Source organism: Cynocephalus volans, chromosome 12 (assembly GCF_027409185.1).
Source record: "Cynocephalus volans isolate mCynVol1 chromosome 12, mCynVol1.pri, whole genome shotgun sequence".
In the NCBI taxonomy this organism is placed as follows: Eukaryota; Metazoa; Chordata; class Mammalia; order Dermoptera; family Cynocephalidae; genus Cynocephalus; species Cynocephalus volans.
Window position 1 is genome coordinate 86,669,865 of NC_084471.1, and position 136,721 is coordinate 86,806,585.

General features: G+C 37.4%; 3 protein-coding genes and 1 pseudogene across 8 annotated transcripts; 2 read left to right on the plus strand and 2 right to left on the minus strand.

The window, feature by feature from the left end:
• The first annotated feature begins 9,170 nt into the window (after positions 1-9,170).
• TM7SF3 (transmembrane 7 superfamily member 3) lies at positions 9,171-59,168 on the plus strand. Its single transcript, XM_063074787.1, has 12 exons — positions 9,171-9,465; positions 23,622-23,776; positions 27,272-27,422; positions 28,100-28,220; positions 29,357-29,528; positions 33,336-33,513; positions 38,870-38,956; positions 40,665-40,745; positions 41,373-41,525; positions 54,241-54,338; positions 56,894-57,056; positions 58,328-59,168. Exons 1-12 carry the CDS (start codon positions 9,375-9,377, stop codon positions 58,588-58,590), a joined length of 1,713 nt encoding a protein of 570 aa, XP_062930857.1. The 5' UTR covers positions 9,171-9,374; the 3' UTR covers positions 58,591-59,168.
• FGFR1OP2 (FGFR1 oncogene partner 2) lies at positions 40,273-91,107 on the minus strand. 4 transcript variants are annotated; one of them, XM_063074789.1, is made up of 7 exons: positions 90,825-91,107; positions 77,390-77,544; positions 75,049-75,166; positions 73,827-73,969; positions 71,304-71,417; positions 68,532-68,645; positions 40,273-40,421 (listed from the first exon to the last, which is right to left on the minus strand). In XM_063074789.1, exons 2-7 carry the CDS (start codon positions 77,522-77,524, stop codon positions 40,335-40,337), a joined length of 711 nt encoding a protein of 236 aa, XP_062930859.1. In that variant the 5' UTR covers positions 77,525-77,544; positions 90,825-91,107; the 3' UTR covers positions 40,273-40,334. The 4 variants fall into 4 exon arrangements, with proteins under 4 accessions (XP_062930859.1, XP_062930858.1, XP_062930860.1 ...); XM_063074788.1 differs by lacking the exon at positions 40,273-40,421 and adding an exon at positions 64,955-66,979 and having other exon boundaries at positions 90,825-91,103; XM_063074791.1 differs by lacking the exon at positions 40,273-40,421 and adding an exon at positions 66,848-66,917 and having other exon boundaries at positions 90,825-91,106.
• Positions 91,053-121,550, plus strand: INTS13 (integrator complex subunit 13). Of its 3 annotated transcripts, none has more exons than XM_063074785.1 (17): positions 91,053-91,132; positions 92,761-92,996; positions 95,113-95,187; positions 102,958-103,160; positions 103,559-103,639; positions 105,650-105,740; positions 107,278-107,406; positions 108,960-109,044; positions 112,732-112,821; positions 113,014-113,103; positions 114,204-114,382; positions 115,332-115,502; positions 115,779-115,933; positions 116,224-116,454; positions 117,916-118,055; positions 120,312-120,447; positions 121,227-121,550. In XM_063074785.1, exons 2-17 carry the CDS (start codon positions 92,772-92,774, stop codon positions 121,264-121,266), a joined length of 2,121 nt encoding a protein of 706 aa, XP_062930855.1. In that variant the 5' UTR covers positions 91,053-91,132; positions 92,761-92,771; the 3' UTR covers positions 121,267-121,550. The 3 variants fall into 3 exon arrangements, with proteins under 3 accessions (XP_062930855.1, XP_062930854.1, XP_062930856.1); XM_063074784.1 differs by lacking the exon at positions 91,053-91,132 and adding an exon at positions 91,233-91,774; XM_063074786.1 differs by lacking the exon at positions 91,053-91,132 and adding an exon at positions 91,233-91,371.
• Positions 95,932-101,285, minus strand: LOC134360946 (large ribosomal subunit protein eL32-like; annotated as a pseudogene).
• Positions 121,551-136,721: the final 15,171 nt, after the last annotated feature.

Sequence of the window (136,721 nt, forward strand, 5' to 3'; positions counted from 1 at the left end):
TCTTCTGGGGGTGCGGGGATCCAGTCGCTTTTGGAGGTTGTTAGGTGTTTAACACTTTACGGAGATGGTTGATCTGCTGGGTTGGGGGGGGTTGTTTGTTTTGTTTGTTTTTTGTTTTTGTTTTGTTTTTTGGTTTTTTTTCCCCAGAGGTTTCTCCTACCCTCTCATGTATTTATTTTTCAACATCATCTTGAATACTTACTGCCCGTTGCTTTTGCTTTCCAGGTGGACCACAAAACATATCCACAGCAAAATTCAACAAATTCAAATTAAAATTCACCAGACAGGAAGGGCTGGATGAAAGTGCCTCTCTTGCCTTAGGGCGCCGGGGGCCTCTGCAAGTGGAGACTGGGTGCCTGCTTTTAATCCTGGGTGTGGGTGTGCTGGGGAAACTGACACAAGAAGTGGAAAAGGGTTGGAAACAAGCACTAACCTGGGCTGTCTGACTACACAGAGAAGGAAGGTCTCTGCGGGCATAGGTGAGGAGGAAGAAGAGCATTTGGAGTTGACAGGTTGAAGTGTGAGCACAGGTAACTAATAAGCTTCTCTTGGTTGTGTGATAAGGAGGAAATCAGTGTGAGGAACAGAGGACGGTTAATGGAGGGGAGAGTGGAGGTTTCCCAGGGTGCGGCTGGAGGAAAATAAGTGAGATGCACACGTAGGGCGGGTTCAGCCTTAAGAAAGATCCGCTTCACAGTTTAGATTTAGAACCTATTGAGAATTTTCAGTGTGAAGAGTGATAGTAGAAACTTGGTATATAAGGCAAGTGTGTGTGTGTGTGTGTGTGTGTGTGTGTGTGTGTGTGTGTGTGTGTGTGTGTGTGTAGGGGGATTGGAACCCTTGAACTTGATGTTGCAAGGATGTGCTCTAACCAACTGGGTTAGTCAGAATGTTAGCCGGGCATAGTCTGGGAAGAAATGAGCCTGGGGTTGGTCGGTTAGTTCAATTGGTCAGAGCGAGGTGTTATAACACCAAAGTCAAGGGTTCAGATCCTGTACCCGCCAGCCGTCAAATAAATAAATAAATAAGCCTGAAATTAGCAAATGACTGCTTTGTGGATTTCAGATAAACTCTTACAAAGTAGTTCCCCCTTATCCAGGGTTTTATTTTCTGAGGTTTCAGTTACCCTGGGTCAACCACAGTTGGAAAATACTGTATTAAATGAAAATTCCAGAAACAAATTCTGAAATAAACAATTCATAAGCTTTAAATTTCGGGCCATTCTGAGAAACATAATGAAAACCTCGTGTCATATCACTTCGTCCCACCTGGGAAGTGAATCATTCCAACACTACCCCCAAGATAGTCTCTTAGCCGTGTAGGTTATCAGATTTACTGTCGCGGTATTGCAGTGCTTGTGCTCAAGTCACACTTATTTTACTTAATAATGGCGCCAAAGTGCAGGAAGAGTGATTTTGGCATATGTATTATAATTATTCTATATTGTTATTAGTTATTGCTGTTAAACTCTTACTGTGCCTAATTTATAAATTAAACTTTATCATAGGTATGTATGTATAGGAGAAAACATAGTGTATATAGGGTTACGTACTATCCAGGTTTTCAGGCATCCACTGTAGATCCTGGATTATATCCTGCATGGATAAGGTGGGACTACAATACCTTCTTAGGCTAATTATCTCTTATTACCTTCCTAGGGCTGGGAGAACACCGGGGAAACAACCCTCAGGGAACTCAGTTCATTGGATTTACTCCAACCCTTGCTGGGAAACTTCACTTCTGCCTCACACCCATCCCTCCATCACTATCCCCCCAAAATCTACATTCCTACTGGGGCCTAATTAGGAACATCAGTAGGTGAGACACCTCTCCGCATAATGGGATTAATGAGAGCTGACTAATTTGTTTTAACTTTATTTTGGAGTGATCTGTAAACTTCTCCTCCCACTCTCAGTTGAGTAAGTTCTTGAATGCCTGCCATGTGCCAGGAATTATGTTGGGTGCTAGGTTTGCAAAGATGAATTAGCCAGGCTCTCACTAGGAGGTGGGTTCTGCAGTTGTTGAAGACTGAGATGAACTGGGCCTGCTAGGGTGTTGACCCTGATAAGAGGAAGGAAGGACTAAAAGATATATATTTTTTTCCCGTTTTTGACCGGTAAGGGAACCGCAACCCTCAGCACGGTGTGGTCTGCACCACATTCAGCCAGCAAGCGCACCAGCCATCCCTACATAGGATCCGAACCCGCAGCCTCAGAGCTACCAGCGCCGCACTCTCCCGAGTGAGCCACGGGGCCGGCCCCTAAAAGATATTTTTGAAGGAAAAATTAATATGGATTTGTGACTGACGATATAGTTTAGCCCACTAAAGGAGAATACTAAAATTTGCAGCTTGACTAAAGAGAACTTGGGCACCTGGAGTAGAGGAGACAACCCGTATTATGACACAGCTTTTGTCCTATCATTATCTTCCTTACAGGCTTTGAGTGCCTCCTTGCACACCCCCCTCCCTCCTCTTCAGGTTGATGTCCAGCCATAACTGCCTGGTATTCAAGGTTCAATACAATCCAACTACAGCAAACACATCCAGCCTCAGCTCCCTGTACTTTGCTGAGTGTAATAATCCTCTGCTTCAACCACAACCCTGAACCTTTGGTTTTTCTGGGGTTCTTTGGCCTCATTTGGCCATAGACAGACCCCTTTAAGAATCAGATTATTGAAGTGAGCAGGACTGAAGCCATTTTGGGACCTAAAACAGCTCTGAAAGATTTTAAAAGGACACATATTTTTTTCTTAGTATGTATTTCTTTGAGTTCCCCCTATTCTCATGGTTATTTGTTATTTTGAACCTTGGTTATGGGGCAAGATGACATTATTTACATGAATGTAAAGTTGTTTTCTAGTCAGTCTGGAGCTGCAGATTTGTACATAGTATCTAAGGGAAACCAAGGATGACATCAATAAAGTGATGCTGATTAAACTTCTCTAGCAGGACCATGAGATCACAACAAGGACAGGAGCAGAAACCAGGCGAATCTTGGTGAAACTTCACCTGGCCCCTTGCACGTCCCCCTCCCTCCTGCTTTTCATTTCCCACATCCCATTCTCTCAGATCCTCTTTCACATCCACCCCCCGCAAACCCTAAAGCAGGGAGACAGTTCTAGTCTGTCTCCTCAGACCTGTCATAATAAACTTTCTGCCTCACACAAGCATCTGGGATTGATGAGTCTTTTGTTTCTGAGCGGACCTGGACACGGCTGGTAACAAGATGAAAGTTGTGGACCCTTTTCTGAAACCAGACTCTCAAAACTTTGCATACATTTTTAAGGGATTTATGAGTCTCTTGAAGCTGTGGACTTTAGGAATAACCCACCTGCCAAATACAGTCTTGTGTCTAGCTCAGGATTTCTCAACAGCGGCACTTTGTTGTGAGGTGCTGTCCTGTGCATTGTAGGATGTTGAGCAGCGTCTCTGTTTTCTACCCATTGGATGCCAGTAACAACTCCCCCACTCCGGTTGTGACAACATGAAATATCTCCAGATATTTCCAAAATGTCCCCAGGGGTGGGGGTGTGTGGCAAAATTGCCCCCAATTGAGAACCACTGGTCTAGCTCTTTCCTCATTCTGGACCTTTCTCACAGCAATTCTTTCCTGCTGTTTAATTTGTACACTACCTTTTTAAGTTTTACCCTTTTCATGTAAATTTTGTGAATTACTAGAGTCCACACGGACCTCTTCTTTTTCCCTTTCACGGTTTTGACACTTTTTCAGATGGCTTTTCATTTGTTTCTCTTGCATACCCAATTGGATGTGAGTGAGGAAAACACACACAGACCCCGATGTGTTTTTTCCTATGGTTTTACTCAGTAACAATCATCACAGAAGACTGAGTTCTGAGACCAAACGAGTGGGTTTTTCCCCCATGTACCAAGCAATTCTGCAGTGGACACCAGCTGGGTGTCCTTTAATTCAATTCCAATACTATATACCTGTAGATAGTGTCAGACCCCAAAGTACTGCTCAGTCCCATAAGACTATCCCCACCCCCACTTCAGACACCAGATGCAAACTCCAGGTTGTTTTACCTGTGCTTGTGAAGGACCAGCTATAAGTTGAGGTTTCTACAAGCCCCTCCCCCCTCTTTAGGCTCGGTTAATTTGCTTGAGCAGCTCACAGAACTCAGGGAAGCTCTTATGCTTGTGGTTTAGTATAAAGGATATTACAAAGGATACAGATGGAGAGATGCATAGAACCAGGCATGGGGGAAGGGGTGTAAAGCTTCCATGACTTCTGTGGGCTCTCCACTCTCCAGGAACCTTCATGTGTTCAGCTATCTGGAAGCTCTCTGAATACTGCCCCTCTGGTTTTCATAAAGGCTTCATCACATAGGCATGATTGATTAAATCATTGGCTATTAGTGATCAACTTAACCTTCAGCCCTTTTCCCCTCCCCAGAGGATGGAGAGTGGGACTGAAAGTCCCTGCCTTGGTCTTCAGGATGGGTGACTATCCCCAACCTGAAGCTACCCAGGGGCTGCCAACCATCAGTCAACTCATTAGCATATAAAAACACAGCACCCTGGAGATTCTAAGGATTTTAGGAGTTGTATGCCAAGAAAAGGACAGGAACCAGAACGAAGACCAAATACATGTTTTACAATATTACAGGATCTTGTGTTTTTAAGAGCAGGAACTCAGTATTGTATATCTCATCTTTTAAACACATAATTTTGGAAAGTACTGTCTTTTAAACTTTATACTATTAAAAGTTTAAAACATATGCAAAAGTGGAGAGTATAGTGAACCTTCATGCACCTGTTATCCAGCTTCAACAATTACCAGCGCACAGCCAATCTCATGGTAAGTACTTTAGTTTTTTGACAACTTTTTAACTTGACATTCTAGACACCTTTAACTACCTTTATTGCTTACTCAGGCACAGTTTATTAAGAATCTAACATATTTCAAGCATTGTGGTTACTAGATGCTGGGAAGAAGAGGAGGGAGGGAGGGTAGGAGAAGGTTGGTTAATGGATATAAAATCACCTAGATAGGAAAAATAAGTTCTAGTGATCTATAGTAGTGGTAGGCATCTATAATTACCAATAATTAATAGTATGTTCTCAATTGGCTAGAAGAGAGGAGCTCAAATGATCTCATCACAAAGAAATGATAAGTTTTTGATAATGAATATGCTAATTACCCTAATTTGATCAGTACACACTGTATACATGTATTGAAATATAACCTTCTACCCCATAAATATGTACAATCAATACATCATGTCAATTTAAAAATAAATTAATTAATTTAAAAAATAAAATATTTCAAGCACTGGGCTGAAACACTATAAATAAGCACTTGCTACACTAGACTCCTTGCAATTCCCTAAACATGCTCTATTGTTTCACACTTCTGTGCAACCCGTATAAAATACATATAATTCTCTCTTTCTTGCATGAAATACTCACGCTTGCATCCATACCTCCAATTAGTTCTTTGGTATTTGTCAGCTCTCAAACCATACTGAAGACACCTCTTTCTTTGTGAAACCTTTCCTGAACCCTGACAGTAGGTTAATTGCTCCCAATCTTTACCACAATCATTCTTTATATTTCTGTTACAGCACTTTTGCATACTGAGGTTCAATTATTCATACATGACTCAAAATCACTCACTAGGCCATGAGCTACTTGCAGCCAGGAAACATTTTGTTTCCTTATTTTCAGTACCCAGCACCTAGCCTGGCACACAGAGGCCACTGAATGCATATTTACAGACCAAATGAATGAATTTCCTAACAATACTTTCCATATAATGGTTACTAAACAAGGATTTATTGAATTTAATTTAATGAGCAGTCAAAATAATGTAAATTACTACCCACAGGAAGAGCATAAAAGTTAAAAAAACAGAGAATGCAGGTGAGATTAGAGTGGGAAAGGATAAATGGGCAAGTTTCACATAATCATTCCTGCCTTGCCCCTGGATTACTGCTCTCATCTCCTTTTAAGGTGTGGGGTTTAATCAAAAAGCTAGGATGGGTTTTTTCCCTTCCCTTTCTTCCTTCCTTTCTCCTTCCTTCCCTCTCTTCCTTCCTTTCTTTCTTTTCTAAATTTTAGACAGACTTTAAGCCTGTAGTTATGCATATCTTGGATTTGGGAATCTTTTCAGTTCCTGCATTTCCTTTCAATACATAGGAAAAACAAGCTCATCTGCAAAGCCTCTGAGCCTGCTTGCTTCTCAGGACTTCAGTGGAACTCTAACATGAGCAAGGAATCCCAGCCAATCATCCTCCCGAGCTGTCACAGTATCTGGGAGCTAAGGTAATGAGCCCTTCTTCAGATTGCTGATAGGTCTGTCATCAGTAAGCATGGGGAACTGCAAAGCACAGGTGGGAAGGGGTGAGAATGGGGTTAGATCAGGGAATTGAAATTAATTGTTTGGCCAGTATAGAGGAGTTTGGTTTTAGTTGCAGCAAGAACCTGGAGAGGTAGACAGGCGCTATATCATGAAAAGCATTACATGTCATACTTAGGAAGATGGATTTTTATCCTGAATGCTTTAAAACCTTTAAAATTATGTGTATAGGGGCAGGCCGGTTAGCTCAGTTGTTTAGAGAGACACCTTGTAACACTAAGGTCAAGGGTTCAGATTCCTGTACCTGCCAGTCACCAAAAGAAAAAAAATAATTATATGTATCTTTTTAAAAATTATATTCTCTTATCCAAAATCAATACACTTTCAATGTAGAACTTTTACATAGAAGCATGTAAAGAAAATTATTCTTAATTCAACCATCTGGAGATAACTATTTAAAATATTTTGATACATGTTTTTTCAACCCATCTTTCTATGCACATAACCATGAATGTATATTTTAAAAGAAAACAAAATAAGCCTCGTACTGTATATATTTATTCCCTTGTAAGTTGCCTTTTCATAAATACTTCAAAATTAATCAGTTGCCTTTTAAAACATAAATAAAGGGCCACATGGGATTCTATTACATGGATGTATCATAGATTATTTAACTAATTATTTATCATTGGGCATTTAGGTTGTTTTAGATGTTTTTGCTCTTATAAATAACACCTTGATAAACATTGTGTACACTAATTTTTATATGAGTATCTAATTACATACTTAAATCTAAAAGTGGAATTATTATATCGAAGCTATGAAAATAAGGTTTTAAAAAAATTTGATGCAGATTATGCTATAAATAAAGTTATATCAATTTACACTCCCACTAGCTCTATCTGAGAATGCCTTCTGAGCTCTTTCATCCACACTGGTTGTTCTTATTCTTTTAAAATATTTACCTTTTAGTTTGTTAATTTAATTTTTTTGTATACTAGTGAGACTGAACTATTTTCATGTGTTTATCGGCCACTTGTATTTCTTTTTTGTATGAAGTTTCCTATTCATGTCCTTTGCCAATTTTTATTCTTTGGTCTTCAAAAAAAAAAATCTTTTTTGACTTTCATAAAATTTAAATATTTATGTAGCCAAATCTACCAATCTTCCTCTATGGTTTCTTCCTTTGCTTCTTTGCTTAGAAAATTCCTCCCATTCTGAGATCAAGTTGTTTAAAAAATATACATTTTCTTCTAGCTCTCTTATTCTTTTTATTACTTCGATATTTTATTTCAACAGTTAGTGTGAGAGAGTTCTAATCCTCTCTGCTCAGTACAGTGCAGCTAATCAGTTATTAGAACTGTTAAAGAAAAATTATTCAATGACACTTGTTAAAACACAGTAAGGATGACTTTATTCAGAGCTACGGCCATAGATATAGGGACCACTGCAATGGGAGTCTTGCACTGCGGGAGAGAGATGGGCCTCAACTCCAAACACAGCACGGGCAAGTGGGAATTTACAGCCAAGAAGCAGGTCCAGCAGGGGAGGTGTGGGTGGGGTGTGTTCAGGGAATGGAAATTACTAAGAAGAAACACCTCGGGTAAGGGGGATTCTGGCTAAACCAACCTAACAGGATTCTTGTTGAGAGGGGCCAGGGTGAGGTGATCAGACATCACCTGGGGGTTGATGGAGAATGAGGAACCTGATCAGATACGGAGGTGGGGGGGGGGGGTTCTGGCTAAATAATCTGTTTTAGCAGGATTCTTAGCTAAAATTGGATTTTACAAGGAAGTGCACAAACAGGCCTAGCAGAAGATTCAGAAGGCTGACTAAAGTTTGGCCAAGCAAAGAATCTTTGTCAGAACACAATTTATTGAATAGTCTATCCACTGAGTCAAATGCTACCCTTATCATAAGCGCTCCTGTCATCTTCCTGGGATTTCATCTACTGAGGGTATAGGAATCGGGGCATGTGGGAGAGTGACCAAACACCATAGGAATAGACAGAGTTACCAAAGGTGTGACACTTCGGATCAGGCAGTGGAAGGACAGAAAGGAGTTGTGCCCGATACCATTGTGGTTATTGCTACAGACTGCTAGCTTAGTAGTGGACTAAATGCACAGTAATTTCCAAGATATATTTGCTCATTAAAATACATCACTGAAAAACTTAAAAAGCAGGAAAGGAAAGGAAAGCAGGCCAATTTTCCAAAACAACTGTGAGTCTATGAATCTATTCCCACAATGATTTCGCCAGCCATCGGTCACATGGACTACTGTCCCTTTAACAGCACTCAGGTATGAGATTTGAGAGGGGAAGTTCGGATTGAGGTGGTGAGTCTTCGAGGATATTTCGCTTAGAGAAAACAAAACTTTATTTTTAAATGTGGTTCGCATTCCTGGCGCAGTAACCACTACAGAAACTGGATTCCCCTGGCATTTTTATACTAACATCAGCCTTCTTAGCTACGGCAAACGCTACAGGGGGAAACAGTTTTCCATTGTTGCAAAAATCGCAACAACAGGGGTTGAAGGAGCACCGGATTCCTCTTTTTTGCTGTTGTTGCAAAGGACCGTTAAACCCGGGAACAGGAGCCTGGGGACGTTAGGCCGCAACAGAGAGTTATTTTGTATTCTAACGGTGCTTTCGTAAGTGGAGAGATAGGAAAGCGAGAAGTACGGGTCTCACCCCAGCACTTGCTGGGGACTGGGGGCTGGGAGCTCCCGCGCGCGGGGAGGAGGCGCGCGCCGCCTGGAGACGCCCCCAGCGCCGCCCCGGCCCGCGGATCGGCCGCGGTGACGTACGGAGTGGCCGGGGACGCGGTGCGGAGAAGCGCGCCGGGGTGAAGTGCCGGAAGAGGAGAGCTGTCGCTGGGGCCCGGGCTCACGCGGGCGACAGCGGGGCTGGCGGGTGCGCGGCGGGTGCACCCGGCGGGCGATGGCACCCGGCGCGAGCGCCCCGAGGTAGCGCGGGCGAGGTCGCGGGGCGCCGGCGCGCACACCCGCTTCCCTCCCCAACCTTGGCATTGGCCTGGCCCGGCCCAGGCAGCTATGGGGCTCCTGCGGCTGCTGGTCCTGGCGGTGTTGGCGTCGGAGCGCGGGGTGGCTGGTGGAGCCGAGACGGTCGGGAACTCCAGCAGGGGTAAGGTCGGGGACGCCTGGCTTCTGCAATCCAAAATTGCCTTTGCATTTCTTGCAAGGTCAGAATCCGCCTGGGGTCTGTCCACCTAGCAGGGGAGGTGGTGAGTTCAGGACTGGCACGAATGGATCAGAGTCCTTTCCTGCAGTGGAAACTCCCATTGCTAAGGAGGCGTTACTGTCAACCCCCTAAGTGAGGCTGGGGAAATGGGAAGAGGTAAGCAATTCTTTTTTTCAGACACATTATCTCCTTTTGGGAGCAGCCATGTTTGTGGCTTTAATTTAACATACGAAAGCGCCCCTTTGCTACCTAGTGACATCTGAACTTCTGGACAGCGAAGCTTGGCGATGAAATAAGGGCTTTATGATTGATGGCCCTCCAGGCTGCAAGGGGGCTTTTACACTCCTAAATCTAGATGCTTTTCACGTTCGTTACGTTCTGCAGAATTTGAGAGAAAAAGTGAACTCAGAATGACACTTTAGATGGTAGGTCATGTGCTTGGTCAATGGGTTTTAGCAACAGCTCGTGGTTTGTTTATATGAAATGTAAAAAGCACTGATTGTGCTTGGTTGACAATCATGTGCTTTTCAGTGAAGTTAAGCTCATTCTCAGTTTTGTTTTGACCTTAAGAGTCTAGTTGCCATTCCAAAACAAAATATTTTCTGCATAATATGATTGTCTTTCTAAACCTTTGAAAGCCCTGTGCAAACTGAATCCTAGAATCTTAGTATAGGACTAAGGCCAAAGCTGAAAAGGACAAATCATATTTTTGCAGAAAAACCTTGTTTATGACAGGGCACTAACATTTGCTGCGTGCCGTATGTGCCAGGTGCTCTTTGTGTGCGGTGTTATTTAATCCTCACAACCTTCTGAGATAATATTGTTCTCACCTGGAAGAGAATGAAGCTGAGGCCCAAGAGTCTCATTACACATGGGAGCAGCTAGTAGGAGCACAGACAGGATTTGAACCCAGATGTGTCTCCCTGCAAATTTCAGGGTCCTTCCTCTTCAGTAAAGCTGCCTTCCTGTAAAAGTACAGTATTCTTGCATAGCATGGTGCTTTATGCATAATCCTTCTGTGAATCCTCATTCCTCAAAATAGCCTTATGAGAGAGGTAGAAGAGGTGCTAGCTCCATTTTAACAGGTGAGGAATTTGAGAGATTGAGTCTGTAGTTGAACCAGGCTAGCCCCTGAGTTAGGAGGGCTGAGCTCCAGACCTTTTTATATCTAGGTTGGTGTTTTAGTATTTAATATCTAGAAATTTTTACACAAAAGTTGAGAAATGTGAGTAATGATTTGGAGATTAATGTTTTTTCAGACACTATTTCTTGCCTCTTTTCTGTGCTTATAGCACTGATATTACGTCAACAACATTATTCTTTTTGCCTTGCGTTAGTGTTCTTTGCAGGTAGGGACAATATGTGGGGACTTAACTGCCGAGTGGTAATAAAAGCTGATATTTTCCACATCTGTCAGTGAAAAAATCTGACATATGGAATTAAGGAAGACTTAGTTCAGGACTTGCATGTCTTCCTGGAAAATGGCTGGATTGCTGTTTGATGATTTTGGTAATGATACAAACTGAAGAAATTGAGCAACTGCTGTAATTTAGGAAAATTTACCCAGCTTGAAGAGGATGAGCTAACTTGCACAACTTGTGTATTGGCTTGAATGCTAGGTGAGTCTTTGAAGGTGGCAGATCCAGTTCCTAGAATGTTTGAGGAAAGTGCTTTCTGTGACCAGCTGGGCACAGGAGATGGATCGTACATTTAAATAATTTTCCTTTTTCTTGGAGTCCCAGTTCTCTGCTACCCTTAACATCTTTCTTGATGGTTTTAAATTCATATCCAGTAACTCACATGGAATTAAATGGCAATTGGAGTTGAGAGGAGAGTGTCATTTGGTCACTCCAGTGTTTGCGCTATGGATAGTACTTTTAGCAAGGTAGCAGCTACTTGTGTAGTTAGGTGCAAGTGATCTCTTTGTCTCAAAAGTATGTGAGAAGGTAGTATGTTCATTTTTGTGTTTCCTTTTATCTTTTAGGGCTAATGAAAATTAGAAGATAAAAATGAGAAATTGGGAGGGGCAGTTGAATGTCGGCTAGCCCAAGTAGCTGAACTACTTTTGTTTTTAATATTCCACCTGAAGGGAATTATGAAGACTAAGCTTTGACAGATCTCTCATAGAATTTGGTTGTCGTGTTGAAGCACAAACAATGGAGGGACATTTGAGGTAAATTTTAGTAAAATAAAGAGGAAGAGTTGGAAATTTTTAAGGTTGCAACACAAGGATTGGATTGGGAAAGAGAAAGGAAAAGATTAGTATTAGGCAGCTGTTTTTAGAGTGGAATTATTGGAAAGAAAGAGTGACTCTGGGTAAGACTGGAAGAGAGGTATGAAAACTAGAAAAAAGTCCTCTTCTGTGGCAGAAAATGTTTTCGGCAGAAAAAGCAGAGCCACCACTTTTTAGACTAGGAGAGCTACAGCGCGAGTAAGTATTCCATCTTGTTGGTGGCCATTTGCTCTGTAATTTCATGTGATGTGCTTTTTGTCCTCCCACTTCCCAAGTCATGAGATCTAATTATGCCTCATAAAATGCTTCTAATGAATCCTTTTCCAGATGGCTTAGAGGTGAAGTTAAGTTCCTGTTAACTTCTGCAGGGTGTATTTTGGGTACGTGTCTTCTTTTGCCAAGTCTGTTTTTGTGAGTAGAGATTAAATGCAGTTTCTGCCAGATTGTGGTGTTACAGTTGTCTTGACTTGCAGTATCTTTTCATTGTCACTCTGTGGAAGTCTCTTTCTCACCTTGATGTTTATGATGTGCTGGACATTTCTGTCCCCTTCTTCCCATTGGTTTATTTGTAGGACTTTTTTTTTTGCCTATTTTTTTTTTTTTTAAATAAGGAGAGGAGCCGCTGAAGCACTGGAAAGGTAATGGAAGTTAATGATGCCACTGTAATGTGTAGCATTGAACAGTTAAAAAAAAAATGTTTCCCGTTCATTTGATACTTTCAGCAGCCAAGTGATATATGCAGCACATTAACCTCCATTTTACCATGAGGGAACTGAAGCCCAGAGGAAATTAATTGCTTGCCTGGGGTCACATAGTTCAACCATTATTTAACAAACATTTACTGTGTGCCAACTAGGTGACTGGTACTGTACTAGGCACCAGATCATCAAATATGACAGAGCCCTGCACAGCCAGGAGTCAAACCACAACTGGTTTGATTAAAATGCAATCCTCTATAAAAATTGTGAAATGACTATTTGACTGCCAAGGTGGTGTTGCTAAAGTATTTTCACACAGAACTTAGGTTAAAGATAGCTAAAAATAGGAGAAAAAAATGTATTTATCCTTCCCTTATTCATCAAACATTTTGTTAGGAGTTCTCAAACCCGTCTGAACATTAGAATAATCTGGAGAAAAACCTGGCTGAATGTTAGAATAATCTGGAGAACTTAAAAAAAAAAAAAAGTGTATCGGTCAAGAGACAACTAGGAATTGAAATTTAAAAGAAAACAATAGAGTTTCAAGATGGCGTTGGCTGCGGCGGCTGGCGCGGAGTAGCTGAGGTGGAAAAGGCGGCCACTGGGCCTCAGGCAGCCGGGAAACTTGTGGACCTTCCTCTTGCCATCTCTTAAGGGAGGACTGCAGCTACTGGCCGGTCGTGGGGGGTGATCGCCACTTTGCCCCCCAACAGGAGAGGCTGCCTCACTTACAGGCAACAGCTTTGAAGTGTGGAGCAGGAAAAGAACTGTTTCTTAGCTGCAAAAGCGAGTCTCGAAACAGGGAACACGGCACCAGGGCTGCTGTGGATGCAGCCAGGACCCCAGAGGCCAGGGCCGCGCTGAAGGCGGCCAGCTGCCCTATTCAGGATTCGAGGTTTCAGGCCGGCATTAAAGAAGATTCCTGGGAGCGCCCGAACCACGCCGCGACTGAACAGCCCGAGGCGGCAGCTGCCGAGAACACGGAAGGCGACAAACCAGAGACAGAGTGAGCGCCCGACCTGGCACAGCACTGTGAGTGACCCCTGGTCCAGCTCTGTTCGGGGGGTGGATGCCCACGCGGCTCCCGCCTGCATCACCAGGCCACTCACCGCCCTGGTGCTGCCCCCATTTTCCCAGGTGCGGGCAGCTCCGCCCTGCTCGGCCATCACTGAGCCCTCCCACTTTCTTGGCCTGGTGCCGGGCTTTCCGGAGCCTGCGGGCCGGCCTCCTCTCCCACTCCCTCCGCGGTTCTCTGCAGGGCTGGTGGCGTGGGGCGTCCCGGGCCAGTGTTGGGAGGGCAAGGAAGTACGGGCGGGCCGACTGTCATTCCACCACACCCTGGACTCCGGCCCCTGGTAAACTTCCTGTTACTGGGAGGCAGATACCATCTCTGCGGCCACCAGTTTGGAAAAAAGCCTAACGAATTTCTGGTTGGGAATAGTGTGGTAGGAGAGTTCCCAGGTCCGCTTGAACCTGCCAGAGAGCAGGCTGCAGGCGGGCGCTAGACTCAGTTTATACCGGGGGGATACAAAGGTGACCAAGACCTGAGAAAGATCTACACAGTGCTACAAAGGCACCCAGAGAGACCGGTCGTCTGTGCCTAGCAGAAACCTGGTAGACTTCCTGGGCGAGGCGGTGCCGAGCAGGGTCTTGAAGGCCCAGCTGACAGACAGAGGGTTGCAGAAGACACACCCCAGCCCAGCACAGTGCGCACAGAGGGGGGAGACGTGTGGCCAGGGAGGCGGAGACTCGACAGAAACCACATACCCGGTGGGGTCGCCACTGCACGATCTAACAGCCTGGGCCAGAGCACACGGAACGGGGAGAAGTCCTGCACAGGAAGTGAAAGCTCAACAGAGATCACACACCCTGTGGTACGTGATCCACCAGCCCAGCAGAGTCCAAGCTGACCAGAAAGGTGGCTCCCCGGAGAAGCCCAAGACCCGAGGCAACCACACACACAAGGCACTAGAGGCCAACTGAGCAGTCACGGAGGGAGTCATACCAAATTGGCAACCACAGCAAAATCCTAGTTAGTCATTAGTCTCAAACCAGTGGACTGTGAAACCCCCTGCCACAATGAATAAACACCAAAAAAAAGATACCAGAAATACAAAAAATCAAGAAAGTACACCACCAAAACTTAATAAATCTCAAACTCTAGATCTTATAGAACAAGAAGCCCTTGAAATAACTGACAAGGAATTTTGAGTGATAATTCTAAGGAAACTGAATGAGATACAAGAAAACTCAACTAGACATCATGATAAAATTAGGAAAAGTATACAGGATCTGAAAGAGGAAATGTACAAGGAAATCAATGTCCTGAAAACATATGTGGCAGAACTTGCTGAACTGAAGAAGTTATTTAGCGAAATAAAAAACACAATGGAGAGTTTAACCAGCAGGCTTGTCGAAGTTGAAGAGAGAACCTCTGAACTTGAAGATGGGCTGTTTGAAATAACACAAGCAGACAAAAAGAAAGAAAAAAGAATCAAGGACATTGAAGAAAATCTGAGAGAGATATCAGACAACCTTAAGCGCTCAAATATCCAAGTCATGGGTATTCCAGAAGGGGAGGAAAATGGAGATTCCATTGAAAACATATTCAACAAAATAGTGGCAGAAAACTTCCAGGTATAGGAAAAATCACAGATCTTCAGATCCAGGAAGCTCAATGATCTCCAAATGTATTCAACCCAAAAAGACCTTCTCCAAGACATGTCATAGTCAAATTGGCAAAACTCAGAGACAAAGAGAGAATCTTAAAAGCTGCAAGAGAGAAGCGTCAAATCACCTATAAGGGAGCCCCAATCAGGTTAACATCAGACTTTTCATCACAAACCCTAAAAGCTAGAAAGGAATGGGATGATATTTTCAAAATACTAAAAGACAAAGATTGCCAGCCAAGAATACTCTACCCTGCAAGGCTATCCTTCTGAAATGAGGGGCAAATAGTATATTTCTCAGACAAACAAAAACTGCGGGATTTCACTACTACACGACCACCCCTACAAGAAATCCTCAAGGGAGTACTGGGTTTGGTTCCTGAAAAATAACTACCACTGCCATAAAAACCCAAGAAAAATCTAAACCCGCTAGTATAATAAAAATGGCATTCATGAAGAGAAAACAAGCTAACAAAACCACTATCTACAACCTAAGGAACCACCAAACAAAGAAACCAAACAGTAAGTCAGAAAGCAAGGAACAAAAGACACCTAAGACAACAAAACAACCAATAAAATGCTAGGAATAAATCAACACCTTTCAATAACAACTCTTAATGTAAAAGGCTTAAATTCCCCAATCAAAAGACACAGACTGGCTGACTGGATCAAAAAGCAGGACCCAACTACATGCTGCCTACAAGAGACCCACCTCACCCATAAAGATTCACACAGACTAAGAGTGAAAGGTTGGAAAAAGATTTACCATGCAAACAGAAAAGAAAAACGAGCTGGAGTAGCTATTCTTATATCTGACAAAATAGACTTTAAACTAAAAACCATAAAAAGAGACAATGAGGGACACTACTTAATGATAAAAGGACTGATCCATCAAGAAGACATAACAATCATAAATATGTACGCACCCAATGTTGGAGCAGCCAGATTTATAAAACAAACTCTATTAGACCTAAAGAAGGAAATAGACACTAATACCATAATAGCAGGGGACCTGAACACCCCACTGTCAATATTAGACAGATCATCTAGGCAAAGAATCAGTAGAGAAACACAAGATCTAAACAAGACTCTAGACCAATTGGAATTGGCAGATATCTACAGAACATTCCACCCAACAACCTCAGAATATTCATTTTTCTCATCAGCACATGGATCATTCTCCAGGATAGATCACATATTAGGTCACAAATCAAGTCTCAATAAATTCAAAAAAATTGGAATTCTCCCATGTATCTTCTCAGACCACAATGGATTAAAACTAGAAATTAATAACAAACGAAACTCTGGAAACTATACAAACACATGGAAATTAAACAGCATTCTACTTAATGACATATGGGTCCAAGAAGAAATCAAGCAGGAAATCAAAAAATTTATTGAAACTAATGAAAACAATGATACATCATACCAAAACCTGTGGGATACTGCAAAAGCAGTATTGAGGGGGAAATTTATTGCATTAAACGCTCACTTCAGAAGAATAGAAAGATGGCAAGTGAACAACCTAACACTTCACCTTAAAGAACTAGAAAAACAAGAACAATCCAAACCTAAAGTTAGCAGACGGAAAGAAATCATTAAGATCAGAGCAGAACTGAATGAAATTGAAAACCAAAAAACAATTCAAAAGATCAACGAATCAAAAAGTTGGTTTTTTGAAAAGATAAATAAAATTGACAAACCATTAGCATGGCTAACAAAAAAAAGAAGAGAGAAGACTCAAATAACAAAAATTAGAAATGAAAAAGGCGATATTACAACTGATTCATCTGAAATACAAGGAATCATTCGAGACTACTATAAACAACTATACGCCAACAAATTTGAAAATCTGGAGGAAATGGATAAATTTCTAGACACACACAAGCTCCCAAAACTGAACCGTGAAGACGTAGAAAATTTGAACAGACCAATAACAATAAAGGAGATTGAAGCTGTTATCAGAAGGCTCCCAACAAAGAAAAGCCCAGGACCAGATGGATTCACAGCAGAATTTTACCAAACATTCAAAGAGGAATTGACACCGATTCTTTACAAACTATTCCAAAAGATTGAAACAGACGCAAATCTCCCAAACTCATTCTATGAAGCAAACATCATCCTGATACCAAAACCAGGTAAAGATATAACCAAAAAAGAAAACTACAGGCCGATATCCTTGATGAATATAGATGCAAAAATCCTCACTAAAATACTAGCAAACAGAATACAGCAACATATACGAAAAATTATTCATCACGATCAAGTGGGATTCATCCCAGGGATGCAAGGTTGGTTCAACATACGCAAATCAATAAATGTGATACACATATTAATAAACTCAAACACAAGGACCATATGATCATTTGATAAAGTTCAGCACTCATTCATGACAAAGACCCTCTATAAGTTAGGTATAGAGGGAAAGTATCTCAACATAATTAAAGCCATATATGCCAAACCCACTGCCAATATCATCCTGAATGGGGAAAAGCTGAAAGCTTTTCCTTTAAGAACAGGAACTAGACAAGGATGCCCACTCTCACCACTCCTATTCAACATAGTGTTGGAAGTACTAGCCAGAGCAATCAGAGAAGAGAAGGAAATAAAGGGCATCCAGATTGGAAAAGATGAAGTCAAACTGTCCCTGTTTGCAGATGACATGATCCTATATATCGAAGAGCCTAAAACCTCTACAAAAAAACTGTTGGAATTGATAAATGATTTCAGCACAGTAGCAGGATACAAAATCAACACACAAAAATCAGTAGCATTTCTTTTCTCCAATAGTGAACATGCAGAAGGAGAAATCAAGAAAGCCTGCCCATTTACAATAGCCACCAAAAAAATAAAATACTTAGGAATTGAGTTAACCAAGGATGTGAAAAATCTCTATAATGAGAACTACAAACTACTGCTGAGAGAAATTAGAGAGGATACAAGAAGATGGAAAGATATTCCATGCTCTTGGATTGGAAGAATCAACATAGTGAAAATGTCCATACTACCCAAAGTGATATACAAATTCAACGCAATCCCTATCAAAATTCCAAAGACATTTTTCTTAGAAATGGAAAAAACTATTCAGACATTTATATGGAACAATAAAAGACCACGAATAGCCAAAGCAATGCTGAGCAAAAAATATAAAGCTGGAGGCATAACACTACCTGACTTTAAGCTATACTACAAAGCTATAATAACCAAAACAGTATGGTACTGGCATAAAAACAGACACACTGACCAATGGAATAGAATAGAGAATCCAGAAATCAGCCCACACACTTACTGCCATCTGATCTTTGACAAAGGCACCAAGCCTATTCACTGGGGAAGGGACTGCCTCTTCAGCAAGTGGTGCTGGGATAACTGGATATCGATATGCAGGAGAATGAAACTAGATCCATACCTCTCACCGTATACTAAAATCAACTCAAAATGGATTAAGGATTTAAATATACACCCTGAGACAATAAAACTTCTTAAAGAAAACATAGGAGAAACACTTCAGGAAATAGGACTGGGCACAGACTTCATGAATACGACCCTAAAAGCACGGGCAACCAAAGGAAAAATAAACAAATGGGATTATATCAAACTAAAAAGCTTCTGCACAGCAAAAGAAACAATTAAAAGAGTTAAAAGACAACCAACAGAGTGGGAGAAAATATTTGCAAAATATACATCTGACAAAGGATTAATATCCAGAATATATAAGGAACTCAAACAACTTTACAAGAAGAAAACAAGCAACCCAATTAAAAAATGGGCAAAAGAGCTAAGTAGGCATTTCTCTAAGGAAGATATCCAAATGGCCAACAGACATATGAAAAAATGCTCAACATCACTCAGCATCCGGGAAATGCAAATCAAAACCACATTGAGATACCATCTAACCCCAGTTAGGATGGCTAAAATCCAAAAGACTATGAACGATAAATGCTGGCGAGGCTGCGGAGAAAAAGGAACTCTCATACATTGTTGGTGGGACTGCAAAATGGTGCAGCCTCTATGGAAAATGGTATGGAGATTCCTCAAACAATTGCAGATAGATCTACCATACGACCCAGCTATCCCACTGTTGGGAATATACCCAGAGGAATGGAAATCATCAAGTCGAAGGTATACCTGTTCCCCAATGTTCATCACAGCACTCTTTACAATAGCCAAGAGTTGGAACCAGCCCAAATGCCCATCACCAGATGAGTGGATACGGAAAATGTGGTACATCTACACAATGGAATACTACTCAGCTATAAAAACGAATGAAATACTGCCATTTGCAACAACATGGATGGACCTTGAGAGAATTATATTAAGTGAAACAAGTCAGGCACAGAAAGAGAAATACCACATGTTCTCACTTATTGGTGGGAGCTAAAAATTAATATATAAATTCACACACACACACACACACACACAAAAACCGGGGGGGGGGGAAAGAAGATATAACAACCACAATTATTTGAAGTTGATACGACAAGCAAACAGAAAGGACATTGTTGGGGGGGAGGGGGGAGGGAGAAGGGAGGGAGGTTTTGGTGATGGGGAGCAATAATCAGCTACAATGTATATCGACAAAATAAAATTTTTTAAAAAAAGATAAAAAAAAAGAAAACAATAAATTGACAGTAGCATCAGGAAACATTAAATATTTGGGGATAATTTTATGGGATATGTAAAGACCTCTACAGAAAAAACTGTACAACAGTCTTGAGAAAAATTGAGGAACTAAGTGAATAGAATATCTCAGATTCATAGGTTAGAAAATTCTATGTTTTAAATTATCATTTCTCCCTAAATTAATCTATACATTCACTGCCATCCCAATCAAAATCCCAACAGGGTATTTTATGTAGATATTGACAAACTGATTTCTAAAGTTTATATGGTAATGGAAAGGGTCACAAATACTGCAGCTGAGACCGTTTTGAAGAGGAACAACACATTTGGGGCAGAAATTGAGACAGTGTAATATTGGTGTCAGGACAGATAAATGAGCCAGTGGAATACCATTGAGAATCCAGAAACAAACACATGCTCACCTGAGTTAGGTGAAAGGGAGAACTGCAGAGCAGTAGAGCAAGGGTGGTCATTTTCATGAAGGTTGCTCTGTCAAATAGCTATACATATGGAAAAACGAACCTGGACCCCTTTCTCACATTGTGCATAAAAATCATTGTCAAGTTGATTATGAATTATGAAAGGCAAAACAGACTTCTAGAAGTTAACGTGGGGAAATGTATCTTCATGATCTTGGAATATGTTGGCTAAGAGTTCTTTAAAATGATACAGAAAGGACTAATCATAAAGGATAAACTTGAGAAGTTGGACTAATTGACATTAAAACTTCAGTTAATCTAAAGGTAACAAGAGTGAAGATAAGCTACAAGGGTGGGAGAAGATATTCGCAACACATCTCTGATAGAATACACGTATCTATGAAATATAAAAAACTCCTCAAATTCAAGAAGGACAGACAATCCAATTTTTAAAACTGGATTGAAAAGACTTGAACAGACTGTTTCACAAAGAGGATATCCAAATATCCAATAAGCAAAACGAAATGTTCTTAATATCATTAATTAGGGAAATGCAAATTAAAATCACAGATACCACTATACACCTGGCAGAGAAACTGATGATACCGTGTGTTAGTAAGACTGCTGGGCAACTGGAATATTTTCCCACCGGTTGATAGGGGTGTAAATTGGCAGAACTATGTTGGAAGACTGTTTGGCAGTGTCCACTAATGCTGAAGATAAGAATACCCTATTACCCGATAATTCTACTCATAGGTTCTGCCCAACAGAAATGGGTATATACATGCACCAAAAGACATGTGCAAAAAATGTTTGGAGTTATTAATAATAACTCTAAGCTAGAAATAATCCAAATGTTTATTACCAGTAGAACAGATAAATAAAAAATATTCATTTTTATGACGTATGCAACAATGGTAATGAGTGAATTACAGTTACTTATAGCAGCTGGAATGAATCTTACAAATATGATGTTGATTTTTTTAAAAAGCCAGACACAAAAGAATTCATGCTGTAAATTACATTTAATTAAATCACCAAAACAGGCAGTTCCCCAGATTAAATTCCTAGTGTTTGAAGTTAGGATCATGGTTCCCTCTGGGGAAGATGTACTGATTGGAAGTTACCACAAGAGGACTTCTAAGATGCTAGAGTGCCATTTCTTGACTTAGGTGATGGTTTCATGGATGTGTAAACTTTGTGTATTTCTCTGCATATAATATTTGTTTTTTAATTGATACCTGGACCTTACCCCCAGAGATTCTGATTTAACTGGTCTGAAGAGGGTCCTAAGCAGCAGTATTTAAAAAAAAAAAATCACCTCCATGTGATTGAAATGTACAGCCAGGATGTATAATCACTGTCAGCCAGAATGACTAGTGCTTTGTACTTCATAAATATTTGCCAAATAGGGAAAATGAGAAAAAAAGAGAAAAACTGAAAAAGTAATCTAGAAAAGTCAGGGTGGTAAATGAGTTGAGTGCTTTGGATAGTTAGGGGGTGGAAATTCAATTAACTCCTAGGAAAACTGATACTGTGTAGTTTGACAGACCAGAATGGGTGGTATTTTTAAGACTTGGGAGATGGATAGTAGATGGTACCAAAATTAAAGTGAAATATATGAAACATTTTTAGTGGCATTTACTGAGATCCATTTACTTTTATCTGTAATTTGGTTTCCTAATAAAATAATCATGATGATGGGAATGACTGGAAAATATAAAAATATTTTTCTTGTTTCCCTTTAACACACACACACACACACACACACACCTTCACATTTTCCAGACTTCCTTACTCAGATTCTGTCAGCCACTCCCTAATGTTTTTACCTCTATTCTGGCTGAAGTTGGGTCCATATAAAATGTAAAATATCTTTCTGATTACATAAATGGAGGAAATATACCATCTTCATTTGTTGTAATTGTTACAAGTATTAAAATTTTAGAAATTCAATCATAACCACAAATAACCTTTTTTTCTATCATCAATTAAAAAATTTTTTCTATCATCAATTTTAAAAATTGCATTGAGTTATAAAGGTAATAAAGCATCACAGAGCTTGGGAAAATTTATAGAGATTAATTATTATTGTAGTCTTAGCACTATTTGTATGTTCTTTTTGTCTTTCCTTCCACAGGTTAACCATTCTTGATGGTTTTTTGTTTTGTTTTGTTTTTAATTGTTCAGATGGAGTATTTGTATCTTTTAAAAAAATATTGAAAATTGGCCTTCTTGGGAAATGGTACATAAAAATGTATTTTTAAGTTTTTAAGTTATTTAGTATCTGTAATGTTTTCTTTTATTACCTGCTGACTCTAATTTCCTTCTGAAATAAAACATGATATTTCCACTGTGGGACTTGGGTGAATTATAATCTTTTTGTCATCAACTCCTTTTCATCTATATTAAATTTAAATCTTTTTTCCTGTTTTTCGATCTGAACCCCCAAGACTGTTTATGTAATGCTTGGGTGCTCTGCTGCTATTTTTGCAGAGATCTGCTGATTATAAGGAGGGGGGTGAGGTGGGAATCCAGGACCACACGGAAGTAAAAGCAACCTAATTTAGTGGTTTACTTGAGAATTAGACTGGAAAAAGAAAGGACTGGTGTGCAGCTGGAAGAGAGACATGTGCACAGAGTGAGTGAGTGAAACACACCCAGACAGTGGAGGCAGGTACTCAGAAGGGAGAGGCCTAGCTGAGGTGTTGGAAAACTATTCTTGTTATAACTGATCTTTTACATGGACTTTGAGCTTGATCCTTAAACAAGCAAACAAAAAATCCCTTTTCCAGAATGCCTGTGGTTCATGACTGTACGTGAAGTGACTGGTGTGGACACCACAAGCATTTTTGCCAATGTTGATGGCACCTTCCTTTGTGAATTAGGAATTAGATTTGTGGATACAATCCCAGTTTGACAGATGAGGAGATTGAGGCTTAAGGAAATTAAGTGACTTTCCTAAAAATCACAGAGCTAGTAAATGGTAAGATTAAATTGAAGCTACCTGTGTCCCTCCCTCCAGGCTGGGCTGATGTTAGAATTCACTATTTGGTACTGTTCTTTAATCCCAGCGCATTCACGATTTTTAGTAGTCTTACAGGGTCATTCATCCTTAAATTCGGGTACTCTGTTTCAACGAGAATTGTTGCTGCTACCAGATGGGCAATTTTTCTGGGCTCTGGAGCCCATCCTCAGTATCGTTCACATCTTTTGAAATACCTTTCTTCGATTTTAGTTCTCAGTTCCACCACTTCCTAGCTAAGTGGCCCTGGGTGGGCTGCTTCACCTTTTAGGATTCATTGTCCTCATCAGTGAAATGGGCGTAATAGTACTATTTACCTCCAGGAGTTTTTCTGAGGATTAAATTAATATTCCACATTTGTTTATGAATGTGATGTCTACAAATTGATATGAAAGGTACAAATGTTATAATGAAAAATTTCTCCCACTGTAGGTCTTCTTGAATTTTCGATGGGGAATTTTAGATACTTCAAGCTCAACAGGCTCTTTCCAGAGGAAGCTATTTTGCGTCACATTTCGAGCAATGTGACTTTTCTTATTTTCCAAATACACTCACAGTATCAGAATACCACAATTTCTTTTTCTAAGGTAAGTACAAAGAATTATTTCAGTAAAAATTATTTCCATATTTTTGGGTCTTATATTTAATATATGCATTAGCATTTGATGTCTCTTTATGTTTAAGACTTTTTATCTTAAATCTAAAAAAAAAATCAAAATTGAGTCCTCTCAGGTTAGTGATGGAGGCTGAGGAAGAGGTGTGTCACAGGCCTTTCTTGAGTGTGGTGGTCTCTGACATAAAGAGGAGGTGATAGCAGAGGGGGTGGAGGGTAGGTACCCTGTGCCAAATGTCTCCTCTCTGCGGCTAACTTTTCTCATGATCTCCCACCTTTTTTTTTCTTACTGTACTGGGTCCTTAATAATTTCTACCTGAGAATATATTCTAATGGGTTTTCATTTTTGTGTAGCTATTTAGTGTTGAAGCTCAGTAAGATTCCTATAGGATCGACTTTATTCTTTGGAGTCTCTCATGCAAACAAAAGAATTATAACACTCAGTTCATCCAGCCCCGTGCTGTTCTTCCAGCAGTGTTAAGGACTCTGTTATAGACATCATTGCTAAACTCCTTAACCTCAACCTCAGCTTTGCAAAGCTTTTAAAATGCCCTGGATTAGCTTAAGCTGTTAAGGATCTGCCATTTATGGTAAACTTTTACAAATTTTTTTACAAGAGTATTTCAAAAAGTTTGTGGAAAAATAGAATTAAAAGATAATATGAATCTTTCTGTAATTTTTTTTTTTTTTGGCTGTTGGCTGGTGTCAGGATCCGAACCCTTGACCTGGGTGTTGTAACACCATGCTCTGACCACCTGAGACCGTGAACTTTTTGAAGTACCCTCATATGTGACTCCTTAGACTAATAAATGTATTTCACTATGTATGAAGTTACACTTCTATTTGTCCTAAGCCTATCTTATAATATTCTGGAATTTGATAAACAAAACTGTCTTAACCCAGTTCATATGTAATGCTATAGGCTTTGCTCATACTATCTTTCCTAGTATTTTGTATTTTTTAATTTCTGCCTTCCCATCCTTACCATGAAGGTTTTGCAATTGTGTATGTATTGGGATGGGGCGGGGAAGATAGTTAATAGATCAGAAATGAAAGAGTTCGTCTAAGGAAAAAGAGGAAAGGAAATTGTGTTAATTGCAGGAGATAACAATATCTTACCCATAGGTTGATTTTGCCTGAGTTCTTTGCAGCCAGAGCAGAAAGTAAAGCATGTTAAATTTCCTGAAAAGGAGGAAGTATGCCAATTTCTCAGGGAAGGCCAAGTTTTTTCTGGCACTAAATTTAAAAGAAAATTTCCTATTCAGGCTCTTACATAGGAGACATAGTAAAATTGCATATAGGTAATTTCCTTTTTTTTTTTTTAATGCTAGCTCAGTTTAAAACATTTTTAATTGACAAATAATTTCCTTCTTAATGACATCACAGCAAAGACAATGTTTGGAGAAAAAGAGAGAGGATGAGGGAAAACAGCATTTATGTTTATTGAATGCCTACTATGTGTTGGGCTAGTGGTTCTTAAGCTCCTGGGGCCATAGACTATTCAAGGCAATGGACTTTCTCCCAGGCAAAATTTATGATTTCATGGGGGCATATGTGTATAATTTCATGGAGACCTCTGAAAACTCAGTGGGAACCACAGGCCCCTGGTTAGGAACCCCTGTGTTTGGTTTTCCATATAGTTAAATCTCAAAACAGCTCAACAAAGTGGTTGTAATACCTGTTTCTATGTCTGAGGAAACAGCTTGGTGTGTTAGTTCGTTTTCTGTTGCTTGTAACAGAATATCTGACACTATGTAATTTATAAAGAAATAAAATTTATTTCTCACAGTTTGGAGGTTGGGAAGTCCAAGGTTGAGGGGCACATCCAGCGAATGCCTCCTTCCTGGTGGGGACTCTCTGCAGAGTCCTGAGGTATCACATGTGAGGGAGGAAGAGTCTCTTAATGTGCTCACTTGCTCTCATAAAGCCACCATTGCCACTCCTGTGATAACTCATTTATCCATTAACCCATTAATTCATGAAAGGCCTAATCCATTCGTGGGGACAGAGCCCTCATGATCCAATCACCTCCTGAAAAGTCCCGCCTTTAAAATACCATAGTTGGATTTCCCACAGTCTTAACACTGTTACAATGGGGATCGAGCTTCAATATGAGTTTTAGGGGAACATTCAAACTATAGCACTTGGATAAAGGGATGTCAACATAACTAAAACGTGACAAAAGAGGCCTGGATGAATGGCATCTTGGGTCTCAATTTCTATGCAGAAATGATTTTAGCTATCCTAAATTATTATAGTTTTCATTTCTTGGGCTGCCTTTAGTTCCCACTATGTACACTACTTAGAAGATGCTGACCAGAACTGCACGTGGTCTATGTGGAGAATTGATTTTGTTTCCCGTGCCCTCCCTGATGAAGCATGGTACTTTGGGTTTTTTGGGTCATCATAGCAGTTGGTTCTTTGAAGCTATCGATCCTACAGTTCATCAATTATTATTTGAGTCATTCTCCCTCATGCTTGTCAAATTGAAACTGATCTGGTACTTCTTTCTTCCCATTTCCTTAGCTTTAAGAGAACACCCTGAATCTATTACCCCTTAGCTTTCATTTTATTATTCAAAAAGCTTTCCAAGCAAATGAGAGTGGGGGATGGTGGAGGGGAGGGGTACGAGGAAGGATTAGGAAGGAGCACAGGATGCTTTTTGGGGTGATACATATTATCTTGATCATGGCAATGGATTTACAGGTGTCTACATGTATCAGAACTTACCAAATAGGATAATTTATGTGCAGTTTATAATATGTCAATTATAACTCAATTAAAAAAGCTTTCTAAAAACTGTGAACTCCTTGCGGGCAGGGCTCATGTTTTTGTCTTGGTGGTCTCAATACATAACATAGTAAATTTCAATTCAGGTGAATTGAAACGCTTGGGAATTTCACTGTGCATCTGCTATTCCTGGTCAAAGATCACAGTTAAGGACTGAAGGTGTGTATCCCCCCAAATTCATATGTTGAAATCCTAACCCCTAAAGTGTTGATACTAGGCACTGTCCTCATGCATGGTGTTAGCGCCCTTATCAAAGAGGCCCCACAGAACCCCTTTCCCCTTCTGCCATGTGAGGAAGTAGCCAGAAGTTGGCACTCTGCAACTTGGAAGATGGCCCTCACCAGAACCTGAACGTGCTGGCACTCTGATCTCAGACTTCCAGCCTCCAGAACTGTGAGAAATACATTTTTGTTTATAAAATACCGAATCTATGATTTCTTCATTAAAGCAGCCTGAACTGACCAAGACTATCATATATTTTAAAGAGTTCTTCCATGTGCATGTGCGGGCACATGAACAAAATGATAAAAAGAATTCTCTATTTAAGGAAGGTCTATTTTTTTTTTTTTCCTTTTTCTTTTGGGAACATTTGGAATAGGACATGCATATTAAGTAGGATCTGGAATATATATATTTTGCTTAAGACCCTACTCATGATGACTTTTCTTCCTAATTGCAGACTTTCCTTCCCAATAACTCGGGAACAGGCACTGACAGAGGACTGGTTTTCATTCTTAGACCAGAGCAGAGCATGTGCAGTTGGCACTTGGAGACTTTAGATGCAGAGCCGGTCCAAAATGTGGCCATCCCACTCTCCTACTCAGAAAGAGGTAACCTTTCTGTCTTCAGCTCCCTGTTACTCCCTGGAATATGGGATGTGATTATGAAAACTTAAGGGAAATTATAATCCTATTAAGATTGTTTATCACAAGTACAATTTGTTTAATCAGAAATATTTTAATAGCAAGGGAGCTAGAAAATTATCATGATGACGGAAAACTCAGGTACTGACTAGGAAAATATATTTATTCACTCAAAAAGCATTTGGGGAGCCCCTGGAGAAGAGCAGAAAGGCAAGATATAGTCCTTAACAGTTTAGTTGGTTATTCTAGGCAGAGGAAGCAGTAAATTTAATGTCATGAAGAGCAGTGTATTTGGAGAATGGTGAGCAGTGGGTATGGCTGCAGCCAGGGTACGAAGGGGATTGTATACAATCTGGGCGGTGCCTCAATTGTATACACAGAGACCAACGGACCTGCAAAGCCTAAAGTATCCACTCTCTGGCCCTTTACAGAAAAGGTTTGCCATCCCCAGCTCTAAGGCCCTTGACCTCAGTTAGCTTCACCCTCTTTAACCTCAGTTCATGGGGTAGTATAAAACTCCAAGCTTTAGGTTTATATTTAACTTCTGTTTGGGAAGTTCTTCTAAGGGTAGAGTTCTGTTTTTCTGAGTATGATTTGGTTATATAAGAATTCTTTGTTTTGTAACTTCCCTATTTTTCATCCAGATCCTATTCCTGGAGGCTGTAATCTAGAGTTTGATTTAGATATTGATCCTAACGTTTACGTGGAGTATAATTTTTTTGAAACAACTATCAAATTTGCCCCAGCAAACCTAGGCTATGCAAGGTATGTCTTTCTCCTAGCTCCTAAAACTGTTTCTGGAACATACATGACTAACTGTTGTGTAGATTCAATGAACTCTCTCTAACCCGCAGTTCTGTACAGTAAAATTGAATTGTTTAATTTTGGGGGGGATTGGTGTAATTTAAACCTCATTACTAATATCTGAGCTGTCATTTATAGTTAATATTTTCCCCTTTCATTCTTGGGAACTCTTTTTATTTGTAGAATCAGAGTGACCTTGGAAGTACATCCTAGTTTTTATAAAGCATTTTAACTATAGAAAACACTGTAGTTCTGAAACATCCTTATATTTTTGTAAGGGTTTTATTATTTTAATTAGAACTTTGCCTCAGTTTCTATGTGAATAGTAATGATAGCCAACATTTGAGTAACATTTGGTGAATGCTCGTGGTACAGCATCCCAGACAATGCTGGGTCTATGTGTTCTTTGTCATTTACTCCTAACCATTTTATGAAGAGGGGGCAATTGCTCTTATTTTACACAGAGGTTCCCTAGAGCTTAATGAGGTCAAGGTCTTGCCCACACGCATGCAGCTGGCAAATGGCAAAGCTGGAATTTTACTGTAGGCCTGATGACATCAGAATCTGGTTATTTAATTGCCCTTGCCTCTCAGTGTGTCTTAGTTCATGCTGCTGTAACAAAAGACCATAGACTGGGTGGCTTCAGCAATAAACATTTATTTCTCACAGTGCTGGAGGCTGGAAGTCCAAGATCAGGGCGCCAGCAGGGGTGGGTTCTAGTGAGGCCCCTCTCCCAGGTTGCAGACTTCTTCTTGTATGTTCACATGGAGGAAAAGAGCTAGCTAACTCTCTGGCTTCTTACGAGGGTACGAATCCCATCCAGGAGGGCTCCACCCTCATGATCTCATTACTTCCCAAAGGCCCCACCTTCTAACAGCATCACACTGGGATTAGGATTTCAACATAGTGATTTGGGGGAGGACACAAACATTCAGTCCATAACAGTGTTTTCTTTTCTTCAGAATACCAATTATTGCCCTGCAAAAGGTAAACTATTAAATTGGAATTGTTGTTGTAGAAGTTTGAAATCAGAACTTTTGTAGAGACAGGACTTGCACCACAAGAGATTGATGTTCAGTTTTGTTGTTTGGCTTTAGAGGTGCAGATCCGCCGCCATGTGATGTGGAGACCGGCCGGGACTCCAGGTGGCGGCTGCAGTATGATGTCTATCAGTATTTTCTGCCCGAGAATGACCTCACTGAGGAGGTATTGCTGAAGCATCTGCAGAGGATGGCCGAGGTGCCTCAGGTGAAGGCCAATGCTATCCAGGTAAATCTGGTTCTCATGATTGTTGTGGCTGGATTGTGATGCCTTTATGACAAGGGGAGAAGTTACGCAGAACTGACTTCTTTACTGTTTTCTTGATCTTTTGGGGATAGTCACTTTATTTGCTTTTATTTTGTTATCATCTTGAGGGTTCTTTGCTAGTGATATCCCAAAATGGTGTTGGCTTTTGAGGAGATGCATTTTAATTACATCAAGTTTTAGATTCAGCCACATCTGTGACCTCGTAATCTTGAGACATGGATAAAAGTGGGTGGTAATTTTCTACGCATTCTCATGACTATTGCATAAAAACTTTCAGCAGATATGAAGAGAAAAAATAATGAGAAACTGGTTAAGGATATACACATTAGCATTAATATTTGAACCCAAACTCAAAGTCTCTCACTTGGAGAAAAAAATATGCTCTGAGCTTTTGAATCCCTGGAGACCTTTACCTACCCCAAGTGTGGGCCAGGCACCAGCAACATGGGCAACACCTGGGAGTTTGTTAAATTGTAGATTCTTAGGCTACACCCCACAAGTACTGAATCAGAATTTGCATTTTGTAAGACCACCCCCCACCAGGCGATTCTTATGCATATTAAAATTTGAGACTGACTGCTATAGAACATTTTTGTGGTGGGCTGGGTTTTATCTTTATGTCTTGAAAGGTGCCTAAGAGCAGTATAATAAGTCATCCTCTGTCTAATGGTTGTTGGGTGGACTTTTTCTAGACTGCTCTGATTCTTCCCAGAAGTTGATAGATGACCAGATTATACAGAAAGGAGTGATTGAAACAGGGCAAATGTGATTAGCCTAGGGGCAAGGTCTGTTGCAGAGCAAGATCTTGTTTTGTTGCTGTGTCACCTAGGATGTCACTGTCCCATTCTTAGGAACTGTAATACAAGAAAACACATGTGCTTATTCCCAAATTAAGATGCTCTGTTGGTAAAGTTTATCAATTGCCTTTTTAGATATGATATTTTTAAGTCCATTTTTATTCTCATGAAGAATATGAGAATTTGCCTAATAGGCTCTTTTTTAGGTTACTTTTTCACTTTTAGTTAAAATAATGAAAATAAATAATGCATGGAAATTCTCAAAAGACTATGAATGCATGTCAGAGACTCTGGGGACTGTTTGAAGGGGCTTCCACCGGCCAAATTTGCAACAATTCAAGCATCAAAAAAACAAAACAGATTGTGATTATAAACCTTGAGTAAATAAAAATGGGTCCATACAGATACTAAAAAAAAAAGAGAAAAAAAGTAAAACTCTTCAGTCGCTACCATTGAAAGAGACTCAGACTAAATTACTCTGAAAATTGATAAAGGGAGAGAAATTACCTTGCCCATTGTAAGGGAGAAACTGATTCATTCCCAGTTGATGAGAGAAAGCTTCTTATAGAAGAGTGCCTGCTAATATAAGTAGAAGGAGTGATAGAATTAGAAAATCACCATTTTATGACTCTCAATGGAATAATTCAGGCAAGGATCATCAGTAAAAGATTTTGGGGGGACAGGCTATGTCGAGCTAGGGGTGAGTCTGGAACTCACAAACGCCTCAAGCCTGTTGTCTAGACTGGGTCACAAACCCTTCACACGCAGGTCTACAAGCTAGGTAACTGGCAAAAAGGTCCTTGGAGCCGCAGGTTGGAGAGCATGGTCACAAGGGATAGACGCCTGAGGCAGTAAACGCCAGCCAGGTGGCAGTGCCATGCATGCGCACTAACTCCACCCACACACAACTTATTTACAAAGAATGTGCTGCACCACCCCCAACCAGACCTAAGGTGATGGGGCCTGATTAAATTATTCTATTTTCCCAACAGGCTATTTTCAGGATGCCTAAGTAGCACCCCCAGATTCATTCTAGTTGCAAAAGGAGAACTACTTGTAGGTTGAAGTGATCTTATAGTCTCTACCTTATCCAAGTGATCAAAGCTGGCTTCACTGATAGTGGATCCACTTGCATTATGTGCTCCTATGTAACACAGTCTGACATTATCACTGTCACCTATGGAATATTCTAGCAAAAAATGTTTAGCCTGAGGCTGGACATTTAGCTCACTTGGTTAGAGTGTGGTGTTATAACACCAAGGTTAAGGGTTCAGATCTGCATACTGACCAGCCGCTCCCCCCCATCCCCCCAAAAAAGTTTAACTTGAATTTAATCCATTGTATTTCCTGTAAATATAAGGAGTAAGAGAACAAGTTAGACACCTTGAGCACAGCCTAACAAATCCAGGTCATGGAATATTCTACAAGACAATTGACTTAATCTCTTAAAAAGCCATTGAGTGGTGGGTGGATGGGTGGGAAAGGATGAAGGGAAGGACTTCTCTAGATGACTGAGACTAGAGCTAAACACCATGCAAGAAACTTGGTTGAATCTCCGGTAAGAAAAAGAAAAGCTACAAAAAACATTATGGAAAGTCTGAATATGTACGATGTATTAGACAATAAGAAACTTTCTTAGGTTAGCTAAGGTACAGTGGTTAAAACAGAGAATATTGTTATACTTAGTACTTTGCTACTCAGAGTGTGGAAGACAGGTGCAGAGCACTGGCATCACCTGAGAGCTTGTTAGACAAGTGGCAGTGTGGGTACCGCCTCGGAATTACAGAGTCAGAAACTGCATTTTAACAAGATACCCCAGGGATTCACAGGCACATTAGGTAGGAGAAACACCGTGGTAGGACATGCACACTGAAGTGTTTAGAAGTGAAATGCTATGATATCTATAAATTACTTTAAGATGGTTCAGCAGGAAAAAAAGAGGAAGAAGGAGGGAGTAATAGAAAGCAAATATGGTAAAATATTAATGATTTTTAAATCTGACTTGTGGTATATAGTTTATTTATTGTACTGTTCTTTCAACTTTTGTGTATGGTTTATTTTTTGATTTATTTTTTGTTTTGGTGGCTGGCCAGCACAGGGATGCAAACCCTGGAGCTTGGTGTTAACAGCACTGCCCTCAACCAACTGAGCTAACCTGCCAGCCCTCTGTATAGTCTAAACTTTTCATGATAACAACTTGGGAGAGTAGGTGGTAATGTTAACATTTTATTGAACTTGACCAGTTTTTTGCCCAGAAAACATGTTTTCGAAGGCTAAACAGTGGTGATCTTCTAGGAGACTCATAATTATTTACTCCTGAAATTCTAATATTTCATTTTCTCACTTATATCTATGTATTATGGTTATATAGGGCTTTTGTTTCTTTTATTATGTAATTTAAAAGGGAATTTTTGAAATTAAGCACTGCTACGTAGCAAAAGTATACATAATATTTTCTTATTTCAGAGCCTGTTAGGCAGAAATAAGTGGGTACTGTGTCTGAGATGTTAACACACTTTGTCTACGTCAGCTCTAAGCGAGTACTAATAGCTAACATCGCTGGAACATTCGCGCTGCACTTGGCATTGTGCGCAGTGCTGAGGAGAGAGATACGCGGGAGATAAACATGGTTCCTGCCCTTAGTTGTTTATAAAAGTCTGGCAGATGAGAAAATTCGTTTACTTTGCCACATTATTTTTACTTTTTCATACATTATTTATATCATATTTTACTTAAACTATTAACATTTTAACACTATACAAAAACTTTGGAAGTATTTTTTGTAAGAGCTTGTTTGTATTAGCACATGTAAACTGTGTAGGGTGGTCTTTTGACCAAGCTAAATGGGTTGGTGTATATTTTAAACCAGAATTATGATTTAATATTATGATTTAATATTACATGTAGGTGGGATTATGATAGAACAGATTTTTTTAACTAAACACTAATCACGCATTATTTTTGGCTTCAGGTGGTTACCCTAACAGCTAATGATAAGACAAGTATTTCCTTCTCCTCCCTCTGGGGACAAGGTGTCATTTATAATGTCATTGTTTGGGACCCATTTCTAAATACATCTGCTGCTTACGTTCCTGCTCACACATATGCTTGCAGCTTTAAGGCACTGGAGGGTAATTGTGCCTCCCTTGGTGAGTATATGGATTTAAACTTTGACAAATTCTTCTTTGGCTTTGCAGATCTATATCAGCTAGTATAGAACCTAAGAGTATTTTAAAATGCTTCTGTCCAGTTTCATTCATTCATTCATTCTGCAAATACTTTTTTTTGGCATCTGGTCGGTATGGGGATCCAAACCTGTGCCCTTGGTATTATCAGCACCACGCTGGCCCAGGTGAGCTCTCCACCAGCCTGTCTCAAGTACCTTTTGAGCCCCTACCTTATTGTATTCTCCGTTCGAGGTGATAGTATATAGCAGTGGACAAAACAGCCAGAATACTTGCCCTCCTGGAGCTTGTATTTTACTGGGGGAGACAAGAAAGACAAGATAAACTTATCAAATATAAAGTACATGAGAAAGTGATGAGTACTAAGAAGAGAAATAAAGGAGGAAAGGGAGATAACAGGTGGAGGGGAGAGAAAATTTGAAGTAGCACGGCCAGGGCAGCGCTTGCTGAGAAGGTCATGTGCGAGTGAAAGCCTGGGTGAAGCAGGGAGCCAGGCACATGTCTGGGGATGCTGTGTGCTGGGCCAACTGGGAGCCTGCCCGGGCCTTGGGAGATCTGCCCCGGCTGGATGAAAAGAGGTGGAGAGGTGAGGCCAGGTCACAGGGCTTTAGCTTTTATTCTGAATAAATGGAAAGGCATTGGAAGGTTTTGCACACAGCACCATGGTCTGACTTATATTTTAAGGGGATCACTGGCTGCTTTTTGAGAAAAGATGGGCAGGGGTGGGGGCAAGAGCAGAAACAGGGAGATTGGTTAGGGGGCCACTGAAGTACTCCAGGTGAGAGGGGACGGTGGTTTAGGTAGAATGGTGGCCATGAAGGGGTTGACAGATCAGTGCGTGTGTGTATTTAACATTTTATTTTGAAATAGTTTCAGAGATGCAAAAATAGTATCAAGAATTTCTAGAAAAGAACAATACAAAAAAATAATAATTTCTGCATCATCTTCACCCAGATGCCTCCAATGTTAGTTAATGAATGGTGTCCCTTTTCATTTTTTCTCTCTCCCTCTCTCTCCTTCCTTCTCTCTCTTTCTATAAATACTATACATATAAATACACACACAATACTTTTTTTCTCTAAACTATTTGAGAGTAAGTATAGACATACAGAGCTTTTTGCCCTTAAATGCATGTGTTTATATCCTTACAGAACAGTAGTAAGATTATCAAAATCACAAAATTAACATTGATACAGTATTGTGATTTAATCTGCAGGTATTATCAAATTTCACTAGTTGTTCTACTGCTTTTTATAAGCAAAAAAAAAAAAAAAAAAATTTTTTTCTCCTGTCAGGATTCCACATTGCGTTTAACTGACGTGTCTCTTTAGTCTCCTGTGATTTGAAACAACTCCTCAGTCTGTTTTTCTCTCTCAAGACCTCAGTCTTTTGAGGAGTGCTGTTTGTTTTTTTATAATGTCCTCAGTTTCGGTTAGTTTGATGTTTCCTCAAGATTAAATTCAAATTTTGCATTTTTGGCAGGAATACTAAGGATGGGAGGTTGTATCCTTCTCTGGAAGCATTTGGTAACTATTTGTCCCTTTACTGGTGGTGATAACCTTGATTGCTTGGGTAGTGTTGTCTGCCAGGTTTCTCCACTGTGAAGTGACTATTTTCCCCTTTAAATTATGTATCTGTAGGGGAGATAGTTTTTGAGTGTCTGTAGGTATCCCATTTTCAAACTCTCACTTGCTAGTTTTAGCATCTGGTGATCGTTGCCTGAAACATATATTACTAGGTGGTTGCCACATAGTGTTTTTCTATTTTATCATTCATTCTGTGTTTATTAGTTAGCATGGTACTGTAAGGAGGAGTTTTCTCTTCTCTTTTATTTATCCATGTATTTATTTATATAAGCATGGACCCATAGATTCTTTTTTTATTCTCTGGATTATAATCTATTACTATCATTATTTACTTTCATGTTTAAATTATCCCAGATTTCACCAATGAGTGACTTAATATATTTTGAAATAGGGTATGCCAACAGATTGGATGAGGGGTTTGAGAGAAGGAGGTGTAAAGGATGACTGCTGGTTTTGGCCTGAGAAACTAGAGCGACAGAGCCACCGTTCACGGAGGTGGGAAAGACTGTCAAGAGGAGAAGGCTTGGGAGGACATATCAAGAGTTCAGTTTTGGACATACTTAGTTTGAGAACCCTGTGAAGCATTCACATGGAGATGTTAAATTGACAGATGGTTAGATGTTTAAGCCTAGAATTCAGGGGAAAGGTCTGGGCTGGAGATTATCTTGAAGGTCACCAGATTAAATATATGGCATTTAATACGATGGTCTGGATGGTATATCATCTGTGGAGTGACTATGTGGAAATGGGTGGGGGTCTAAGGACTGAGCTCTGGGTGCTCCAGTGTTCAGAGCTCAGGAGACTGAAGAAGATCCCACCAAGGAGGCTGAGGGGCAGCTGGAGCAGCCAGAATGGTAAGAGAAAGTGGTCAACTGTGTCAGCTGCTGCTGACAGGTCAGCTAAGAAAGAGACTGAAAAGATGACCACTGGACTTAGCAACATGGAGGCAATCGGTGAGTGAGAGTTGTTCCAGTGGAGCTGTGGGGTAAGAGCCTGACTAGAGTTTGTTCAAGAACAAATAGGAGGAAAGAAATTGGAGAAAATTCAAATTGGAAAGAGTTCAAATTGGATGGAAATTGGTGAGTGCTTTCAAAGAGTTTTGCTCTAAAGAATAAAATACATTGGTTGTGTTTGAGCCAGGAATCAGGGTTCCCTCCCTCTGCTAGGGCCATATCCCATTGTTAAAGAAAAAAGAATTCAGTGACACTTGTTAAAGCGCGGTGAGAAAGACTTTATTCAGTCAGGGTTGGGGGATGGGGGGGCTATTGAATAGGTGTAGGGACCACTGCGATGGCATTTTGCAGTAGAGGAGAGAGATTTAGCTCACTCTGAGTACAGCAATGGGCAAGTGGGAATTTATAGCCAAGGATCTGGGTGGAGGTCAGTGGATAAAAAATTACTAAGAGGATAAGGGGGATTCTACCTAAACCGATCTACCAGGATTCTTGCTGAAGACAGGCCAGGGTGATCAGAGATCACGGCGGGGTGGTAGAGGATGAGGAGCCTGATCAGATATGGAGCGTGATCAGATATTGAGGGTGGAGGGTTCTAGTTAAACTGACTTATCAGAGTTCTTGCTGAAACTGGATTTTACAAGGATGTGTGCAGATGGGCCTAGGAGAGGGTTCAGGAACCTGACTGAAGTTTGGTCAAGCAAAGGCTCTTTGTCACCACCCAGTCTCCCACTGCCACCCATGCATGAGATCCTTGAGATGTACGCTGCAAGAGGCCAGGCAGATAGTTCTGTATTTTAACTGATAGACTGCATCCTGACTCAGTGCCTTCATTCCCTCCCATTGAACTCTTCACGCCAGAGCCCCTCCTGATCAGAAAGCTCCTGGCTCTGTTTTACCTTCTCAGGCTTAGGAGGCTGAGAGCTCTGATCAGTTGTTCTTTCAGCCCAAAGCTGAACCTTCCTAATAATCTTGGTCCTATTGTTAACTTTCATTTTCAAGCTTGATGAGTGCTTTTCCTGAGCTTGGAGTAGGGAGGATATATCTGCCTTACCTTTTAATTAAAACCTTGGTCCATGTATCTTAAGCGATACTGTGATGGTTAAAGATACCTTAAACTTTGACTGTTTCCTGTCCTTCTATTCCATTCGCTCCTGTGACTTCATTGCACTCAAAAGTGACTGCCTATTTCATCTCTTGTGTTATTTCTAGATTCTACTTCTTATGAAACCTTCCCCACTGTCTGATTTTACTTCTATAATCTGTCTATCCTGATACTGTGATACAGGATTCTGTATAGTTCCTTTCTGATGTCATGGGAAGAATATCTAACTGTGTTAGTTTTTATTGGGTTGGAAGAATGTGCTATCTTGGTAATTGTACTTGCTAGAAACTTCCACCAGGTTTTCATTTTTAAAAAATCATCCATCTTTTTTGGTATGAAATTAAATCTAGAACAACAACCAACCACAGGTCTGAAATAAGCAGAATGTGGAGTTTTTATCTTTCGTTTAATCTTTCTTTTGAGCTCCTCATTCTCAGAAAAGCTGATATGTAGGTATATATTATGCCCTGCAAATCCTTGTCTTCTGTCTTGTTTTTTTTGTTTAAATGTTTGTTTTCATGGTATCTCCATCTAAGCACTCTTAAGCATCTTGTTGTGTTTTGATTTGTGGCAGGCTTGTAACATTTTTCACATGAGATTGTATTTCTGTTTTGTTTTTAGTTCAGGGGTTATTTTCTTGTGTTTACCTTGAAGAAGTCATGGTGGTAGTGAATTTAGTGAGCAGATTTTTCTCTTCAATAAGCGGTATCTTTTGAGTAGATGTGGTATTTATATTTAAGTTTGTACCTATTAAGGATCATGGAGCAGGGATTCTTTGACATCGTGTAGCCTGTTGTGCTTTATTGTTGGTTATAATGCAATCTTTTTTCCCAAAGTAATATGTATAATTGATAAGATTTATAGTAATTTGTACATGTCTGACTTATAATACATGTTCTTTTATTTTAATGTGAGTTTCGGTTTACATTTTTTATTGTGGAAAGCTTCAGTGAGCTTCCGTATGCCAATTATCCAGCTTTACTAATTTTGAGTCATGGCCATTGTCTTGTTTCAGCTTTTCTCCCACTGCCTCTCTGCCTCCCACCCTCTTTTCTCACTGGATTCTTTTAAAGCAAATCCCAGGTTATTTTACTCACAAATATTTCAGTATGTATATCTTAAACTATAGCCACAGTATCATTAACACAATTTTCAATTTAAAATATGGAAAATAGTTATGTAATAGCACCTAATTAACAGTCAGCATTTATATTTCTCCAATTATCTCAATAGTTTTGCATAGTTTGTGCAAATCAGCTTTCAGATGAGCTCTATACATTGTATTTAGTTGATGTGTTTCTTAAATCTCTTTTAATCCATAGTTCCTACTCTCCCTCTTTTTTCTTGAAGAAACTGTTTTAGGCACGTTCTGTTTTCTCCTCCTCTCCTCCCTCCAAGAAAGTGTCACAGCTGGTGTTACACACTTCTTTCAATGAGCGTATACTGTCTGGTTTCTCTTTTTTTTTTTTAATAGCAGCAGCCATTGGTGTTCATTGCCTACATAGATTAATTCATTAGGGGTGGCAAGGGTATTTTTAGGATACATTTTTAATATTCATGCATGGAATAAATCACTGTCAGTTCACTTTGCTTTTTTCGTGAAGCCTTGTTCTATGAATTAAGTACAAAGTATCAAATTGGTCATGTTATCCACAACATTTTCATTCTTTTTTTAGGAAGAGTATCCACCAAGGTGTTCTTCACTCTTTTTGCCCTGCTTGGTCTCTTTATTTGTTTCTTTGGACACAGATTCTGGAAAACAGGTATTAGCCTGATGTGGTTGCTCTTTACACGCCTTGTGGTCTTTTCTCTTAAATGCTGCTGGGGAAGTTATGACTTGTAAGGAGAGTAAGCACTTATCTCCACGGTCTTCACAGATTTGTGGCTGGCTTCTTTTGGTAATGAGTTTACTGACTTGCTCTGCATTTTAATTTTTTCCTCTCCTCTCAACAGTGGAGTGCAAGCTTCTGTAATTAAAAGGGGAATAAAATTTGGTTTGTTCAGCAAACTTTTTCAATGGCCAGATCTGCTAGTTGACTAAGGATAACTGAGATTAGAAATCAGGGCGTCTCGGTAAAAAATATATGTGGATTTTGATGATGGTGATTGACTTGGTTTCGCATGAATCAGCCTGAGGGGCTGCAGTGCACAGTGAAATTGAAATGTCTGCTCAGTCCTGGGAGGTTCAGACACCTAAGGGAACTTCAGAATCCACATCAGCAAAACAGTGGGGGAGTGGAATATAAAGTATGCACACTAAATTGGTTTGATTCTTTGGGCTGCTTTTTATGTAATTGATGTTTTCAATTACTGAAAATATTTTTATTTAATCAACAAGGTGTATAACTGAGCATCAAGGGTATGGTGTGTATAATCCTGATCTAATAAAGCTTTTTAAACTTGCTTTTTAATAAATTGTGTGAAATAGCTACTCCATTTCCTCCATTACAACACTTTTTTTCTTGACTAATTGAGAGGACAACATTGCAAAGAACATTTAATCTCTCCAAGTATAGAATGATTCTTTAACAAACAATTTAATTGCTAAGCTATGGGCATGGTCTCAAAGATTACCAGCTTTTTTTGTTTTGTTTTATGTTGATGTATATCATTTTATATATATTGAAATTGAGATACAGTACCCTATTACCAATAAAAGCTGAGAAGAATTTAAGAAAATAGGTGTCCTCCATAATCAGGGTTATGTTTATTTGTGGAAAACACAGTTATCTGTATGCTTGCACTACCAGATATTTTAATGGATGCAGACAATGATTGTTCATTTTAAATAGGAAAAGATGAATTAAAAGAAGACATAGAAGTCACTTTTGCTTGGAATACTTTGTTATACTTTTTCACCATTCAAAATTTATTTTGTTTATGTTACTACCAAAATTTAGCATGTAATTTCAGGACAGACATAAATGACAAAAGTACTATTCTTATTTTAAGTAGAAAATATAAATGTGTTATGAAATTAACAGGTAACAATTTAATAATTGAAATTGACCTATATACAAGAAACTGTATCTTGTAGTTAATATTTTAGTATTGTATTCATTTAATATAATAATAATTTACTGCAAATGACCTCTAAACTTCTCTTATGTTTTAGATAATCACAAGGATACTTCAAAAAGTTCATAGAGGGCTGGCCGGTCCGCTCAATTGGTTAGAGCGTGGTGCTGACAATACCAAGGTCCAGGGTTCGATCCCTGTGCTGGCTAGCTGCAAAAAAAAAAAAAAAAAAAATTATATAGAAAAATAGCATTGAAAGGTAGTACTAAACTTTCCATGAACTTTGAAGTACCCTTGTATTTTTCTTCTCTGAATGTTGTAATGTGTAAATTCTAGGAGTTTAAGCATGTATTTGTAGATTAGATATTTAAACTGCATTTATAAAAAGTTTACCTAACCATAGCTTATTTTGTTTTGCTTTTCCTTTTGCCTTTCCTGGTGGTTTGCTACTAGAATTATTCTTCATAGGCTTTATCTTCATGGGATTCTTCTTTTATATACTGATTACAAGACTGACAACTATTAAGTATGATGGTAAGTGAAAATTACATAGTTTAATTGGGTGTTCAGAAAGGAAGATGCTGGGTTTATACTCCACCTTTGCTTCTACCGTGTGACCTCTGTCATATGTGATAGCCTATTGTGTTTGTAAAATAATGAGCCACTCACGCACTAAACAACTTTTCTAGACTACTCATTCAGACCTTCTCTTCTGGGTTTTTAACCTGCATAGTGAATTTCTAGGTACTTAGGGAAATGAGGGGCCATGTTGATTATAAACTTGTGTTCCAACTATATGATATATTGAAGATAAAAAATGTACAAAAATCAAAATGTTAAGATTTTCTTGACCTTATAACAAATACCATCATCACAACCCCACCCCACCCCATTTAACAAGATGCTTGTCATCTTTTCTCCCTCAGTCCCAACTTATTGACATGCCAAGCCTGTCACTAGTCCCAGGAGATTTAGCTCCTTGGCTGGTTTCCATGTCTGGAGAGGGCTGCTCCATGCTGGTTTCCTGGCACCGCTGCTGAGCCCTGGGTGCCTGAGCAGCAGGAAGCCTCAGGCTGGCTCTGGCAATGGTATTGTGTGTCTGATGCATGCAGTTGGAAATGCTGCTGGTGGTCCAACAGTTCGTCTTCTCCCTTTGTACAGTTCGTCTGATTCTAACAGCCGTAGCCGGAAGCATTGGTGGAATTTTCTTGGTAGCTGTCTGGTGGCGTTTCGGAATCCTCCTGTTCTGCATGCTGTGTGTTGGACTTGTGCTGGGGTTCCTCTTCTCATCAGTGGCTTTCTTCACTCCACTGGGTAGGAGACGTGTAACTGATGTGTTTGATTCATTGTTTGAAAGACTCGATTTGGGCTCTCCAGATTCACATACTGCCTCGTCAGGGATTTCTAGAGAGGGCACTAGAAGTAAGAATCTTCTCTTCCTCAAAGGCACACTGTACTAGATGAACTAAAGAATATCTTTACAGGTAGCTTTGTATCTCTTTGTTGTGACAAAGTGTGTGTGTTTCTGTTAGAATTAATGGAGTTAAAGGGGACTCTTAATATATGGCAGAACAGTGGTTACTTTTTGTTGAACTCTGGAACTCTTTCTTAAAGTGAATCTTGCTCAGAAGCCCAGTATATCTCACAGATCAGTTTGGTGCTGCCCTGATGTCAGCTGAGTTGGGAACCTGGTGCTTAGTTCCCAGTTTTCTCTTGTACCCTCAACCTCCACTCCTACCCTTTGCCAAGCCCCAAGTGTTCTTAACGTACCTACTTGTAATCCCCTAGGGCAGTAGCACAGGATAGTTTTTTTTTTTTTTTTTTAGTAATTCAATTTCTATCAGTTTTTAAAAATCTGGCTAACTTGTGGGTTAACTTTCTTTGCAGTTGTGCGATAACTTACATTTTCCAATTGTTGTCAAAATGCAAAAAAAAAAAAAAAAAATTGTCTATGTTCCAAGGTACTCTATTAGGCTCTTTCTTTTCTGTGATAATGTTTAGTTCTTATATTGAAATAATATATTAAAGTTGATGGAAATGTTAGATATAAGAACAGCTGTTTTTGTGAAGCTGTCAACTCTTGAGAATGCAGCATATGGAATTTTTCAAGATGGCGGCGGCTGCGGCGGCTGGCGCGGAGTAGCTGAGGTGGAAAAGGTGGCCACTGGGCCTCAGGCAGCCGGGAAACTTGTGGACCTTCCTCTCGCCATCTCTTAAGGGAGGACTGCTGCTGCTGGCCGGTCGTGGGGGGTGACCGCCACTTTACCCCTGGCAGGAAAGGCTGCCTCATTTACAGGCAACAGCTTTGAAGTGTGGAGCAGGAAAAGAACTGTTTCTTAGCTGCAAAAGCGAGTCTTGAAACAGGGAACGCGGCGCCAGGGCTGCTGTGGATGCAGACAGGACCCCAGAGACCGGGGCCGCGCTGAAGGCGGCCAGCTGCCCTATTCAGGATTCGAGATTTCAGGCCGGCATTAAAGAAGATTCCTGGGAGCGCCCGAGCTGCGCCGCGACTGAACAGCCGGAGGCGGCAGCGGCCGAGAACTGGGAAAGGCGGCAAACCAGAGACAGAGCGAGCACCCGACCTGGCACAGCACTGTGAGTGATCCCTGGCACAGCTCTGTTCGGGGGGTGGATGCCCACGCGGCTCCCGCCTGCATCACCAGGCCACTCACTGCCCCGGTGCTGCCTCCATTTTCTCAGGTGCGGGCAGCTCTGCCCTGCTCCGCCATCACTGAGCCCTCCCACTTGCTTGGCCTGGCGCGGGGCTTTCCGGAGCCTGCAGACCGGCCTCCTCTGCCACTCCCTCCGCGGTTCTCTGGCGGGGCTGGTGGCGTGGGGCGTCCCCGGCCAGTCTCGGGAGGGCAAGGAAGTACGGGAGGGCAAGGAAGTACGGGCGGGCCGACTGTCACTCCACCACACCCTGGACTCCGGCCCCAGGTAAACTCCCTGTTACTGGGAGGCAGATACCATCTCTGTGGCCACCAGTTTGGAAAAAAGCCTAACGAATTTCTGGTTGGGAATAGTGTGGTAGGAGAGTTCCCAGGTCCGCTTGAACCTGCCAGAGAGCTGGCTGCAGGTGGGCACTAGACTCGGTTTATACTGGGGGGATACAAAGGTGAACAAGACCCGAGAAAGATCTACATAGTGCTACAAAGGCACCCAGAGAGACCGGTCGTCTGTGCCTAGCAGAAACCTGGTAGACTTCCTGGGCGAGGCGGTGCCGAGCAGGGTCTTGAAGGCCCAGCTGATAGACGAGGGGTGCAGAAGACATGCCCCAGCCCAGCACAGTGCGCACAGAGTGGGGAGACGTGCGGCCAGGGAGGCGGAGACTCGACAGAAACCACACACCCGGTGGGGTCGCCACTGCACGATCTAACAGCCTGGGCCAGAGCACACGGAACAGGGAGAAGTCCTGCACGGGAAGTGAAAGCTCAACAGAGATCACACACCCTGTGGTACGTGATCCACCAGCCCAGCAGAGTCCAAGCTGACCAGAAAGGTGGCTCCCCGGAGAAGCCCAAGACCCGAGGCAACCACACACACAAGGCACTAGAGGCCAACTGAGCAGTCACGGAGGGAGCCATACCAAATTGGCAACCACAGCAACATCCTAGTTAGTCATTAGTCTCAAACCGGTGGACTGTGAAACCCCCTGCAACAATGAATAAACACCAAAAAAAAGATACCAGAAATACAAAAAATCAAGAAAGTACACCACCAAAAGTTAATAAATCTCAAACTCTAGATCCTATAGAACAAGAAGCCCTTGAAATAATTGATAAGGAATTTCGAGTGATAATTCTAAGGAAACTGAATGAGATACAAGAAAACTCAGCTAGACATCATGATGAAATGAGGAAAAGTATACAGGATCTGAAAGAGGAAATGTACAAGGAAATCAATGTCCTGAAAAAAAATGTAGCAGAACTTGCCGAACTGAAGAAGTTATTCAACGAAATAAAAAACACAACAGAGAGTTTAACCAGCAGGCTTGTCGAAGTTGAAGAGAGAACCTCTGAACTTGAAGATGGGCTGTTTGAAATAACACAAGCAGACAAAAAGAAAGAAAAAAGAATCAAGGACATGGAAGAAAATCTGAGAGAGATATCAGACAACCATAAGCGATCAAATATCCGAGTCATGGGTATTCCAGAAGGGGAGGAAAATGGAGATTCCATTGAAAACATATTCAACAAAATAGTGGCAGAAAACTTCCCAGGTATAGGAAAAATCACAGATCTTCAGATCCAGGAAGCTCAACGATCTCCAAACGTATTCAGCCCAAAAAGGCCTTCTCCAAGACATGTCATAGTCAAATTGGCAAAACTCAGAGACAAAGAGAGAATCTTAAAAGCTGCAAGAGAGAAGCGTCAAATCACCTATAAGGGAGCCCCAATCAGGTTAACATCAGACTTTTCATCACAAACCCTAAAAGCTAGAAAGGAATGGGATGATATTTTCAAAATACTAAAAGACAAAGATTGCCAGCCAAGAATACTCTACCCTGCAAGGCTATCCTTCCGAAATGAGGGGCAAATAGTATATTTCTCAGACAAACAAAAACTGCGGGAGTTCACTACCACAAGACCACCCTTACAAGAAATCCTCAAGGGAGTACTGGGTTTGGTTCCTGAAAAATAACTACCACTGCCATAAAAACCCAAGAAAAATCTAAACCCGCTAGTATAATAAAAATGGCATTCATGAAGAGAAAACAAGCTAACAAAAACACTATCTACAACCTAAGGAACCAACAAACTCAGAAAACAAACAGTAAATCAGAAAGCAAGGAAGAAAAGACACTTAAGACAACCAAACAACCAATAAAATGCTAGGAATAAATCAACACCTTTCAATAACAACTCTTAATGTAAAAGGCTTAAATTCCCCAATTAAAAGACACAGAATGGCTGACTGGATCAAAAAGCAGGACCCAACTATATGCTGTCTACAAGAGACCCACCTCACCCATAAAGATTCACAAAGACTAAGAGTGAAAGGATGGAAAAAGATTTACCATGCAAACAGAAAAGAAAAACGAGCTGGAGTAGCAATTCTTATATCTGACAAAATAGACTTTAAACTAAAAACCATAAAAAGAGACAATGAGGGACACTACTTAATGATAAAAGGACTGATCCATCAAGAAGACATAACAATCATAAATATGTATGCACCCAATGTTGGAGCAGCCAGATTTATAAAACAAACTCTATTAGACCTAAAGAAGGAAATAGACACTAATACCATAATAGCAGGGGACCTGAACACCCCACTGTCAATATTAGACAGATCATCTAGGCAAAGAATCAGTAGAGAAACACAAGATCTAAACAAGACTCTAGACCAATTGGAATTGGCAGATATCTACAGAACATTCCACCCAACAACCTCAGAATATTCATTCTTCTCAGCAGCACATGGATCATTCTCCAGGATAGATCACATATTAGGTCACAAATCAAGTCTCAATAAATTCAAAAAAATTGGAATTATCCCATGTATCTTCTCAGACCACAATGGATTAAAACTAGAAATTAATAACAAACGAAACTCTGGAAACTATACAAACACATGGAAATTAAACAGCATTCTACTTAATGACATATGGGTCCAAGAAGAAATCAAGCAGGAAATCAAAAAGTTTATTGAAACTAATGAAAACAATGATACATCATACCAAAACCTGTGGGATACTGCAAAAGCAGTATTGAGGGGAAAATTTATTGCATTAAACGCTCACTTCAGAAGAATAGAAAGATGGCAAGTGAACAACCTAACACTTCACCTTAAAGACTAGAAAAACAAGAACAATCCAATCCTAAAGTTAGCAGACGGAAAGAAATCATTAAGATCAGAGCAGAACTGAATGAAATTGAAAACCAAAAAACAATTCAAAAGATCAACGAATCAAAAAGTTGGTTTTTTGAAAAGATAAATAAAATTGACAAACCATTAGCATGGCTAACAAAAAAAAGAAGAGAGAAGACTCAAATAACAAAAATTTGAAATGAAAAAGGCGATATTACAACTGATTCATCTGAAATACAAGGAATCATTCGAGACTACTATAAACAACTATACGCCAACAAAATGGAAAATCTGGAGGAAATGGATAAATTTCTGGACACACACAAGCTCCCAAAACTGAACCGTGAAGACGTAGAAAATTTGAACAGACCAATAACAATAAAGGAGATTGAAGCTGTTATCAGAAGGCTCCCAACAAAGAAAAGCCCAGGACCAGATGGATTCAGAGCAGAATTTTACCAAACATTCAAACAGGAATTGACACCGATTCTTTACAAACTATTCCAAAAGATTGAAACAGACGCAAATCTCCCAAACTCATTCTATGAAGCAAACATCATCCTGATACCAAAACCAGGTAAAGATATAACCAAAAAAGAAAACTACAGGCCAATATCCCTGATGAATATAGATGCAAAAATCCTCACTAAATTACTAGCAAACAGAATACAGCAACACATACGAAAAATTATTCATCACGATCAAGTGGGATTCATCCCAGGGATGCAAGGTTGGTTCAACATACACAAATCAATAAATGTGATACGCCATATTAATAAACTCAAACACAAGGACCATATGATCATCTCTATAGATGCTGAAAAAGCATTTGATAAAGTTCAGCACTCATTCATGACAAAGACCCTCTATAAGTTAGGTATAGAGGGAAAGTATCTCAACATAATTAAAGCCATATATGCCAAACCCACAGCCAATATCATCCTGAATGGGGAAAAGCTGAAAGCTTTTCCTTTAAGAACAGGAACTAGACAAGGATGCCCACTCTCACCACTCCTATTCAACATAGTGTTGGAAGTACTAGCCAGAGCAATCAGAGAAGAGAAGGAAATAAAGGGCATCCAGATTGGAAAAGATGAAGTCAAACTGTCCCTGTTTGCAGATGACATGATCCTATATATCGAACAGCCTAAACCCTCTACAAAAAAACTGCTAGAATTGATAAATGATTTCAGCACAGTAGCAGGATACAAAATCAACACTCAAAAATCAGTAGCATTTCTTTTCTCCAATAGTGAACATGCAGAAAGAGAAATCAAGAAAGCCTGCCCATTTACAATAGCCACCAAAAAAATAAAATACTTAGGAATTGAGTTAACCAAGGAGGTGAAAAATCTCTATAATGAGAACTACAAAACACTGCTGAGAGAAATTAGAGAGGATACAAGAAGATGGAAAGATATCCCATGCTCTTGGATTGGAAGAATCAACATAGTGAAAATGTCCATACTACCCAAAGTGATATACAAATTCAATGCAATCCCCATCAAAATTCCAAAGACATTTTTCTCAGAAATGGAAAAAACTATCCAGACATTTATATGGAACAATAAAAGACCACGCATAGCCAAAGCAATGCTGAGCAAAAAAAATAAAGCTGGAGGCATAACACTACCTGACTTTAAGCTATACTACAAAGCTATAATAACCAAAACAGTATGGTACTGGCATAAAAACAGACACACTGACCAATGGAATAGAATAGAGAATCCAGAAATCAACCCACACACTTACTGTCAGCTGATCTTTGACAAAGGCATCAAGCCTATTCAGTGGCGAAGGGACTGCCTCTTCAGCAAATGGTGCTGGGACAACTTGATATCCATATGCAGGAGAATGAAACTTGATCCATACCTCTCGCCGTACACTAAAATCAACTCAAAATGGATTAAGGATTTAAATATACACCCTGAAACAATAAAACTTCTTTAAGAAAACATAGGAGAAACACTTCAGGAAATAGGACTGGGCACAGACTTCATGAATACGACCCCAAAACACGGGCAACCAAAGGAAAAATAAACAAATGGGATTATATCAAACTAAAAAGCTTCTGCACAGCAAAAGAAACAATTAAAAGAGTTAAAAGACAACCAACAGAGTGGGAGAAAATATTTGCAAAATATACATCTTACAAAGGATTAATATCCAGAATATATAAGGAACTCAAACAACTGTACAAGAAGAAAACAAGCAACCCAATTAAAAAATGGGCAAAAGAGCTAAGTAGGCATTTCTCTAAGGAAGATATCCAAATGGCCAACAGACATATGAAAAAATGCTCAACATCACTCAGCATCCGGGAAATGCAAATCAAAACCACATTGAGATACCATCTAACCCCAGTTAGGATGGCTAAAATCCAAAAGACTATGAACGATCAATGCTGGCAAGGCTGCGGAGAAAAAGGAACTCTCATACATTGTTGGTGGGACTTCAAAATGGTGCAGCCTCTATGGAAAATGGTATGGAGGTTCCTCAAACAATTGCAGATAGATCTACCATACGACCCAGCTATCCCACTGTTGGGAATATACCCAGAGGAATGGAAATCATCAAATCGAAGGTATACCTGTTTCCCAATGTTCATCACAGCCCTCTTTACAATAGCCAGGAGTTGGAACCAGCCCAAATGCCCATCATCAGATGAGTGGATACGGAAAATGTGGTACATCTACACAATGGAATACTACTCAGCTATAAAAACGAATGAAATACTGCCATTTGCAACAACATGGATGGACCTTGAGAGAATTATATTAAGTGAAACAAGTCAGGCACAGAAAGAGAAATACCACATGTTCTCACTTATTGGAGGGAGCTAAACATTAATATATAAATTCACACACACACATACACACACACACACACACAAATCGGGGGGGGGAGGGAAGAAGATATAACAACCACAATTATTTGAAGTTGATACAACAAGCAAACAGAAAGGACATTGTTGGGGGGGAGGGGGGGAGGGAGAAGGGAGGGAGGTTTTGGTGATGGGGAGCATTAATCAGCTACAATGTATATCGACAAAATAAAATTAAAAAAAAAAATAAATAAAAAATAAAAATAAAAAATTTATTGAATCTAATGAAAACAATGATACATCATACCAAAACCTGTGGGATACTGCAAAAGCAGTATTGAGGGGAAAATTTATTGCATTAAACGCTCACTTCAGAAGAATAGAAAGATGGCAAGTGAACAACCTAACACTTCACCTTAAAGAACTAGAAAAACAAGAACAATCCAAACCTAAAGTTAGCAGACGCAAAGAAATCATTAAGATCAGAGCAGAACTGAATGAAATTGAAAACCAAAAAACAGTTCAAAAGATCAACGAATCAAAAAGTTGGTTTTTTGAAAAGATAAATAAAATTGACAAACCATTAGCATGGCTAACAAAAAAAAAAGAAGAGAGAAGACTCAAATAACAAAAATTAGAAATGAAAAAGGCGATATTACAACTGATTCATCTGAAATACAAGGAATCATTCGTGACTACTATAAACAACTATACGCCAACAAATTTGAAAATGTGGAGGAAATGGATAAATTTCTGGACACACACAAGCTCCCAAAACGGAACCGTGAAGACGTAGAAAATTTGAACAGACCAATAACAATTAAGGAGATTGAAGCTGTTATCAGAAGGCTCCCAACAAAGAAAAGCCCAGGACCAGATGGATTCAGAGCAGAATTTTACCAAACATTCAAACAGGAATTGACACCGATTCTTTACAAACTATTCCAAAAGATTGAAACAGACGCAAATCTCCCAAACTCATTCTATGAAGCAAACATCATCCTGATACCAAAACCAGGTAAAGATATAACCAAAAAAGAAAACTACAGGCCAATATCCCTGATGAATATAGATGCAAAAATCCTCACTAAATTACTAGCAAACAGAATACAGTAACACATACGTAAAATTATTCATCATGATCAAGTGGGATTCATCCCAGGGATGCAAGGTTGGTTCAACACACGCAAATCAATAAATGTGATACACCATATTAATAAACTCAAACACAAGGACCATATGATCATCTCTATAGATGCTGAAAAAGCATTTGATAAAGTTCAGCACTCATTCATGACAAAGACCCTCTATAAGTTAGGTATAGAGGGAAAGTATCTCAACATAATTAAAGCCATATATGCCAAACCCACTGCCAATATCATCCTGAGTGGGGAAAAGCTGAAAGCTTTTCCTTTAAGAACAGGAACTAGACAAGGATGCCCACTCTCACCACTCCTATTCAACATAGTGTTGGAAGTACTAGCCAGAGCAATCAGAGAAGAGAAGGAAATAAAGGGCATCCAGATTGGAAAAGATGAAGTTAAACTGTCCCTGTTTGCAGATGACATGATCCTATATATCGAAGAGCCTAAAACCTCTACAAAAAAACTGTTGGAATTGATAAATGATTTCAGCACAGTAGCAGGATACAAAATCAACACACAAAAATCAGTAGCATTTCTTTTCTCCAATAGTGAACATGCAGAAAGAGAAATCAAGAAAGCCTGCCCATTTACAATAGCCACCAAAAAAATAAAATACTTAGGAATTGAGTTAACCAAGGAGGTGAAAAATCTCTATAATGAGAACTACAAACCACTGCTGAGAGAAATTAGAGAGGATACAAGAAGATGGAAAGATATCCCATGCTCTTGGATTGGAAGAATCAACATAGTGAAAATGTCCATACTACCCAAAGTGATATACAAATTCAATGCAATCCCCATCAAAATCCCAAAGACATTTTTCTCAGAAATGGAAAAAACAATCCAGACATTTATATGGAACAATAAAAGACCACGCATAGCCAAAGCAATGCTGAGCAAAAAAAATAAAGCTGGAGGCATAATACTACCTGACTTTAAGCTATACTACAAAGCTATAATAACCAAAACAGTATGGTACTGGCATAAAAACAGACACACTGACCAATGGAATAGAATAGAGAATCCAGAAATCAACCCACACACTTACTGTCAGCTGATCTTTGACAAAGGCACCAAGCCTATTCACTGGGGAAGGGACTGCCTCTTCAGCAAATGGTGCTGGGATAACTGGATATCCATATGCAGGAGAATGAAACTAGATCCATACCTCTCGCCATATAGTAAAATCAACTCACAATGGATTAAGGATTTAAATATACATCCTGAAACAATAAAACTTCTTAAAGAAAACATAGGAGAAACACTTCAGGAAAGAGGACTGGGCACAGACTTCATGAATACGACCCCAAAAGCACGGGCAACCAAAGGAAAAATAAACAAATGGGATTATATCAAACTAAAAAGCTTCTGCACAGCAAAAGAAACAATTAACAGAGTTAAAAGACAACCAACAGAATGGGAGAAAATATTTGCAAAATATATATCTGACAAAGGATTAATATCCAGAATATATAAGGAACTCAAACAACTTTACAAGAAGAAAACAAGCAACCCAATTAAAAAATGGGCAAAAGAGCTAAATAGGCATTTCTCTAAGGAAGATATCCAAATGGCTAACAGACATATGAAAAAATGCTCAACATCACTCTGCATCCGGGAAATGCAAATCAAAACCACATTGAGATACCATCTAACTCCAGTTAGGATGGCTAAAATCCAAAAGACTGTGAACGATAAATGCTGGCGAGGCTGCGGAGAAAAAGGAACTCTCATACATTGTTGGTGGTACTGCAAAATGGTGCAGCCTCTATGGAAAATGGTATGGAGGTTCCTCAAACAATTGCAGATAGATCTACCATATGACCCAGCTATCCCACTGTTGGGAATATACCCAGAGGAATGGAAATCATCAAGTCGAAGGTATACCTGTTTCCCAATGTTTATCACAGCACTCTTTACAATAGCCAAGAGTTGGAACCAGCCCAAATGCCCATCATCAGATGAGTGAATACGGAAAATGTGGTACATCTACACAATGGAATACTACTCAGCTATAAAAACGAATGAAATACTGCCATTTGCAACAACATGGATGGACCTTGAGAGAATTATATTAAGTGAAACAAGTCAGGCACAGAAAGAGAAATACCACATGTTCTCACTTATTGGTGGGAGCTAAAAATTAATATATAAATTCACACACACACACACACACACACACACACACACACACAAAAACCGGGGGGGGGGGGGAAGAAGATATAACAACCACAATTATTTGAAGTTGATACAACAAGCAAACAGAAAGGACATTGTTGGGGGGGAGGGGGGGAGGGAGAAGGGAGGGAGGTTTTTGTGATGGGGAGCAATCATCAGCCACAATGTATATCGACAAAATAAAATTAAAAAAAAAAAAAAAAAGAGAATGCAGCCTATAACAGAATGGAATTCATGTGCCCTTTGGCTGTCTAAAGATTTTTTTTTTAAACCAGGGAGAATAGACAACCTGTGTGTTTACTGACTATCCAAGTCCCTTTGTTGTGACTTTAGCAAACCTACAGCCAAGCATATTCCCAATGGCCTCCCTACAGGTAGCCTTTTATTAAAATAGTCCGATGAAATGTAGTGATGTTTATACTCAGCTCAGTGATAACTTGGAGACTATTTGTTGAAAATACAGATTTGAGGCCGTATCCTAGATGTGCCAAATCAAATACTACTTAATGGGCTTCCCTCCTTTTTATTAATGCTTAAAGGGTGGAGGGATGATAGGTTAGAATTTCTAGTAGTTCATGTGTTTTTGATGGGTAGAATGAGTATACATTATAATGTCAGAAAAAAACCTTTACATGCATTCTTTCTCTGTCACTAGCATGCTCACTAGCTTATAATGATGGACAAGGTACCAAAGCTTTGTTTTATCACCTTTAAAACAATCTCATAGGATGGAAGTGAGGAGGGAGATAATATAAATAAACAGAAAGTTCTTTTAATTTTCATCTTTATAAAAAAAAGTAGCCTAGAGCATTTGTCTCTAAACTTTTTGACAAACTATTCCTACTGGTAAAAACAATTTTAGAATACACCTTTTATAGGTGTGTTTATTTATGAACTTTCTTATAGCTCAAGGACAGTTAGGGTGAACATTTCCTTAATGCTGGTGGGTGCAAACTCAAATTTTTGAGCATTACAACTTGAAAAATATTTGGCTGGCCTCTCAGATCTGACAAGATTACTACTGTTTTCACCTTACGTGGGTAGCAAAGAGCTTATACTCTGAAAGGGTCTGTTCTTCACATGCCTGCATCATAACCACTGTTTCCAACCCCTAGATTTCTTTAAAGACTTTTTTAAAAAGCCATATGTGCATTTTGTGAAGGTTAGTATGGTTAAACTAAAGAATATGATCCATAAATTTATCTCACCGCAGGATGTTGCCATTGGTCTTCAGAGACTGTGGGGTCCCAAGGTCAGATCCTCTCGCCCAGGGACTCCCACTCCACCCAGGACGTGTGTGTCTTGAGATATGGGGCCATCTACAGATGGACTGGATGATGGTGCCAGTGTCAGTATTAGACAGTAGTCAGGCTTATCTTCTCGCATTTCAAACTTAATTTATAAAGAGGAGTTGTCATATATCCGTTCTGGGTCCTCTAAGGTGTGTACTGCATTTTAGAATCCAACAGCAGGAGGTTAGTTAGGTCCTGTCTCTTCTGGTGCTTGAGAAAATCACATCTGCCAGTGTGCAGTGGCTTGGCAGGATGGGATGTGATGGTAAAAACCAGTTAAGTGGATTTTGCTGCTTATATTGGGTTCCTAGCTTAACTCTGAATGCCTTTTACTTGTATTTTTTTGTTTTGTAGTACAGAATCATAGGATCATAGAAATTTAGAGCTAGAAGGGGTGATTTAGAGTTTGGAGATGATATATAATGCAGTCATCTCATTTTAAGGGTTAAGAAACTGAGGCCCAGGGTCACAGAGCTAGTGAGTAGAAGAGCCTGGACCATTCCAGCCACTTCTAAATTATCCTGCTAGTGAGTGCAGAGCATTTACCTGCTTGGTTTTCCTGCCTCTTGCTGCCTCCCTCCCCACCCTTCTAGAACACATCCTTCAAACGGGATTATATTGACAGTTAAATAAAGAAAACCAAAATTCATTCTAGTCACCAACATATTCCCTGATAGTTACTTTAAACCTTTGATGTGTGTCTGTGTTCAGATGTTGAAAAAATGAAATTCAACTTGGTGAACCTGTTGTTTATTCTTGATTTCTCTTTGCTTTTTCAGGAAACCTAAAGATTTTTCATGATGATGGTGTTTTCTGGGTGACCTTCTCTTGCATAGCTATCCTCATTCCAGTAGTTTTCATGAGCTGCCTGAGAATAGTAAGTGTTTCATCAGAAGTTAGATTTATTCACTCTATCATCCTGGGCCTTTGCTGATCATTTACTGATCCTTCTGCGTGTTTCATTCACTAGGGAGGGCTCTATGATTATCTGTGTCAGCTGATTGCTTCTAGATAGCTTGTTTCCTTTGAAAGCAAAGGAAGTTGAATTGATGATTATCACACTGTTTTGCTTTGTCCCCATTGTATCAGTCCATTTGTGTTGCTATAACAGAAATACCTGAGACTGGGTAATTTATAAAAAACAGAGGTTTATTTGGCTTACGATTCTGGGACAGCTGCATTTGGTGTGGGCCTCAGGCTGCTTCTACTCATGGTGAAAAGCGGCAGGCAGCTGGCAAGTATAAGCAGATCACATGGCGAGAGGAAGCAAGAGAGAGAGAGAAGGTGCCAGGGTCTTTTAAGCAACCAGTTCTCATGGGAACTAATAGAGTGAGATCGCACTCATTAATCCCCCACCTAGGGAGAGCATTAATCCATTCATGAGGGATCCACCCCCATGACCCAAACTGCCACATTGGAGATCAGATTTCCACGTGAGTTTTGGTGAGTACAACACATCCAAACTCCATCATTCCACCCCTGGCCCCCCAAAACTCATGTCATTTCTCACATACAAAATACAGTCATTCCATCCCAACAGTCCCAAAACTCTTAGCTTGCTCCAGCACCAACTTAAAAGTCCAAAGTCTCATCTGAGACCAAAGGCAAAACTCCTTCTAGCTGTGAACCTGTAAAAATCAAAACCAAATTTACTAATGCCAAGATACAGTGGTGGAACAGACATTGGGTACACATTCCCATTCCAAAAGGGAGGAATAGGCCAGAAAAAAGTGGTAACAGGCCCCAAACAAGTGTGAAACCCAGCATGACACGCATTAAATCTTACAGCTCCAAAATAATCTTTTTTGACTCCAAGTCCTGCATCCTGGGCACAATGGGGCATCTGGGACCCCAAAGCATCAGGCAGCCTCACTTCCACAGCTCTGCCAGGCACAGGGCTGGTGCCTGTGGCTTTTCTAGGCCGGTGTTGTACATTGCCAGTGGCCTTACAGATCTGGGGCCCTTGCAGCAGCCCTGCTACCTTGGTTTTACTAGACTTTTCCCTGGTCTGAGCTCTGTGGGAGCTCCAACCCCATTTTCCTGCTTGGCATTGCTCTAGTAGATGGCCTCTGCAGTGGCTCCACCCCTGAGGTAGGTCTCTGCCTAGGCCCCCAGGCTTTCCATACATCCTCTGGAATCTGGGTGGAGGCTGCCACGCCTCCACTGCTTTCATGTCCTGCCAGCCTGCAGACTTAACATGATGTGGATGCCACCAAGGTTTCAGGCTTCTATTCTCCATAGCTGCTGCATGAACCACATGGCCAGGCTGCAAATTTTCCAAATCTTTATGCTCTGCTTCCCTTTTAAATTCTGGCTTTACATCATGCCTTTGCTGCCATAACTTAGAGTAGGCTATTAAAAGTAACCATGCAGCTTCTTTAGTGCTTTGCTGCTTAAAAATTTCTTCCGTCAAACATTCTGGTTCACAACTCTTAAGTCCCACCTTCCACAAAGTCCAAGGGCATGGACACAATACAGCCAAGTTCCTTGCTATGTTGTAGCAAGGGTGATCTTTTGTCCAATTCCTGATAAGTTCCTCATTTCTATCCGAGACCTCATTATCTGCATGGTCTTTACTGTCCACATTTCTATCAGCATTCTGGTCACAACCATTTAACCAATCTCTAAAATGTTCCAAACTTTCTCTCATCTTTTTGTCTTCTTCTAAGTCTTCCAAACTTCTCTGACCTTTGCCCAACACCCAGTTCCAAAGCTGCATCCACATTTTCAGGTATCTGTATACCAACACCCCACTCCTGGCACCAAGTTTCTGTATTAGTCCGTTTGTGTTGCTATAACAGAACTACCTAAGAACCTCTGTTAGGTTTATTTGGTTTATGATTCTGGGACAACTGTATTTGGCATGGGCCTCAGGCTGCTTCTACTTGTGGTGAAAAGCGACAGGCAGCCAGCGGGTATAAGCAGATCACATGGCAAGAGAAAGCACATCCCCATGACCCAAACTGCCACATTGGACATCAGATTTCCACATGAGTTTTGGTGGGGACAACACTTCCAAACTCCATCCCCCATCAAATGGAGCATCACTGTCAGTATGCTTTTAACAGTGGGAGCAGGGAAGGTGGGGCTTCTTCTCCAGTACAACAACCTGGTGGATCATTAGTTTCAGCGGTCTCTCCAGAAGAATGGTTCTTCATCTAATTAGACTTTATTATTGAAGTTCTTTTGCAGGGAACTATTTTCCATAGTATTTTGATAAGCTGAACTGTGTGTTTAAGAACTCACTATGGATGTCGAAGGTCGTTTTCAGTTTATCTTTTCAGGTAACCTTTATTCAGCTCTAAAATTTTATCTCTTTTCATGTGCCCTGAGGGATCAGAGTGATTCCCTGTGACTGAGGCCAATGATGACAGTTAGGAACTATTCTTGTTCTAGTAGGGATGATGCCTAACCTCTTTCCCTCTTCCCCAGCTGAACATACTGACTTGTGGCATCCTTGGCTCCTATTCGGTGGTCCTGGCCATTGACAGGTACTTCTACACAAGCCTCTCTCACATCACTTTGAATGTACTCAGGCGAGCGCTCAACACGGATTTCCGCAGAGCTTTCACAAATGTGCCTTTTCAAACTAATGGTAAGACTCCTGACGCCAAAAACCAGAGTGATAGTCAGGTGGGAGTGTTGACCTACCAAGGCTAACAGGGGCACTCAGTAACTAGATTGAAAAAAGTCACCTGGGGACAAAAGGAGGAAACACGCCATACAGATGCTGTGAGAGCCCTCTGTTAATGATACCCTATGATCACGGGAGCAAAGAATTTACAATTTTAAGGTGGATGAAGTTCATGCTTCTAAAAATCTACTAAATGAACTTTGTGGAGAAATTTCTAAGCCATGACTACTTAGGTTTACCTGTCAGTTCTCATTTGGGAGGAAAATGCTCACAGTAAAGATGTTTGACACCTTATGGGTGGGGGTGGAATGAGGGACGAAAATGACAACCTGATTGAATTTTTAAGTTATTCCCTTGTTTCCCTCCTTTAATGAAGCATGCAAGTTGCTAGTAGAAAGTGAAAGAGCTTTTCAATTAGTGTTTTGTTTCCTCGGTTGTAAGATTTTATCCATTAAAGATTCTTCATTAATTTTTTGAAGAAAAAAGAATGACTAGCACATTGAGTGTTCACAAAAATTGTAAGATATGTTGATTTCTGAAATGTTAAAATGTGGAAGGTGGAAAAGCATCTCAAGATATATTATATAGCACAATTGTGATTGTTATGAATTTTTTTTAGGGCAAATCTTTTCCGGTACTATCCAGAGCATTCCCTTTGGATAAGAGATTGACCTTGAAGTTCATGTGTCTTGGAAATTTTAAGCACAAGACAATGTTCTGCCAACCCTTTTGCTAGAAGCTCAGTATGATGTGTTGAATCTTTTCATGTGTTTCTGTTTCTACTCTATACAAGTGGGGTAGGGCCCCATATAGAATGGAATGGGAGAGAAGCAAGCATGGTGCTGTCTAATGTCCCATGATGTACATATGTGAAGTGTAACTAGATCACTGCCTGCTTCCCCTAACCCCTCTGGAAAAACACACAAACAACTGTGCCTGCAGGCACTGGTCACAGGTTGGAATGCCAAAGATCCAAACAACTGATTCTTTTACAGCCTGTTTGTACTTTCAGGATGCCTGCAATAGAAAATTCCTAGTTTCAAAAATGAGCCTGTAGTTCCCCCACTCATTCTTGGGTTTGTCATTGAGGAAACACATATGTGTTTGGACTAACTCACAAGAAAGTCTCATATAAGAAAGGAAGACACAGATTTAGTCCATGAAAGGTTGTGTTGTTATATGTTAGGTTTTAAAATACAGGAATTCAACACTGCTCTTCTCCTGTTTTTTAGACTTTATTATCCTGGCAGTATGGGGGATGCTGGCTGTAAGTGGAATCACATTACAGATTCAAAGAGAAAGAAGACGACCATTTTTTCCTCCCCACCCGTACAAGTTATGGAAGCAAGAGAGAGCACGCAGAGTAACGAACATTCTGGACCCTAGCTACCACATCCCTCCATTGAGACAGAGGCTCTATGGCCGATTAGCCCAGATCAAAGAGCTCTTCCAGAAGGAACAGCCAGCTGGAGAGAGAACACCCCTGCTTCTGTAGATGCCCAGGGGCTTGGTCAGTGGGCCTCAGCTTTGGTGTTAATGCCCACACTGCTTCAGCAACCTCCGGTGCAAGCCTAATAAGAGATCAGGCTTATATATCTGTGCTTTGCACAATTTTATGGTGTACTTATTCACATATGGTAAGGGTATGCTAGGGAATGAGGATATTCTGAGAGAATGAGAAAGATGACCAAAAAGTTGGTGGTAGGGAGGCTGTTTCTTATTTCCAAATATGAGAAATTGCCTTTTGGTTTATAAATATATGATCAACTTATTCCATTAAGTAGATATACTAAAAAAAAAAAAAGAAAGAAAGAAAAAAACACATTAAAAAACTGATTCTCCTTCAAAGACCTGGTATTTCTTTTTATAACTTCTTGAAAAATTCTTTCACCCCAGTCTCTCTGAACTTGGGGAGGGAGATTTAAGTGTTACATTGAATCTTTATTTGCCACTATATTTTGACACTAGGACTTTGAACTTCAGAACACAAAAAGAGAAGTAATTTTTCTTTAGCAGTCTGATTACTTAGTTGCATGTCTTAGTATCCTACATTATCAAAAAAGTAACCTTTTTGTCCCAGTATTTTTATTAAAATTTTTAAAAATATGGTAAAATACACATAAAAATGTGTTATCTTACTCATTTTTAAGTGTACAATTCAGTAGCTTTCCTTTGTGTTTGCCTTTTATTGCTTAAAATGGTAATTTAAATGGCTAAGTTATTTGAAAATAGGTCAATTTATGTAGATAATAGAAATTTTATATGGATGATTTGTATTCCAAATAATGACCTATATATTTTTTTTTCTTTCAAGGCCTTTTAAAGTAGTTTTGACAGGTGGTCTTTAATTTGAATTGCATTAGATGACATATGGATCATTTTGTTTTTAGGAAAGTTGACTCCTACCTTAATCTACAGTGCCATTAACAAGGAAACCTTAAAAAATTTGCACTTCATAAGTCATTCTACTGAATTAGCTGTGCTAGCATTGGTGTAAAATACAATTTTAATTGTTTCTTTTTGTATGAAGCGTTTGCATCATCTGTGTTTTAAAGTGATGAAGAGGGAGTCAAAAAGGATTCAGGTGCCGAGTGGAGCTGCTTTTAATTAGGACCTTGGATTCTGTAAGGAGAGTGCCCTCGGTTTTGATACCTTGTTTCACCACCAGAAAGCACCTGGATGCCCTGGGCTGCATACCTACTATTCATAGCCTTTTCTCTCCACTGTTAGAGCATTGAATTGTGAGCTGGTGACTCTGACATGCCCGAGTGGTACTGAGGTCAGTTACGGTTGTTGTATACACATTTGTGAGTTAACCACTACTTAAATGATGCTGCTTTTTAGAGTTTTTTTCAAAGTACAATAGATTTTTGAAGTCAGGTAACTGGAAAAATCTTCAACTTCTTTTAAAAGTGTTTTGGGAAGGATAAAACAATGAAAAAATACAGAACAAATCATTTTTGCTTTGAAAAATTCAATGCAGGTGTCCATTTACTATTTATTCTGTAATCCTTACTGTCTTTAGTAACACTTAAATGATGAAATTTTTTTTTTTTTATAATTTACTCTAGGGACTCTGGCTTCTTCTGTATCTTTTTGTACATTCTAATGAAGTTATATAGAATGTTTATGAATTATATTCTGTCCCATCATTGCACTGCCAGTGAAGATTGTAAAGGCAGAACACACTTTTTTGGAGGGAGGATACAAATTGTTTAAAATTTTTCATGATAATTTGTGAGTAATAAAAAACCAACTTGTAAAATTTTTATAATAAATATTTTGAAAAAATGCTTAAAAGACTCATTATTATAATAAAACTTTTTACCCATTATACTTGTACCACAGCAACAAGACATGAGAGAAAAATTTAATAGCTGTAAAAACAATATTATTTAATCTGGACAAATAATTGTATTCTTTATTTTAAACATCAGTTTGAGGATAAGGGAAATAATAGGAAAGGAAGGAAATCTGGGACAGTGTGTTAAAGTTTATATCCATTGTTAGAAGGAAAACTGATCTGTTCAAATGGACTAATTTGTGTTGGTGTCATTAGCACTTTAGGTGTGTCAAACTGAAGAAAAAGTAGTAGTAGTAAAGGAAAATCTGTTATACTGTTCTTTAAATGTTTTCAGAAAGTTCTGGTTGACCTGTTATAGGTTAGCTACCAGGCTGCCAAACCATACTAGCTAAATAGTACTCTAGGCTCACTGAGTTTTCTGTAGAAGGTAGGACAGAAAACTGATTCTAACAAAGAGATTCCTAGAATATTAGACCTGGAAAGGATTTTAGAGGTCATGTTATCTGACCTCTTTATTTTATACCTGAGGACATTCTTGACCAAGGAGTTAATTATATGAAGTCAGAGTTATCTAGTGCCCACACCAAAATTTGGGATGCCTGATTCCCTATTCAAATGTGCTTTACACTCTGTCATAATGAAAATGTAAGTCACGGATTTTCTTCTGCTGAGAATTGGTAGGATGTTCCTAATGTTAATATTTATTGCTATGACCTTTCTTTTGGAAATTATTAATTTTACTTAGTGAAAATATGTCTTTGCAAGTTAATTCTCTGAGGTCATGGACCATTTCTTATTTATTTCAAATAACTGTTACATAATATGTAATTAAGATTTTCAATATCCATAAGTATCTCACAGAAGCATTTGTATAGAACTTTTTGGTATAAAGTTCACTCCCCAATGACATGCTTAATATGTGTAAGTAACATTCATTAGAAACTAGCGTTCTTGGCTCTAAGAATTCCTGTGAATGTGCCTCACCCCTTGTTGGGAGGGCGGCTACCTGTGTTTTACGTTAAGGACTAAATTTTGTCCCCTTCAAATTTGTATTATGAAGCCCTAACCCCTAGTACCTTAGAATGTGATTCTATTTGGAGACAGGGCCATTAAAGAGGTGATTAAATTAAATTGAGGCCGTTAGGGCAGGCTTAATCCAATCTGACTGGTGTCCTTATAAGAAGAGGAGATCCGGTCATACAGACAAACACCAGGGACATATGCTCACGAGGAAAGACCATGTGAAGGAGCAAGAGAGCAGCCATCTATCTGCAAGCAGTGGAGAAAGGCTGAAACTAACTGTGCTGGCACCGTGATCACTGACTTCCAGCCTCTAAGACCGTGATAAAATTACTTCCGTTGTTTAAGCCACCCAGTCTGTGATATTTTGTTATGGCATCCCTAGCAAACTCATACACTTTGCAAATCCTTTTACCCTGGCTGTGGATTGAAAATGCCTCTTGGCAGCTTGGCCACTATTCACAAGGGACATTCTTTATGAAATTGACATAAAGAGAGGCTCAAGTTAGTGGAAACTCTGGACTTATCCAGGGACTATCATGAAATCATTACACTGGGGAGGCAGGCAGGTCTGGATCAAGTTACATCACCACAAGATGCAAAATTTTAAAATATGTACACATTTAATATGATAGTAGTCTGACTTCAATTTCTCACCTTCACTCGTTCAATATTTGTTGAGTTCCTATGCACCAGGCATTAATGGCCTTGGGCACTAGGAAGTAGATGGCAAACAATACAGGCATGGCCTTTGGTCTCAGTATTTAGGGTGTAATAAGTGAGACAGATACTGTTTTCCGTCCATCTCCGTAGCTTCCCCATCTGTGGATTGAATCAACCCAGAATCAAAACTATTTTGGAAAAAAATTGCATCTGTAACTGAACATGTACAGACTTTCTTCTTGTCATTATTCCCTACACAATACAAGCTATTTGCATGGTGTTTACACTATATTGGCTACTATACGTAATCTAGAGTTGATTTAAAGTATATGGGAGGATATACATAGGTCATATGCAAATAATACCCCATTTTATATCAGGGACTTGAGCTTCTGCAGATTTGGGTATCTGCAAGAGGTCCCGGAGCAAATCCCCTACATACACTGAAGGATGACTGTACTTAAAAGTTACACAGAAGAGGAGTAATATGCAATGAAAATTCATAATGGGGTGGGGTAGAATCTAGGATGCCAGGGAAGAATTTCTTGAGGAAGTGACATTTGAGCTGAGACTTGGTGAGTAGTAGCCAAACCACAAAGAGGCTAAACGCATTCCATGTAGTTGGGGGGAAGCATAAACAAAAGCCTCAGGGCCTCCTCTTCTCATTACAGACAGCCCTTGGAGTCTCACTTGGACACCCACCAGTCATTATAGCCCTTCATTTTGGTGGCTGGTGGGATCAGCTCTCCCATTCTGTTTCTGACACTGAGCAAGGTGTCGTTGGTTCCTTGTTAAATTTTAACTGCGCTACAAAACTGAAGAGAGCACACCTTGCCTTTTTATTTATCTTGCTGCTTCAATTCCTCCCAAGACTCTAGAAGTTAGCGGTTGTTCTCTGGAAGGTGAGTCAAAATGCAAGGCCCACAAGCTATGGTCCTCGAAGCTTCTATTTGAGTCCTGTACATATACCCAACTGTCTTGATCCCAGGGTGAATTCTTTCCTTCAAAGATTAAATGGCTGTAATTAATTTACCTTTTTACTTTGGAGTCTTCAAGAAGTAAAGGCTTATTTTGTGTCATGTGAAGTTCATGTGTTCTCTTGCTAACAGGTTCCCTGTGACTTAGACTTGCTTGCACGTGTGTTGACCTGCCTGAACTCATACTGGGCACACTAGGAAGAACAAGGATGCCCATACTGAGAGCTTTGAGCAAAGTGGGGGGCAGAGGATCAGATAACAAGTGCAGCTGGAAGAAGTGAGACACACTGATGAGTGTGCCTTTCCAACCCAGTTCTCCATGGGCTGTATTTTCAGCAATTGAACAAGGACTTGACTCCCTTTTGAAATAAACCATTTGGGAGAGGAGACCACCCATTTATCAAAATTCCTTAAAACAACTAAAATATAAGTATTGTCAGGGCTAGGAGGCCCATGGTTCTGGAGGAGTAATTTCAGGGACATGGTTGAAGGCTTCCTTTTTATGAAAAAAATCTCTTACCTTGCTTATTAATGCTGGAAGTTTTTTCAACACAGGACAGTCTTCCATTCCACAAGTAGAGCTATTCAACTTTCCTTCTAAACCAGCTCTCCCTACTGAATTCCTTCAATAGTATACCAGTGATTTTCTTCCTACTCAAACGATGTTTTTACCTTTTTATGTTCTACAGGTCTAAAACTTGCATGAACTAGTAACAAAAACCTTACAGTGTTCATTGCGTTAGGTCTTAAAGTGAATGTTTTAGAGAAAGTTAACATTTGAAAAACTCATTCACGCAAGGGAAAATAACTTGATGTCACGTCAGTCTTTGATTTGATAGCACCATGCACTTGACCACACAGTGGTGCTGAAATTTGAGACCAGAAACTGACATATCACCTGCATTTTAAAGTAGTCAAGGGTCAGCCCTATTCATCTTCAACTGTATATACAAACAAAAGCAATGTGCTGAGGCTTGGGGTTATGTACAGCCATGAAAGGGACTAATCTCTTAGGGAACACTGATTCTAACCAGCTTATTCTTTGTAGTTTTATAGAAAGCCCAAATGTAGTCTTCCTCTCAGTGTCTGATGCTCAAGAGGTAAATTCTGTGTTTCAAGATTAGTATATTTTATTCTGGTTATAATGCTACCTATTGATATTGGTTTCCATATACAGAGTTTTCTGAAGGCTTTGGTTCCTCTAAAACAGTGGTTTTACTGTTTTCTTTTTGCTCAAATGGAAAAACATTTGCAGGGACATCATTAACTTAAAAACAAAAAAACCAAGGTAAAGAACCAAGGTGTACATACATTCCAAGTATGTGTACATATATATTTAAAAGCATATGTTTACATGTAGGTTTTCTGATTCATAGGAAACTTGTAAGACCTCTGGGAAGACAGGTTGTAGGAAGAGGTTGACTTACTCTGAATTGTATATTATTTGATATGATGGATTTTTCACTATGTACATTTTTTTCTTCATTTAAAAGATAAATGATAAAAGTGAACATGACCTATCAAATTTCTGGGAATTTATATACTAGAAATTATAGTACATAAAGATATGTATATGGATGTTTGCTGTAGCATTATTTTGTGATTAAAAAATTTGCAAAGAATCTGAATATCCATCAATGCGAAAATAGATGAATACATTACAACACATTTATACAATGGTAGTTACAAAGTGCTTTGGTTTGCAGGTAACAGAAACTGACGATCGTAATGTAAACAACAGAATTAGTTGGAAGTATAACATGTTATTTGCTTCTGGATATTTCCTCCATGCATCTGATTTTTACATAGTTGGCTTTTGACTAGGGGTAGCAGTGGAGACAGTGAGAAATGGTAGGATTAAATTAGAGATCATACCAATTTTAATCACTCATCTTTATTGATAAAACAGGCTCCTATGCAGTACATACACTCAGACATAAAGTTTTGTTAAAAAAAAAAACAGGATGGAAAACTCACTAAAAAACAAAGAAAATGTCTTTAAACACCAAGACTTAAAATTATATCTAAGCAAGAAGACCAAGAATAAATTAACTTATTTGTTTACAAAAATAATTATCAAGTAATGTTTTATAATACAGCTGCCTCAGTGAATTGCCTTAGACTTAATCTCAACTGTCTGTGTAGCTTATTTTCTTTCTTTAATTCTTACTTGGGATAAAAACTATTTGAATGAATGTGTCATTAAATTAAGGGATACTTTCCCCCAAACCAATAGAAAGTTTAAAGAATAAAAACTGTCATTTACTTATAAAATATCAATTAAGGCCTCTGAATGAGAAAAGAAATCTATTTAATGTTTGGGCCATCAGCCCTTTTCTATTCAAACAGTCCCGTCCACCCCATTCATCCCAAACATAAGATAGAAAAATTCTGAAGTGAAAAGCAGTTTTGAATTTTACCAGTATATGAAATTACACATAAAAATTACCACATGAAGTAATATTTCTTTACCAAATTACATACTCAATAGAATTTTATATTTGTGCTAATTTTAATACATTTGATATAAGTGAGTATAATATATTTAATCATATTTGACACTTCTTTTACCCATTTATTCTATAATCACCACAGAATAAGAAAAATTTAAGTTTCAACTACTGTTAAAGTATATTTCTGTATCTAGTGGCTTTTAAAAAATTTACATACTGTATACTTGATATTTTTTAAAAGAAAAAATCCATAGTTTTTTTTCTCTCCCTTCTAACTGAAAGGTTATAAAGAAAATCTTGCAAGTTATGAGGGCCAGATAGAGCTTAAAAATGTATCCAGAATTTTTTTTTTTTGAAATTTTAATTTACTATTTCTGTATCTCAAGCATAATTACTTCTTTAAAAAAAAAAAGGCTTCTATGAGCCAGAGGAATTCCCTATTTACTTTGAAATTACCACACTTATCTTGCTATATACCAAAGGTTTCAACTCTGTTAGCTAAATGAACTACATAATATCCTACAGATCAGAGAAGAGAAAAATCTCATCTTCATTATTGACTTAGAACCAAAACTTATTCTTTCAAAGTAGTAGTTTAACCTACTAAATGTCTGAGATCTTCTTTCTTAGAAAGTATTCCTTCTCTTTCATTCCTGAAATGATATTTCATACACTTAAGCAAGTAATGGACAATTGTTAGCTAAGTATCAGTTATGGTAAATTAGCTCAAATTAAATTACCTGTTTTGTTTTTGGTGCATATAAAACATTCCTACAGCCTTAAACTGAATTTTCTTTGACAAAAATTTAAATTAATGGGAAATTAGACAGGCAATCACTAAAGCTGAAGTCTCAAAGTACATGAGCTATTTGTTAACTCTGACAGAAAACAGGAAGGATAAAATTTAGTATGAGGATCCTCCACTCACCAAAGTGGCAAAATTTATATTTTGAAGTTGGGATAATTCATTCTATGAATTCCCAAATATTTATTGGGAATATTCAACTTTATTTATCATCTAGAAAGCTAACGGCACTGCTGAAAGCTCTTGCTATGTTCAGCAATCACTGTGAAAACCTTTCATTTGTTCACCAATTAACAATGGTGCAGTTCTACTTTTCAGTTTTGTTTTAGAATAAAGTCTATGACCATTAACAATACATTTTTTGTTGTTGTTGCTATCTCTTAGCCAGTGCACTGTACATATTACAGAGAAAAATAAAATAAAATAAAACAAAGGACTGAGTATTCTGTTCATTCATTCATTCACTCATAGGCCAGTCCTAGTGACCATCTGGAGCCATGTAAGTTTACAGATTTGGAAGCTCTTCAGCTCTTCCTCAGACTCAGGTCACTGTTGGTCACTAATGCTGACAAAGATGTACTTTCTGATGCATCATCTTTCCTAAGGTTCAAAAATGATTCTCGAGTTATTTGAAGGATCTCTCTCAAGCCTTTGTTTTCTTGCTATAAGAAGGCAAGCAAAAACAAAGATGCAGTCACCATCTATAAGGTAGCTACGAGAGTGCAAACACGTATTAAGACAAACCAAACATATGAAGGTATAACAAATAAAAAGCTAGTTCTATAACTGGCATAACTGTACTAAATGCTATATGCAGTTGACAATTTGAATCTTTTAAAGAGGAAGAAATCGTGTGTTCAACATCTACCACTGCAAAGCCTTCTTATTCATGCTGCTGTAACTGCGAACAGAAACTCAGAAACTGTCTTATTTTACAATCACATTAGAGACGAAAGAAATAACATCTAGATTTACATCTATATAAACTCATAAATCCACTGAATAATACCCTTGGACTAGAACCTCTTAGTTCCTTAGTACTTTTATTACTTTCAACGATAGCACGGAATACAGGACAAGTCATCTGGTTTGCTTCCCTCACTGAAATTTGAGAGCACCAGGGCTGGCTGAGTAGATTATATTTTTTGGAAAGGAAAGTAAGTGACCAAATCTGGCATTGGAAAACAATTTTGCCTTTGCTTTTTCTCCTCTAGCTTATATATTACAGGATATTTGTGGACATTTAAAATTAACCTTTCATATTTTATTCTCTACTACTTTGTCTTCAGTCTCAATTTCTAAGTTTCAATGGTATAAGGCAGGGATTAGCAAACTACGGCCTGGCCTAAGGCCTGTTTTTGTAAATTAAGTTTAATTGGGACATAGCCATTCCTAGTCTCTATCTCTCTCTCTATATGTTGTTGTTATTATCATCATCATTATTATTTTTTTGTCTATGGCTGCTTTTGCATTACAAAGCAAAGTTGAGTAGTAGGTGCAAACTGTCTAGTTTGGGAAGTCTGACATATTTACTCTCTGAACCTTTACTGAAAAAGTTTGTTAACTCCTGTTAAATGCATGTACACTGTATGCTCCAAGAGAGAAATTGTTTTTGGCCCTCTATAACCAATTTTAGCACCATGATTTTAAAATGAAGCTTTAAAGTATGAAAGTCTATTCTACTGATTTGAGTTATTCAACAATTACAACGACTTGTACTTTTGCTATCACAAAATAAAGGTCAGATGAGACAAAGGCTTTTATAGTCCCCAGAAGAAGTGTGCCCCCTAAAATGTTATTTGTGGCTTAAAAAAATATTTCTCTGCATCATTGTGATCTCTAATAGAATGAACAAATTTCTAAAAATTACTAAATTGAAGAAGTTCATTCACTTACTAAGATAAGCAATATAGTATCAAAAACCATTATTCTCAATTATTGGTATATTATTAATTACTAATGATCCTAGATTCTTGCATTATAAATGGTCTTGCATCATACACCCATGTAAACCAGCATCCAAATTAAGAACATTACCAGTACCCCAGAAAAGTATACATACATACTTACAAATGGGACATGTTTTTTGGCATAAATCTTCTTATGGACAGTTTTCACCTACATTTGCAATTTAAAACTTACTTCAATCAAGGGTTCGGATCCCCATATAGGCCAGCCATCCAAAAAATAAAAATTAAATGAAGTAAAACTTACCTCAAGTTGAAATATTCGTTCCTGTTCCTTGCAACCCTGTTGTTCGTCAATTTCAATGGCTTTCCTCATTACTGCTGCCATTTCAGTTATCTGGTCAACATGTGCTTGTAATTCCTGGAAAAAAAGGAATGGAGTTGGAAATCGGTAAAATACTTCATTATTTTTATTTTTGGATCCTCTCCTTTTTTTAAAATCTGCATTGCCACATAACATGAATGTAATATATTGATTCACAACAAAGTCAGTTGACCATGAATGTACTTTTGAAATCAGATTCAGTTAGGACTAGAATTAAGGAGAAGCAGCATAATATAACTAAACCCAGTAGCAAGAAAATTACTCATATTTCACATTCCTCTCACTGCAATAATCAACTTTTTTTTTTTTTTTGCACCTACACATACTATTGGTCAAAGTAATGGTAAAGATAAAAATTGTTGACACATTCAATCTCTTTTCTTCCCTGAAGTCTTCATGATTTACAAAACTTTATTATCCATGCTTATAAATTGATCTCAATCCAATCTAGAACCTTTTTCTAGATCATAATCTTCCTCGAGAACAGAAATTTTATCTTGTTGATATCTGCCTATTATTTAGTGTTTGGTACATAATAGATATTGAATAAAATGAACAGAATTCCGCTTTTAGGTATTAAAATATTAAATGGCTGGGCCAGCCCGTGGCTCACTCAGGAGAGTGTGGTGCTGATAACACCAAGGCCATGGGTTCGGATTCCATATAGGGTATGGCCGGTTAGCTCACTGGGTGAGCGTGGTGCTCACACCACCAAGTCAAGGGTTAAGATCCCCTTACTGGTCATCTTTAAAAAAATAATAATAATAAAATAAAATATTAAATGGCCTTCTTTGCCAACTGCTGAAAATCTAACGTCAGTATAATATAGACATGCACACTTGTTAGGCACAGCAAGTAGCATAAATTCTCCCATCTCATTCGCCTATTATTTGCATATCTATGATGTGCCAGGCACTGTGCTAGGCAACAGGAATAAGAAACCTGTTAAGACATGTTTCCTGATCTGAAAGATCAGTCTATGAAAGAGACAGACATAGATTTAAAATCAACAGAAACTTCACAATAATTTTTCTCAATAAACAGCTGCTATAGACCATTATTCAATGGCAATCAAGGGTTATTTTATTATATTAATGCCAAAACAAATATAAAAGTGAATAACTCCCCAAATAAACATTAAGTCTCTAAAATAGTTATACACAGTATACTCTTTCTTTGTAAAAAGGACTTGAACAGGACTCCCCAAAACCCACAAAACTAGTAAATTGGAAGAAACAATGGAGGAAAAAATAGGAATATCTTTGACAAACCACATTTAATATCTTTTTAACCAACAAAACTGCAGGCCCTTATGTTATTTTAATGGAGAAACCTATACAATGCTAGTACTTAGGAAACAGGCAAAAGACTAATCTGTGCTGTCCAATACAATGCTATTTAAATTGATTAAAATAAAATACATTTAAAAAGATGAACAAGTCAGTCCCTCAGATGCAACAGTGACACTGCAAGTGCTCAATAGCCACAGGTATGACTAGTGTCTTCCATACTGAACAGCACAGATAAAGAACATTTCCATCATTTCAGAAAATTCTATTGGACACCCCTGGATTAGCTTATGGTAGCAAGAATGACGTCAAGACAAATATTTGTCATATTATGCAACAGTTAAAAAATCATTAAAATCCTTCCCACAGTAAAGGGAGCATAATATTTAAAAGCAAGTAAGTACACATAATTGCAGCAGCAAACTGAATAACGGTAATGAGTAAAAATTTTGAATATCAACAGCTTTCTCAATTTATGAAACAGCACTGACCTAGGTTAAAAAACTACATAGGAAGCAATTAATTCTTTGCCTTTAAAATGGAAGAAACAAGATTATACCAATTTTTTTCAAGACAGAGTCTGTTCTAGCAAGATCATCACAAGAAAAAACCCAGTACTTCAAATAGAACAGTATTTTTATAGGCCCAGTGAATGGGTCACTTATTAACTATAAAATCTTTAGAGAAGTATCATAGATCTTTTAATGGGCACAAAAGGCAAGACCTGTGCTTTTAAAACTGTCTTGAAGGCAAGAAGCGTCAACAACATATCCTTGAACTGTCTTGAAATACCCTTCATTTCTTTTTGTCTTGGTTTATCTCTACTTTACACAATAAAGACCTGCCACATCTGAGTTAAAAAAAAAACCACAAAAAACCAAAAGAACAGTTAAGACACAATGGAGAGAGCACTATTATACTTAACCATAACAACTGAACAAAGGCATTTTATTTGTGAACTCAAGCTAAAGAACTATAAACTATCAAAACTCTGAATTTTCATTTAAAACATTTCATTTAATAGTTGGACCAAAATTTTTTAAAAATCAGGTTAAAATTGATGCCAAGAAAATATCTTTGATGTCCAGAAACAGAATGATGGCTTTGCAGCAACAAAAATTGCAGCAAGAGCCAACAATAGCAAATAAATGGAAAGCTTGGCTAAATAACCCTTAAAAGTTAGAATCACCTAACAGGCTGTATATGATACAATATACAGAATTAATAACAGATTTAAAGTTTCTACCCTGAATAGTATAGCCACTAACAGCAGAACATTCTTTTAATCAATTTCATTTATTTGCTGATCTGATCAGGGAGGAAAACTCAATTTGAAAAAACTTTAAATGGAGCCCCCCTTCCATCCACACCCCCAAAGTTGAGTGTTTTATTTAGTGTAATGTACATTATGATTTGCTTCCAAGTGCCTCCTCTCCAGTCCATGTTGAGGTGCTTCAAGGATGTGTCGAGATGCATCAAAGAAGAATCCTTCGGAGTTGTTACGATGTACCATGTCAATCTGTAGTATAGAGTCATTATAATGTTAATACGGATATTATCCGTAATTTAAAAACTGAATGAGTGTTAGTTCATGCGTGTTAGCCAACTGTTTGAAATGTTTGTTTTTTTAAGATTTCCAAAAAGGCATCTGTTCAAAAATAATGTAAAAATGAGTATTTGGAAACTGAGTTCTCAAACTTCCTATTGATTTTTAAATGTGTGTTCAAAAACTTCTGGGTTAGGGCAAAATTCTGTATTACAATAGTCTCAAAAGGGTCTCTAACTCCAAAATGTTGCTATGTGTAACTCTATCTGTCACCCCTAAAAGCATTACAAAATTATTGTTGTTTAGGCATATCAGAGTACTAGTACCTAAACACATCCCAGAATCCTACACTTTTGCACTTTTATCATACAAGTTTCTCTGCTCACCTAGTTCTGTTTGTTGACTGCCCCTCTTCATCCCTTGCAATTAATTCATAGCTAGATTTAGATGAATTTTTTTTCCCTTCCTTGACACTTATTCCAGATTCTCCTCATGAAAACTAATATTGCTCCCTCTAGTACTCCAGTAACAATTCATATCCCTATTTTAGGATTCATCATACCCTACCTTATATTAGTTATATGTCTGTGTCTGTATCTCCATTACACTGCAAGCTCGTATGGTAGAGTATCTAACTTATTCCTCTCATTCATCTTATTATTGCCCATAATAACTAATCCAGTGCAAATGTTAATAAATATTTGTTTAACTGAGTTGAAGTGTCTCCTTTTTGGGAAAAATCAAAATCACAAACATTGATATGTATTAGTTAGAATTAATAACAAGTAGCTGAATAGTCATTTTATGGAAGGTAAGGATCAGCACTTAGATAAGAATTCAATCTACATGATGAAAATGGGCAGTTTACGGCTATCCTAGGAAATGCTTAACGTTTCTAATTAATAACCAGCTTGGTGATGATAAAATCTAGTGTTTAAGAAAACTCTTGCTTCCATCATAGTTGCTACCAGATGGGACCAGCAAGCTGCAGTATCATATTCTAAGCACTTTTTTGTCATGGTATTCTTCTCTTTAGACCTTCAAAATTTTATATTTTAGGTTATAAAACATAAGGGCGTTTGGGGATTTCTCAAGATTACATTTATCTTACCAATAATTTTAAGTCAATTCCTCTTTGTACCTTTAAAAAAACAATCTTAGTTATATATTCAAATTTAAATGATTTTATAATGGTTTCATTAGCAATAGATACATTTTATGTTCAAAAGGTTACCACTTAAATATCCAAGGATTTCCATTTGGTTAGGAGATGAATAGCATAACTAGATAATATTAAACACAAAAGCACAAATTTATTATTTTACTAGCTGACACATGAGGTCCCTATCATTAAGTTCCCTGATATGTAAAGTTGTCACACAAAGAGCTATTTTCTAGGTATTTAATTCTAACAGAATTAATAATAATTTAAAAATGCCTACAAGCACCAAAATGGAAGTAATATTTTAAATAATCTAAAATGTGTTTCCTAATTGAGAAAGACAAAACAATGTCTTATAACAATCAATATTTCTTAAATAATATTAGTAATAACTAATAATAGTTAGTTCACCATTATCCAGTACAGATATGGCATAGTTATCACAATCTAGTCCAATATTTTATTTCACACCAGCAGTTAAACTACAATTTAAAATAAAATGTAAATGGGAGGAGATTATTCTACTTGTTTTCATAGCAATTGCTAGCAAATACAGGGTCATAGCAAAGGGAACAGACAGGGAAGACGACACGATGAACAGCAGGAAAAACACTATTTTCTAACCACTTCAGCTTTATCTCTAAAAATGATGTCAACTGGCATGCAATACTGGGGGAGCAGTAAAATTTTAATATGTTGGTTCTTTTCCTCTCCCCAACTTCATGCTTTTTCCATTATAATCAGGATCATTTATAGTCTGGATGAATTAGCCTCATTCAGAAAATAGTCTTAAGGAAAACAAAGGTACATTTAGCTGCTTTCAGAATTAAAAAAGAAAAAGATTTCAGCATTTCAATTTTTGTTTTTGCAACAGATGTCAATACGCAAATTAGAATATACCTTAAAAGCAGATAACCTTACAAAAATAATTTTGAAGACTTACCTTCATTTCTAAAAATAAAGTTTATTTTTGAATACATATATTAAAGTTACTAGTGAACAACGAGAGTTAGAAGAGTAAATCAAACAGAAAATGATATAACAAACAAGAAATAAAAAACAAGGAAAAGCAGAAAATATCAATTAAAAAGATAAAGTATCCAGTATCATGTTAAAATAGCGTTACTACATAACCTGTGTCTGTGTTTATTTATTTTTTATCTGAACACAAGTCAACCAATCATCCCTCTTTTCCATGTCACAATTACAGAATGAATTACCTTGGAGTGCTGCTCTTTTAACTTCATTATTATACCCGGATCATCTTTTTTGCTCGCCATTAGCAATCTAAACATCTGTTCTCGATATTTGCTCATTATAAGTTCCAAGGCGGACTGATGTTCTTCCAGGGATGTACGCAGTTCTATCAAGAATAACAGTGTATTTTATTCAACAGTGAATTAAAGGTACACAAAATATTCTCTTCTACATACCATTTATCAAAAGCAATTGATAAACAGGGTAAAACATGATGCACAAGTCTAGCTATACAACAGTAAAGAACACCAAATGAAATCCCTTATTAGTTTTTTAAATGACCATTTGGAACTTATTTATTGAGAATCATTTCAGCAAACATTTACTGAACAGCAACTAAATTATAGACAATGCTATATCTCTATATTAAAAATACCAAAAGGCCATAGAGCTCACAGTCCGGTAGAGAAAACAAGTATGTGGTAAGTGCTTAGTGGAGTGCTACTCAAATATATTTAAGAGAAGTTTGTGGGGGAAAAACTGGCGAAAGCTTCACAGAAGTATAGTATTGAGATAAACTTTACTTCCTTCACTTGAAATATGAAGGAATAGCATTCTAAGCAGGAAGGCATGAAAGTGGATGACGTGTTTAGGAAGTCGTTTGAGATGGCAAGAACAAAGGGTTCGGGGAGAAGAGAGTTATGGAAAGTAGAAAGAAAAGAAACCCAGGAATTGACTTAGAAGGTCCTTGTATAAGGAAATAAGGATAAAATGAAAGTCCTTAAGCAAAAGAATAATCAGTTTGATTTTTTAAAAATATCAATCTGATACTTGTGTTGAAGATGGATTAGAAGGGGAAAAGAGACCGGAATCAGGGAGACCAGTTAGGACAGTTCAGGCAAGAGACTATGGACACCTAAACTCGGGGCCAAAACAGTGGAGGCCAAAGCAGTGGGACTGCAGAGAACGAAGATGAATTATTCCATAGGTGAGAACAATGGTGCAAACCAGAGAGAAAGACTCTAAGATGACACCAAGTAAAGCAGACATTCAGATACTGGACAGGATAAAGAGCAATAAATATAATTTAAGCATATGAACTAGAAATGGAATTAATGTCAGAAAGTATCTTTAGTTTGCTGTTTTCCCATTTTTGAAAATATTAATTGGTCCCAAATCCATAGTACAATTGCACATTAAATAGTTCTCTTTTGATTTGCTATTCATAATGATAAAATATCTTGCCTTTGTTCTCTTGTTGCAATTCTCTAATTTGTCTGTTTTCTTGCTGGATTCCCATAACTAATGTGGACCGTGGCCGATGTCTTGCGACTTCATTAAGTTCTTGAATTTCTTCCTGATACTAAAGAAAAGATTAAAAATGAACATGTGGGGGAAAAATACTTGGAAAAAAAAAATATATATATATATACATAAACATATAGGATTTATAAATAATCAATCTGGTAGGAATTTAGTATCCAGAATATATAAAGAACTCTTACAAATCAACAATAGAAGTAAAAAACCCAATTAAAAAATGGGCAAAGGATTTAAATAGGCATTTCTCTAAAGAAGATACACAAATGGGCAATAAGCACATGAAAAGATGCTTAACATCAGTCATTAGGGAAAAGCAATTCAATGCAACAGTGAGATAGATACCACTTCACAATCACTAGGACGATTAGAATAAAAAAGACAGACAATAACAAGTGTTGGAGAGAATGTGAAAAGATTCCAACTTTTGTACATTGTTGATGGGAATGCAAAATGATATAGTAGCTTTGGGAAACAACCTGGCAGAACCTCAAGTTAGACACAGAGTTATTATATGACCCATCTGTTCCATTCCTAGGTATATATGCAAGAGAAATGAAAACATATGTCCACACAGAAACTTGTATAGAAATATTCATAGTAGCATTATTCATAATAGCCAAAAAGTAGATCAATCCAAATGTCCACTAACTGATGAATGGATAAACACAATGTGCTGTACCCTTACAATGCAATATTTCTCAGCAATACACAGGAATGAAGTACTAAGGAATAATGGTTACCAGAGGGTGGGGGGCAGGAGGAGGAAAAATGATCGACTAATGGGTACGAAACTATGCTATCTACTCTAAGTGAATCATTGTGCAGTGCATGCATGTATTGAAACAACACACTGTACCCCACAAACATGTACAAATAAATGTTAAAATATTTTGGAAAAAAGAGAAAGAAATGAAGTACTGATATATGCTACAACACAGATGAATCTTAAAAGTACTATGTTAAGAAGTCATCCACAAAAAGCTACATATTGTATCATTCCATTCATATGAAATATCCAGAACAGGCAAATCCACAGAGAAAGAAAGATTAGTGGTTGCCAGGGGCTGGGGGAAGGGAAAGTTAGGGAGAGAGTGCTAATGGATATGGGGTTTTGGGTTGATGAAAATGTTCTGGAATTAGATAGTGGTTATGGTTGTACACCTGTAAATATACTAAAATCCAATGAACTGTACTCTTCAAAAGAGTGAATTTTATGGTATGTAAATTACACCTCAATAATAATAATACAACATGTGCAAAATAAATGCAAAAAGATTTTGCATTTAAAGAAAAATGAAAATCCAACTTTAAAATTTCACTCATTCATTTTCAATGCATTCTTACAAGACACTAATTCTGAAATTCAGATGTCAAATTTTTTTTTTTTTTTTTTTTTTAACAACTCAATACTAGGTATATGTTCACTGTAATGCCTGTGTCAAGCTGGACAGTTAGCAAGGCAGGTAATTTGCTCAGGGCAACATAGATGCAAAACAAAATAAGTAAACTTGTTCTATTATTTCCCGTAGTTTTGTTAAAAGCATTATCCCAGGTTGCTTCCTTTTACAAAATGGATGAGTTTCAAAAGAGCTGGCTGTGAATATACATTCCTCACCTCTGATTTCCACCATAATAACACAGATTTTAAAGGAACTGAAAATTTTCATCAGAGGAGGGTTTAAAATGGTAGCTAAACTCCATTGCCCACTGAAAGATTCTGTTATACAACACTAAGGATAGCAAGAAGTGAAATCCCTTTCAATTTCTTCAATTGGCAGCATTAATGAAAAAAAGGTGGCAAATATGAATGCAATAACTGTATGAGGTGTAAACCAGATATTGCCATGAATCGTTTTCAGAGACTATTTTGTTGTTAAATAGAATCACCTAAGAACTTCCATGAAGAAAAATATAAACATTTCTATATTATATAACAGAGCAAAATGTGTGTCAACAAAAGTTATTATCTGGTTTTTGTCGAATGTAGCAAGACATAACAAATTCATTTTTTACACTTAAATGTCAGAAAAAATAAGTGTTCAACATCTACAGGTTTTAGAACCGGCCCCCCACGTCACCTGAACATGACAAAATAATATCCTGGTCTATAGTAAACTGAAACATACAGGTCAAGTGACTTCAAAATTTTAAAGAACATTTAAAAAAATTAGATACTAATTAAGCAGCAGTTTATGATTCAAATAATACATAAATGTCAATGACTGCTTTGTTAAATGGAATCAAAAAGAAAGACAAATCAAACCTGCTTCATGGCTTCTACCCGCTTGTTGAGAGCTGTGGTTTGTTCAATCAGAGATTCTGCTGCATCATCGTGATCTCTCAATCTTTCAACAAGAGCTTTAGCATCAGCAAGTGCCTTCTCAATTGTGCAACTCATTTCTAAAGGAATACCTATAACTAAAATTAAAATCAAGACTCAACATAAAGCCAGCATATGTAGTCCGTCTCTGTTGCTTATAACAAAACACCTGGAACTGGGTACTTTGTAAGAAAACGAAATTTACTGCTTATAGTTTCGGACAGTGAGAAGTCCAAAGTCCAGTGAACACATCTGGTGAGGGTCTTCCTTGGCAGTAATGCAGGGGCCTCACATGGCAGAATGGCAGAGCAAAGAGAGAGAGACTCTCACTTGCTCTCCTTTTAAAGGACATCAACTAGGGCATGGTCCTTACAATCTAATCACCTCTTCAAGGCCCCACTTTTTAATTGTCATAATGGGATTTTCCACCCTCAATAGTTACAATGGGGATTAAGTTTCAATGACTTTGAGGGGCCATTCAATCCATTGCAGTATATCACTTTATTTTAGTTTCATGTTAACGTAAATATGCATCTTAAGCTACATTTGCTACAGGATTGTTCATTGTCTAGGGAGAAAAACACATCTCAGAACACCTTGTGGTTTTGCTTCTGTTAGGATGGCACAGGCCTGAAACTGAATTTATATTTCAAAAAAATTAGAACACACATAAATGATTTGCACTCATAACTAGAATGTATCTAAAACATCCTGAATTTATGATAGGAAAAAAGTACATATCAAATGAATACAATGTCATATTGTTTAGAAATTGTGCCCTTTGAGGGTACTCCCTATCTCCTCATTGTTGAGAAAGGTCACTTTGTTCACTGGTCTGTATTCTGGGGTCAACAATTGCCAGGTCTTTGACAGTAAGAGCCCTTCCTAGCCTCTACTTGGTCAGATGATCTAAGATACTCTTCACAAACACATACTATTGACCAGCCAAAGTGGTCTCTATGTGTCATGTTATGTCAAGTCTCAACCTCCTCTTGGAGGAACTTCTTCATCTTATAGAAAGCATTATAATCCCAGCTCTTGCACTTGCCTTAGTAAAGTTTTGACTTAGAACAACACTGGCCATTATGAGAAACTTCTGATATGTTAAAATCAATAAGTAATATGTTTAATAGAAGCTAACAAAATTAGGAGACAAAACATGAAATAGTCAATAGGCAGCTATGTGAAGTGGTATACAGAGACCACAAACAAAATTTTAATTTAAAAGTCTCTACCCTCCTTGAATTTTTCTTTCTTTCTAAGTTTTACCTAAACTTCTATATAAGCCACCCTTTCTTCAGGGTTTTCTCAAAAAATAAAATCATACTATAAAATTACTAGGCCAGAAGCCAGGCCTACAGAAGCTAAATTGAAACTCTGGTATAGTTCCAAGTCAAGGGCTATACTTAAGGATTTTCATTAACTTTAGGAAGACAGAAATTTGCTATAGAATTCAGGACTGTGTTAAATACTGCTACCCTAGACTACAGATCTGTACTACCTGGTTTAATTAACTGCTATCCCTTCAGGTACAGAAAAACAAAGCAAGGTAGAAAAGAGAAGATTTAAATAACCCAATCGTATAAAATAATTTTTAAAAAAACCAACACAACACGACATTAGGCAATTTCAGAAGACTTTCACCTAAGATTGTATTTAACAAAGATTAAAAATTGTAAATGAAATAAAGGTGAAAATAGACTTCATAGTAGTATTCTTGGTTATACGCAACAGCTGAAGCAAAGGGCATATTGTCCTGTGATTATAAATAGGTTCAAACCAGAATAAAAGGATTTAATCAAAGTAAATTAAAACGTAAACTGCCAATCTAGAAAATATCCAATATATGATTAGACATTTCCAAAGAGCTTTAAGAAGTTAAACAAGCTGGAAATTAATACAATTTCTTTCTCTCCAGATAAAACCACCAAAAGATTTGTCTTCTAAGATTTGGGAGATTCTGATGACGGTACTTGAAAAAACGACAAGCAAAAGGGCCAGTAAAGGAACCAATGTCTCACACTGGCTAAAACACAAAAGGACAGCTATCCAAAATCTATCCAAAGATGCTGCTCTGAGGGAGACGTTATCACCCGACAATGCCCTATCCTTCCCCTAAACTTCCAAGGGGCATCATCTAAAATTGTAGATGGGCAATAATACAGCTTTCTTATTTACAAGGGGGTCACTATTTCTCCCACCAATTCCACTACTATAGAATATCAGATACATCAGAGGAAAATTTTAAAGTTGTCTGTAAAAACAAAAAAAACTCCCAAAAAAGAAGAAAATGGGGAGGGGGTGGGGGGGAGAGGTTGACTTGTAAAAAGTAAAAAAACCCAACCAAACAAGGAAAAAAAAAAAAAAACCGAGAAAAAATAATCTTAAAATAAAAACAACTGGTTGTAACAGATGTCAAAAGAAAATAATAAAAGACAAATTTGAAAGTATAGAGTAAACTGTAAAAGACTTGAGATAAAATAAAGTTACACTGGTTTAATAGAAGTCAAGTAGTAGGAATCACTAGCGGTCCTAGGTTCCAATCTGTAAATGATATTGTTGAGGCCACTATCAGAAGAATTCTTTATGTGCTGAAACACAATACCTACAAATAGACAGGATCTGTTTCCAAATAAAATGTACTAAAGTTCCTACATAGCAGCAGATGACAGCTGATCTAGATATGACAATACCTATACTGTGTATAATTCAAGAAGCTGCAAAAAAAAAAAATCCTCTGGACAAAAGAATCCATGGACATAGATTCCTTGGAGCAGAGTCCTGACTATAGATGGAATCTCCTTAAATAATTGCAAATTTTTCCTTTTAGAGCATGAAAACGTTACACGGTGTTCTGGGAGTATTAACTCACAACATGGAACCAAAAACCTAGTGCCTATCAAATCTTATACCTTAATTCAATAGCTAAGGCTTAGCATCTGTGTCTCAAAGCAATAACAGATGTCAACTAAATTAGTCAATGCATCTTCAGAGCTTATATTAGGCCTTTAAACCTAATGTTCCCACACATAGTAAATCCCTATTGCTAAAGGAAACCACACCAAATTTTCTACCAGTTGAGTAATTATGAAATATTGTTACTTTCTCCTTTTAATATAGCCATCCACTGGTATAACATTCTTAATCCATCAACCCTTGCCTAATGAGAGAAAATCTCATGATGTTTCCATAATTCAAGAAATATCTAAGCCCCAAACAAAACTTTTGAACTCTCTAGTACCAAATTTCTGACCTTACTGTTTGTTAATGGGTTTTATATCAAAAATAAAAAGTGACAATACCAGACTTGATATAATAGGTACTTCAGTCACTCTGATAAAATTCAATTTCTTACCAGAAGCCAAATTGATGAAATGACTTAACTGTGGTCCTTTAAGACAGAGCAACTTGCTAAAATAAAAGTAAATACATACACTAATAGCTAGTATGGTTTTAGAATAATCCATTTCTTGGAAATGCTGCAAAGAAAAGAGGTTCCTCAGATATCCTTTAAAAAACAACAAATACATTAAACTACTTGATGGATGGATACTACTTAACATAATTGCTATCATAAAAGTAGAGACACAGTAAGAAGATATTATGCAAGGTAGTATTTATACTGTAGATACTATAGAAATACTTTAAAGGTCATTACTATAAACGTATTGCTTTGACTAAAAGTCCTTATGCAACGTTCTAATATAAAACAACAATAAAATAATAACAAATTCATGGAGAAGTTAAAAGATTCCATCATAAATACACAAAATCTGGCCTGTCAAATTTCAAAAGAAACAAGGGATGATCAAGTTGTAGGATCCATGAGGATAAAAGCTGATGTAATCAGAATGGCCACCCAACAGCACCAGATAAAACCTCAAATAGACACTAAAAACTTCATGAAACATCTCACTCCAATCGGAAAAAATTGGCCACAATATTAAACGTGGACGGGAAAATTTACCTTGGATAGCAGAGGATATGTCCCAGTTCATGTCTCATTTGGAAATAAATTAACCTGGAAAAATTCTGAAGGTGAAGTAAGGATTAAAACCATTCCTAATTTGTGGTAATGGGCATGCTGCCAGTATGAATCCGGCCTTCACATCTTGGGCACGAGGGGTGACAATCAGCTTTGTATTCACGAATATTCATAACTAATTAAAAAAATTAAAAAAAGAAAAACAGTCCTAAAGGACTTCTGAACAGCTCAAAGCAAATTTAATAGAATTGCCTCTCTCTATGGTTTACAAATATGTAATATTCTTAAATATAATAGTAATATACTGGTAATACTATGTTTATGCTATGGATGGGTTGAAAGAGTCCCCAGTTGAAAAGCCACAATATTCATAATGGCTGAGATACTATTATATTTTGTGTTTTCTACCAAGGACATTCTAACTTGTCAGTTCAATAACATAAAAACATATTTAACTGGAACAGTTGCAATTCATGAATTTAAATTATGTAACACTTTGCTTCTTTCTCAGAAATCTTCCTGTCTTCATCATTCCCAGTCCTCAGGAAACCCTATGCAGAATAAGTCCAAGGAGTTCTAATGTCAAACATATTATAATCAAATTTCTGAAAACTAAAGACGAAGAGAATCTAGAAAGCATCCAGAGAAAAATGATACATTATTTATAGAAGACTAACAATTTGAATGACTGCAGATTTCTTATCAGAAATGAAGGGCAACAGAAAGTGGAACACTTTTAAAGTGCTGAAAGAACAGAACTGTCAACCAGACATTCTGCATCCAGCAAAAACATTCTTCATACATGAAGGTGAAATGAAAATTATTCTCAGATGGAGAAAATAAGAATTCATTTTTAGTAGACTTGTTCTAAAGGAAATTCTTCAGATAGAAGCAAAATGATATCAGAAGAAAACTTAGAGCATCAGGAATGAAGGAGGAACAGAAATTGTAAACGTCTAGGTAATATTCTCCTCTTTAGTTCTTTAACATGTCTGATGTTTGAAGACAAGAATTATAACTTTTGTCTGATGGGATTTTAAATTTATGTTGAGGTATTATATTAACTACAATATAAAAGAGGAAGGAGGGGCTTATGTAGTGAGAAGGTTTCTACATTTCATTTGAAGTTGTAAAATATCAATTGTAAGTAGATTGTTAAAAAAATTCCATATATTGTAATTCCTAGAGAATTCTCTAAAAAACCTTACAGAGATAATAGTCAAAACCACAATAGAAGAATTAAAATGAATTAGAAAACCTTCAATAATCCAAAAGAAGGAGAAAAGGAGAAACAAAGGGACAAAATACTGAGGAAACAAACAGAAAACAATAAGATGGCAGACCTAATCCAAGCATAATAATAATTACACTAAATATAAATTTTCTAAATACACTGATCAAGTTAGTTTATTAGAAATAATTAAAGAAGACCCAACTATATGTTGTCTATACAAAACTCTCTTCAAATATGATATAGGTATAAAAGGATGGAAAAAAGATAAACTATACAAATACTAATTGAAAGAAAGGCAGCGTGCTAATAAGCACATGAAAACATGCTCAACATAATTAGCCATCAGGGAAATGCAATTCAAAACCACAATGAGACATACTGACTACGATGGCTATAATAAAAAGATAATAAATATTGGCTAGGATATAGAGAATTTGAAACCCTCATAAACTGCTGATGGGAATGTAAAATGGTACAGCTACTTTGGAAAACAGTCTGGCAGTTCCTCAAAAGGTTAGCCAGGTGATCCAGCAACTCCACCTGTAGGTATACACTAAGAAAATGAAAACATGCCCATGGAAAAATTGTACATGAATGTTCATAGTAACATTATTCATAATGGCCAAAAAGTAGAATTAACCTAAACATCCATCAACTGATGAACAGGTAAATAAACTGTAGTATATGCATACAGTGGAATATTTGGCAAAAAAAAAAAAAAGGAGGGGGAGGGGGGATGATGTCCTGACATGCTAAAACATGGGTGAAAATTGAAAAAATTATGCTAAGTGAAAGAAGCCAATCATGAAAGATCATATATTGTATGATTCATTGATATAAAATGTCCTAAAGAGGCAAATCCATAGAGGCTGAAAATAGATTAGTGGATATCTAGGGGTGGGGTGGGGTGGGAGGTTGGGAAGGGAAGGGGGATGGGAAGTGACTGTTAATGGGCATATGGTTTCTTCTTGGGGTGATAAAAATGTTCTGGGTTTTGATGACGGTTGCACAACTCTGAATATATTAAAAACCATCAAATTGTACACTTTAAATGGGATAATAGTGTGGTCTGTGAATTATATATGTCAGTAAAGGCATTACTTTTTTTTTTTTTTTTTTTAAGATGACCGGTAAGGGGATCTCAACCCTTGGCTTGGTGTTGTCAGCACCACGCTCAGCCAGTGAGCAAACCGGCCATCCCTATATGGGATCCGAACCCGGGGCCTTGGTGTTCTCAGACCACACTCTCCTGAGTGAGCCACGGGCCGGCCCAAAGCATTACATTTTTAAAAAAGGGCTGGAATGGCTATATAAATATTTGACAGATTTCAGAGAAAAGAAAATTATCAGGGAAAGAGAAGCATTACATAATGATAAAAGGGCCAACTCACCAAGAAGACATACAAATCCTATATGTATAAGAACCTAAGTAGAGAGCTTCAAAATATACAAAGCAAAAACTGAAAGAATTGAAAGGATAAATAGATATATCCACACTTACTGCTGAAGACTTCAACACTTCTTTCTCAGTAATGATAGAACTTGTACACAGAAAATCAGCAAGGATATAAACAAAATGAACAATACCATCAACTAAGTAAATTGGATTGATACTTTATGAAATGCCACAACTAATAACAGCAGAATACACATTATTTTTAAGCGTACGTGGAACATTCACCCAGATCACATCCTGGGTCACAGAACAAAGCTCAATAAATTTAAAAGAACTGCAATCACACAAATTATGTTCTCTGACCATAATGGAATTAAAGTAAAATAAATAACAGAGAGATAACAAGAATATCTCCTAACATTTGGAAGTCAACATACTTCTAACTAATCCATGAGTCAAAAAGGAATTCTCTGGAAATTAAAACATATTTTGATCTAAATAAACATGAAAATTCAAGATATCAAAAAATTTGGCATGTATGTAAAATAGTACTTTGAAGAAAATTTATAGCATTAAATGCTTCTATTAAAAAATTAGAAAAATCCCAAATCAATTATCTAAGCCTCAACCTTTAGAAACTATGAAAAGAAAAGCAAATTAAACCCAAAGTAAATACAAAGAAATAATAAAGGTAAGAGCAGAAATCAGTGAAATTGAAAACAGGAAAGCAACAGAGAAAGACTAATGAAATCAAAAGCCAGGTTTTTGAAAAGATTAATAAAGATGGAAAACCTCCAGCAAAACTGACCAAAACTGAGAAGACATGAACTACCCATGTCAGCAATGAAAGAAGGGATATCACAGCACACCCCTAATTCATTTAAAGGATAAGTGAATATAATAATAAATTCCATACATATGAATCGGGACAATTTAGGTGAAATGGATCAACTCTTCAAAAACCACAAACTGCGTAAAGTCACCCAAAAAGAAATAGATAACTATTAACAGTCCTATAACTATTAATTATAGTTTTTGAAGTTATATAACTATTAAAGTCTTAAAACTATTCCATAATAGTCCCATAACCACTGTAGTTAAAAATCTTCTGCAAAAAATCTCCAGACCCAGACGGTTTCAATGGACAATTCTACCAAACATTTGTTTATTTGGGGGGATCTGAAACCCTTGACCGTGGTGTTACAACACTCTAACATTTAAAGAAGAAACATGTAGCACCGATATTAGTAATATCTCTTGAAGAATACAGAAGAAAAGGGAATACTTCCAAACTCATAAAATGATGCCAGAGTTACTCTGATACCAAAATCAAAGACAGTACAAAAAAAGAAAACCACAGACCACTATCCCTCATTTATACCTAACATAAATGCAAAAATCCTCAAGAAAATATTAACAACTCAAATCCGGCAACATATAATAATAATACACCATGACTAAGTGGGGTTTATCCCAGCATTCAAGCCTGTCTTGATATTCAAAGATCAATCACTGCAATCCACCAAAAAAGAAACCCACTTGATTATATCAATTGGTGCATTAGAAGAAATTCAACATCCTCTTATAGTAAAAATAAAACATTTAATAATAATAATACCAAATACCCTTTCATAACAAAAATAAAAAATTCAATATTCTTTCATAATAAACATTTTCTGTAAACTAAGATTAGAAGAGGATTTCCTCAAACTGAAAGGGCGTTTCCAAAAAACCTACTGTAAACATCATACTTAATGGTGAATGAATGCTTTCCCACCAAAATTAGGAACAGGGCATCAATGTCCCCAGTTACTCTTCCTGTTCAACACACCAGTGCAGTAAGGCTAGAAAAAGCAAAGTAAGGCATACAGATTAAAAAAGAAGAAATAAAACTGCCCTTACTCAGAGCCAACATTGTTGTCTATGTAGAAAATCCCTAAAAAAATCTAAAAAACAAGTGCGAGAACTAATAAGAAATTTTAGCAATGTCATAGGATACAAGCACAAGAATCAATCCTTTTCTTTCCTTTTTTTTTTTTGTCTTTTTGTGACCGGTAAGGGGATCGCAACCCTTGGCGTGGTGTCATCCGCACCGCGCTCAGCCATTGAGCACACCGGCCATTCCTATATAGGATCCGAACCCACGGCGGGAGCGCCGCTGCGCTCCCAAGCACTGCACTCTCCCGAGTGCGCCACGGGCCGGACCAATCCTTTTCTGTATACTAGGAACAACTGGAAACCAGAATTTTTTAAAAAGCTCACACTTTTACAATAGCTAAAAAAAAAAAAATTCTTGGGCATAAATGAAACAGAACACATGGAAGATGCGTATACTGATAGCTACAAAGTACTAATTAAAAAAAATAATGAGGACCTAAATAAATGGAGAAACATACTGTGTTCATGAATAGGAAAACTCAACAAAGCAGAGAATTCAGTTTTCCACAAATGATCTACAGATTTAATACAATTTCCAATCAAAACCCCAGCAGGATTTTTTGCAGAAATTGACATGATAATTCTAAAACTACTATGGAAATGCAAAAAAACCAGAATAGCCAAAACAATTTTGAAAACAAAGTTGGAGAAACCACACTAACAAATTTTAAAACATACTACAAAGCTACAGCAAGCAAGACAGCATGGTACTGATGTAGATATAACAGAAGGCCCAGAAAGAGGCTCACAGAAACATGGCTAATTGATCTTTGAAAAGGTACAGGGGCAAGTCAAGGAGAAAAGTTAATTTTTTCAACAATTGGTGGTGGAAGAATTGGACATATACATGCCAGGAAATTAATCCCAACATAATTCTCACATTTTATACAAAAATTAACTGAAAATGGACCACAGATCTAAACATAAAATTAAAAATGATAATTCTTGTAGAAGAAAACATAGCCACCAGCCAGCAACCAAAAAAAAAAAAAAGAGAGAGAGAAAATCTTTGTGACCAGGGATTAGGTAAAGATCTTTTAGACATGATACCAAAAGTGTGACTTTTAAAAGAAAAATTTGATAAACTGGACTTCATCAAAATAACAAACTTTTGCTCTGGGAAAGACACTGCTAAAAGACAGTATAAAATGACAAGCTAAAGACTTGGAGAAAATACTTCCAAATCACATATCTGACAAAGGACTTGTATCTAGAATACATAAAAAGCTCTCAAAACTAACAATGAGAAAACAATCCAATTACAAAATGAGCAAAAGACTTTAACCAAAAAGATATATGGATAGCAAATAATCACGTGAAAAGATGTTCATTCAACATTATTAGTCATTAGAGAAATGCAATTAAAACCATGAGATCCTCCACACCCCTATTAAAATGGCTATCTATCTCTACTTGATTACTACCCTGCCTCAACTGTAATATAGGTAGCTGTAAAATAAACTCTTGCTATGTAATATTGCAAGTCAACGTTTTCTTCTTCAAAATTGCTTTACCTATTCTTAGCCTTCTCTCCAGCCTAATTCAGTCCAAATGGATCTAGAGAGTACTCAAGAGTAAAATCAAACTGCTAGGTAATAATTTTAATTAACTCAAACGTTTGGTAGCTTTCTGAACTTAAGGAATATTACCTCATATTGTCATTTGGGAAACAGGACAAGTGTTATTTCCATTTTACCAATGAGGAAATAGACTAAGGGATTTCAAATATAAGGAGCCAAATGACAGCATCACAAAACAAGCAAGGTGCCAAGCTAGTACCAGAAATAGAACTTCTGATCTCTAGTTTAGTGTTCTATTCGTGAGCCAAGCTGGATCCCCAGGGCCTTGTTTGCTTTTACCTATATAAAAACCATTTCAATCTCCATTGGTGGAAAACAAAGCAAATTCCCTGACCCTAGCCCACACATGAAACTTCCAAGATATATTTTCATTTCAAGCCAGGCATAGAAAATAAAGGGAATGTTATTAAAAAAAAGTTTAATAACAAAATTTCAAATATTTCCCATGTAACTAATAAAAATCTGTCAACCATTTTTAATAAGGCATCACATAAGATCAATAAATGTTTACTGATAGGCTTTTAAAAACTGTAATTAACATCCACTTTCAAAAACATTCTCTCTCTAGATTGCATAACAGAATACAACTATCAAAAAGAACTACATTTAAAATTTGTTCTGTAACTATAAAAACACATTTATTCAGGGAAAGGAATTACAAACAGCAGGTAATTCAAAGCATAATTTTATCAGCACTTCAGAAAAACAGTAACACAGTTTTTAAGAATCTGCACGTTCATTTCCTGGGTGAAACCACAGAAAAGTTTAAAATATTTTATAATATACATGCATTTTGCCATCTTTTTAAAAAAACATTGTGTTCCCCCCCTCCCCTTTCTTTTGGCTAGTAAGTGGACTGGAAGATTGTTTTCCAAACTCTAACAAGTTTCAAATTTTAAAAAAGAGACTCCAGTAAAAAAGGAGTTTTCTGAATTTACTACCTATTTTTATAGTGCCTGTCCTAACTAGCCACAATACACTTACATTTTTTTCTGTAGGTAGGCCCAACTTACAGGTGAAATTTTTTTGTTTTTCTCTGAATTCAACTTTTTTGTTTTTCTCTGAATTCTCGCCCACTTTACCACCCAAAGACATTTGCAGCCAGACTCTTGGCAGAAGGTTCAGAACATTCTGCTGCTGATAAACGATAAACCACCACCCACCCAAGACAGCAACTGCCAGCTGTTCACTTTTAGATTTTGGTTAAGACAAATTTAAAGAAATTCAAGTCACTCTTCTGTTTCCTTTATCTGCAAATCCACTATCCTATAGCTGGACCTACATAGAAATATGGTGACTACTGATATATTAAAGATGTGTCTTTAAATGACAACAATCTAGTTTAAAATTTTTTATTGCTCAGGCAGGTGCTTCTAATATTAATTAGTAGATAACATTAACTGACACATGGAAATAGAAAAATTAAAAGGCATAGATATGGCTTTCATAGAAATGTAATCTTAGATCAAAAAAGAATGCATGTAAATTACATATAAAAATAGGTATCTTATACAGACATATCATTGTATTTGAGAACAGAAAACTTCCACTGTCCTTGAAAATGGTGGAATGAACACATTTGGTGCTTTATGAAGCAGCTTTCTGAAGAAAATGAATTTTTAAAGGTGGAAAGAACAGAATTTGGAAGAACACTAAAGGATTTTTTAAAAACTTCCCTTAGAATAGTGTTGTAAACATGTTCCCTTAGAATTGTGGCTAAATATAAGTTGCACATACATATGTTCAAATAGTTATGACAATTCAAGAAGGAACTAACCTAATTTAAGCCAGTTATTTCTAACCTATGGACAAGGAGTCAGTGAAGAGTTACATGAATGCACATACACCAAGTACTGTTTGTACTTTAAAACATTTCTGTCACATAATATCCCACTACTTCTCAAACATAAACAGATACCAGTATAATAAAATACAAAATCATTTAAAAGCATATTAGTTTGCCAGGATACATGATCTCAATCAACAAAGTATTAGGAGTGCAGGGTTCCTCATATTCAAAACAGGTTTAAGCTAAAATACAAGGTTACTTCTGACTCTAAAATTCTATGATTTTTAAGGGACTATGAACTCCTATGATGAATTCTTTATAACTATTACATTATAAATATGTACACATATGTATATATAAATAATGCTCGCTATGTGCCAAGCATTGGACTAGCTTCTGTTTCAAAGATGAATAAGACATGATTCCAGCCAGACTCAAGTTCAAATTGGTAAGAGAGACAGATAGGTGAACAAATAATACAACCTAATAAATACTGCAGAAGAACTGTTCCAAGCGCTTTGGGAACAAAGTGGTATTATCAATGTCACCTGGGGGAGTCTAAGACAATGATTATAAATTGGGTACTGATAGGTAGTAAAACACGGAAGATACAGTTAGCTTTCTAGACAGTTGGTGCAGCACATACAAAAGCACAGGGCTGTTAAAACGCATGGCATGTTTGGGGAAACAGCCAGTAGTCTGGTACGGCTGGACATTAAAGTATTGGGAGAAGCAAAATGAGACCAAACATGGATTGGGACAGATTGTAAAAGGTCCTGAATGATGAGCTTAACAATTAGGGCTTAATTCTATCAGTACGTTTATTGAAAAAGTTTAAGGAAAGGAGAGACACAAACATATGTATTTCAGAATAACTCTATGGAAGGGTCATGGTGGGGAAACCAGTGGAGGGGGGTGGAGGGAGACGGACTGCAATAACTCTGGTGAAAGAAGAAATGATATAGTGATTCCTAGGTTTCTAGTTTGGATAGGAGGACGAATATTGGTGCCATTATCAGAGATGGGATACGAAAGCAAGGCAGGAAGAACACCAGAAAGAGTAATACCCCACGGAGGGCAGTTTCAAGAAAGAGGGAATGGTTAGCCGTGTCAAAATGCTGCAAAGAGGTAAACAGAAGACTGAAAAGGGTCCCTCTTTCCTCCCCCACCCCCACTGGGGAGCTCCCGGATGGGTAAAGCAGAAAGAAACAGATGCAGAAGGGGTGTCCACGGGCTTAGGACCAAGGCTTCTCATCACTCAACTTCCCGCACCTCAGCTCCGGAAAGAGGAGCTGAGCGCTGAGGACGGGGACAGGAAGTCCGGCTCCCAGGTGCGGGGAGCCCGCAGAAGGAGCGGCTAGGGCGGGGCGGCGGTAGTTCGAGCGGTGCAAGGCGGCGGAGCGGCCCGGGCGAAGGAAGCTTCTGACTCGCCGACACCCGCTCCCGTCCCACTTACTCGGCTCTCAGTCCCTCGCAGCCGTCAGCCGTGGCAACTGGGACTCAAAGCCTCTGCCAGCCGGCACACTATGCACTTAAGGGAAGAGACTCCACGCCCCTGTTCAGCCTCTTCAGCGAGCAGACGCAGAACCGGGAAGAAGCAGCGGAGAGGCGGCTGGCAGCCGGCGGGGCTCAGCCCCATCACCGGCTGGAGGAAACATCCGCTCACCCGCCTTCGACCAGCGCTCCCGGAGAGCTCCAGCCTCGCGAGATTTCCTTCTACGCGTTACCGTGGGGCAGAGCCGACCGCTCGCCGACTTGCGCGAGGTAGGGGCAGGGCTCTTCTCTGCCCCTCCCTCTTCACCCACTCCCTGGGCTTTCACTCAACGTCTAGCAAAGTCTCGCGATTTTTTCCCGGGGAAACCGGCCTGGGTGGAGAGACGGAGAAAGGGAGACGTGCTGGGTGGGCCCTACGCTTAGGGAGCCGTGGCTGGGTTAGCCGGTGCTGTGGTTGGAACTTCGCTGTAGGGGAGGCTCTCAGGTCGCCCGGATCATTCTTCCCAATGGTGATTGGGAAAATTAGCGGGTAGAAATTCTTGACGGGTGGAGGCATTTTTTTTTTCCTCCTTGGCTCCGCCCTCTTCCTGTTCGGCGACTTGGGCATCTGGCCCTCCGAGGGGGAAGGGAAGCTTGGCGGGGCTGTCGGAGAGCGCTTTGCGCACGCGCGATCCCGAGTGTGCGCGTGTGTGTGTGCGCGCGCGCGCTGGCGCGTGTGCGCGCGCTCCTGCATTTAGGAAACCTGGAAAGGACCGGTGAGCTAAAAGATGAGTGGGGAAAGCCTAGTCCCTTGCCTGTGGTACCAGACACTCCTGACTGTGCGCTGACTCTCCCCGCCCAGCCAGCAGCCTTTTCCAGAGAGGCTGTGGTCTGTAGCCTCTGTTCGTTTTCACTGCAGGACCGGGCACGAAAGTAAGCGAACCTCAATCCTGAGATCTTCCCTATTCACTCACCTTGTACTTTCCAGCACCCCCACCCTCCAGCAAAGTGTGTCTAGGTTTCTCAAAGAGGTTTTGCATGAAGGGGAGATGCGTTTGAAAGCCTCGGAAGAAGATAGCTGGATCTTAAAAAGTCAGTTGGTTTTGGTGAACACTTTTGCTTTTCCTTCCATGTGCTTTTCGAATATGGATTGATCTATTCGGTGTAAGATTTTATTAACGAAGCAAGAAAGTACCATATGCTGTTTTTATAAGAAAAAGTTACAAAGTTCCTCCTTCCCACCAGTGTGATAATAGCAACTAAGTTTTTCTGTTCTACATGGTGAATTACTGTGGTGTTTCAAAAGCTAAGGGGTAGAGTGTGAATTTGGGGTCCTTATCCTAATTCGAAGACCCGATATGCAGTTATCTTAGGAAATTTTTATTATGTTTTGGCCTTTCCTTCTGCTGTCACCCTTCTTTCCTGTTAACTTCCCCCCCCCGACCCCCCATCCTTTTTCAGAAGTCTAGAAACGTTTATTTTTGGAGGGAAGCCCAAAAAGGCTGGCTTGGGGTTTTATATGTGATTGATGTCAATTAGCAAGGATCGTCAGAAGTGTACTTGAGGAGTATTACTTATTTATTATATTTGGTATTATATGAGAGCATCAAATACAATAGGTAAAAATGTTTTCTTCTGACAGTTGTAAGTTCATTCAAAAAGCAAAAAAAAGTTGGTACGGACTGTAATTTTGCCTATGCCTGGAAGAGTGACAGCCTATTATGAGGCCAGGATTTGAACCCTTGAATTGTTGCAGTTGATTTTTGGTCATGACCCCATTAAATCTTTCTTAGACAGATTTGAACACATTGTTCATGTTCCCTACCAAATCTTCTTGAGGAAAAGACACATTAATTAGAAATAATTTAAGATTAAATGTTATATATAAATATTTGGCTAATATATTTTTCCCCTTACAGGTTAAAACAAAATGAAGATTTTTTCTGAATCTCATAAAACAGTATTTGTTGTGGATCACTGCCCTTACATGGCAGAATCATGCAGACAGCATGTTGAGTTTGATATGCTGGTGAAGAATAGGACCCAAGGAATCATCCCTCTAGCTCCCATATCTAAATCATTGTGGACTTGCTCAGTAGAATCTTCCATGGAATATTGTAGAATAATGTATGATATATTTCCTTTCAAAAAGCTGGTGAGTGTGAAGTACCAAAAAAAAAAAAATCATGATTTGGGGGATGTACTTAACTGTGTAAATGAATTTTTTTATGTATGAATTTGCTTTAGATTTGACTTATAACTGTTTGTTTGCTACAAAAAAATGTGACACATAGAACTGCTCTTGGGGATTAATGTATTATGGGTATTTAATTGGGGCCAGTGATAATGTAACAGCTGACAATTACTGAGCACTTACATGTGCCAGACATGTTCCAAAGTGCTTCATATTTATTAACTCCTTTAATTCTCATGACAGTCACATGAGGTAGGTACCATAATTATTGGGGCAATATTCAAAGTATGTAACAACTAGTATGGAACAGGCACTGACCACTGAGAACTGTTGGCAGAACAAACGGAATGGATGTTGGCTATAAGCATTTTGTCAGATTATGCTGGTGTGTACCAGCCGAATATCAGTCTTGTTTCTTACTGCCTTGTTGGAGATGCAGCAACTGAGGTAAAGAGAAGAAAATTTTGTCCTGAATCACATAGCTTGTTAGAGGCAGAGCTAGAATTTGAACCTAAGGTGGCTGACTGCTTGTAGTTTTAGTAAATATATATGCTAAAAGACTGCTTGTAGTTTTAGTAAATATATATGCTAAACTGCTGTAGGATTTGGCTGTATTAAAAAGAAATGCTCTTAAGAATCCTAAGTGGAAATTGTTTTTATCAATAAGAAGAGAAATTGATAATTGATAGAAGTTCCAAGTATTAAAGTTATCTTTAGGTTTCAGTATCTCTAATGTGTTATTTTGAGAAAGGCATTGGTTAGCCAGAAGTGGGTGACTGCTTTCTGCCTTATTTGGAGTAACCTAGGCTGGAACTTAGCCAGTTCTTAGACTGGCAAAGATAAGGCAGTAACAGTAAAGGTGAACACAGAGAGTCCAGTATAGCATTATACATTCAGATATATTCCAAATTAAAATATAAGTTTCTCTTTATATATTTGTACATTCTTGTATTATATTTCTTTTATCTATTTATTTTTTGTGGCTAGCTGGTTCTAAACCCTTGATCTTGGTATTACAAGGCTGCACTCCAACCAACTGAGCCATCCAGCCAGCTTAAATTTTGTATATCATAACATAGTGATTTAGGGCACAGACTTTGGTTCAAATCCTGGCCTCTGCAGCTACCAGCGGTGTTAACTACTTTGATCATATTTCTTAATCTCTCCAAGCCATTCCTCCCATGTAAGCATAAAACCTACATCCTTGTAAGATTTAAATGAGATAATCTAAGTAGGTTGGCTAGTAAAATATGTCCCTGTCAGATAAGCCTTAGGAGAGAAGACCAATTATCAAACTTTTTCTTTGGGGAAGGAAAACTAGTATTTCGTGGATATTAGAAAAAAAGATCATGCATTAAATCATATTGTCCAGGGAAAAGAAATGAATCTCACCTTCCTCCCAAAATAGAACATAGTGTCATCATTGTATTTTCTAATATATTCTTTATTATCATCATCTTACCTGGTATTATTTTTTAATTTACGTTTTACTTTAATACTTAAAGTCCCGTTATATGGCTTTCAGTGCTCTATATGATGTGGCTACTGTCTATTTCTTTGAGCTTATCTTCTATGCTCCTGCCTGCTCTGACCTTCACTCTTTTGAGGGTACATACATGCTTAGAGGCCTTTGCATTTGCTGTTTGCTATACATGGAATTCTCTATCCCTGGCTTTTTAACTGGCTGGTTTCTTTTCAGTCTTTGTGGATTCCCCTCAGTTGTTACCTCTCTAGAGAGTTCTTCTCTGACCACCCAATCTAGAGTAGATAACCAGCTTATTTTTCGTAATACTTATTATGCTCTGAAATTGTGTTGTCAATTTTTTGTTATTCTTCCTGCATTGTCCTATATCTTGCTATATTCCCATCCCTGACTTTTCCCACATTGTGAATGAAAACTGTTTTATTCATCACTATATTTCCATATCCAGTGCCTGGCATGTGTTAGGTATTCTATAACTGTGAAATTAATAAATGAAACAGAGATCTGTGTCAGAAATTGTATATTATTTTAAAATATGATGGTATTTGAGTGAAAGTAGAGTTGAATACTAATTGTTTCTTTGAAATCTATTAGGTGAATTTCATTGTGAGTGACTCTGGAGCACATGTTTTAAATTCTTGGACTCAAGAAGACCAAAATTTGCAGGAGGTATGATTAGGTTTTGAGCTGTGGCCATTTTTGAAAATTATCTAAATGGAGTAATACTTTTTTAAAAATGATTTAAAAATTTGTAATCAATGTAGTATTTGCATGTAGTTTTAAAATGCCAAGTAATATTAAAAGAAAAATGGCTATCTCCATTCCAGCCTTTCCCCTACTCCCAGAAGCAAACTTTCAGCTCTTTAGCTGTTCCAGTATTTACTTTCATATTTCTAAACAATATGTTTCTACTCCTGTTGAGTTCTGAATTTAAACTTTATCTATTTATTATTATTGTTGATGAGGACTTACCTCTTTCATATTCTGCCTCACCCATGCCCCTATGTCTGCCCTTTCCCTTATTTTCTCAATATTATTTCAGAATGTTTGGTTCGTTCAAAATTCCATGTTTGCATTATAATGTCTACATAAAGTGTTATTCACTGCTTAGCCAAGTGGTGTATGTGATTGTTTCTTTTTACAACTTTTTGTTTATTCCTGGAATTTATTATTTCCTCTAATTATGTCCATTTTTGTCATATCTTTTTCTTGTTTTACAGGTGTAATTTTTTTACTCGAGGGTATTAATTATAGTTTATTTGAAGTTTTCTTTTGATCCCTCTGTGTTCTGAGCTCTTTTCATGTTGAGGCTTTTCTTGCCTGCTGGTATTTGGCTATACAATCTTATTTAGGCACTAAACAGCAGATTAGAAAATCTATATATTGGGGTTGGTAGGTTTTGCTGACTGGACTTCACTGTAGTTTAAGCCAGTCGTTTTCACTGGAGGACCTCCAAATGTCAGATGTCAACAGATCATCTCTCTGGAACTGTTCAGTGTCTCCAGAAAAGATCTTCCACTCTTCTACCTGTATGCTGTAAATTTGGTTGTCAGCCTTCTGGGAGCAAGAAGAGAGTATAGGTTCTACTGGGCAGACTTTTCAGATTGTATTTAATCTTTGTGGTTTTGACCTAGTACTTTGCTGTCCAATATATTAGCTACTTGCCATATGTGGCTACTAAATTAAAAATTAAAATTAAATACAGTAAAAATTTAGTTTCTCTATAGCACTCTCCTTATTTCAGATGCTCAATGAGCCACATATCAATAGTGGCTACTGTATTAGACAACACAGATAGAGAACATTTCCATCATCACAGAAAATTCTTTTGGGCAGTGCTGGTCTGATATCTTAACCTTACTGTGCTGTGGTTTGCAGTATTCATGCTTGGTACTTTTCTGGTTCGGTTCCTCCAAGGAATGTGATTCTGTGTCTGTGGGGGTTGGGGAGAGGTAGTCACTTACATGGGTAGGATGTAAGTATGATCTGGCAGTTAAGTGGCTCTTATGTTGACTTCAAGCCATTCTTTGTTTTCATTACCTTGCCTCATCCCTGCTTTGTGTGGTACTTTGGTGCCTCCAGTTCTTGAACTTCTCATGGATTCTGTAGGGCATATTATCTTGCCTTTTTCCCCCTGTATGCACTTAGATTTTCAGCTTATTCAGTCCTGTTAAGTTTATTACCATTTTTATGCATTCTTTTTGACATCTCTCTTGTTTTGTTTCTTGTTTGCTGTTATCTCTGTTTCTGTTCTCTTCATCTTAGTGGGGTTATGCTGCCTTTTATTTATTTATTTTTGGTTCATGCTTTTTTTAAATTAAATTCCTTTACTATGGTTTTAGTGGAGGGAGCAGAAATAAACTCATTCTGAATTCATTAAGTTTATGTTTTGTTAACATTATTTGTTTAAGGATATTGAATTTCTGGTAGCTTATGTGTTTTGCTATTGTTTAATTGAATAGATTTCAGTCTATTAGATTCTTCACTGATGAATATAACAAGACAGATAAGCATTAGTGAAATATTTGAATACATTATTTGAATTATTTCATGTTAAAATTTTTCTGTTAATGGATGCTTTTCAATGGAAATAATCTCATTTAAGGTGAATTTTAAATGGAACCCATTTAAAATGCATTTACAACAGTTTTGGTCTTAAAATGTTTTTGATTAGTATTATAATATGTAAACATATCTAATCTTTAATTCTTTTGAGGTAAGTCATTCAAAGAGTAAGCTTTTATTGGCTTGGCTTTGTACTTATATCACTCTAGAATGTTCTCAATATTCTTCCATTACTTGAAAAAATAATTTTAAGGGTTCCATACATTCCTTCTGTCTTTTTGAAGTACTGTGAAAGAAACTTGTACCTTTTGCAAGAGGTACTGTGAAAGAAGCTCAAAACCTTTCTAACTATGTCTAAATAAAAATAAATGCAAATTTGCATAGATATCTTTCTTAATGCACCTCTGCTGTGTAGTAAAGGTGTGCCTTTGATAGGCATGCTGATTATAAAAAAAATTACTACTACTTTCTGCTTTCCAAAGGTGAAAGCACATTATAACACACTCATTGCATTTAAATCTTGAACAGAGGGGGAAACTCCAGTTGTGAAGGCAACTGTGTAGCAAATCACTGGTGTTCAAGAAGATATACAAGAATTAACATTTTGTATGAATTATGTATAGTCTTGTCTATATTAACCCATTTAATATTTAGCTTTGCTTATCCATGTCACACCTTTCCCTAGTTATTGTGAGTTATCACAGGTAACAAGTAGACTTGATTGTAGAATGTTGGGGTTGGAAGGATCTTAGCCATCCTTTGCTTCAGTTCTTTCCTTGTGCATGTGAAGGAACGGAGGCCCACAGGAGCCAGAGGTCATTTGACTTATATAGCTAGATCCAAGGCGTTTTCCACTATAGCACATAGCTCTATCCTATATCTTAAATTTTATTACAAAACATTGCCAGACCTTAGGAGTTTTGGTCTTGTTTTTGTTGGCTAAATTAAAGTTTGAAAATGTCACACTAATGTGGGATAGATTCTGTTGTTGTTATTTTCACATTAGGAAAAGAGCCAGAAGAGATTGACCAGGATCAGAGAGCCAACAAAAGGCAGAACTAGAATTTCAATCTGTATCTATTCGACTCCAAAAGTTAAAATATCTTTTGCTGCTTTGCCCAGGACCATAACACCCCTCTCCTAAAAAGCTATTTTTTTATTGAGCTTCTCTTATATACCACAGACTTTATATAGTAGTTTATAAACAGTATTTTTTCTTTCCTTTTTGATCACTTATTATGAAAAGGTAATACCTGTGTAGTTTAAAAATAAATACATATATACATACATGTATATATGTGTACACATACATATGTGTATGTGTTTGTAAGTAAAAGGTATACCTTGAAAAGTTTCCCACTTTTCATCCCCTGTCCCAGTTAGTGGTGCGCTAGAGTCTGCTCATACCAGTTTAGGAGAGCTGAGTGCATCTCTTACTAACTTTGCATTCAGTGATACCACATTTGTAGCTTGAAATTGGCCGTGGTGGGAGTATTTAACCATAGAAATTGATAAACATTACAAATCATTGCTTTTATTTATTTATTTTGAAAACTGGTTTACCAGTACAGCACTCTTTTTTCACCACTATTAGTTTTTTAAGGCTCCTCCCAGAGTATCTTTATTCATGTATAAGCAAATATAAGTATTAATCATTCCTTCTTTATTTACACAGGTTACAAATTCTATGCATCGTTCTGCATCTTGCTTTTTCACTTAATATATGCTGGAAAGTTTATAAAATTTTAAACTATATTAAAAAGAGCATCCCTTTTTCTATTCATGCTGAGTAACAGTATTTTTTATTATTTTTAATAATTTTCTAATTTTTCTTTAAGTGTTAATGGAAAACTTCGAATTTGCATTGTTTTTGTTTGTTTTATTTGAAGGAAGATGCATCAGATTTTTTTGAAAATCATTTAATGTGGAGTGAGATTATTGGTAGGCTAAGAATATATTGCTCACTATGACTTACGTTGACATTTTATAAATCTTTTGAATATCTTGTTTTGAAATATTAATTCTATAATATTGGATCTCATGGATATTCAGAATATCAGATTGATTTACAATCTTTTATGTCAATGGAATGTTACATGAGAATTTTGTGTATCTTCCTTCATTCATCTCTAAAATGTGGAATTGGAAAATGATGCCAAAAATAACATAAGATTACAGTGTGTTAGAGTTTATGAAGTACTTGCACATACTCTTTTGGGGTGGGGGGTGGAATATTTATGGTTTTATTTAAACACAAATAAATGTGCACGTGAGCTGTGTGTTCACTTTCTTCGCTGTGCAGCCTGGTGTTGGGATTGGTGTTTGATGCCCAGCTGGGCTGCTCTTTCCGCATTGGCTTTGTGTTCTTGGAGAAACATTGTGATCAGTCTTTGCACAGTCAGATTTGTCGCACATCAGCTGCACTTCCAGCTCCTTGGTGTTATGAACCAGGAGCTTCTGGAGCCACTGGGCAGCATGTGCTTTGTTTTCTTGTTGCTCCCATAACCAGTGTTGGGCATCAAGATCTGGCCTTTGAATTTATCCTCACTGTGTCATCAGGACCTTTGGGTTTTCACCAGTTACACTTAATTTTGGCATACTGATGTGACTGGTGCTGGATGAGCTTCTTGGTCCTCTTTTTGATGACCTCAGGCTTCACAGGGGTCCGAGGTTGGCCATGATGCTGAGTAGGAGATGGCTGCTACCTCCACAGGCAGCACCACAGAAGAGAACCTGCACATACACTTCTTCAAAAACAACTTTATTGAGATATAATTCACATGCCATATGAATCACCCATTTGTAGTGTACAATTCAGTAGTTTTTAATGTATTCACAGATATGTGCAGTGATCACCACAGTCAACTTTAGAACATTTCATCACCTTAAAAAAAAAAATCCTGTACACTTTGCTATCATCCTCTCCCTCTTCCCCCAATAATCTCTAGCCATAAGCAACCACTAATCTACTTTCTTTCTCTATAAATTTCCCTGTTCTGGACATTTCATATGAATGGTGTTATACAATATGTGGTCTTCTGTGACTGGCTTCTTTGACTTATCATTCAGTGTTTTCAAGGTTCATCCTTGTTGTATATATCAGTAGTTCATTCCTTTTTATGGCTGAATAATATTCCACTGCATGGATATGCCACATTTCATTTACCCATTTGTCAGTTCATGGACATTTGGATTGTTTGTACTTTTTGGCTGTTAGAAAAAATGTTGCTGTAAACATTCATGTGCAAGTTCTTGTGTGGGCATATGTTTTCATTTCTCTTGGGTGTATATACCTAGGAGTAGAATTGCTGGGTACTTTTGTAACCTGTATTTAACATTTTGAAGAACTGACTGCCAAACTGCCACAATGGTTGCACTGTTTTACATTCCCACAGCAGTGATTGAGGGTTCTTATTTCTCCATATCCTCACCAATAGTTATCATCTGCCTTTTTTCTCATAGTTATCCTAGTGGGTGGAGTGTTATCTCATTGTGTTTTTTATTTGTGTTTCCCTAATGACTAATGATGTTGAGTATCTTTTCACATGCTTATTTTCCACTTGTATATCTTTACTGGAGAAATGTCCACTTGGATCCTTTGCCCGTTTTTAAAATATGGTTATTTGTCTTTTTATCATGGAGATGTAAGAGTTCTTTATATATTCTGAATACAAGTCCTTTATCAAGTATATGATTTCCATATGTTTTCTCCCATTCTGTGGGCTGTGTTTTCACTTTCTTGATGGTGTCCTTTGAAGCACAAAAGTTTTAAATTTTAAAAATTTTAAAAACTTTATTTTTTGGCGTCTGACTGGTACAGGGACATTGGTGTTCTATGCTCCAACCAACTAAGCTAATTGGCCAGCCCCCTTAAATTTAAAAAAAAAATTAATTTTTTTATTGACACGTAATAACTATACATATTTATGGGGTACAGAGTAATATTTCAGTACATGTGCAAACCGTGTGATGGTCAACAATTGAGGGTAACTGGCATACCCATCACCACAAACACTTACCATTTCTTTGTGATGAGAACATTTGAACTCCTCTCTTGTAGCCATTTGAAAATATATAATAAGTAATTGTTTAATTATAGACCTAGCACTACTATAGATTACTAGAACTTATTCTTCCCATCTAACTGTAATTCTGTGTCTAAACAACCTCTCCTTATCCTCCCTACTCCCTACCCTTCCCATCCTCTAGTGACCTCATTTCTACTCTCTACTTCTATGAGATCACTTTTTTTTCTTTAGCTCTTACATATAAGTGAGAACGTATGGTATTTATCTTTCTGTGCCTGACTAATTTTACTTAACATGTTAATATTTGATCAAATCCAAATGATCTGTTTTTTATTTTGTTGCTCATGCTTTTGGTGTAATAGCTAAGAATCCTTTGACAGATCCAAGGTTATAAAAATTTAGCCTTATGTTTTCTTCTAAGAGTTTTATAGTTTTACCTCTTACATGTAGATCTTTGATTGTTTTTGAGTTAATTTTTGTATATAATGTGAAGTAAGAATTCAACTTTATTCTTTTGCATTTTGCTGTCCAATTGTCCCTGTACCATTTATTTGTTAAAAAGACTTTTCTTTCCTTCATTGAATAGTCTTGGCACCCTTGTTGAAAGTCAGACCATAGACACATGGTTTTATTTCTGGACTCTTAGTTTTACTCCATTGATCTATATTACAGTCCTTGAGCCAGTACCACAATATCTTGATTATCATTGCTTTGTAGTAAATTTTGAAAAAAGTGTGAGTCCCCCTAAGATTATTTTGGCTATTCTGGGTCTCTTGCAATTCCATATGAATTTTAAAATCAGCTTGTCAATTTCTACTAAGAAGTCAGCTGGAATTATATTGAGCCTGTAGGTTAGTTTGGGTAATATTGCCATCTTAACAATATTAAGTCTTCTAGTCCATGAACATGGAATGTTTTTCCATTTATTTAGATCTTTAATTTCTTTAAACAGTGTTTTGTAGACTTCAGAGTATAAGTTTTGCATTTTCTAAAAATTTATTCCCAAGTATTTTATTCTTTTTGATGCTATTATAATGGAATTGTCTTAATTTCACTTTCAGATTATTCATTGCAAGGGAAATATAATTGATTTTTGTTTATTGATCTTGTGTGTTGCAACCTTGCTGAACTTATTAGTTCTAATGGTTTTTTAGGATTCCTTAGGATTTTCTATATACAAGTCAGGTCATCTACAACACAGAGATAGTTTGACGTCTTCCTTTCCAATCTAGTTTCCTTTTAATTCCTTTTTTTCCCTAATTGCTCTGGCTAAATCCTCCAGTATAATGTTGAACAGAAGTGGTGAGAGTGGACATTCTTGTTTTGTTTCTGAGGTTAGGGAGAATGCATCCAGTCTTTCACGGTTAAGTGTAATGTTATTTGTAGGTTTTTCATAGATGCCCTTTATCTAGTTGAGGAAGTTTTCTAATGTTCCTAGTTTATTGAGTTTTTTGGGTATTTTTAAATCATGAAAGGGTTTTGGATTTTGTCAAAGACTTATTCTCTGTTTATGGAGATGATATTGATATGATGTATTATATTAATTGATTTTTGGATGTTAAATCAATTTTGCGTCCCTGGTATAAATTCCACTTGATCATAGTGTATAATTCTTTTTTGTATGTCATTGGATTTGGTTTGCTAGTATCTTGTTAAGGATGTTTGTGTCCATATTAATAAGATACTCTGGTCTGTAGTTTTCTTTTCTTGTGATGTTTTTTCTGACTTACACATACTCTTACTTCTTTGTTGTTTTGTTTTTTTTAAATTTTTTTTTTGGCAGCTAGCCGATACAGGGTAACTTGCACATACTTTTGTTTACATAATTGTTTTTTCTTTTACTTAGCTAATGGCAGCATTAGCTGCTGTTGGGCCTCCTAATCCTCGGGCTGATCCAGAGTGCTGCAGTATTCTGCATGGTCTCGTTGCAGCAGTGGAAACTCTTTGCAAAATTACTGAATACCAACATGAGGCTCGTACTCTACTCATGGAGAATGCAGAACGTGTTGGAAATAGAGGACGGATAATCTGCATTACTAATGCAAAAAGGTGAGGCATTAATTATAGTAATTCTTTCACTGAATGAATTTTAATGTCCTATTGTAGTTTTTAATAAAAAAAACAGCATGTTAACATTTAAGCATATTGCAAATAGCCTTTCTGATTTTTTTATTTTGACATTTAATATTGAGGCTATTTTTATCCAATTTTAAAATAAAGATTCATCTCAGTGAGAACTGTTTAGATTGTCATCTTGGAGGTCAATTTGACTATTTTTTCTCTCTAGTTTTTCAGCTAGTTGTTTGTTGTTGCGAATGTTACTCATTGAAGTAATTTTAAATGTCTATAACAAGGTAATACAGTTGAATAGGTTTTAATTTTTTTCATACTTTTAAGTTTAAATTTTTTTTATTGTTTTAAGTTTCTAAGTCTTTTTTATGCCATAGTGATAGTCATGTGCGAATGCTTGAAGACTGTGTCCAAGAAACAATTCATGAGCACAACAAGCTTGCTGCAAATTCAGATCAGTGAGTATAATCCATAAGTTAAATAAACATGTTTAATTTCATAGTTATATGTATTTTATTATAGTTATTTCCAAAAAGAAAGTGATTGGTAGTATTCCCCTTCAATTCTCTGACTCAACAAATTAAATTTATGTTTAATCAGAATCTTTTTTCCCATTTTCTGTTTCACTTTAGAATTTTGTTTTTTCCCCCACAGAAAAGGTGATCAGAGGATACAATAATACATAAATGTATAATGCATATTTGTAAGATGGTTTGTTCTCATCTGTGTTACAAATTTGTAAAATGTGCAAATTGTTGGTGGCATTATTTAGTATCTACCAAGTCAAAACATAGCAACTAATTGCATTGTGTGTATTTTGAAGAATGAAAAAAGCTATTGAAAAGGAAAACATTTTTTTCTCTCTATAATCACATCAGGACTTGTGTGTGACTAGATGTGTGGGTTTTTCCCCACACCAACTAATTCTCCAACTCTCTGGATATCAACTGGTTGTTCTACAATTTAATTTTGAGACATAACTTCTTGTAGTTAGTGCAGACCTCAAAATTTAAGGGCTCAGTTCCATAGGACTGCCCCTAACTTCAGACACCACTCTCAAGTAGAGGGTCCCCAGATTACCCACAGTTTTTTTCCTACTTGGCTACAGATTTGGTGTTCCCATGACTCCTACCTCATGTTCAATAATTTGTTTTGACAGCTCACAGAATTCAGGGAGACACTTTGGTTTACCGATTTGTTGTAAAGGATATGATAAAGAACACAGATGAACAGCCAGATGAAGAGGTACAAAGGGTGAGGTCCAGAAGGGTCCCAAGCTTCTGTCCTGTGAAGTGGGCGTGAACCACCCTCCCAGCACATGAATATGTTCTCCAGCCCAGAAGCTCTCTGAGGCTTCATGTAGACATGATTGAGTATTAACTCACTCTTTACCTCTTCCCTCCCAGAGAATGGGGGCTCTCACATTTGTAATCATAGCTTGGTCTTTCCAGGGATCAGCCCCCATCAGGAGCTGTCCAGGATCCCACCGAGAGTCGCTTCATTAGAACAAAAGATTCTCCTATCACCCAGGAAAATCCAAGGGATTTAGGACTGGTGTGTCAAGCACTGGGGTCAGAAACCAAATATTAGAGCACAAGGTGATCCTAGCACCCATGTTTTTCAGGACATTACAAGGGTTTTAGGAGCTGTGTGCCGGGAACCAGGGGCCGAGACCAAATATGTATTTCTCATTAAGTCACAGCTAGTAAAGACATGTTGGGACCAATTGCAATGTGGGCTCTATTTTACACTGAGTGATTATTTTCTAGGGTGGAGTAATGGTATTATTATTATTATGAGTAGGATTGTTGTCACTAGGAAAAGCATGCTGAAGTATTTAGGAGTAAGTGTCACGTCCTCTTGAACTCACTCTCAAATGGTTTAATGAATAAAAAAGAGTGTACATCTATTTAGGTATATATAGAGAAAGCAGATATAGCTAACCATGAATCTAAGTTAAGGACGTATAGGTGTTCATTGAACAATACTTTTCTTTCAACTTTTCTGTTAAGTCTGAAAATTTCAAAATAAAAAGTTCAGGAAAATTTTTAGCATTACCAATCCTGTATTCTTGGAAATGACCAATTATAGGTAATGACTAGTATTGCCTGATTTTGTCCTTAAAAAACATTACTATGAGGGAAATTAATATACAATATATTAATTTTCGCTGTGGCAGTTATCTGTTGAAAATTGTACTTAATTATAAGAATTTTCTCTTTATTTTTATTCTTCAGACACAGAAAATTATCATTTCTGCATTTGAAATAAATTCGCATAAATACTCATGAAGCATTCATACAAATATAGCAATTATATACTGTCTTTCTAAATATTTAGCTTTTGTGTTAGTAATATCTGATTGTAGCATTACACTGTTTTAGTATATTAAAGTTTTAATAGTTTACTTTCCTGAATTCTTTATATAGTATGTTTCTTACATTTTAAGTGAAAAGTTTCTTTTTAAGTCTCATGCAGATTCAAAAATGTGAGTTAGTCTTGATCCATACCTACCCAGTTGGTGAAGACAGCCTTGTATCTGATCGTCCTAAAAAAGAGGTAAGTGTAGAAGTAATGGAAGACAAGATCATTGTGAATTATTGATAATAAAAGCTGAGAAGAGATAGCATTAAAATGATCACATCACCAATATATTCCGCCAAGAAAATATTTAGTTTTCAAAGCAAACCTGTATGGTAAAACATCTGGTTTGTTTCATTAATGTTGTAATTGTAGATTTTAAAGTGTTATGTTTTGTTTGCCTGCTGACATTTGTTTATTTTAATAAAGTGTGTTGCAAAACCATACAGTATGTATCGCTGCTAAAATTTCAGTTACTTTAATGAATTTCAGTTACTTTAGTGATTACTTTTATTCTATAAAAATTGTTTTTCCTCATTAGAAAAGCAATACAAAAATAAAAATGGAAAGAAAAGCAATATATTCTTTAACAAAATACATTTCAATAACAAATTTATTCCCCACATTTGTGGGGACTTACTTTCCAAACTTGGTTTTACTTTTTAAATAAATTTGAACAATTTAAAGGAAAAAATGATTCTGTTGTTTGTTAAATGGATTTACATCACAATATTCCCTATCAGTGGTTTATGTTTAGGAATATATATGTATGTATTTATGTAGTTATATTAACTAATGTAGATATATTTTTTTAGTGGATGCTTTAGAATAGATAAATATATATATTCTTATGTTCTGCTTTTTCATTTTGCATTAATTAATATAAACATGTCAAGTGTTACCTTACTCTGTGAATTTTTGTAGTTAAGTAGTATTTATAAGTCATCAATCACTTCTATCATTATGTTTTTAGGTGGTTTTCTGTGTAAGACCCTTTTTTATCTGCTTTTGATAATGTGGCAATATGTTGGTTTTACTTTATGATAACTAAAAATTTTATTTATAATAAATATTGCCCTGGAATAAGTAAAATTTTGTATTATCTTGTTTTAAGTAATTTTTGGCTGTCTTATTGTTGACAAAATGAGATGTTTGTGGCAATTTCTACATTCTTTCAGTTTAGTCTGCAGAGTTTTGTCCTCTCCGCAAAATGAATTATCTTTTCTATAGTATTTCTGTGGGCTACTTCAAATCCATTTTGTACAGATAAGTAGAAGTAAAAATTATAATTGAAAATAACATGCTGGTTGATTACCTCAGTTGGTTAGAATGTTGTACTGATAACACCAAGGTTCAGGGTTCAATCCCTGTATTAGCCAGCTGAAAAAAATATATATGTATATAGAAATAAAAATATATATTTAAAACAAAAACTATTCGACTTTAAGTTTCAAGAGGACAGGGACTATGTCTATTCACTGTTTTATTTTCCAGTGGCTCATACGGTTTCTGGCGTATAATATAGTAAACTCTGATTAATAGGTATGTGTGGAATGAATGAATGTATGAAAATTTATTGCTAAAATATTATTAAGGTTAATTTGTGGACCCTTTTTCTTTTAAAATTCTAAAAAGTAAAAATATTTGATTTCTGTGGCTTGTAGTAAAATATTTAGCACTAGTTTATAATAAAATAGTATTTTGTGGGTTGTTTTTCTTACCTACTTTTCTGTAGTTGTCTCCAGTTTTAACCAGTGAAGTTCATAGTGTTCGTGCAGGAAGGCATCTTGCTACCAAATTGAATATTTTAGTACAGCAACATTTCGATTTGGCTTCAACTACTATTACAAATATTCCAATGAAGGTAGGTAGTTCTTTTTCCTGCTATTTTGAAAGCTCTGCTTTGCATTTTAAATATTTGCTTTACATGTATTATTTATTTTAATTGAACATTTACTTTTTCTCCCCTTATCATATTTTCTGTTTTGCTAGCCCACATTCAGTGTCTTTGATCAGGTCAGTAAATACTAAAAATCACCAAGAAAGGATCACAGAACAAAGTGTTGTGTTCTTCTTTCTAATAAGAACATGCTATATGAGCTTTTTTTAAAATTATGTTCTCATTTCCATGAAACTAAAATCTGTATTTTAGATTATTTTTCTGTGATTCTTTTCCTGACAGCTGTGTTATTAGATTTTACTTACTTTGCATATTCTCATGGATCTTTTATTTCCTATATTTTTGTTGTTGTCCCCCCAATATTAAGATGTGTGTAGCTAATAGGCCTGACTAGGGAAAAATAGCTCATAGTTTTAAATTAATTACTTTGTGGCTGAGAAGCCATAGACGTGACTCCTGTGATTTTCCTAATGGATTTTCTCAGGAATCTATTGCTACCTGTTTATTTTCATTATATTATTATTAAGTTGTCCAAGACCAGCACGATTCCTGGCCCATATTAAGCTTTAAATGAGTTTCTACTGAGTGGAATTCAATTGAATTGTATTGATTATGTCTAAAAATATAAACTAGCCACTGTATCTAAAAATTCAAATTGGCTTTCTTATAGTCCAGTTTTAAGTTTTTGCTGCTACATCATGAACACTAAATTGCATGAGAAATAAAATCCTTTCATTATTAATTTCCTCCCAATACCATTGGCTGGTTCTTTACTAGAAATTTTAGGCTTACCCTATAGAACTTTTTGGATGCAGAAACAATTAACATGTAAAATAACATAACAGGTGTACTTTAATATGTATAATTTAATGAGTTGTAAGAAAAATACCCTGAGGTGACAGATACCATGTTTGTTAAATTTCACCATATTTGTGTGCTACTGGTGTGACTTTCTCTTCAATCTTTCCCTTTTTTGGTAAGTAATGTTGTAATTTCTATTTATTATTTAGTGAAAACAAGTTACTAAACTTGTTTATTAGTTTGTATTTGCTATTTTATCTAATTGGTGTTTGCTAATTCACCATAGTTATTTAAAGATGCTATTTCCCCTTTTTAACAACTATTTCACTTTTACTTTATGAAAATTATTTCAGTTACATTATATTTGCTTATAAAAAATATTGGCAAGACCGTGCATTTGGAGTAAAAAAAATTTCAAAGTTTCTAGATTAGTCATCTATGTTAATTCTGACATACTGTAAGAAAATCATTAAATACTTTAATTACCTATACATAGCCAGTAGTTTTTTAATAGAGTTCATATTGCTGTGAACTCTATTGCTGAAAACTATTGCATCTTTAAATAGGTTAATTACTGAGCAGACTATCACATTATTTTAGCTAATATTGTTGAATGTATTTGACCTCACTTTAATCAAAAAGCAAAGTGAATAATTAATTTCATTATTTTGAAAGCAAAACCAAGCTATTTTAAATGTTTTAAATTTTGCTTCAAGGAAGAACAACATGCTAACACATCTGCCAATTATGATGTGGAGCTGCTTCATCACAAAGATGCACATGTAGATTTCCTCAAAAGTGGTAAGAGATGTTTGGAAGTATTATTTTGTAAGAGCTAACATATGAAAGCATATTACAGTAGTCCCCCTTATGCAAGAGGGATACCTTCCAAGACCCTCAGTGGATGCCTGAAACCTCAGATAGTACTGAACCCTACATATATATAGTATGTTTTTCCTCTACATACATACTTATAATGTAGTTTAATTTATAAATTATATACAGTAAGAGATTAACAATAACTAATAAAATAGAACTAATTATAGCAATATACTATAATAAAAATTGTGTGAATGTGGTCTCTCTCTCTCTCTCTGTCAGCATATCTTATCGTACTGTACTCACCTTTATTCTCATGCTGATATGAGATGACAAAATGCCTGTATGATGAAATGAAGTGAGGTGAATAACGTAGGCTTTGTGACATAGCTTTAGGCTACCATTGACCTTCTGACGATATGTCAGAAGAAGGATCACTTGCTTTGGGTGATCCTGGATCACTGAGCTGTGACGAAGTTGATGGTTGTATGTAAGGAGCAGATGACATCGATGACTAGCTGGCAGGTAGTACATATAGTGTGGATATACTGGACGAAGGGTTGATTCATGTCTTGGGCGAGAAGGAGCAGGAGAGTGTGAGATTTCATCATGATACATGCAGTTTAAAACTTATGAATTGTTTATTTCGAGAATTTTCCATTTAATATTTTCAGACTGCAGTTGACCGCAGTTAACTGAAATTGTGGAAAGCAAAACTGCAGATAAGGGAGGGGACGACTGTAACAGCTCTGAAAACTTCTTCAGCAAACAAACTTGATTGACTAGTTGATTCCTTTCCAAACTTATCTGACAATATCACCTATTAATGGCCACGGAACTAGTGTTCTGTAGAGTTTGACAATACAAGGGTATGTCAGAAAGTTTGTGGAAGATTCATATTAAACTTTTAATTCTATTTTTCCACAGTCTTTGAAGTACCCTTGTATCACCTATTAATGGTCATGGAACTAGTGTTCTGTAGAATTTACTTTGTGAAAGATGAGGCTAATGGAACAAATATTGAGAAAGATAGCCTAGCCATGCTTTCTCAAACACATGAAGTTTTTCAAACTCATGTCATAGTTTCTCTTGCAGGCAAACAACCTTCAGAAAGGGAAAAGAACAGGAACAGACTCGAAAAAGTGGTAGACATAACTTGCATGGATAAAATTTTTGAAATTGAAATTAGTTTTTTTACTCTAAAAATTATTTCAGTATATCTCTTCTCCAGAACCATGATTTCTGCAACTGTATCTGCATGGTTTAGGGAAGATGACTCTGGAGTTAGGAGATAAGAGTTTTAGCTAAAGGTTTGCCACCAGTTGGCAAATCTCGTATGTTTCTAGACTTCAGTTTGCACACTTATAAGTTAAAGATGCTGGATTAGATGAACTGTAATATTTTATCCAATCCTAAAATTCAATGAAATTTTAAGATTTGAAGGTTATTTTAAAAACCTTTAAGCTTTGACATTTGCATGAATCCCTTAGAATATATCCTATGCAAGGGCTGGCCCATGGCTCACTCTGGAGAGTGCGGTGCTGATAACACCAAGGCCACGGGTTCGGATCCTATATAGGGATGGCCAGTTAGCTCACTGGCTGAGCGTGGTGCTGACAACACCAAGCCAAGGGTTGAGATCCCCTTACCGGTCATCTTTAAAAAAAAAAAAAAAAGAATATATCCTATGCAGATTGATGCTATCAAAGCATTAAATGGTTGACTTTGGTCATGTTGTATGAATCTATTCAGAAGTATAATCAGTAGAAACATTAGTCACTCGTAACATTTGCCACATGTCTAAAGAATCTTGAAATTAACCTAATGCGTTGCTAATAGGAGAAAAGCTGCTACGATAAGTGGATGTATTAATGTTTAACAAAGGAATGTAGAGAACTTGTTTTTGAAAATCTGTGGAAATGGCTAAGAAGCTGTGAGGTGATATCAATTTTTTTTCTTTTTTTTTTTTTGTCTTTTTGTGACCGGCCACACCGCGCTCAGCCAGTGAGCACACCGGCCATCCTTATATCGGGTCCGAACCCGCGGCGGGAGCGCTGCCAGGCTCCCAGCACCGCACTCTCCCGAGTGCGCCACGGGGTCGGCCCGGTGATATCAATTTTTTAAGTATTTATTTTTAAAGCTTAGAAAAAATGTTAAAAATATCCTTTGTAACAGGAAATTTTTCTCTAAAATAGTTGTTGACTTGACCTGTAGTTGTATGTATTACACTATGTAAAGCGCTGTCGTAGCACTAAGATCAGAGCACTGTGGAAACACAGAGGAGGCTGCATATGATTATGCCTCTGAGTCAAGCAGGTTTTACTGAGGAAGTGACAGTAGAGTTGGATCTTGGTGAGTAGGCTTGTAGTTTAGCCCAGATATTTCCCCTAAGCACCAGATTTATATAATCTACTTCCTAATTGTCTCTTCGATGTCTTTCAAGCACCTAAAACTCAACATGCCCAAAACAATATATGAACTTTGCCCTTGAACTGGTCTTCTGACACTCCCTCTTTCAGTGAATGGCCTTCTTGTCTGTTCAGTCATGTAAGGCAGAAACCTCAGAATCATTTCTGAGACATCTTTTTCATTCTTTATGTCTAATTTACCATCACATTTTCTTGATTTCATCTAATTATCTCTCAAATACATCCACATCTGCATCTCCGCATCTCCGTTACCATCTACCTAATCCAGCCTATTATTTTCTTACCTAGTATCCCACGGTAGCCTCCTAAATTATTCCGTATCCACTCTAGTTAAAATAACTTTCAGAATGCTAATCCTGACCATGTTCCCATTGTCTTAAAACCCCTCAGTGCTTTTCTGTTGCCCTTAGGATAAAGACAAAATTGTTTAAGTGTCTTATGGGGACCCGCATTGTCAGGCCGCTCCTCCTCTCCATGCTCATCTCACAACATACTCTTCTGTCTGTTCCAGCCATGCAGACCTGATATTCCTCATGATCCCTCCTGTCTCAGTACCTTGGCATCTGCTGTTCCCTTTGCCTGAACTGTTTTCTCCATTTCTTTTGTTAATTTTTACTCATCCTCTTATAGAACTCAGACCAGTCTTCAATGCTGAAGGAAGCTTTCCCTGGTATACTGGAGTAGGTCAAATCTCTCTGTATAGGTGCTCATAGCACTGTATTCATCTCCTTCAAAGCTTGTCAACTTCATAGTTTTATGTTCATTACTATTTGATTATCATCTGTTTACTCCACTTTACCGTAGACTCTATTAAGGCAAAAAAATATTCACTGTTATATCTCCTTATATATCTACTTCCTAGATACTTTGGTCTATGTTTCTTCTAAATAAATTCATTAGGATTCACTACAATTAGTTGTGCGTTTTAGATTTCTTCAGCTTTCTCTGAATATTTAGCCGTTTATTTTATCATTTAATGGTGTGGGTTGGGGAGCAGTTGGAGATGCTTGAAATTTAAAAAATGTTTGCTTTGACTTTCACTGCAATGACCTAAATGATTTATTAATAAGAAATTTGGAGGAAAATACATATTGGTATTTTTCTAGAAGACTTTATAAAAAAGATGTTCCCCCAGAGATATATTCTCTGAGAGTTTAAACTCATTTGGAAATCTTGATTAAACAATTTGAAGTTTATGATCTATTTAGTAATATTCATGTTTCTCTGACATATTTTAAAGGTGATACCCACTTAGGTGGCAGCAGTAGAGATGGCCCATTTAAAGAAACAATAACATTAAAATGGTGTACACCAAGGACAAATAACATTGGTAGGTATTTAAAAAAAATTGGAAGAGGAAAGAATAAATCAAAAGATTCTTGAAGTATTTGGGGGGATCAGTTAATTTATTTCTATTTCAATTTATGTTTTTCATTGTTTCTGGGGCTCAGTGAGCAAATTTTTTTTAATCAGGGGACTATTTCTTTATATTCTTTCAAATGGGTGTTTTTTTCTATTTCAGAATTACACTATTGTACTGGAGCTTACCGAATTTCACCTGTAGATGTAAATAGTAGACCTTCTTCCTGCCTTACTAATTTTCTTCTAAATGGTAACTTTCATCATTTAATGGTTTTGACTGGAATTATTGCAAATGAAATCATTAGTGAGAATATGAATTATGAAAAGCTATTATTGTCAATATAGTCTAGCTATTTATTTGTCAAAATGTTTTAAACTTATACAATTGGAAATACCCTTTAACAGTTTTGCTAAGGTTTAAAAATAAGGTGACTTTATATCTGACTTTCAGACTATTATATCTAAGCATGTTTTATTTAACATATTTTTAAGTATTTTTATTAAAAAATTTGACTTTTAGAATCTAAATTGATTTTTTTTGGAAATTAGAATAATACAGACCATTTATCTTGGCCTGTTGAATTTCAAATTACAAAGTATATATGGACTTCTTTTTGAACAGTATATCTTTATCGTGAATATTTTCCATATTATACTATATTATTCTTATGTATTATTAGATCTGTGGTTTCCTTGTGTGAAAATTTTTTTACAAGTCTAAATTATTGGATTTTACCTACTAAATCTAAATTTTAAGAGCTCCTCTGGTAATTTTTGTGATTATCTAGGTTTTGGAACCATTGATCTAAAGAGTTAACCGGTCTTTATCATAAGGTTATTTTCATTGTTAAGTTAAGCACAATTTGATTATCAGATTATGTAAAATCCAGATTAAACAACATCTGGACATGTGAAATAGAAAATAGTTAAAGATAACAGTACTGATGAAGAGGTATTGTGGAAGTGAATTGAGACTGTGCCTTCTCCAAATGTTTTGTCACATTGATAACCTGAAGGTTATCCAGCAGTCATCTCACTTTTCTTCTTGATGTACAGGATTATATATGAACTTGTAATTGAGTGAACCATATAACCAAACATATAGCAGAGACCACTGTGCTTGTTTTGGAAAACTGTCTGTATAACTATGTAAGCTCAGAATAACTAAGAGAAAGGTAAGGTTAGAATTTAGATTTTTAGGAATTGAAATGTAGATATTTTAAATTAGCAATCCTGGTTAAAATACAGGGATCAATAAATAAGATGAAAAAATCCAGACATAAATCTTAGGGGGTAAAATAAGAGCCCATTTGAATTTCATTGCTGATAGTATAATCTTGTTTTTGACAGGTCGTTCTGTTTTATTGGAACAACCACGAAAGTCAGGTTCCAAAGTCATTAGTCATATGCTTAGTAGCCATGGTGGAGAGATTTTTTTGCATGTCCTCAGCAGTTCTCGATCCATTCTAGAAGACCCACCTTCAATTAGTGAAGGATGTGGAGGAAGAGTTACAGACTACCGGATTACAGTAAGACTATAAAGTTTATGTTTTGAGTTTCTCATAATTCAGCAAGTAGCTATTGAGTGCCTGGAACTGCACTGACACACTAAATTATAGGAGAGAATGAAAATTGATCTGAACTAATTAATATCTTTGGTGAAACCTAATTTCTAGTAACTTAAATGGCAAACAGAAACATTTGAATATTTGGATTGCTGCTACTTTGAAATAACAGAAACTTGTATTATTGGGAGGAACGTGCAAAGAAATTGTGTCAATCAGAAAATCTGTTGTTCTGATTTTAATTTTTCATTCTTCCTATTTGGTGTTTCATGGCTGTCTACTTTTTGAAGTGGTTGTAAAAATTAAATATGACTTATGTATATGAATATACTTCATAAACACCAAAGATTGTATACTATTAGTAATTGTTCTTGATTAGGCTTTTTTTAACATATTTTTTTTAATAAGGAGGAAGCTAATCAATATTCGTTGTAGAAAATTTAGAAAATATAGACATCTGAAAAAAAAAACCCAAAAAACTGTAAATTATCTATAATTCTGTCATTGAGAGATAACCATTGCTAACATTTTGGTGTTATGTCAAGGTGGTTTTTAAATAAGCAATTGGTTTTCTAATGTGATTAAATCATTTATTATCTGTATATGATAGAAAAAATTTAAATTATAGGAGTGGAGAAAAAAAAAAGAGTATTCCTGGGTTTTTTAAACGGGACCAGGGAAAGTTCATGAATGTATTTATGTTTGAGGCTTTTAAAATTTCCATTGTATAAAGGCTGAGAGGTTTCAAGTTCAAACAGGGGAAAAAAAGTGAGGTGAGAGTGGGGAGCTGTTAGAGAAAATGCTTTATTGCATGTCACAGGACAGAAGACATCAGAGAAACAGACTATTACTTGTAATCCACACTGAAACATTAGAAATAGTCTCTAATTATATCTTATTTGGTTATCATTAGGATTTTGGTGAATTTATGAGGGAAAACAGATTAACTCCTTTTCTAGACCCCAGATGTAAAATCGATGGAAGTCTTGAGATCCCTTTGGAAAGAGCGAAAGATCAGTTAGAAAAACACACCCGTTACTGGCCTATGATTATTTCACAAACCACGATTTTCAACATGCAAGCGGTAAGTGTTAAATAGTTTAAACTTTTTTTCTAGATCAGTTAAATATTCTTTATAGAAACAAATTAGAAAATTTGTAATTTATACCTTTTCTCAAAGAATGAAATATATGAATTTGCTACAGTTACAGAATTAGTTATTGAAAATTGAAGTGATAGTTATAGATTCCCTTACCATGGTGATCTTTAAAATCAATTTTAAGATCAAGTTGTGCTTATATGCTTTTGTATTTGTTTTTCAAGACAGATTTTCCTTTTTCTTTTAAAAAAATCTTAACAGGTAGTTCCATTAGCCAGTGTTATTGTGAAAGAATCTTTGACAGAAGAAGATGTGTTAAACTGTCAGAAAACAATATACAACTTAGTTGATATGGAAAGAAAAAATGATCCTCTACCTATTTCCACAGTTGGTACAAGAGGAAAGGGCCCTAAAAGGTAGCTTTTTTTCTTACTTTCTTTATACATCACATTTGCTGGATACGTTTTTTTCTTAAGATAACTTAATCCATATATAAATTATGTATATACGTGCACACACGATCAGGATGAAATAATATAGAATAGCAGGGATGGATACATTATAACTTAAAATTCCAACATTAACTATCTAGTAAGAGGAAAGAAATCCACGTTTAATTATTTTCTTTTACTTTACCAGTAGCAAGTGATACTTCAATATTATTTAAGAGTATTCCTAAAAATGTTATTTTAAATCTTTACTGCAGAGATGAGCAGTACCGCATCATGTGGAATGAATTAGAAACCCTTGTCAGAGCCCATATCAACAATTCAGAGAAGCATCAAAGAGTCTTGGAATGTCTGATGGCATGTAGGAGCAAACCCCCAGAAGAAGAAGAACGAAAGAAGCGAGGAAGAAAGAGGGAGGACAAAGAGGACAAGTCAGAGAAAGCAGTGAAAGATTATGAACAGGAAAAATCTTGGCAAGATTCAGAGAGGTGACTTCTTGGTATTAGTGTAGCACCTTGGTGCCTTCTGGCATATCACATTCTCCATATAGCACATTCAAACATACATTCCAACCTCATTTAATAGTAGTTTATTTAATGCATGTTTTTATTTTACAACTAACTTTATCATTCTTAAAATCTAGATCTTTCTTGGGCTTAACAAGGTATATGTGTTTTTACTGTTAGGGCCAAAGATAGTGTTAATTTTTCCTAATTAACTTCTTAAAATCATAATGCCTGATGTTTGGTATCAATGTATGTTTTGTGTTATGAATTTCAAAGACATAATTTTATTTCTTTTATCAGTAAATATTTATCAAATGCCTGTGAGGTGCCAGGCATTTGGCACAAGATCTCTGCCCTGAAGGAACATACAGTGTTATGGTAGAGACAGACAAGTAAGTCAGTGATAACAGCAGAGTGCAGAAGGTGTTTTTATAAGAAGGTACGCACAGGAATGCCCATGGAAGCACAGAGGTAAAGCATACAGTCCTAATTCTGAAAACATTTCTCAATAGTACACTCTTTTCCCTTAGTTTATGATTTATATAGTGATGTCAAGGTTAAATTTGAAAAAACAGAAAGAGTAATAAAGGCTTACAAATTAATATTATAACATACCAGCTGGTTACATCTCTTACCTCCTTGCCAGAAATCAGGCAAACAACCAGGTAAATATTTAATGGCAATGCAAGTAAGTCACTTAAAGACAAAACAGAACTTTCTATTTTGGAAAATTTCAAATATATAGAACAGTAAGACAAATAGGTCCCCATTTTCTACCTTCAACAATGATCAATTCATGGTGGATCTCATTTTATATGTATCCACATCACTACCCTTACCTCCACTCCCATAGGAATATTTTGAAGCTAATTCTGGAAATCATATCATTTCATTCATAAATAAGTAGAACACTTTTATTCTCTTTGACTTTCATTAGAAGTTCACTTTTTCCTCAGGGCTACTGAGCTTCTGAAACAATTGTCTCACTGTAAGAGGACGGAAAAAGTATTCTCATTCAGATCCCACTGAACTTCAAGTGTACCCCTATGTATTTTGAAAGTGTTTTTGTTTACTGATGAAAGTAAATAAAGGCTTAGAGTTAAATTCCTGACTCGTGGAATGTAAATATATTTCTATAGTACCTAGACTAGAGAATGAATGATCATAAACTTCTTAATCTTATTTATAATTTGAAATAGTATTTAGTCCATATCTTTAAAAATTAGAAATGTGAAGTTTTTTCAAAGATCACATTATTTCTTACCATTTTAACTTTAGTTTCTTAAGTTTTCCTCTATTTTTTCATATTTTACAGCTAACTAATTCCTTAGTTATTGTATTATTATTAATAAAGGCTGATATGCAAAGATAGTTTAATTATTGAACCATTTTTAGACTTCTAAAAATTTAAACTTCACATATTCTTATTTGTTCCTCTAAAAGATTAAAAGGAATCTTAGAACGTGGAAAAGAAGAGTTGGCTGAAGCTGAGATCATAAAAGATTCACCTGATTCCCCAGAACCTCCAAACAAAAAGCCCCTTGTTGAAATAGATGAAACTCCACAAGTGGAAAAATCAAAAGGTATGGTGGAACTGTGGTAATTATGTTTGTAAAAAGCTTTTCATTTGTACTCTTGTTAGTACAGTGTTATTTAATATTGTTTATGAGGAAGAGCTCCAAACTGTTCCTGGATATTGTTTAGGAGATTCTGTTGACAGTGCTGGAAAATAAAAGCAGTAAATATATTTGTCAGCATTTAAAAAAAGGTAGTGTCATACCTCCATTAATGAAGCCTTTGGAAAATAAGCACTTTTACTATAAAGTCTGTGTTTTAAGAAATTTTAAATATGTAAACCAGAATGTTTATGTTCCTGACACTATGCAGTGCTGCGTTAATGAAGACAAATTCTTTTCCCTAAACTCTTATCGAACCTAAGGGAGGATATAATATCACTCATTTATTGAGAAATTAAAATGTGGTTTGAACCAGTTTCAGTGAAGGAATTGTGAACAATATTTTCACTGCCTTTTGAGGTTGGCTTCTTTCACATAGCATAATGCATTTGAGATTCATCTGCATTGTGTTTATATCAGTAGTTTGTTCTTTCTATTCCATTCATTTATAGAGTATATAACTAACTTTATAAGAAACCGCCAACTTATTTTCCCAAAGTGGCTGTACCATTTTGCATTCCCACTAGCAATGTATAAAAGTTCTGGTTGTTTTGCTTTTTTGTCAACACTTGCTGTTTTCAGGTTTTTTTTTTTTTTTTTTTTTTTTTGGTGCTCTTTTTAGCTATTCTAATATTCTAATATGTATATAGGGTATTTTGTTTTAATTTACATTTCTCTCACGACTAGTGATGGTCATCTCTTTTCAGTTGCTTATTTGCCATCTGTATGTCTTCTTTGTTGAATGGTATGTTCAGATATTTTGTGCATTTTGATATTGAATTGTTTGTTCTCTTACTGTTGAATTTTGTGAGTTCTTTATTCTGGATACAAGTCTTTTGTTGGATATATGATTTGCACATATTTTCTCCCAGTCTGTGGTGTGTCCTTTTTTGAACACTTACTTTTTTGCACAGCAGAAATTTCTAATTTTGATGAAGTCAGATATATCAGTTTTTACTTTTATGATTATGCTTTTGGTGTTATATGTAAGAAATGTAACCCAAGGTCACAAAGATTTATGTTTTCTTTCAAGAGTTCTGTAATTTTAGATTTTACATTTAAGCACTGGATGGCTGGCCAGTTAGCCAGTTGGCCAGTTGATTAGAACGCAACCTTTTAACACCAAGGTCAAGTTCAGATCCCCATACTGGCCAGCCACCAAAAATAAATAAATAAATACATTTAAGCCATGATCCATTTTGAGTTATTTTTCTTCTAGGGTACAAAGTATGGGTCAGTATTCATTTTTTTGCATATAATGTCCTTATTGTTCCAGCAGCATTTGTTGAAAAAATTATTGTTTCTTCATTGAATTGCCTTTGTACATTTATCTTAAATCAATTGACTATATGTGGGCATCTGTTTCTGGTCTGTGTGTCTGCTGTCATAATCACTGCAAGTTAAGTCTTGAAAATCTGGTAGTAATAGTCCTCTAACTTTTTTCTTCTTTTTTCAAAATTGTTTTGGCTATTCTAGTCTTTTTGACTTATATTGTACAGGAAAGAGCATAGCAGGCCTGAGACCATTATCAGTAAAAAAATCTGCTTGCAGTTTTGGCCCTTGGCTGGCATTTGGAAATTTGGCTTTTGAAACTGTTCCCTAGAGGTGAAGTTATTTTGCCTTGCATCTGAATTGAACACCTGCTTTCCCTCTGGAAGTTGGGAATTTCAGTTTTGTGGTTAGGCAGAGAATGTGTATGTGATCGGCCCCCAGTAAAAACCCTGGACTCTGAGTCTCAAACAGGCTTCCTGACAGAAATATTGCACACACCTGGCTGCATTTTTGTCTCTGGAGGGAGTGTGCACTCTGTAAACCCACACTGGAGGCGGAGAGCATGGGAAGCCTGCAAATGGATTCCTCCAGTACCCATTTACTATGTCTTTTCCTCCTTACTGCTTTGGCTGTGTGTCCCTACTGTGCTGCTGAAATAATTCTTAGTCATGAATATAACTATGTGTCTAGCCATTTGAGCTCTTCAAGCAAATCATTGCATTAGGGGATGGTCTTGGGGACCCTGAAACACACAAGTTTTAGAATAAGAAGGTGATGTTGGCTTAATTATGTAAAGTGAACAATAGAGGTAAAGGTAAGCTTATTAAGTTTGTAAATTTTGAAATAATAAATTATTCTATCTTTTTTCTCTTCTTTCAAATTTAATACCAGGGCCAGTGTCCTTATTATCCTTGTGGAGTAATAGAATCAATACCGCGAATTCCAGAAAACATCAGGAGTTTGCTGGACGTTTGAACTCTGTTAATAACAGAGCTGAGTTATATCAACATCTTAAAGAGGAAAATGGGTTTGTGTTATTTGTTGTAGAAATTGGTTTTGTTAATTGCCCGTATAGTACTGTGATAAACACTGCTTGTTTGTTGTATTCAGCAATTTTTTATTACTGATATTATGAACTGATACATGCTACCTATAAAGAGAAAACAATTGATTTCTTTGATTGTTGGTACTCATAAAAGGCCTAATTATGTTGTTTGTAACGCTGAAAGTATTTACTCCTTAGAGCATTTTTTTTTCAATGCTTAGTTAACATCATAGAGGGAAAAATCATAGAGAACACTTAGTGTGCAACACAGAATCTGTGTAAATTAACGGGGGAAAATACTTTTCTATCAATAATGTAGTATTAAGAATATTGATTATAGTAGAATAAATTTCAGATCTGACTTTTTAAATCTATTTTTTTAGAAGAAATCCTCTTAAAAATGTATTGGTACGGAAATTTCTTTAGTGGAAAAGGAAATAAATCCAGGGCTAATGGTAGAGATTTTTTTCTTTCTTTTGCTTGGAAAGGGAGGGTGGTATAGTGAGATAAACCGTGTCATTTGAAATGCAACCTTGGGAAAATCGTTTAATTTCTCCAGGCCTCCATATTCACTCATCTGCAAAATGAGAAAGTCGGACTGAGTAGAGGAACCCTAAAGTTAGTCCTTTTCTAAAATGCTAATGCATATGAATATATTAGATTTTAATTTTCATGTGAAAGGTAGATAATTAAGGGGGGCAAAATATGGAGTTTCTGAAAGTTTTATTTTACCAACTCATTTTTTTCCCCCTGTTTTTCAGGATGGACACAACAGAAAATGGAAAAGCCAGCCGGCAGTGAAGAGTACTTGAGGATCTAAATTTAGTATATTGCATAAATATTTTGGGTGGAATTTGATAAAGTACTTTTACAGCAAAATTGTATAGTTATGTTGCCTGGACTGGTTTTTACATTTTTAAAATATTTCAACTATCTTTTTTGTACTAATTGTAAAATTGGCACATAAGTCAAAAATATACATTTGAGATTTGTCCCCCCTAATCACACAAGTTTATTTTATGGTAAAAGGTGTTCTCTCTGGAAATGTTTTTTTAAAAAATTCTTAGGCTTCTCTTTGCCAAATAAAACTATTAAAATATCTGAAATGCAAAATATTGGAGTATTACTTTAGGAAAAAAGGTATTATTCATTTAATGACTGACAACAACCTTTAGAAATTTTTTAAAAATTTGATCATAGTTTAGGTGAGATTTGCAATACTTAATATAAAAATCTTGCCTGTTAATCTGCATCATATATAGTGCTTTTCCAAAAAGAAATGTCGTTTTGCTTGTTTATTTTACTTTAAATTATTTTGACTGTGTGTTATCTATTTAAAAGCAGAGTTTTCAGGTAGTTGGTGTAAATTTATGTTTACTAGTATTGGATAATGTTACTTGTTTTTTTTACCTGCTAAAAGTTTACCATCCATTGACTTTTCATATTGAAAGAGAAGCATGAAGGAGATTACTTCACAGACTTAGAGGAAAGGAAAGTTACTAGGTTATTTGTCTTAATCCCTGGAGAGAATCTTTGTCTCATTTCTTAGAAATGTCATGGTTATAAGTTTTATGTTCCTGTGAGTCTTCTTGTACTTCTTCATCTGAAGCTTATAACATGTTACAAGAAACATGTTATTTTGGTGTTAGATGCTAACTCTAGTTTCATCATTTTTTCCTTGAGTGTTTATTATAGAAGGAAAAAGCTCTTTGTTTAAATATACAGATTTAATATTTTCTATTACAAAATATGAAGTGGTGTTTAAACAAGGGTTTCAACAGGCTCCCATGTCAACCATTGAAATTTATGTTGCTCTTTATCAGCTCCTGTCTTGTTCTCAGCCCTTGCATCTGTCCTCTCCCCTAAGCTAGAGACATTTTTTATTCTTTACCACTGTGTTTAGGTACACATCTACACAAACCATACACAAGTATGACTAGGACTAATTAGCACCTTAGACTTGCAGGGTTTAAGGAGCTATAATCCAGTACTTAACTAGATCATATTTATTTTTGAATGGACTCTGACCTTTTGTATCCTAATGTTACCCAGTTTTCAGCTTGTACCCAGTTGGGGTCCCTGGTTTACTTCTTGATTCCAGGTTCTTTTCTTCACAGCCCATCTTCAAAGACTGGGATCTGTTTTACTCTCAGTTTATGTTCCTCCCTTTCCCGTGGACTATGCCATGCTACTTGTTGACAGTCCTATCGACTTCTCAGTCTCCATTTTTATATACTATTTATGAACTTATGTTACTATGCTCTACCAACTCAGGGAATACTTCTATGGCTGTATTTTGAACTGTGCCAGTAGCTTTTTATGTTATTCCATATTGTTGATTGTTAGACTCTTCAGGTGACTCTTTTACCTGTTTAACTAGATGTTCTTTAAGCCCCCACTCCCACCTCCCACGGAGGGTCCATTTTGAGGATTCACTAGACAAGAGAAGTGGACAAAATGTAAATTAAAAAAGAAATCTGTCATTCATCTATATTGGAATCTTAAGTTCAGACTTAATGATTGCAGGAATCAAAGTTACCTGTAAGGAACAGGTGCACTTTCAATTGTATTAAAAGATTCTATTGCCTAAAAACTCTTATTTTTGTAATTATAGTGTAAGGCAAAAATTTTAAAATCCTCTTATTGTCACATAGTATGTTTGAAAAACTATTATACACAATTACAAATACTAATTTTACTCCAAAAAATTCCAGTGTGTTAGAATATTGTTCAGCATCCACTATATGGATATGTGCAATCATCATTATAACTTACTATAAATTGATTGACATTAATGCTTCATGAAATTAAGGATCAGCTTGAACGATACATTGGTTGGTTTTGGAGGATGGTCACCAGCTGTTTGAATTCTTTAATACTGCACTTGTATTTTTGATTTTACAGTGAAGTAAGGTGCCCTTATTTCAGGGCAAAACAGTCTACAGTAGCTTATTTAAGATTGTTTTATGAGGCACTGAGTTATTAGCTTTGTTATTTATGGAACATTTTAATTAAAATTAGCATTATAATTGCAGACATGTGGAGAACAAAAGCATTCAGATGCTAATTTTGTTACAGAGGAGGTGCTGCTGATTAATGTGAGCAAATCTAGCTATTTCCATATTATAAAGACTTGAAGCTTTAGACATAATTTAGGAAATTCCAAGATCTGAATTTATACTTGTGAAGTTTAATTTCATTGAGATCTTTAGTTCAGTGATTAAAATGAGCATCTTAGATTGAACCATATGAAATTACGTTTTCTTTCTTTTTCTTTTTTTTGGCGGATACAGGGATTGAACCCTGGACCTTGGTGTTGCTAATACCATGCTCTAACCAACTGAGCTAACTGGCCAGCTGAAATTACCATTTTTATATGAAAAGCATGATTGAATATTGGCAATTTCTTTTGGTTCAGTCTATTTGTTGGTCTTTGTATCTTGTCTGAACATTCAATAGAAACTAAATTTAGCAGCTTGTGTATATGGAAACAATTTCCTCCTAGGGAAAGGTGCTAACTTAATTTAGTGTCTGATTACAAATTTTCCCATCTAACATTTTAAATGAGTTCCACAGCTGTTCTGAATCAACTGGAAATGAAAAGATCCAAAGGAGAAAAGGAGATACTGAGTTTAGTGCCCTTATAGTTTGTTTCTTAGAAAGGAATGAGGTAGTAAACAACAAACTATTTAGATTAGAAGGTTAAAAGGAAGGAAAATATTGTCCAATTTTAAAATAGACATCACATTAAATTTTTGTACTTACCAGGTTCAAGCACAGACCTTGGGGATCATGTTTAAAGGGATTGAAGAGAAGGAAAAACAAAGGTCAGAGAGGCACAAATAAAGAAGTGCCACAGGAGCTGTAGACACATCCAGAAGACAGGATTAAGACAATGCATTTGGGTACGCCAACCGAGATGCTGGTAATGAGTTCCAAAGAGCCATTGTCATGGAATGGTAGGAATAGAAACTGAATTGTAAGGATTAAAATGTTACTTGAGTGAAGTTAAAGGTAGAGGATAGTGAATGTTGTCAGCTGTTTCAGAAGTATGGTAGCAAAAAACTGTCCTTGCCTGTTACAGTAGCATGATAGAACAGAATTGAGGGAAAGTGTGTTATTTTTTGGTCTTTTTTTTTTTTTTAGATCAGTGAGATGAGTTTGTTTGTAAGCAAAAGGTAAAATACAATGAAGAGGTGAAGATTCCATAATTCTTTGCCCATACATAGTAGAACTTTAACTTATTGCAGTATTTATTATTGTTAAATTAATCATGCCTTCATGCCGTAAATGTAATGAGTGCCATGAATTAGCCATTTATAGCACTTTTCACATTTGGAGATGCTATTGCCAGTGGTGGAATTACCACAATGGATAAGTCATTACACAATTTGTTTATGGTACTGGTGGCCTAGGTGACAAATTTATAATTGACTGTCTGGGCTTCCAAGGGGAAATAAGTGATTAGAATTAATTAGTACTATGTTAATACAGTCAACACAGACGGTGAATTGTTTATTGCTTATCTATAGACAATTTGATCCAACAATTGTTTATTTTACCTAATTTCTAAATCATTTAGTCCTGCTTCTCCAACTGTTTATGCATTTGAATTTCTGATAACATTACTTGCTTCTCCTCTGGCTAATGAAATCTTCGTGATGGAATAAGTGTTGGTATTTTGGAGGTTGGGAGAATGGCTGCTCTTGTTTCTATGGCAGGGATTACATTTTCTCTTAAGGTTGATATTGAGAAGACAGTGGAACCCCTCTCCATAACTGAGGTGAAGGTAGAATTTCACACTCCAGGATGGGTGGCTTTCGGGGCCTTAGCACATCCATTTCTTGGTCTATATTACTTATTAAGGTTTTCTCTTGAAATACCAGGGAACAAGAAAAAAGTCTTACAGTTCTTACAGAAATGGTAAGATAACACTCACAGCTGCCACAGTCAGTATGCTTATCCTTACCAACAAAGCCAGAAGAACATGTCTAATCCAGAGGCTATTTTCTGTGGTAGATGAGGTTAGAATGCTGTTCTCAATTAATGACCCATTGTCCGGCTCCAGGGTAAGGCAAGTTTCACTATATGTGATGTTGTCAATTGTGCCAATTTTGTATTCTGGCAACATAGCATATGCAATGTATGGAGGGACATGTCCATCAAGCCGCCTTAGTTTGAACATTACTTGCTGAATTTTTCTGTTAGGACACCATTACAGAGAACATAGGGCTCTGTTAAATACCAGGATATAATAGTAGACCCTGGTCTAAGGGTAGTTAATACAATCTGCTCAAGGTTACTGGAGTTTAGATAGTCAATGAGTTTAGCAAAAATCAAACCAATCCTCTCTCTCTTTTTTATAAATGAGTAGAAACTGTTTTTTGTGTGCAGAGTGTAAGTGTGGCAGGGAGTACTACTGGACAGCTTCAGTTCAATGGTCAAAGCAGCCGAGCAGCCAGGTCCCCAGAATCAGTGGCACAAAAGCATAAATTCCTGAGGGTAATACTGGAAGTCCAGTTCTAAGAAATATCCATGTAGTATTTGATGAGTTGCATTAGGTTGCAGCCAGCTTTCTGGGCGTGAAGGATATTCATTTACACATTTTATTGCAAGTGTCAGGTGGGTTGAGTTGCCATCTTCCTGATCATAAAATGTGTCAGGAGGGATTGGGAAATTAAGTCTGTGCCCAATAGTTGCTGTTAATTGAATTGGATTAACAACTGTTGGAAATGTGTTGGATTGACCTAGAAGGAGCAAACAAGAAACAAATTTCAACAAATACCACTCTTTATTTAAATGTTTAAGGTTGTCTTGATGGTTGACTTATTTCCCCCATATTCACTTTTGGACCTGATTTGCATAGGGAAGTGGGAAAGCATCTATTGATACTAAATAGGTATATAGATGCCTTAGTAGGCTCTCCTGTATTGGGGTACCACATAAGTACAGTCATGTGTCGCTTAATGATGGGGATACGTTCTGCGAAATGCTTCATTAGGCAGATTTGTCATCATAGAGTGTACTTACACAAACCTAGGTGGTATAGCCCACTAGCCAGTTGCTCCAAGCATTGTACATTTGGTCCATTGTTGACTGAAACGACGTTATGCAGCACATGACTAACTCCAGAGAGGAGTGAAAGGGCTTCTTTCATCTCTGTTTTTAGGCTTTGAGTTGAGGACACTTTCTCTATTCAAGGATCAGGGGCATTAGTCTTAAGCCCTGTCTGTTCCCCCTCTTCCATTTTCTCTCTCCTTCTTCTCTCTCTCTCTCTCCCCACCTCCCTCCCTCCCCTTTTTTCATTTTCCCTCTCATCCTCAGCTGGTAGATCTCACTTCTATACATTCACGGGGTTTGTTAGTTTCCAAGTTTCTAATCCTTCCTGCCTTATATCGGAGTATGGAAGAGGATCTTGAGATTAGCTCATTAGTAGTACCAACTACCAAGTCTGGGTCAGGGGGCTTCAGAAAAACAGTATTTTTGCAAAGGGCCTAAATTCCTAAACTAATTTTTTTGTGTGTTGGTTAAAAGATCAACAGAAAAATTTAAAGCTCAGACATAAAAGTTGTATAATTGAATAGAGATACCTAGTAATGGAGCTAGTGCTCAAATTATAGTCAACACATTTAAATCTCAAAGAAGCTAGAAAACAAATCAAGCTCTGCGTAGATGCAGTTTCTGAGAAGGAAGGTGAGGAGGCCGATTATCACAAAAATGAGGCTATGATGCAGTATAACAAAGGCAGGTGGCTTTAGATGTTGTGGGTAGCAATAAGTGGGAAAGGAGGAGTGTCATGCTACTGAAAACAACCAGTGAATCAGGAAGACCACAGGGCAATCATTTGGCGAACAGAAGACTTTGAAAGTGAGATCTGAGTACTGTTGCATATTTCATGGGATTGATTAAGTTCTAACAGCTAGGGAGATACATTTCTACTGAATTTCAAACAAGCTCAAGTTTCATCAGCCTTACCATTCCCTGGTGATAGAATTGCTTACCTGGGCATGACATGACCTCAGATTTCTGAAATTCAGAATGCAGAGCACATGTTGCCAGAATCTTTGTTACTTGAAGCAATTCATATTTAGTGAAAGACAAATTGTCTAAATTGTACCTTGTCTAAATAATGTTTCTAGAAACTGTAGTGAATCCAGAGGAAATGTTGAGCACTTATTTAATTTAGATGTTTAATTCAAACATAGGAAATCCCCTCAAATTAAAAAATCAATGGAATTTTCCATGGAAGTTACCATGCAAGTATGCTTCAATTTGAAACAATTTCTAAGGGAGTCACTCTGATACAGATTATCTAGTAAAGAGAAGAGAAGATGAGCAGAGATGATAATAGCTTGCATTTAATGAACCATGTGCTGGGCCATGTGCCAAGTGCATAGTTCATTTTATCTTCACAACAAATACGTTGATATAATGATGAAAAATTAAAATAAGTTTAAGTAACTACCGAAGGTCACATGTATAGTAAATTGTAGAACTAGATTTTGAACCTCTCTGTTTCACTGTAGTTATTGAGTTCTTAATCACCATACTGCCTGTGTTTGCAGTATATCATGAGATAGATAAGCTAAATGAAAGAAGATGGTTTTAAATTTAGCAATAGAGATTGGATCTGTTAGCAAGCATTTTTCTAACTATGGTGGCCCATAAATTGCAGCAGATGATTAGGGTCTTTCTGAAATAGTTTAAGAATAATAATAATTAGGGGCCGACCCTGTGGCTCACTCGGGAGAGTGCGGCACTGGGAGCGGAGCGGCGCTCCCGCCGCGGGTTCAGATCCTATATAGGGATGGCCGGGTGCGCTCACTGGCTGAGTGCGGTGCTGATGACACCAAGCCAAGGGTTGCGATCCCCTCACCGGTCACAAAAAAGAAAAAAAAAAAAAGAATAATAATAATTAGACAGAACGTAGTCTGTGTAAGTGATGGCTTGAAGTTCGTTCCGGGTTTGTAGATCGTGGATAAATCTGAATATTTAAACGTGTATAGAGCATGAGACAGGTACTGTTTTGTTGTTGACTTTTCTTACTTAATACATTCTTAACATTTTTTCCTCCTGAAAAATCACTATGTTCCTTGTAAAAATATTGGAAAGCACACCAAAAAACAAAAGAAAAACAGAGAAGAAAATCAAGCACTCATAATTTCACCAACACTAGGTACTCTTTTAATCATTTAGTTGGTTGCTGCTTGTTAGTATAAAGATTCACTGAAAAATGTGGCAAAGAAAATGAAGCAACTACCACAGTCTTACCTTGTATATTATTAAAGTCAGAAATAGTCCCATATCTTGTTGTCAATAAGTTTTTGGAAGTATGTGAATGACTTATCACCATTTTAGTAGAATCCAGGTTAAACGTTGTGTTCCCTGACAAAATTTGGCTAGTTCTTGAGAATTTGCTGAAAGCTGAATGTTCTATGCCTGAGAACCAGTCACTAAGAATGTGCATTGTAGTCTTTGAGCCCATGCTTTCAGGTAACCCAAATGCATTTGCAAATTTGGGCAGCTCAGAAAGGGATGATTCAGATAAACCATGTAACTGATTAAATGATGAGTTCTCCTTAGAATAAGATTGAGTTTTCATAATCACATCACACAATGAGCTTTCCTCTAAGAGGCTGCTGATGAAACAAGCAGTTTCCAAGGGCAAAAGAGCTGAGTCAGATACACTATTCCATACAAAATTTGTATGTATGCTCATGCCAGGAGGTGAAATTGTTTGTGTAGGAATGGCAAATGAATGAATCTGTTAAGAAACTTCAGAAATCTCGGATGTATGATTATGCTCTGAACTAAAGAGGAAAATGGGAAGATGTCGTGTCTCCCTTGCTGATATGAAGGTGTCAAGAAACTGCTAGATGACTGTACAGATCTTTCCAGGTAGACTGGAACAGAGCCACTCCATTTGCTGAGAGGTGTTCTTGCTGAAGATAGTCCTGAAGGCAGGGCTATATCTTGTATTACTGCCTCAGAGATTGAAGACCCAAGAAAATGAGAGTACTTGGATAATGAATGCAGGGCTTCTGAATACCACACTTGACTAACTGATTCTGAGACAAAGTTAGGTAAAATAGGATGCTTTTGTATTTTTGTTCTATGGATTATTTCCCCCTCTGTAGAGTCCAGTTTTTCTAGTAACATTGATACTGTAGAAGTTCTACCCTAAAGGAAGTCAAAATCTGTGAATGAAGTATCTTAATACCATAGAAGGAATGACCTCTGGAAAAGCCAAAGAATATTCAAGGTTTGTTGTCAAGGACATTTCCTTTAATGAATTCTGTGGTACTACTGCATGCTGTGGCCTTATCATCTTTGTGCACTTTTGGGATAAAGTATTTGGAGTATTTGGAATGAAGTCAAGGTCAGGGGTAGGAGTTATCTGTCTTAAGGAGGTAAATGGGCTGGGAGTTGATGATGTCTCCTCTTTAGGCACCCAGGGAGCCACCGAGGTGGGTCACAAAACAGAGAAAGGCTTGCTTAGTTTTGTCATTTCAGTTGCCGCCATTGTTGAGGTTGGGACAGCCCTTAACTGCCTGGGTCTTCTTGTTTGAGATTTTTGGAGTAATCTCCAACCTTCAATCTTATATCCTAGAATTTGGGCAAGGTACTTAGAGGAAGCTTGCTGTTGAAAAGCTTGCACTAGCTCTGGCGGTATTGCAGAAATCTCATATTCCACAGACCAGTGGAATTGCACGAAGTGACCTTGTAAAGTGATAGTATGCCTAGGGTCTTCAGCCAACACTGAAAGTTTCCACAGGTGCTTGTGTATCTTGCTTCTGAATGGGCTCATAGTCATTAAAGAAGGGTCCACGTGGAAATAGTCTGCCAGCGTGTATACCAAAAAGAGACGCCCTTGAACACCGAGAGCTTCAGCAGCTGCTTTGAGGGTAATTTCAACTGTAATGATGGAAAACTCCTTTGAACCTTCTTCAGCCCTAACACTGAAGATTTAAAACAACAACACAGCATGGATTACTGCATGATTAGTAATCCCTTATTTTTATGTAGTCCTTCAGAGTTTATGTGGTATTTTCACTTACATCATCTCATTGCTACTCCAACAACTAGAAGGGAAGGGAAGAAAGTTATTATTGTTTTTAGTTTATATTTGAAGAAACTGAGGTTCAAAGTAGCTAAGGAAAATGCCCAAATGCACAGAGTAAATGCCTGATGCAAATCCAGGTGTTCTGACTTCAAATTGTAAGGTAAGGGATTTCACTGGAAAAGCTGTGGATTTTAGAGTTAAAAAGTTTTAATCCAATTTGTCAGACTGATTACATGTTTTGAGTTTTTTAACTAATCTGAGTCTGTTTGTTCAAATAAAAAATGGGAATGACATTTACCTTGAAGGTACGTTTTGAATATTAACTGATAACGAAGCTCTTTGCAAGTTACCTGGCACACTGGTAAGTCTGTCACTCTACTGCACCTTTTCTGTTCCTTTTCTTTCCTCTTCTCTTCCCTTCCCTCTGACCTTCCCTATCCTGCTTTGCTTTGTTATACTTCTTTGTCTCATACCTTTTGCATCTAGACCAGTGGTGGGCCCCCTCTTAGATGGAAGTCCTGGTTAGTTACTAAATGTTAGTCCTGCAGTTACTAAATGTGCTCTTTTTAGTAATAGTCCGTGTTTGGCATCGTGAGGCCAGCATCTGTAGAAGAGTGTGGCTTTGCTGAATAGAAACCAGAGTAATAGCTCTTAGAGGTCCAGAAAGACTCCGAGGGTAGGATAGCCCTAGTTTACTGTTGAAATCAGCAGGCATGCTAAACCAAAAAAAAAAAAAAAAAAAAGTATAAGAAAGTATAAAAATAATTCTGAGTCTTTCAAGAAATGGAAAATAGGGTGAAATGAATAGACTTTTTAGAGTGAAATGAATATGTTCTGTTTTTAATGCATTCTTCCAGGATTTCCCTTTCATCCCTCCATCTCCAGGACTTTCAAGTATAGTAATTGCCAAGGGGTCCACAGGGTTCTTCAAGATTCAGGTTCTTCCAATCTCTCCAGCCTCATTTCCTGCCACTCCCCAACTCACACTGTGTTCTAGCAATAGCAAATTCTGTGTAACTTCCCAGGCACGCCATGCTGCCTTTCCTCCTTTTCTGGCTAACTTATTCAGCTTTAAAATTCCAGCATGGACATTACCTCATCCAGTGTTTGTAAACATCCTCCTTCCAAATAGAGTTAAAACTACTAATTCAGCCTCTGTGTCTTGTATATGGATCTGTTATTGCATTCATTATATTATACTACTTTTATTCTTATTTTTTACATTTCTGCATTATCTACTGGAGTACTACACTATGAGTTCCTTGACAGCAGTTAATTCATATTATCTTTAACTCCTAGCACAGGAATCTGGCAGAAAGTTGGCATTCACCAAATTCTTATTGAATGAATAAGTGTATAAATGAACAAAAGAATGAAAAAAAGATGCAATGATATATGTGAAAGTACTTTATAAATTGTGAATTGCTGTGTGGGAGTTAGCTATTAATCTGATCAGTAATTTTTACTACTTTGCATAAAAGTTCTGTTAGAAGTTGGAGGCAACTTTCTAGAGAAAAAACTTTTCAAAGTTTTAGATTGAAAGAGGTAGCAAATAGCACAGTTATTTCTATATTTGAGAATGACTTGAGGAAGATAAAAAATACTCAAAACGGAAATTGTTAAACTATACAGAACTACCTGTTAATACATGAACACAATATAAAATTCAAAAGGTACAACAGTCTGGTTGCCCAGCCTCCTCCCAGTTTCTGTCCTTTACTGTTACGTGAATATGTAGGTATCGTCTATAGTTATATAGACATAGGCGGGGTCTTCAAAAAGTTCATGGAAAGAGTAGTATCTTTTGGTCCCATTTTCCCACAAATTTTTTGAAGTATTCTCACACCGAAGCTACCTTTTGAAAGAGAAAAAGAGAAAGGACTGTTTTCAATTAGCTCATGGTCCATGAGTGTAAAATAAAATGGTATGAGAAGTAAAGACTAGGTTCTCAATTTCATTTACCTGGGGGTTTTACGATTCAGGGGATTACCATGATAAGCTTTGTTTTAAGGTCCTGTTGAGTAGCAACGTTGTGAAAATGTCCCTACCTCTTTGTGATGGTGTGCTGTTCCTCATTCTTTCTTTAACATGAGATTTTATTTCTTCAGATTCTTCCCTTGAGTTTGATCTAAACTCATAACCTGAGCTTCACACACGTCCTGGTACTTACCCATTTGGAGAAGGAATCAAGCTGTTCCCCTCACCTCATTCCTAGCCAGCACATGAAGGGTAAAGATGGTGGAAGCTATCTGCGTTTGCTGGGAACAGAAATCCCCAGATACTAGCACCATGACTTGGTAAACTCCCTCATCTTCTAAGGGCAATCCTTGCAAGGTCGTGGTAGGAGAATTATACTCTAGCCATTTTGTTAGTTCGACATCATGGGCCAGTGTAAACTGTTCAAGTAAACATGAAACATAAAGTCTGAACTTGTCTTTAGGAAGAGGTTTGAAATGCTTGCTCCTCCCTGTGGCAGAGTATGGATGCCAGGTGTGAAAGCTCTCTGCTGAGGTATAAATGCCAAGTTTCCTCAAACCAGTTTTTTTTTTTTAAACCCTAGAAACACATATTCTATTATCTCAGGTTTTTAAAGTCCTTATCAAAAATACAAACTTTGAGAAGAAATCACAAAATAATCAGGCTCATTAAAATACTTGGCTAAGTTTTTCACTATGAAAAACGTTTACCAAAACTTAGCAGCTACTTAATATGACTGACAATTAAGGCTTGTATCTAAAAATGCTGTATTCTATTAAATTCAAATACTGAATTGGTTTTCTTCTCAGACTGGGTTCTCCATAATAGATTATTATTTATGAGTCTTTAAAAATACTTTTATTTTCTCAGTTAGTGTTCTGAGACAGCTACATATAAATTATTACAGGGAGTAACTTGAAAAAGTTGAGCCCCATTTATTTTAATATCTATAAGAACAAAACGCCACACAGACAGGTTAAAGATCCCTAGATACCTGAAACGGACTTATTTTCCCACGGAAGGCATATGGAGAAATTGGATAAGTGAATAATTTTCCAATAATAGCAACTGTGTCTGGCATGCTATGAAGAACTTGTATCTCCTCACGTGAGTAGCGAATAGTCACAGCCAGCATGTTCATGGAGACAGATGTCAGCACTAGCATGAGATCTGGGATTGCTGAAGCTCTTCTGATCCCATTCAGGGACAAGTGGGTGCCAGCGACTTCTGATCCCATGCATTTCTTACTGGTGTCCATTGCCTCGGGATATGTAGCTCCACTCAAGTTAACTGGATATCACTTTACTGAACCTCAAACTGCTTAAAGACAAGAGCAACAACAGTAGAACTCAATCAATTAGTACTTCTTGGGAGGGAGAAATAGATTTTTATCTATCTTCAGAGCTATAGTTGAAGTTTAGAATCCTTTTGCTTTCATCTATCATTTGCACCAAGTAATGGAGAGTTAAAACAAAAACTACTCTCTCAAAACTTCACTGCCCTGTGATGATTATAAAACAGGTAAGAGAGAGAGAGACCACTGTTGCATTTTGACCTAGTATCTGCCTTGCAATCGCTTCCTTTAGTGATAATAATATTCCTATATCCAGCACTACCTAAAAATCAATATGGACTCCTAAAAGGATGAATTAATGTAATAATACATTAGAAATATAAAACAAACACAAAACAATGGCAAACAAAAGAATTCCTCAGTCAGCCTTATTCCCATTTTCATCTATGTCTGTTCAACAGACATCAGAGGTTTCTATCCTCTTAGCAGCTCGGTTCCCTTTCTGGTAGTAACAACCTTCCTTTGGGAAAATTTCTGTCTCCTACCTCATGATGATCTGACATAGCTGCCAGTCACAGCCACCCATCGCTCTGGCTAAAGGAGTGAGCTAATGACACAGGCGTGGTCAATCATAACACTCTGTATCTCTTGCTACGGGGAAAAGACTTTGGGTAGGAAACCCAGGCTTGGCTTACTCAAGTCTTTCTCTGTTTTCTGGGATTTTATATGGAGATGCTGGGACATAAAATCTCTCCCATTTTTCTAGAGTTGCTAAGATGATGCCAAGTTAACCTGATCCAACACTACTACTATAACTACTATTAATACTATCAGCAACTTCTGGTCAAGATGGCGGAATAGATGGTCCTCTCCCACAAATCAACCAAATCACTCTCTCCCACAAATCAACCAATTTACAACTATTAAAAGCAAGGACAGCCAAGCTGGGGCTGCTAGAGCTCAGGGAAAGAGGAGGAGAGACCTACAGAATGCATAAAGGCGGGAGAAGCCACGATGAGAGAAAGAAAGAACTGCTCTGACTGTTTCAAGCCCTGGCCACTTCCAAGCTGGAGCTGGTGAGTGCAAGGAGTAGGAGCCGGCAAAAGCCATAGCTGTGCCCTTTGGATGGAGTTGCTTGCAGGCGGCAGGGGAGACGAGGGCCTTGGTTGTCCCCAGGACAGCAAGACCACTAATAGGGTTTGTGTGGACCCATGTAGGACCAAGGAACCACAACAACTGAAAAAAGGAGCCACTCAGAGGCCAGTGAATCATCACAAGGGACTGGCCCATCCCATGGGAAGTCTTTGGAGCACGGGCGGTGGGGGAGACTGGCCCACCAAGAGAACACTGGGACACAGCAAGGACAGCTGATCTGCACCCCAATCAGCATAGGACCATTTAGAGGAGACTTGTCAGGAATATAGAATTGCATGGGGTGCAGTTTGATGAAAAGACTTAGGCCCAGACCAGAGTGTCTACACAACCCAGGTGCATTGGATTTCACTAAACCTGGAAGTCCTGTAAAGTCAGCCATTAAAACCTGAGCTGCACAAAAAGCCTTTCCCAGGGAATCAACAGCAAAGCAGTAATTTAGTTCAACCACAGAGCTCACGTACTGGTCCCCACTGGAAGTACCCCCACTTTAGAAGTAAGCAAAGGACAACAAATTAGTTCCAGTGTAGAGTTTAAGTAGTGGGAACAGCAAATAATCCAACACAGAACTGAAAGAAAAAGTACCCGCAACCAGAGACAAAGTTTGATATTAACTAGTAAAGGTCTTATTTCACCAAAGAACACCTATAACACCTAGAAGGACCGGAAGTCGCCTGGGCTACCAAGCCAGAAAGGGGGGACAACCAGGCACACCGCCAGCACCTTGGGGCCCACCCAGAGTCCAGAGGCATGGGGCTGGAGACTGGACTCTCCACCCACAACCAGGCACACCACCAGTTCCACAGGTCCCACCCGGGGTCCTGAGGAATGGGGCCGGGAGCCACTAGCAAGTAGGTAAGGAACATGCCAAAAACATCACCTCCATGTGGGTGGCCTACCACAGCCACTGCAATAACCACGGCTGCCGCAAAAGAGGCTAGATGCCACAACCACCACGCAGATGGTCCGCCAGCCACTGGAGTGCGTTGACACAAGGAGAGTCACCAGCAGAAACCAAAGAAAAGAAGAGGACGTCTCTCTCCACAACGCCCATTCCAGAGTGGCAGAAGAAGCATCTGCTCTACGATAATATTGGGGGACCTGAACACACCTCTCAGCATTGGACAGATCATCAAGGCAACAAATCAACAGAGGAACCATTACTCTTTCAGAAGGAGAGAAGAAATCTAGGGTAATTAGAGGGGGGAGGGGGAGGAAGAGGGGGATGGGGAGAGATGGAAAAGGGGCATAAAGAATAAGTACAGTTTGTAACAAAACATATGCTAGGGTTTTCAAGATGGCGGCGGCTGCGGCGGCTGGCGCGGAGTAGCTGAGGTGGAAAAGGTGGCCACTGAGCCTCAGGCAGCTGGGAAGCTTGTGGACCTTCCTCTGGCCATCTCTTAAGGGAGGACTGCTGCTGCTGGCCGGTTGTGGGGGCTCAACGCCACTTTGCCCCCGGCAGGAGAGGCTGCCTCATTTACAGGCAACAGCTTTGAAGTGTGGAGCAGGAAAAGAACTGATTCTTAGCTGCAAAAGCGAGTCTTGAAACAGGGAACACGGCGCCAGGGCTGCTGTGGATGGAGCCAGGATCCCGGAGGCTGGGGCCGCACTGAAGGCGGCCAGCTGCCCTATTCAGGATTCGAGGTTTCAGACCGGCATTAAAGAAGATTCCTGGGAGCGCCCGAGCGGCGCCGCGACTGAACAGCCCGAGGCGGCAGCGCCGAGAACACGGAAGGCAACAAACCAGAGACAGAGCGAGCGCCCGACCTG

What these genes read in the sequence shown, in the direction of transcription:
- FGFR1OP2 (XM_063074788.1), bottom strand. Translation starts at nt 77,524, where the DNA reads ATGAGTTGCACAATTGAGAAGGCACTTGCTGATGCTAAAGCTCTTGTT. An exon ending in GGGTAGAAGCCATGAAGCAG is followed by an intron (nt 75,167 to 77,389) that starts GTTTGATTTGTC and finishes TCTTTTCTTTAG; the next exon opens with TATCAGGAAGAAATTCAAGA. An exon ending in ATTGCAACAAGAGAACAAAG is followed by an intron (nt 73,970 to 75,048) that starts GCAAGATATTTT and finishes TATTCTTGATAG; the next exon opens with AACTGCGTACATCCCTGGAA.
- INTS13 (XM_063074785.1), top strand. Translation starts at nt 92,772, where the DNA reads ATGAAGATTTTTTCTGAATCTCATAAAACAGTATTTGTTGTGGATCAC. An exon ending in TGTAGATTTCCTCAAAAGTG is followed by an intron (nt 109,045 to 112,731) that starts GTAAGAGATGTT and finishes CATATTTTAAAG; the next exon opens with GTGATACCCACTTAGGTGGC. An exon ending in CATCTTAAAGAGGAAAATGG is followed by an intron (nt 120,448 to 121,226) that starts GTTTGTGTTATT and finishes CCTGTTTTTCAG; the next exon opens with GATGGACACAACAGAAAATG.
- TM7SF3 (XM_063074787.1), top strand. Translation starts at nt 9,375, where the DNA reads ATGGGGCTCCTGCGGCTGCTGGTCCTGGCGGTGTTGGCGTCGGAGCGC. An exon ending in CCACAATTTCTTTTTCTAAG is followed by an intron (nt 23,777 to 27,271) that starts GTAAGTACAAAG and finishes TCCTAATTGCAG; the next exon opens with ACTTTCCTTCCCAATAACTC. An exon ending in TGAAGGCCAATGCTATCCAG is followed by an intron (nt 29,529 to 33,335) that starts GTAAATCTGGTT and finishes TTTTGGCTTCAG; the next exon opens with GTGGTTACCCTAACAGCTAA.